The 127,576-nt window shown below is 38.7% G+C and overlaps 1 protein-coding gene across 2 annotated transcripts; it reads right to left on the bottom strand.

The window, feature by feature from the left end:
- Window positions 1–6,329: 6,329 nt before the first annotated feature.
- Window positions 6,330–100,748, bottom strand: clmpb (CXADR like membrane protein b). Of its 2 annotated transcripts, none has more exons than XM_079621143.1 (7): window positions 100,218–100,748; window positions 31,101–31,258; window positions 25,392–25,587; window positions 21,462–21,629; window positions 18,766–18,888; window positions 15,036–15,177; window positions 6,330–12,512 (listed from the first exon to the last, which is right to left on the bottom strand). In XM_079621143.1, the coding sequence occupies exons 1-7, from the start codon at window positions 100,246–100,248 to the stop codon at window positions 12,173–12,175; spliced, it is 1,158 nt and encodes a 385-aa protein (XP_079477269.1). In that variant the 5' UTR covers window positions 100,249–100,748; the 3' UTR covers window positions 6,330–12,172. The 2 variants fall into 2 exon arrangements, with proteins under 2 accessions (XP_079477269.1, XP_079477270.1); XM_079621144.1 differs by lacking the exon at window positions 100,218–100,748 and adding an exon at window positions 50,454–50,548 and having other exon boundaries at window positions 11,500–12,512.
- Window positions 100,749–127,576: the final 26,828 nt, after the last annotated feature.

Below are 127,576 nucleotides of genomic sequence, written 5' to 3'. Positions count from 1 at the left end.
ATTTCATGCAGACTTTAAATGTCAATGATAAAAATACAAAATAATATTTTCTTTAAAAATCTTTCTTGTTTTACTATTGGCTTCCTGCTCTGAAAAAGATGTGAGGTGTTTTGTGATTTTTGAGGATTTTTTTTATTTTTAAAGTGAGTACAGTTAGTGATAAGTATGATCACCATATTACTACAAAAGAGAGAGAGACAGAGAGAGACAGAGAGAGAGAGAGAGAGAGATAATTTTTTTTTTTTTTTTTAATTTTATAACACGTTTATTAAATACAATATTCTACAAAACCATTACAAAACCTTCATTAGATTATCCCATAATCTCGGCAAAAAGACAACACATCATTATCAACCCAACACAGCAATTTTTCTACACTCCAAATGTCTTCAAACTTTTCCACATTCTTCATAGATAAATAAAAAATAAAATCAATGCCTTACTCTTGCTTTATAAGCCTTATGAAACAACAATTCAACTACACAATTTGAATCATAAAGAACCTTATATCTTCTACTAACGTATGTAGCCAATTTTGCTTGTCCTAAATGAAATTTAACAACAGTCCTTTCCTCTTCTTTTTTTTACAATATTCAAAACCAAAAATATACACCGACAATGTAAACCTCTCATTGACAGAAAAAAACAAAGTTTCCAATAAGACAAAAAGAGATTTCAGTCTCCCCACAATGTGTAAAACAGTTGAAAAATTGTTTCTCTGTCAGTACAAAAAGGGCATTTATCTTGCACAGTTGGGTTCAAAATTGAAATAAAAGCATTGACTGCAACAATGCCATGTAGTACTCGCCACTGCAGATCTCCAACTTTTTTAGTCAATGGTGGCTTGTAAATTAAACCCCAAACAGGCTTAAAACCATCCTCAACATTAGGTGGTTTCTCCATGGCGTATCCACACGTTGTAGAGAGAGAGAGAGAGAGAGAGAGAGAGAGAGAGAGAGAGAGAGAGAGAGAGAGGAGAGAGAGAGAGAGAGAGAGAGAGAGAGAGAGAGAGAGAGAGAGAGAGAGAGAGAGAGAGAGAGAGAGAGAGAGGAGAGAGAGAGAGAGAGAGAGAGAGAGAGAGAGAGAGAGAGAGAGAGAGAGAGAGAGAGAGAAACTAAACTTATGGAAGCACTTTGGCCTTAAGTAATTAGATAGTTAAATCAAAAACAGCAAAGGACTGGTCTGTGTTTGTTAACCCCATTTTCAAATCTGCATTAATCCACAAAGTGCTGTGCCTGTGAACGTTGGCATGAAAAGATCAGTCAATAACTAGAAGTGATGTATATAACAATTACAAATAAAATGTAGCTTATTAATGTGCCAGGATATATTAATGTAGACTTTCTTCTAGGGGTGTGCGATATGTAACATCTACGATAATATCGTAGTTGTTTTTTTAAAGATGTGGAAGACGACATAATCGAGTATGTCACTTTGGACAAAAGAACACTTCAAACTTACTTCAAAATATATATTTTTTGTGTTCCACAGAAGAAATAAAGTCATACAGGTTTGGATTGACATGAGGATGAGTAAATGATGACAGAATTTTCATGTTTGCGTGAACTTTCCTCTGGATTTCTAGCGTGAGTCTCTGGATTTTGCTGTCACAATGGCTTTGCTCACCAGTATAAAAATCCATGAGGTGACCTTTGCTTTTACAGTCCATATACTGCATTTTGAAGCACAAGACCCATGGGAAAAACTAAAGATAAACAGAAAAGCCAGATATGAAATTGCCATTAGTCCCTGAAAGCGCAGATTGGGTCCTATAGTTATTGCTTTTCTGTGGGCAAACATATAAAATGTCCTAAAGAGGCCTAAAAGCCGTGCTCTATTAAATGTGAATGGATGATGATCACATCTAATGTTAGTCTCTCGAAGCATCGATAGCACGGAGTGGAAGTCTCTAAAAGGCTGTTTTAAGCGTGTCTCACGTGAGTGCTGCTCTTCAGGATCAATGGCACGGCTCAAAGTGTAATTTGTGATCCCCAACACGGACAAGATGAGATTATCAGGGCAAATTGATTTTCTTGTTGGACATGTCTCTGCTGGGAAGAGTTTCAAGAAATGTGATGAAATTTCCAGACAGCTTTTTCTAATCTGAGCACATTCTCGAGGTGCACACGGAACAAGAATATTGACTTTTCTCCAGCATACTGGTTTATTGACTACCATCATTTGCAGGCCTGAGCAGGGGAGTAATAAAGCTAAACTTATTATTATCATCACTTACAATAACGTTATTTCATGTTATTTACTTGTTATTTTGAATTGATATTAATCACTGAAGTGATGTAAAACATATTTCTCTGGGTATCCGGACGTTATATTACACTAAAGAGCAATCCTGCAGCAGTGCGAGTGTACTTGTGTCTTACCTGTGCTGTTTTCTGCTCTTCCCAGGTGAGCTGCCGTGTTTCTGCACGTGTGTGAAGGGTCTCAGGGTGTTCTTCAGCAAACTGTCCTCCTCCAGCCTCAGCTGCGGTATAAGGTGTCCAAACGCCATCTATCCCGAACTCCAGTCTCTCCTTAAATCCTCAGTTCAGGGATGAAGAAGTGAGCAGAACAGAGTAAACAACACATTATTCTCCGAGCATGGCGGGACAGTAAGTGATGAAACTGAGGTGTGAGGCTGACTCCTCCTTCATCAGGCTCTCTTCGAGGTATAGAGAAGCACTCTATCCATCCGCCGCTCTCGGGATTACCGGGAAAACTAAAGGAGAATGTCATGCGCTGCGCTCCCCGACGCGCATGCGCGTCTACAGGTGCTGCGAACTTCCAAGGCTGTGAAATCAAAGGCCATTTAGAATCCGTGTTGTATTAGTTGGAATGTTGTTGGATGACACAAGAACACTAATGCTGTTTCTGGGTAAATCCGTTGCTGTAAAAGTAAGTGTATGAAGAAAAAAACGTGTTTTATGAGGTGAAAACAGGCCTGGAAATTTGCTGGGATGAAAAGGGACTTTAATTTATTGGAAAATTAATGAAACAAAGACGCTTCTTTTTCAAAGACGCTTCAAAATTATCCTAATTTTGTGCCTTGCACAATTTATTTATTTATTTCGACTTTTAAATGTATTTATTTATTTACACTTTTGCGTTATAAATGTATAGGCTATTCTTTATACAAAAAAATAAGAAAAAGAAAAGAAATCAAAGGCCATGAAATCAAATCTTGCAAAATTAATAAAAAAATTCTAAAGAAATTTTAACTTTAAGGTATGCATATATCCTACAACCTTTTAAAGTTTACAGGGTTTCTTTTTCACGAAAATAGATACAAATATTCAGTAGGCTTCCTGCATGTATGCAGATATTTCCATCCATCCATCCATCCATCTTCTTCCGCTTATCCGGGGCCGGGTCGCGGGGGCAGCAGTCTAAGCAGAGATGCCCAGACTTCCCTCTCCCTAGACACTTCCTCTAGCTCTTCCGGGGGGACACCGAGGCGTTCCCAGGCCAGCCGGGAGACATAGTCTCTCCAGCGTGTCCTAGGTCTTCCTCAGGGTCTCCTCCCGGTGGGACGTGCCCTGAACACCTTCCCAGGAAGGCGTTCAGGAGGCATCCGGAACAGATGCCCGAGCCACCTCAGCTGACCCCTCTCGATGTGGAGGAGCAGCGACTCTACTCTGAGCTCCTCCCGAGTGACCGAGCTCCTCACCCTATCTCTAAGGGATCGCCCAGCCACTCTGCGGAGAAAGCTCATTTCGGCCGCCTGTATCCGGGATCTTGTTCTTTCGGTCATGACCCAAAGCTCAGATATGCAGATATTTGTCAAATATATTCTAGAATCCTTATTAATGTGTTTAAGTCATTTCTACATTGGGCATTGCATTTATTCCCATGCACCAACAATTAAGAATAGCTAATCTAATTAATCTGTGCAAATGTAAATTGTTTTAAACATTAGACATTAAAGGAGCATGAGTTGTCATTTGACACGAAAACCATGCAAGGAACCATGCATTTTTTATGGCACGTTTTGCACATTTTCTATGTAAGACAGTGAAACTATACCATAAAAGCAAGATTGGAAGTCTTTAAACCTGTATTATTGGGTTGTCAAATGATAAAACAAACCCCATGAACTTGATGATATTTTATTAATAATACCTTTTTCTACCAAAAAAAAAAAAACTTAAAATATTACTTTGTAAAATAAATATAAGGTGTGTACACTCACATCATGTATTCAAGGTTTCAGGAAATATTATTTATTTTACTTATAAAAAAAATACTTTTTATATGATGGTTGTGCCGCTTGACACATCTAGATATAATATAGCAAGACACATTTTGTATAAACTTTTTTTTTTGGAAACTTTTCTGTAATGGAGCTTTCCTTCCACATCCTTTCCTCTCCCATCAGTCACTAACCTCAAAAAGTATAATTAGGGTGACAATCTCAATGTACTTTCCACAAATGGGCCACAGGTCTCTAGTGACAGCTCACTCTAACTGAGCCATTAATCTTTAGAAACGTAAGACTTAAAAGAAGCCGAGCAACTGTATTTCCCTCACCTGACAGAGTTGCATTCATTTACACTGGAGAAGCCAACGCACGCATCTGAGAAGTGAGCGGGCAGAACGTCGTCTCAGAGCTTTGTTGGCGTGTAGGTTTTTAAAAGGAGAGCATGCAGAAAGGCTGTTAAATATAACATCCCATTAACTTCTCCATTTGACTTCATAGCTGTTGCATAATTAGGCGGCTCTACAGACGGTGAAATGTGTTTTAATTTGGGTCACAAAATGTGATCTTCATCATCCGAAGTGTCACAAGAGACAAGAGAAATTAAATTGGAAGAAGGAAGTGTGCAAAAATACATACAGGCTATGTGAATATGAATGACAAACAGAAAGGAGAAAAATACAGTCTATATAGTTGTTTCATAATTCTTTACATGAGAATTTCTTAGTCAGTTTTTTCTCTCTCTCTCTGTGCTTGAACAGATGAACTGATATAAATATAAGAGGCACAACAAAACATATTAAAAGGATGATTTATGTGAACGGTGTCCATCATCACTACAGTACTCATAGCCTGCAGTATATGATCCAACAGAACTGGGAAAACATCCTAGAATTATAAATTATTTGAGATGCAGTTATGCAAGTCAGCCTCCACAATATATACACAATGGTTTATCAATTATCTTAAATGTCTGTTGGTTTTTTTATTGTTTGGCATTTTGATTGAAGATTTCTGGACACACTTTGACATTTCAAACACTAGGGAGCAGAGTTTTACAACAAATGTACCAACTGAGCTAACTGTAGGCTATATAGTGACCAAAGGTCATTTTAATAGCTTGATTACCGGTATGTATACATGAGAAGAGTATATATATCCATAAAACAGTATGGGTGAAAAGATGAACTACTTCCGCAGAGATTTTGAAGTGCTCGTCTGATGGACACTTTACTATCCCATGAGGCCACAGGAGAATTGTGAATCACAGTCAAGCGACTCGACTGATGCCGTAAATCACATGACAATGACAACATGACTATGATGACAACATGATTCATACTAGAATGTACTTTTTTATCACAGTAGTGGGCAAAAGTGATGTCAGGAGAGGAAATTTGACCCTCAGGTTTGATTAAACCATCAACATTTGAGGGGAAAAAAATATTTTTCTGAAATATTTTAAATATGAGGAAAGAACTAAACTAAACGTGGATAAGGTATTTATCTGACAAAATTATTTGGCAAAAAAAAAAAAATTGTTTTTGCATGCGTTTATAATTTATTTGCGTGATTGCATGGCCAAAACCGATATCCGCACAATTTGACATGTTTCAGTTCATTATGGAAAATTAAATATGCTTACAAACATATATAACAAATCCTTAATAATATTTGAATAAAGGGTCAAGATTTGCATAGGCTGGACATCACTTTTGGCCACTACTGTATAGGCTACATTAACAAGCAAATCCAGGCCTTCGGCTGATGGTTTAAAAAGTTCCGCATCAAAAAATGGTGTGCCGGAAGTCACAACAACAATGCAAATGTCATCTTCATTTAAATGATAATTTGCTGAATCAAGGATGCATGAAAATGGAGTGTGGGAACATTATCGGTGTTTAATGACATCAACTGTTTCACTCATTTCACTTTGTCTACATACTGGTTCAAATCAAATTATAATATTTTTGAATAATGTTTGAATTATGCCTCTTTTGTTTCCAGCATCATTTCCACATGATTGCTCATGAGAAAGTTAAATTCCATCACACATATTCTCTCTCTCTTCATACTTGTTTACTCAAATGCATGTTGTTTCACTTTGGACTGATCAAATAATGGGCTGCCAAATAGCTTTGTCATTGAATATTTTATTTGCAAATGAAGTATTAATAACTCAGAGTCCGTAAAAATATACATTTTTTTACTTGTAGAGGGACATATTTACAAGAATGGATCTTCTTCAAAATGAACAAACTGGTTTACAAAACTCAAAAGATGTGCAACCACAAAGAAAAAACGAAAGATCATGAGCATTTTCCCTTCATTCTCAGCAGACAGGGACTCTCGGGCAAATACAGGCCCAAGTTCCCACATTTACAACGATAAAATTATAACAAAAAACACTCAAGATAACAAAGGAGAGGACAGTAGATGTTAAAAAAAGCAATGTGAACAAAAAAGAAAGAAAGAAAGGAAGGAAGGAGACAAACTCACAGAGAAGATGTTGGTCATATTTACACTTACATATTCAGCCGAATACAGGTATGAACACAGAAGCAAAGCATTCCCAATATCTGACCTGTAGGCCATAACATGCAATCCCTTTGCTTTTCCAATGGAAAAGAATTCCCTTTTTACACCCCTCATAGTAACACATACTGCTACAGTTTCTAAGAGGAGTCGAAGGAGCCTTTTTTAGACATCCAACATTATTTTAATAACAACCATGTTGGGTAACAATGATCAGGCTACATAGATAGTCAAGTACGTCTTTTAAATAAGAGTGTTATGTCAAAAAACACCTCGCGGATGGACCTCGGCAGTTTCCCTGGCCTGAGCTCCCATTCAAAACTGAATGCCCTCATGCAATGTGAGCAACACTTTAGAATGCATTGGCGCTCTGAGATGGTTTCTAAATACCACATTTAGCAGTGTTGAAATAAAAGCCACTAAAGATTAATTGTCTGAGGAAATAGACCGGTTCTTCTTGTTGGGAGGAGAGGAGGCCCTCGGGAGGGCCCATAAAGGAATAAAAATAACCTACGCCAAAACATAGGAACGGAACTATTCTATAGCTTTCTATCAGGTCTCCTGGTAATAGTGGTCTGATCTTGGCTAGTTTTGGTGCTGTAAAAAAAAAAAAAAAGGACCAAAAGGAACATAAAACAATGGCTCTGTTCCAAAACCTAGAGAGCTGCCCATGTAGGCAGCATTTTAAAGCATTTAAGGCTGTTTCAAAGGTTCAGAGATACCCCTTTTAATTGGACCAATTCTAAGGCAACATCACCTGAATCCTTATAAAGCATTTCAATAAGAAATATATTGATTAATAACTTCTAACTTCTAACTGAGCTTCAGTTTCAGTTAGGATGCTGCTCTAAAGGCCCGTTACCTATGTAGGCAGTAGACAGCAAGGCAGCATTTCATGTATACTTATATTGCAATCACCTTTCATCCAAGATGGCACAAAGAGTGAAAAATGACTATAAGTAATTAATTTAATACCAAAATGTATCGATAAAAAGTTATAATTAAAAACTATTTGTGTGTGCTATATATTTTTACACTAAGAGTATTGTGTCTTTAGCTTAGCAAAATGCTAGTGACAAACTCTATTGAAATCAAAACGTAAATGACTTGTTTTCTCTCTAGACTGTTCCACGTGAGTCTTGTGAGGGTGCATTTTAATAAAGTGCAACAGTTGGGTTCTGGAAGTAAAAATCTCATTTATTTTTTCCAAAGGGAAATTTAAATGTAATGAAATATATATATTTTTTTAGTTCACCCAAAAATTAAAATTTTGTCATCATTTACTCACTTTCATGTTGTTTCAAACCTGTATGACTTTCTGTGAGAAATGGCTGTGTTTTTTTATTTCACATTATCAATACAATTGAGGTCAACGGGAAACAAGGCATTTGGTTTCCGACATGAATCAAAATATTGTCCTTTATGTCCTACGCAAGAAAGAAAGTCATACAGTTTGGAACATTGTGACAATAAGTCTGAATTATGATAGATTTTTCTTTTTTTGGGTGATCTATACCTTTAACAAGGGAATTTATGTTGAAAAACTATATTACCCATGATTCTGTAAAGAAAGCTCCAACAGTCAGAGAATCGCTACAAGCAAATTGCACCGAACTAAAGGTGTATTCGACTTGAAGTGGCCGACTATTCAGACCAATTGGTGTATAACATCAATGTGCAGCGAGGGCGATTCGAAAGCATACAGATCATTTTATTTTATCTTCATGCATTTTTATATCAACAATTGAATGTTAAAAAAAGCAACATTTTGACCAAAAAGTAAGAATATCGTGTTTTTTCAAAGACTACAACGTGCATAAGCAATACTTTTATCGCTTGTTGCAGCTTCAGTGTTTTGATCCAAAGGTTCTGTAGTTTTTAGTAATAGCGCCCCTACCGCATAACAGTGAAAACACGGAAAGCCGTCATATTCCGTCAATGGCAGGGAAGCATTGCTTCCCATGGGAAAAATACTTCCAGAGCCAAGGCCGCTGAAAGTGTGCGGGCACTGTTGCACTCTATTAAGATTATAACGTTTGAGCCAGCTACCTATATGGGCAGTAGACAGCAAGGCAGCTCACTAGGTTTTGGAACAGAGCAAATATTTTAGACAAGGAGAGTTACTGTCGACAAAAACCTCCATATTGTGAAGGCCCAAATTGGATGGGTTTCGTCTTGGCCTCTTTCTGAAGGTAAGGGTAGTGGAGAGCCTCTGTAGGGTTTGGACCCACAGAACTCTGCATGTGTTTTCCTTCCAATTCCCATCATTCACTCCTCACACCGCATGACAGCCCATCCATCACACTTACTGACAACAGTTCATCCAGCAACACCGCCTACACCGCCTTGTGGAGAATGTGGCTCTGGAGAGCACGTCTCGAGTGCGTCTCTATTTATGAGGTCGTGTTAGACTGTGTACACTTGGGAAGAAGTGTTTAGGTGTGTATCAAACACAATTGTTTGGGGAAGGTAACAGGAAGGCGGTGAATTGGCATAGGCAGCACTCGGCTACATTACAGACTCAAATGCAACTGCAACCCAATAAGAATGACGTAGGTTATTCTACTTGGCACGTACACTTGTGAAAATGAAAGTGGCCCGAGATCATTGACAAGGGCGTATGAGGACGGAGTGTTGGGTAATTGTGTTGTATGCTCGCTCACGTCTTATGGCTTTACCTGTCTTAGATATATTCTTAAAGTCCATCAATGGCAGATATACAAGTAGCCATTAAGAAGGAAATGATTTTACTTATTAAAGGGAGCTTAGCGGGTCAGGGGCTACAATGACCAATTATTACTCTCTGAAAATGCATAATACCTCATCTACATCTTTATTATGACCTATAACCCCAATCTTCAACCGATAACTTAAAGAATATTGTGTGCGTATATTTATCTGTATGTACAATATAAAACAGCATCATGACTACAGAGTGTACATTATTCGTGTGGCTGCGTTTGGACTGCCTCTTTGTGTCAGAATGCTCTTCCTCCACTGACTGGAGCCGTTTTACACATGGCTTCCTTTTTTTGTCTGGTACATTGCGAAGGACAAAAGCAATCTCAGGGGAAGAATTCTCTGTGAAGGCACACAAAACAGGCAACTTGTCCATTTCAAATTTCACAAATGCACCAAGCAAGGTCTTCCCAGGGGCTTAGACAACACCACTAATGGAGAGGGGTTTGACAGCGCTCGGCGGAGGAAGCCATGGGACGGCTGGCACAAAAAGGCAGCCATCTCGAGACAGCCTGTTGTTAGAGGGTCCTAGGAGATTCCTCGGACAGTACCGTGGCGCATACACGAACTAGAAGGAGAGTACCGAAAATGCGCACACACCATCACACGCACGAATTTCACACACACTCTGTACATAACTCCCTGTTATAGCATTTCCTTTCATTTACTTGAAGTCCACAGTACTGTGAGATTATAGTAAAAAGTTACTTGTGCCTCATATGCTTTTGTATAGTACCACTGGGTATTCTAGAAAATAAGGAAAAAATAAATATAAACCCAAACTATCATTGATTTATACACATTCATAGTATTCGTGACCGATTTTGGTTTCAGTATCATTGGAAATACAGCTGTATCGAATATACAGCGGTCGGTATGTAATACAAACTGAAATTGTCCTTGAAGCGGTGAGGATGACATCTGAAAACAGACTGCAGACTTTCTGTCAAGTACGTACACTCCATGTATATACACAGATGCAAAAATTTAAATCAGCGTGTAACAGTGCAGTGTAGTTGACATAGTCACCATGATTTTGCCAAGTAAGACATGTTCCTGGATCAACAAGAACCTGACCTAACCCTAACAATAATCCTGGAACAACATTCCTGTTCAGAATTTTTGTCCTAACTTTATCTCTACCCCTAAACCTAACCCTTACCCCACCCCTAACTTGTTCACCTACCATTTCCCTCTGATTTTAGGGATACGAATGGTGTAGAAGCCCCTAACCCTTGTTATAAGCTTAAACTTGACATAAACTGCAAACTTTACTCAAATCTGATTGGCTGATTGGAATGTTGTTCTAGCATCAACAAGGATGTTGATCCAGGAACATGTTCTACTTGGTGAAATCACGTACACCTAGTTGACACACAGAATCAATTGCACCCACGTTGTTTTAACACCCAATTCATTAATCAAGCTATGCAAATCACATAATAGTTGCAATAATTTGCACGCTGTAATTACGCAGATCAGTTTTGAGTGGTAGGTGGTGAACGATACAGCAGACTACTGCAATCTGGTGTACCTAACTGGGAATGTACATACAGCAACTCTAGGCACCTGAAATGGTGATTAAAGTACGCTCGGCTGCATGACACTTTGGGATAAAATCATTTGATGTCATTTGCAAGAAAATTTGCTTAGACAAAATCTCCTATACATTTCTTTTACCGTCTACTTGCTGTAGGCAGTAATCGCAAAACTTTGTGGCAGGCAAACACAGTAGCATACATTTTTGGTGAAAAGGTACAATAATCAGCCTAATTTACTTTTGTTTTTGGGTTTGCGGGGAACCAAAATGACAACGACCATTTAAGTACAGTTAAACTGGACAGCGGGTGGTTTTTGTGAAATATAGCACATTAAGGTATAGCGCACCCATTTAGGGAATTGACCCCAGAGTGTGTTCTGCATTAACTGAACCATTGAAGTCTCTCTGCCACTACATCAATGACATGCTGTCATCCACAGGAATTTCCATCGAGGGGTCATGTTTTCCAATCACTTCAAGTTGTCTTCTTGTTAGTGGATTGTTAAGGTATTAATACAATTGCCTTTGATTTTAAAGTCTGGGCCACAGTCAATGTGTGCATTGCATTCTGGAAATAAAATGAATGAGAACTTTGCAAATGAGATGGACAGTTCGTATTCCCAGAGCCGTCCCCCATCACTATCAACAGGAGCAACAGGTTCTCAGGTAATATCCTCCATTTGTCTTCAATGGGCCGTCGCTGGACCTTCCCCTCCCCATCGTGTTTCATCATCCCAGCCTGACCTTGGTCCTTTGACCTCTCTGATTCAATAAATAAATAAACTGCACTTGGGGAAATCTTTCCACCCCACTGCCTTCAAGAGTTCAAAAAGGGAAACAAATAAAGTGAAAAAAGGGTCAGACTGCACCATGAGATCAAAAGAAGTAGAGAGAACCAAAGAATGAGAATAAACAATTCTTGTTCTTCAGTTCCTGTCTTGTTTTCTTTTAATGCTTCAATAGGGGGCAAGCACTTTGTATTTTCCCTTGTAAATATGCATTCAACTTTTTAGATTTGTGATATATGATTGAGTTTATTTTTACGTACATCCTTTAATTATGTTTTTATTTTATAGGTTTTTTTCCAATCGTAGTTGCAACTTTTGGAAGAGTCACTGTGGGTGTCTTGTACAGAGGCCTGCACCAGGCTGCGTTTCCTTTACTCTCTACACTGTCTGAAAGGCCTTGCTTTGAGCAGGGACCATGACTCCCGCCGGGATGGCCATGCCCACCGGAGGATTTGGGGGTCTGAACTTTGGGGTGGCAGGGGGTTCTGGGGTTTTGGGCACGACCTGCGTGTAGGCCGGGGGAGACTGGGGGAAGCCGTGGGGCTGTCCGTTCTCCTTGAGAGCGGCGACAGCGGGTGGCCGTGGACGTTGGCTTCGGAGTGCGCTGTTGTGCACCATGGACTGTGTAGAGGAAGCACCGGAGCGGGAGCTGCCAGAGCGGGACGAGGAGAGGGAGTTGGGCTTCACCAGCTTGGCTTTTGGTGCTTCTGCATCCTCTCTACAAAAGTAATGAAAAAATAGACATGGTTAGAGAAGTCAATATTAAAATAGAAAAATAAAATAAAAAATAAAGCTCAAGTATAACCATTGTGGTGTGAACCTGGAGCAGCAGCTGTGCCTAAACGTGCTGCCATTTTAAATAAATACATTATATGAATAAAAAATAATATATTAATGAAAAATTCATTATATAGGATTATTATTAGTGTTTTACATTTACATTTTATGTTACATTTTTGAATATTTACTTATATATATTTATCCTGATAGACAGAAAAGCTTCAATCACCATTTACTCAATTTATATATTTAATATATCATATTTTTAAATAAAGAAGAGTTATTCGTTTTTTTTTATATAATGGAATTAATAAAAGACATTTCAGTTGTATTGAATCAACTATATACATTTGGTATCATGACAATCCTGGCAGGTTATAGACATCAGCAGTGAATGTTTGCAGTGATCTTTGTTACTAGAAGGATTACAAAACTAAGGCCTGGTTTCACAGACAGGGTTTAGATTAAGACAGGATTAGGCCTTAGTTCAATTAGGACATTTAAGTAGCTTTTATAAAACGTTCCTTAAAAAATTTACAAGCGTCTTGAGACAAAGAAATGTCAGTGACATTTTTTAAGATCCTGTGGGCTCTATTTTAACAATCTGAAACACAAGTGTCAAAGCACAAGTAACTTTGTGGGCGGATCCCGGCGCTGTTGCTATTTTCCCAGCGGGATAAATGCCTCTTGCGCCTGGCGCAAATCTAAAATGTGTTGTTCTGAAGTAGCTTCATTATTCATAGGTGTGGTTTGGGCGTAACATGAAATAAACCAATCAGAGCGTCCGCTCACATTCGCTTTAAGAGCCGGCGCGCTTGTTCCATGGCGGATTGCTATTATAACGGCGGATTTGCCGGCGCACGCCAGGAGCAGTTCACAGCCGAGGAGACCGGCGTTCTCGTCAGGCCGTAAAACACAGAGAAGTGACATTGGGGATGATGGGAGAAACCCACCCAAATTAGCTTCGGTTAAACAGGCGTATAATTTGGGTAAATATGTAGCCTAATCTTTTTTTATTTTTTTATTTTAATCTAGATAGATTTTTTTCACATCTTCACGGACACAACAATGATTTCCCTCGTGTGTTAATACTTTTCCTTGAAATAATGTATGATTTGCAAAAATGAAAACTGCTGCGTCTGTTTATATTAGAGAATCAAAGTGTATGCGCGTTAACACGCTACATTATGGCCAAGCACGCGTCCTTAAAATAAAATACCATATGACTAACGCGCAACGCGCCACTGTCTTTAGACTGGGTTTGTCCTGGTCAGCGGCGAAATTGCTTTCTAAAACTGCAGAATAGCACCAGGGAACTTTTGCGCCGGAACACGCCTCCTCTTTTCGCCGAAACGCCCCCGCGAGCGCAAGTTCATTCCCTAATTTACCGGCGTGCGTCTGTGGAGGGAAAAGTCCGCTTGTGCGGGTGCAAAATAGTAATGATACATGCGTCGGTGTACAAAGTCAATTGCGCTGGGTGCAAGATAGGGCCCTGTATGTCAATGCAAGTTTCTTTCAGTTAAAACAAGCATATATTTTAATCTGGGACTCTCTTAAAGGTGCAGTGTGTGATTTTAGTGGTGAGGTTGCGAATTGCAACCAACAGAAGTTACGGTGGCCGACAGGAAAATAAGTCATCGTCTGAGACAGCAGAGAGTAGCCAGTTAAGCAATTTCTTTACAAAGATAAATTAAGAAATTATGTTTAATTTATTATTCAGTAAAATTATATGTTACTGCGAATTTTATTGTAACTTGTTCATCATTGTGCCAGTGTTTTATTCGCTGACTTTAGCTAGCTTCTTTTCCCGAAGAACAACATACATGTAGTGACGAAACGCGCTCTGTAGCAGTTTGTCCGTTTAGGGCCACTGTAGAAACATGGTGGCGCAAAATGGCTATTTCAATGTAAGGGGACCCGCGGTGTACAGTATGTAGATAGAAAGGGCTCATTCTAAGGTAATAAAAACAAAATGGTTTATTATGTAAGGTTTTAATACACCACTGAAAACATAGTTATGCATATTATATTGCATTTCTGTCTACAAATCCAATATTATATTCCAATATTATACCAAATAAATATTACACAATTTACCATTGTATGTGAAATCATGGGTAAATGTGCTAAACTTGCTAAACTGGGATACTACTCCAAAACTGAGCGTAGCGAGAGATCATGACAGTGAATGTGCACAAGAACAGTCCCCATGTAGAGCTTATGCTTGTTTGTGTGTGCATAATTCAGAGATACAGCCATGGTTTGTGGATGCATTATTCACGTGAGCAGGAAGAGTAAAGTTCTGTCACTATTGCCTAAATACAGTAACAGCTGTCTGATGTATTATAAAGATAGACCTGAAGACAATATGAAGTGTATGTTCCATCCTAACCATACTCAATTAGGTAATGTTAAGAGTGAAAGTGGAACTACAAAAACACAGTCAGTACGGAGATCTCACCTGATCTCATTAGGTGTCTCCTCCTCCTCATATTTCTTCTTCTCCTTCTTGCGGAAGACCAGCCAGATGATGAGAATGAGGAGCAGAACGCCGAATGAGACGCCAACCACAGCGCCAGCCACCACACCAATGCCTCGCACATCTAAACACACAGAAGGACATTTTTGTTATATGTCACACGTCATTACATCATATCACATATGCATCATTCATATGATGACAAGAATTCAAAAAATATTTAGAGTAGAGTGCAAAAGCCAGAGGACACCAGTGAAAATGTTTTCTATTTCAAATATGTTACATTTACATAATTTTACCCTGGTAAATGGGTGTTTATAGGCATGATGCAAAGCAGAGAATCATTCGACTTCTAAACTGTGGTGAAATGACTGGCACATGGATATAAATTTTTTGTACACCTACTTGGCTTTCAAAATCTGTATATGAAAGTAAGGAACAAATAATATCTGTTTGACATGCAATGCTGTACTAACAAATATTGCAATTAACCAAGAAAATTACATAAGTTATTAGCACTTAAAGGTGCATAGAGTCATTTTCCCCTCATTAAAACCCACATTCATATTAATACTCTAATAACAACATTAGTCCCTAGTGGTTTTTTTTTGGCTGTATTTACAGCCCTCAGTTTGTGTTTCCAGAAGTCTGTTATCTACATTTGTTGGCTGTTCCGCTCCTGCTTTTTGGTATCTGACATCTATGGGAATCCTGAGTTTTTGTGTTATTTTTTAATTTTGGATTAATAAAAGACTGCTGCACATAGATCCTGCTCCAACAACCGCTGTGACATTGACTCGCCAAATATTAGTACCTTCATCTCAGCAGCCCTCCTATAGTTGGTTATTTTGCTCAGTTAATAAATGAATCATGTCTGACTACTAATAGCACATTTCTACAAAGCCAATGGTACCTGAAAACTTTCTCTTTTGCATGATTCTACATTCATGCCACTGGGTGTCAGTATTTCAGTGTAAGGTTCAGCTCAATATAAATAAATACTAAGTGCACCACACATTTTTGTTTGACAAAGAGCTTTTGATTTGTTAATTGTTTAGACATTATATTAGCAGGGGAGCCCATATGGTATAGTTACACTTTATTAGTGTTCTCATGAGATATCTATCTCGCGAGTAAAACTGAATAAGTCAGACCTAAATTAAACTTTGCCAGCCACAAATGTAAAACCACTCTTTCGCATTTTATTTCCTGTGTTGTGAAAGACTTGCACAAGGCCTAAGTGCAGGACAGTTGTCAAGAGTTTATATAAGTCTCTCCATCTTCTCCTCTGGTGAACATTAAATTCTTCTGCTTCTTCCAAAACCATTACACACAAACACTGAAGGATGGCTATTTGAGCAAGACCAATGACAAATGGCCACACTCTGGCTTGCTGTAGTTCCCAGTGCTCGGTAAAAGAGGGAGAGAGAAAGAGAGCACAGGTTTGGCTATACTTGTGAGGGCCAAATGCCCTTACTTATATAGTGAAATATTATGACAACCGACTAGTGAGGACTCTTCACTGATCCCCATTAATAAAAGAGGCTTATAAATTGGCCAAAACATGTCTTTTTTAATTAAAATCTAGTGTTTTGCACATTTTTTTGATATGGGTAGGTTTAGGGGTAGGGGATGGGTTATGTGATAGAAAACATAGTTAATCTGATAAAATCAATGGAATGGTGTGTGTGTGTGTGTGTGTGTGTGTGTGTGTGCTTTTGTTTATATTACATTGTGGGAACCAAATGTCCCCACAAGGATAGTAAAACCTGAAATCACCTCCATTGTGGGGACCAGCCAGCGGTCCCCATGAGGGGAATGGGTTAATAAACATACTAAATTATATTTTTTCGAAAATGTAAAAATGCAGAATGTCTCCTGTGATGGGTAGGTTTAGGGATAGGGGCAGTGTAAGGGGATAGAATATACAGTTTGTACAGTATAAAAACCATTACGCCTATGGAATGTCCTCACAAGGATAGCAAAACACCCTTGTGTGTGTGTGTGTGTGTGTGTGTGTGTGTGTGTGTGTGTGTGTGTGTGTGTGTGTGTGTGTGTGTGTGTGTGTGTGTGTGTGTGTGTGTGTGTGTGTGTGTGTGTGTGTGTGCGTGCGCGCATGTGCGTGTGTGCAAAGACAATATGGGAAAAGTTTTTTTCCCCAAGACAACAAAGCAGGAAAATATTGTATTTTTAAGACTAACTAGCTAACTAACTAACTAACTAACTAACTAACTAACTAACTAACTAACTAACTAACTAACTAACTAACTAACTAACTAACTAACTACCTAACTGACTAACTAAATAAATAAATAAATAAATAAATAAAACTACCCAATATTTAATCTGTCAAAACAATGGTGACAATGGTGTCATAGCAATGATAATAGTATTTTATTTGGCAATATATTATTAGAAAAATATTATATTATAAATAGTAAAGTGTTCATGACATGAGAAATCAACTTTGCCTTATTCTTTTGATATATCTTTATTTTTACCATGGTCTTTGTACCATTAAAACATCCAGCATGTTTTATAGAATAAAATGTCCTCATAATAAACAAAACATTTATTGAAAAAAAGCTTGCTTTGATAATGGGTGACATGTGACATCACACATTTACATAAGCCTGCCTCCAGAGCAAGACGTCGACGAATAGTTACTCATCATCGCATCATAGGCCCCGCCCACTGGCAGTCGCTGTCTCACTGGATGTGTGTTGCGTTAAAGGTAATGTAACATATTATAATCACTGACTCTGTCTGCACTGGATACAGTATACAGATGCACGTTCAGTTTCTGACATATCCACACACTTGAGTCTGTCAACAACAGGACAACTGGAAGAGTGAGAGAACCTTTGCTTTGACACTTTTAGTTTAAACAGCTTGTTTGTGTCTTTGTACAGACTTCAGAAGGATCCCAGCATCAGAAACAAGTTTGTGGCTTATTTTTAAGCTTAATTAAGCTTTCCCATTAAAAGTGAGTACTACTTTTAATATAGCCTAATTTCTAGAGATTTAAATGCCATTTGAAGCAATGCATGTTTGTGAAATAGGCCTACTTATCAAAATTGTGCCGTGCACTAGTTTGTCGTGCAAAGTTTAAGTAAGCAGAACTTTTATTTTGTACTTGTACATTTTAATTGTTCTTAACTTGAAATGTTTAAGTACACTAATTCATACAATTAACTTACAACTTTCATGTAATATCAATGTGAACACTTTTATTAATATAAACTTACTTAGCTTTAACAAGCTAATCTGATAACATACTAATTTGTTAACATATTAGCAATAGCAAGTTATACAGAAGCACTTGCTGTATGAGTTCAGTTTACTTAAAATATACCAGTTCTGTGAACTTGAAAGAAAAAGAAAGTGCTAAATACTCATAAAAGTTAATTTGACTGAACTAATTAGTTTAATTTAAGTTTGCCCTACTCAAACCAATTAATTATTTTGAGCGTTAGGGTTCGCTCGGTTTTTTGGCAAAAAAAAGAGGTTGGGAAACACTGATTTAAACTGCATGAATTGAATAACCATGATGCCCATAATAAACAAATACAAGCTCTCTGCAGTGTGGAAACAGCCTCCATCCATCACACTGAGGCTAAGAGCACCACCACCGACTGATCCGAGATCAGAGTATCATGACATACACACTAGTTACACCCAGGGCACAGGCTGACCTCAGAGCAGAACTCACATTGCATTGTGACCTCGATGATACAGTTCTCCTCTCCTACATCGTTGCTGGCGGTGCACTTGTAGACCCCGGAGCTGTCCTGCGTCAAGTTCCTCAAGGTCACGATCTCTGGGTTCTTCAGATCTGAAAACAGGAAAACATACTTATATACATGTGCATATATAAGCTGAGGTACAACTACAGTCTATCAGATAATTAGGTAGATGTACATTGTACATTGTAAATTTCTTCAGTTACACAGCCAGAGTTATGACAATTATTCAGTACATGAACAGCAAATAATGTTTGGAAAAAAGAATGTGAACATTTTGAATATAATATAATATAATATAATATAATATAATATAATATAATATAATATAATATAATATAATATAATATAATATAATATAACCCAATGTTAAAAATGTCTATTTAGACACTATTTCGTATTTTATCTTTAACACAAGTAACAAATAAAAAAATTATTTAACTTTATTACTTGATTTTACTTTACATAATTCTAATTCTAATATTGTACACTATGTCCACTAAGACAAAAACGGACAATTGTAACAGACTTCTTGTATTAAATTCGGTATAATGATTTTTTTTATAAAAGTCTATTAATTGTAACATTATTTTTGCCACATACAGTATAACAGATACATCAAAAGATTAGATCAATAAAAGAACATTTGATAAAATCCCTGCATGTTTGATTTTTTTTTTTTTTGACCTTGTAATTTTTAATCAAAATCTTCGAGTGAAAAATTCTTATGCTGGACTTCTCCAATAATTTTTAGATCACTACAACTGACCGCACATTCAGATCTGCCTCCATCCAATCTACAACTGATGCTCAAGTCCACACCCTACATTATTTTCTTTTTAAATCCATTTCATTCAGATGAACGTCACTAAAAGAAACAATCTGTCACTACTTCTGTTACATCGTGACTTTAAAGGGTTAAAATTGCCACCAGTCTCCTCAACTTCCCAGTAGAATAAGATTTTGGTGTTTTTGTCATATTTTGCAAGTTTTCTTGTGTATAGTGTTATGTGCATTGCTCAAGGACACAATGCTGATGAAGCAGGATTATGGTATGAGCAACTCTCCAGTTCCAGACTCATCCTGAACCTACAAAACAGTGCTAGCAGTGTTACCGTCTTTTACGACTTCCTTTACTACACTACTTTACAGGTTTCAATCAAACAGAGTGTTTTAATCAGAGAAGGAATTGAGAGCAAACCCAGTAAAGTGTGTGCGTTTATGTGAATGAATTAGTGTTTGTGTGTGTCAGGGTGATTCATGGTTCTGCTGCAACTCCAGATGAACAGTAAATGTTTCCCTGTAGCCTGTGAGGAAGCGCTCGTGTCTTGAGACCCGAGAACCGCGTTTAGATCTTCAACCGAGGAGCGTTTGTCAGCCAGAGTGATTTGAGTCGCCTGGATCATTTACACTTCCGGGATGCAATGCCTCCTCTTTCATCCCCCCATTCCTGTCCCATCATCCCTCTTCTGGTCCACTATCTGCAGTGAATTCAGGGGTGGTGGAATGTGTATCGGCCAAGGAAAGCTTATTAGAGTGAGCAGGTGGTCATTGATGAGGGTGGTTAATTGTTGAGCTCAGGCGACGGCACGGTTCATCTCTCCTGCAGCACTGACTGCATACGGCTAAATAGATTGTAAAACAATATGGGGCTCTGATGATCTGGTGTCAGCAGGAGAAACTGATCTGAAAAAGTGCATTATTCTGTCCCATCTGCAAAGCCGTATTACACTCGAATTTGTGTAGTTCTTGCACTTTCGCTAAGTTGTTTTGTTTTCCCAAGCAGAACCCAATGAGATCGAATTCTAACAACAGCCAAAGGCTGACAAACATCGTTTGCTGTATTTTGTAATGTAGTCTGACTAGGCACTCTAAAAAATGCTGGGTTGTTTGAACCCAAATTTGGGTCAACTATGGACAAACCCAGTTTAATGAGTAAATTAATTTTTTAACCACATGTTTGGGTTTGTCCATATATTACCCAAAATTGGGTCACTTCAAACAACCCAGCATTTTTTAGAGTGTGTTTATCATCAGAGACTTCTTTCAAAAAACATAGCAATAAGTTAAAAAAAAATGGTACCTTTGACCACAAGTAAATCTATTTTGAAGGAATGTGTGACTGCAAATCAGTTGAATTCAGCAATTTTGCAGTGTAGTAGGCTAAAAATGCTGGGTTGTTTCAACCCAATTTTGGGTCAAATATGGGCAAACCCAAACGTTGGTTTAAAAATTTAATTAAAAAATGTAACCCAACGGCTGGGTTTGGTCCATATTTGACCCAAAATTGGGTTGAAACAACCCAGCATTTTTTAGAGTGTATGCTATAGCTATATCTCTACCGTTTGACACATTTCACATTGTATATCATCAACCCTATAATGCATATTGTGGGCTAATATCACTAGAGCTGTTGAAATCTGTTCTAATGTCATTGGCTGTTCCACGCAGCATCTGGGAGTCAACATTCACAGGTTTAATCTGCTACAATCAGCACTTCTGTGGAAGAACTAGGCCATGCATTTGTCAAAGGTTCATGGCATCAGATCTTTGAAAGACATTCAAGACTATTATTTGAGAAAGTTAGCAGCAAGGAACTGTACAGACCCCTTTCTGTCCAGAGTAAGGTATGCTGGTTTGCGAGATGTTCGGGTGTTTGACTCACCGATGAGGGCGAGAGGAGGCAGCTTTCCCACACTCTTGCCTTTATCCAGCACTCTCTCCCATTTGTACTGAATGGGGTCCGATCCGTCTGAAGACTTACAGCTCAGTTTCACATCGCTGCCCTCCAGAACCCGGTCATCCATCCAGCAGCGGGGTTTAGAGGGCTTCACTGTAAACGAGGAAACACAAATGTGTGTTAATGTTATTAATGTTAATTGTTATCCAACGCATCTTACTATAGAAACAAGGCCCAGATTCACGTATCAACCTTTGTGGGGTTTGAACCAACTACCTTTCTGTTACCAGCCCAGATTTTTGGTGACTGGGTCACACCACCTCTTGGTTGAATGACAAGCATCCAGAAAAATGGTTGTGCTTTTATATCAGGGATGGTGAATTTTTAGCAGAAAACATGAAACAAAGATTTTTCTTGTAACAAGTGATCTGTCTGTCTGTCTGTATATATATAAATCTGTATAGATGTGCTCAGTGTTGGGCAAGCTACTTGGAAAATGTAGTGAGCTAAGCTAGCAGTTACTCTACATTAAATTCAGCTTCACTACACTGAAGCTACCTCCCTGGGAAATGTAGCAAGCTAAGCTACAGCAATATGGCAAAAGAAGCTTACTACATCTAAGCTATTTTTTTTTTTTTTTGTCAGTCAAACAGATAGGCATCATTTATCAGTACAATTGTTTATTCACAAACTGTTCCAAACCAATTTGAAAACAAAAACAAAACAAAAAACATAACTATATAAAACGATTAATTTTTTTTTTAATTGAAACCATGAAACTTATACAATTTAACAATCATCTATTAAAATATTAAAATTAATCAAATTTAGGGCACTATGATTTTTTTTTAAAGAATTTACCAAATTTTGTTTTCTTTTTGTTTTCTTGATTCCATTTTAATGGTTTAATTTCATTATAATAACCAATGATTTAAAATGTAATGATTTAAGCACAACTTTCTTCAAAGGTTAAACCAACCTTTTATTTTGACGGGTTGCCGTGTAGACCTTTGAGTCTCTGTGTGTTTTTATGATTTGACGATAGTTTTTCTCAAATCAAGCTAAAATGCTGCTGAAGTGACTCTCAGAGCGGCTGTGTGGATAAAGCTCATGCACGAATGTGTGTGGTAAATGAAACCGCGCGTTCATTCTGGATTCTGCGATTCTGTCCGTGTTTTCCGCATCGTGGGAATGAAATATGATCCTATGGTTGCCAACCGCCGTAAAAAAAACATGAAGAAGTCATCGTCACTTACTGATTCAGCATCAGTGATACTTAGCAGTTTTATTTCCGATTTGAGCTTGAACTTTAGAAATGCTTGGGAAAATGTAGCTTGTGTGTAGTGTGTGGACGCTACCGCACTACTTGATAAAAAAAAGAGCTTCGCTACTGAAAAGCTATTTGATTCAGAAAACAGCGACGCTACCACCACGCTAGTGAGAAATGTAGTTAAACTAGTAGTGTCACTACTTGTAGCGACGCTACTGCCCAACACTGGATGTGCTCTAACTATCTATATCGATATTGTTTGACACTTTGAAGCAGTATTTTGAATTTACTGTACTATGATACTAAAACTTGCAAACTCAGCACACTGCCTTTTTTTTTTTTTTGCAGGAAAATCAATATCAAAGAGGCAATCCATCTCAACTGTGACATTTGGGGAGGCAAGGGTCAGGATTTGGGCAAAGGTCAGGATTTGTTGTCCTGTGCACTGACTGGTTTGATAACTCCCCTATGACCTAACGCAGCAGATCTGAGTGGACACTGAAGCCAAATCAAACACCACACTGCCTCACAACAGTTACCAAGTGACCTCAGACCAGTCCCACTGGCATCCTGCTTACCGCAGCACTGCTCTAAACTGTTCTGGGGTCAGTTAGATGAGCCGGTCCAGAGGGATCTGTCTGGAGGCTGAATGACTGTTAGGAGACAGCCTGTAGACCTCTGTGGCCCTTTCTGGCCCTATACTGACCCAGTCTATAAACACACAAACACATCAGAAGCCATCCAGCTATCAAACTCTCTATATTTTTGTGCAGAGTTAGAGCCATTTTCTACAATGGCATTCTTTAAAAAATGTAAACATTATCTATTTTAGATATATAAAAAAAAAAACTTAGAGAAAAACAGAAAAAAAATTTAACAAAGAAAAGTTATGACAAAAACAACAAATAAATAATATATGAAATTCACGTTCATTCGTAACTCAAGTAGTTATGCTGATAATATATTTTGTCATTAATGACTTTGTATTAAATAAAAAAAAATGCAAAAATGTTTTGTGTCTTACTGTATATGTATAATATTTTTACAGAATCAGGATTATTATAGTTTACAACCATAACCCAAACTATTTTGTTATTGGAAATAAAATAAAACTTAACTGAAATAAAAGAAAACAAAAAATAAAGTTATATAAAATTCAGCTAGTTGCCAATGCAGTACTTCTATATTTATGTAGAACTATATATAGATGTACTTAAAAAAAAAAAATACAAAAAAAATGACAAAAACAACTAAATTGCTAAACCTTGAACTAAAATTAAAATTAAAGCAGAAAATAGAAAAATATAAACTAATTACATGTATATATATAGTCTATCTAGTTCTGTTGAGATCACAAGTTCACAAGAAGACAAAACAGTAACATAAAATTAAATGGATTGTGTGGACTGTATGATTGGAAACAATATGGTTATTATTTTTATAATTCCAATTGGTGCTTGGAATAACTGTGCTGTTCCAGGATGCGGTCCTCGTCTCATAAAATAATCAGCGGACATGATTTTTCACAGCTTATGCTCCATACTGAAAATCAATGAACATGCGGATGGACTCCAATTGAAACAATGGCCATTAGTTTAGCTCTGATTGAAGAAATCTCAGGAAACGAGCAGAGCTTAGCGGGACCATCATTCACAGAAGCTGCAAGCAATTAATAAAAATTATGATTAATGCGTGTGCGTCATTTCCTGTCCACTCTCAACTGCAAATTGCGATAAAGGCAAAATAAAGGCTGAAAATAACATCCTCATGTGAACACTAACTCGCTGTAATGTGTTTATAGAGTGACGGAGAGGAAAGAAAAAAGAAGAGTAGCGAGAGAAACAGGGGGTGGAGAATGAGGATTATGGGAAGGCAGAATTGAGCTAATCTTCTGTGATATGCTAATACATGAGAGAAACTCTAGGGTGGAGGCCGGATTTACATCAATTCATCCTCTCATTTATCTCTCTTTTTCTCTTTCTTTCAACTTTACACCAATATCCTGTCCCTCTGTGGCTAGCGTACTAATCTGGTAATAAAATGATTTAGGAAATAAAATTAGGACGTGATATACAACTTCAAACTGCTCGGCATAAGCTGCGAGTCCTTGAAAATAGGAACCACGCAACAAAAGCATATGATAGAGATGAGTCTAAATAAAAAGAAACGTCTTTCTTTCCAGTTCTTCTCTTGGCTGAGCGCTGCGGTGTCAGAGATACTGCGTTTGAATGACGGCTTGGAAACCCTCCGGTCTAATAATGGAAACCAGACATAGCAAAATATCAAATCATGAGAAGCTCATCTGAACCTCATTTGGGATGACAGTAAACTGTTTTGCTAGAAGAAGAGAAATCACATAAGCTCCTAATTCTGCCTCTTCTGTTTTTAAGAGATAGAGCTCAATCAATGTTCTCTCATCCCACCATTTCAAATTAACATCCTCTCGATTTAACATCCGAAGTGAAGCAAACATAACCAGCCACCAGAGTTGAGAGTGACTGGCCAGCAAACGCAACCAATCATATTTCTAGAGTACGTCAATGATGGCCAAATTTTGTAATCTGAACGATGATCAAATTGAATCAGCGTGAGGCTGGCTGATGGAGGAAATGGTTGGGAGCTGATTCCAGGAAGACGAGCCTTACCCAGCACAATGAGGTTGACTTGGCTCCAGTGGTATTTGCCGCCAGTCTTGACCTTACAGTGGTATTCTCCAGAGTCCGTCAGCTGCAGATCACTAATGAGGAGAGAGGCGTCTCCGTTCAGGTAGTCGCCCGCGAAGGACAGACGACTGGCATGGTTGTCGTTGGTGTAGACCTCATTGTTGAAGAATGTGATGATCTGAAATGTAACAGCGAGAGAGACAGAAAGAGCTTTCATATAAATGAAAGAAATCAGTGGAATCAGACATCTATTTTAGTTGAAGACAAAGGGATGAAACAGGCTAAAAAAAATCTAGAAACTTTTTGAGTTGAGCTCTTTTGATTCGGTCCATAAGCAACCACCTAGAAACCACCCCGATACATTGGCAGCCACTGAAATCAACCTAGCTATGAGAGCAAATCTAGTAGCTACACGCTAAAAGCAAACAGAAATGCCCTCGCAACTAACAAAAACAAGCAAATGCATCAAGCAACCATCCAGAATACACTAAAAGCCACATATAGCAAAGCATTAAAAACCTTCAGAACACCTCAGAAACGCATTGCAATGCCTTGGCAGCCACCTAAAACAATACATGCATGCGTAGATGCCATATTCGACCGCTTAAAACATGCCGACGAGCCCGCCATCTTGGAACAGGCAGCGTGTTTTTACTCACAGTAAGAACCAATGATGCCACAACATTGCACATCTTCTGGTTGTGAAACCACAGAGATTTAAATTCCAGAAGAAATGGGATAACCTTTCACAGGTGAGAATGTGTTGGTTTGTATTTTTACTGTATATGTATAAGTCAATATACTATATATTATATCAGTCAATATTACATGTTTTTACTTTAACTATGGTAACTTTTTAATGTTGTATTAGCTGACACCTTTGTCTTGTTGTATTGTGCTAGTTTACCAAAACCGTCTGCTGAAGTCTATTTCAAATATTTAGATATACATGTATAGTTTCAGACAATAAGTCAACTTGCTCTCGAATGTTAACGGACCGGCTTTGACCGTTCCAATATGGTGGATGGCTTACGTATAGCAGCCCATTGAAGCGGTCGCTAATGAGGCGTCTGTGTACATATATATCTATGGTCTTAGCAACCACTGTGGGCAACCCTGTAATCACATAGTAAAATGCTAAAAACACTCAGAAATAGATAAAAATTCCAACTAGCAGTGCCCTTACAACTCTAGTAAACACGTAGCAACCAGCCCGGTCTCACCCCAAAACGTCATATACTGACGGGTCTTGATCATACGTCAACATACGACGAAAAGGGTACCCCTATAACGTCAATATGAGACGCAGACATAAGCGCACCTGCAGCGCCTCCTAGCGGTACCCTAACGCATACCTAAACCCAACCATACCCGAATCGTCACACATGGACGTTAAAGGGTACCCTTTTCGTCGTATGTTGCCGTATGGTCAAGACCCGTCAGTATGTGACGTTTTGGGGTGAGACTGTGTTATAGCAACATGCTAAAACACCTCTGAAAAACACATTAATGCTAGCACCCAAAACAACCAAACCACCCAGAATACATTAATAGTAAAAGAGTGAAATGCTGAAAACACTCAAGACTCATCAGAAACTGATGGCAACATCCTGACAACTCCCTGCAACACTCTAGCATTGTAGCGGGAACCTTGCATTAGAAAACACTTTCATTTTCTTCAGAAAAGGTATAAATCTGGTTGTTTTCTTCGTTGTTCTTCTTTTTTCTTCTTCTGATGGTTACTTGGCGACAACTGCACTACTCTGTGCAAAAGACAAAAGGTTTTTTCTGATTTATAGAACCTCTACCTGTGCTGACTACTCTTTGAAAAGATGCTAAATGGCTGTCACACACAAACACAGCTGCCAACACACACATTCACACACAGTCTGACTGTGACAGCCTCCTGAATGCCTGGGGTTAAGAACTAAACGCTGATGCCACGACACATCAGCAGACCTGCAGTTGGGTTCACCTGCCAGAGCTGTCTGCGATGACTGCTCGTTTCACACACGCACACACGCACACACACACACACACACACACACACACACACACACACACACACACACACACACACACACACACACACACACACACACACACACACACACACACACACACACGCACACGCACACGCACACGCACACACGCACACGCACACACACACACTGCAAAACTCATTTGCATTTCTGGCCAAAACATCTGTGATTCTTATTGTGTGCATCCAGTATCACTGACAGTCATGACATGATACTCTTTGTCATATTTATTTATTCAGATTACAATTGACGCCAGAATAATCTTCTCTAACAAAAGTTTGAGTCACAGGTTATGGCTTCACTTCAAAGAAAGAGGTTGTTTGCATTATCCAAGTATCGGTGTAATATAGCTGAGCTCTGTTAGTATTTCTGTTCATCTCAGTAACAGCTGCACGGATGTTGTATGGATGTACATGCGACGTGCTACACACGAACATGAAAAGTCAAAGGCAAGTATACATTGCAGGTTTGCTGGTCAAAACGTTCACTCTGTCTGGTCTGTTAGCAGGTTTTACAGTTTTTTTCGATTGCTAAACGACAGTGAGCACAACTGGAGCTACATGTGCAAAACTCTAACTACAGTCTGCACTACCAACAGTCACCTGAGCTAAACAGTTCACATCACCTGCAAAACTCACTCCAAGCAACACAACTCTTAACACATGGCTCAAAACAGGCTCAGTGCAGCCAAACACTGTGCACAACCCTCACTGAGATAACACACACTGTCACTCAGAACACACTGAGAGTAAAAACACTAGCATCAAACACCAATACAGAAAATACAAACTTTTCATCTTTACAGTTTGAACAATTTCAGTGACTTCATACAAAGTAATATTTTCTTCAAAGAAAAGAGTTACATTCTTTCACATGATTTGTTTACAGTACATTTTTAGAACATAACAATTCTTTAAGGTAAATGCAAATTAGCAGTTTGCTTCACAATAGTCTGTAGTAATTTACAGAATTACAGTAATGAGGAAAAAAAGGTAGAAACTAAAAGTACATACTGTAATTCGAACAAATAATTGAGGGGCTAATCCTGCTAATCTCTAGCATCAGGCCACAGGTTTTCATCAACATCACATCAAATGTTCTCTCTTGCCATGCACCTGGGGAAGAACCTTCTGGAGTGCCTTATCCATCCCTGGTAGTCCTCTGGACTCGTGTCCTCACATCCGGCACGCATGGCTTCCAAAAGAGACATTTGGTCATGTGGGTGGTGGTGACCAAACACTTTACACCTCCAGGCAGAAAAAAACTCCTCTATTGGGTTGAGGAAGGGTGAATATGCAGGCAGGTACAAAACCATAAATCTGCGACAATAGCATTTTCCTGCGCATCTGAAAATATTTTTCCTCTTCCTGCTGTTGGGGCCAGCCTTTGGGTTATGTTGTATATTACAGTATATACAGTAATACAGTAAAAATATATTTTACAGTCAAACTTACTGTAATATATATCTGTGTAAATATTCTATAATTGCAAAACAAAATAAATTCCTGTAATGTTCTCATTTACTGTAAGGATGTAAATCTCACCTGTTTCAGCTGAAGTTGCCATCAGCAGTGTTTGAAAGGCACAAGGCTGAAATCTATTCTGTTTTGAATGTGTGGTTCACAGTTTTGACACCAGTGTGTTAGCATTTGAACAAAGTGCTGTAAATCCACAGTGTTGTGCAGGTTGTAGTTAAAGTCATGGGATAAGTGTGTAGAGTTTTGAAAACTGTGTTCAAGCAATGAAAAACGAACTAGAGTTTGGTCCACATGAACTGCTGCTGTGCAGACTGTAGTTAGAGTTTTGCACATGTAGCTCCAGTTGTGCTCACTGTCGTTTAGCAATCGAAAAAAACTGTAAAGGGGTTTTGCGTACTTTTCAGCTGGTCAAGCTGGGAGACCAGATTAAACCACCTAAGACTCCGTCACGATCGGATATCTATCCCATCACAGAAAACGCATGAAGTGGCTCTGTGACAACGGTAGTCCCGAATCATATTAAAGATTCGTCCAAAAGGAACGAATCGTTCATGACCCGACACATCACTGGTATTTACCAGCAGGAGCAAACTGGGCGATGCTAAACATGCAAAACCACTGGCATTATCAGTAGCATTAGCATGCTTGTGTGTGAACACATCTCCTTAGAGTCTACAACACACTGCTAAACAAGCTGTGGCTAAATGTTGACAAGCTGAACGCTTCTAGTAACACAAGCCTTCCAGCGAAACAAAAGAATGACTTATTTATTATGCCAGAGGCTCAGTTTTATTCCTAATCACACTTTCAGACATTTGATTTTAATTAATGACGTCTCAACTGTTATCTTTCCATTAAATATTACATGCAATGAGCCAGCCGTCCCAGAGGTTTCCAAGACTGTGATGCGAATTTCTTTATAAGCCTTTCTTTCTTTCTTTCTCTTTCTTTCTTTCTTTCTTTCTTTCTTTCTTTCTTTCTTTCTTTCTTTCTTTCTTTCTTTCTTTCTTTCTTTCTTTCTTTCTTTCTTTCTTTCTTTCTTTCTTTCTTTCTTTCTTCAGAAATGAAATCTCAACTGATTATATGAACAGATCTGTGTTGACTTTCAAACAAAGGAAAGATCGCTGTCTGTCATGTGCATGGGGGAATAAAAAGCCTTATCACAATCAGATAATTCAATTCATCTGAAAGTATATCGCCTTTTGACTTCCCCCTGATGAATTATTGTGCGCTGCTACATGAAGGATATCTAAACTTGAAGCTGTGTTCAAACAATGTTAGCTTCACAGTGAAAGATTCTCACTTCGGGCAGATAAGACGAAGCTCTTATCTGAATGTGTTTATGCGAGAGCGAGGGAGAAAGAGAGACGGGTGAAGCGTCTGTTAGGTGTACTGATACGTACGTATACCAGACGGCTGTGCATTTCAAAGAGAGATGTGATTTAGACCTGTGACAGACCCAGACTCACTGAGAGAGCTGACAGTCAACACTAGCAGTTGCTTGGGTGATTTGTGTGGTTGCTATGGAGTTCTGAGAGATTGCTAGACGGTATAATTTACAAGGTTGAGATTATATGTCTGTCCCCTACTGACAGACACAAAATATGAAATTAAGAGGAGACTTTCACTTGTCCCAAAAGAGTTATAACATCATTATTATAAATCTCAACTTTTTTTATTATTATTTATGGTTTACTTTAAAAGGAGAACAAATATGATGGTTACCGAAATGACACAAATTATTAGCTATTATTAATAAAAACAATTATTATTCGGATTATATATACAAACACACACACAGTAGTCGCTAATATGTGACCCTGGACCACAAGACCAGTCACATGGGTCAATTTTTTTAAAATTGAGATTAATACATCATCTGAAAACTGAATAAATAAGCTTTCCATTGATGTGTTATAGGACAATTGTAGGATAGGACAATATTTGGACAAGATACAACTATTGAAAATCTGGAATATGAGGGTGCAAAAAAATCTAAACATTGAGAAAATCTCCTTTAAAGTTGTGCATTTATGTTCACGATTGTGCTGCATTCACTCACAAAAATAAATGTTTTTTTATATTTACAGTAGGAAATTTACTAAATATCTTCAGGGAACATGATCTTTACTTCAGAGAGAGAGAGAGAGAGAGAGACAAAGATCTCTTACCACACGCTGTTTGACGTTGGGTTTCTGCAGGAGCCACTCGATGTCCAGTGTTTGTCCATTCGACTGCCAGAACTGGTGATGGCAAGGCAATGTGGCGTTGTCCCCGACAACCCTCTTCATCTCGGTCTGAGCCCCAGTCGAGAGCAAACTCAACAGCACTGTAGAGAAAGACACAAACACAGCACGTCTGTGAAATCATGCAATGGACTGGTGGACAATTCCACATTTAGGACATTATTTACTTCCTTTAAAAAACTTCCAGGTTTTATTGCAACCCAGTCTCAATGAAAAACGTGCATGCAAAACAATATAATGTTCCTCTTGCATGTTTTGTGTGACACTTTTTGTTTTGTCCAGTGAGGCACTTAAAAGTCTGGTTCTATCCGAAACAGATGGATGTTAATCTGGCAACGGTTTATTGCATTGTTTGTTGTATCCCAGCAGTTCAGAAGTGAAATGTCTGGCGAGTTGTGTTAAAAGGTTAATGCTTTATCATGCTCAAAAATAATGTACCACCTACACTAAACATACCCTAATCCTAATTGATAGTGTTAAAAAGCCAATGTGAGATAAAAAAAAACACATGTGCTGAAGCAAACATACATTTTTAGTTTGTTTCTAGAAGTCTTTGAGCTCTTTTATTGTGACTTGTAAAATAAGTTGTACCAGGTGAACTACAGAGCAAGTTTACTACATTAGAAAAAGCCACACATATAGACCTGTGAGTGTGATGAAAATGTTCAAATGTATTAGTTTACAAATCATGAACCATGGTAAAAGTGTTTTGAGGTCATAGTATTGTGCCAGTAACCTCTAGAAAATAAGTCAAATTAAATTCTTCCCCTGTAATTAGTTTAAAAAGGAATAAAAATTGTTGGCGTTTTACTGCCACTAGTGGTTGTTTGGCAAGGCAATGTAAATGTGATGGATAAAATTCCACACTTTCACTATTTGTCACTATATGTTTCACTTAGATTACATTTCAGGAGCAACTTGTGAATGCCATTTCATGTTATTTTTTAAAAAAAGTACTAAAATGGTTTAACAAAATCAAGTTCCACTAAGACTGGCATGGGCTTCAGCATTTATCATGCAGTCTAACAAGACACACTGTAGCAACACAAAAAATACTTTAGTTTGGAAGGTTAGTAAGTCCCAAAACCCCAGATAGATGATTTTCACACTCTTCCGACTTATACATTTACAAATGCACCACAAAATGGCAAGTCCACATCAAGTATACTATTTCAGACTCTATGAACCTATAGCTCTTTCCGCCACAGGGATCCTGGCTAATTTACTTGAGGCTGTTGCACATTGCCGGAGGCTTGAGTAGCATTACAGACAGGCGTCGTGGGGATTTGCAGACTAGTTAGGTCCCATGAGGCAGGAATAGGACGAGATGCGCAATTCCTTCCACCTGGTGAGAGGAGCTTGCAATACAAACAATGCAGCATAACTCACAGCTTCACCGCTCTTATACCAACAGATATTTATGGAGTTCCGGCATTAGCATAACATTACACTTAATCTGCTGTCGAATATCACAAATAGCTGCAGACTCTTCACCTATGCAACAGTTGCTCAAATGATGCCAGCATACAGATTCATCCTGCTTCTGTAAATATTATGACATTTCCTCATTTTAGCTCTTCAACCCAAGGGAATAGGGAAGGGAATGAGTTGTATTGCTAAACACAGACTTGGGATTGATGGACGTGCGGTTTTAAGTGTGTTTTGTCTGGCTCTGCTCATTTGGCAATCACCACGTCATGGTAAGAATGCATGCGCCACGTGTCGCTAACAAAGCACTCGTGATCAGTTGACTGACATGCATGAGTGACTGTCTGCAACCCATGAGACACCACCTGTGCCAAAACACTGTTCCTACTGCGTCATAATACAGAATCAACGGGATCTAATGCATAATGCGATTTATGGTTTGATCTTCCTGGAGATCACCAGGGCATGCGGCCGGGCCAGGAGACCTCCACAACGTCATTACAATATGTTCATATAAAAATATTAAACAAAATATTAAACAAAACATGCAAGGCTGGCGATTGCTATAGGCGAACTAGGCGGTTGCCTAGGGTGACAAATGTGTTGGGGGCGCGGTAGAGATGCACGGTTGGCGGTTACAGCCGCGGATAAACCGCAGATCGGGCGGATGACGTGACGAAAAATTATATTTTATATCGGGCGGGCGGTTAAACCAATCAAATGAAAAATATATGTATACATTGTTAAATATTGTTAAAAAGTACATAATCAAAATGATATTAAAAAGTAAAGATTCTGAAAGCATTGAATGAGATCCCATAATAATTACATTTATATTTACATAAATCAAAATATATATATCATATTTTTAAATAATGGTTTCATTATAAATATGGTGATTATCTCTAAGGTGGACATCCATCTTAACATATGATGTTTACCATCTGAATCTAACCATGTCATGTCAACAAATGGAAAAGTTAGCCAGATATTGATTATCAAGTTAATTATTGTGCCTTTAACCCTGACAGCAGATGTGCCTTTTACCCCAAATGTCATACTTTAACATATTCTTCTGTTATTAAAAACTGTTGGTTTAATTAGCTTGAACAAAACTGAAATTCATTAACAAGACCTTTGTCTCAGAATATATTCAAGCATTTTAGCGATTCTCACTTGCTACTTAAATCTACAACATTTAAAAAACCCCACAAAAATATTATACCAAATTAGCTCAGAATCAACTTTTACCCTGTGGAGCCTTTAGCCCTGTTGTAGCCTACCCGCCATTGTTTACCAGACCTGTGGCCTAACGGTTAGAACATGAGATTCAATACATTGAGCTCTAATGCTAATGCTAATTAGCTACAGTAGACTCAGGGCTGGCGATTGCTATAGGCGAACTAGGCGGTTGCCTAGGGCGACAAATGTGTTGGGGGCGCGGTAGAGATGCACGGTTGGCGGTTACAGCCGCGGATAAACCGCAGATCGGGCGGATGACGTGACGAAAAATTATATTTTAATTAAATTCGGGCGGGTGGCGGGCGGTTGAACCAATCAAATGAAAAATATATGTATACATTGTTAAATATTGTTATCTGACTATACCTACATCCAAAAAAGAGATTTTAACTAATTCGCGGGCATCAGTGAGCCGCTATCAATATGCGGGAGACTTGGGATGTCTGCATTTCTATACTGAAATAATATTGGCATTATAATTATTGATTTTTCATTAGGCTATTTTTTTGGTGCTCCCTCAGCTCTTGGTTGCCCTACGCACAGCGCGTGATGCGCGTGGTGGGAGCGGCGGCGCTGTCCTATAGTCGTCACCCTGACATGACAGTGCGTAGAGTTTGCCTATAATGTAAATTATTTGTTATTTTATCCGAGCTTTCTATCTATTTGCTAAAAAATAAAGTGAAATAGGCATTTCTTTGCGGATGAAATAATAGCCCATCCGCGCATCTCTAGGGCGCGGGCTCCCTATAGGGTTACGGGGGCGCAAAACTCAATCTCGCCTAGGACAACCAAAGGGCTAGAGCCGGCCCTGTTTTTGAGTCTGACACTTTTGTCAGCATTTCATATTCAAACAAACACAATTTTATATTAATGTGTAAAGCCACATTAACACAAATTAACACTTTTTTTTCACAAAAGTATGTTGTTTGTTGGACCTGAGGCCTCATTGTTAACATGCATGCTTTGACATTTTTTAGCGTTGATGCTAACATGAGTTGCTTGAGTTTGAGTCAGGCAAATGATGTTTCCCCATCATCTCCTGTAGGCTACTCTCTCTTTCTCTTTTTCTATAAATAAAAGTGTATGGTTAATCTATTCTACAGCATATTTTACCTGCACATATTATTCTTCAAACAGAAATAACTGAATTAGTGGAAATGTTGACCTGCACTGAGTCAGCCATGGTGGAGAGGTTTAATGAGAAACCCCAGAAGAGATCCGCATGGGTCTCTTCAGGGTACATCCTCAAGTCATTCCCTTTAAAGCTGTGTTTCTGATTCAGCACTATGATCTCAATGGGCTGTAGGCAGTGAGAAGAATTAGAGAAATTACTGCTCTGCCATGGCTCTTTGTCTCTTCGTGTGAACTGCCAAACTAAAACAATGAGTCAGCAAAAAAGCAGCATGAAGCTCCCCTGCAGTCAGCCCTGCTCATGATTTTTTAATGCATTGCTTCCACACTCCATCATCTGGTGTGATCTCCACATTTAGGCGTGTGTGAGAAACACTGAAGTCAATTGATTTCGGTGGGGATAGTACGGCTCAAGATGGCAAAAGAGAAATGCAAGTGTTTGTGAAGGTAAGGTTGAAAAGTTAGGAAATTTTAAACGAACTATATATTTGCATTAATTTCTATCCATCAAACGCTCCATCAGAGCTTTCTTTAGGTGCTCAGTGGGACTTACAGAAACTTGAGACTTGTTGGTTGATATTTTTTCCTCAGCTGTGTGGCTGACTGTTCATAAATATTTAAAACGTATGTCTTTTTTAATAATATTTTAAATATTTTGATTTGAGATTATAGGCATCGGCCAATAATCGTGCCTGCTAGACTGGTTAACAAAAGATTCAAAATATAGTGACAGTCAACTCAATTGGTGATGCATTTTATATTTTCAAATATTGTTTGAGTGATTTTGAATACTTGTTCATTAGACTTCAACAATTTTGTGTACATGTATTTTGCTAACATAACACAATATAATTATTTCAGCCAGCATATTGGCATCAGTTTTTGACAAAAATATTTAATTGACCACTATTGATGAATTGTCTGTGCTGAGAAGAAGCAGACACAAGAGTGGTTCATTCTGTCGGGCCAGACTGGGTCTCCTGGGACGTTCTCACTGGTTTAGCTCTGTGCTGATAAATGCTAAATGCCCTTATTATCTCTCTCACACACACATCTGAACTCAGAAATATGTGATTAAACTATGCAATAACTATCTTTCCTGTCCTCTCCCCACATCCAGGCCCAGAGGTGAGAGGTGGATCTCTATGCTCAGACCTTTGACCGCATATTTCTTTAGGCACATTGGAGCTCAGCTTGCTGAGTCATTCCTCGCCTGTTACCTTTACGGATGGACATATTAATGTTTTGGAACAAGCTGGCAATATATCAAAGAACAGAATGAAAGCTGTTTTAATTTCATCCTCCTTCAAGGAAGGTAAAGCTCAGCAGCAAAAATATCCAGCATACTGCCAGCCAGGTGGTTTAATAGCACTGCCTCACATGTTGGTCTGCTTTATACCTCGATTCAGGCTGAAATGAAGAGCTGTGTGATGTTGAAATTGGAAACTTTATCCTTTCCATGACGCAACAAAGCAATCGAATGTCAAATGAGATATCTTTGAAATAGAAATAAACCAACGAACGGATCAACATCAAGAATGTACAACATTTTCAAAGGTTATAAGCGTTTCGTAAAAAAAACGCATTTCTTTGGAATGCTAGGTGGCGCTGTCTTCAAACTTTTCATGCACCTTCAGGACATGTTGATGATGATGTCTACCAAATCTTATGCCAATATGTCAAAGAGTAAAAAAAATACAGTTTATGACAAAATTCAAAATGGTGGAAAGGCGATTGGTCCGATTGTGCAAAATTGGTATTAAAGGATTCATCATCTAACACAGTCTCACCCCAAAACGTCACATACTGACGGGTCTTGACCATACGTCAACATACGACGAAAAGAGTACCCTATAACGTCCATGTGTGACGATTCGGGTATGGTTGGGTTTAGGTATGCGTTAGGATACCGCTAGGAGGCGCTGCTGGTGCGCTTATGTCTGCGTCTCATATTGACGTTATAGGGGTACCCTTTTCGTCGTATGTTGACGTATGGTCAAGACCCGTCAGTATATGACGTTTTGGGGTGAGACCGGGTTGCATCATCATGACCCAAGGAATCTGATTTTTAGGGTCAACATGAAATCAGAATGGACCCTTTGTGCTTTCTTAACACATGTTTCTCATCATATTTTGAACGATTTATTGGCACATATGTTATAAAGGGAAAATATAGTTTGTCTTGAAAATCTTTTCAGAAATGGAGGAAGTTTTTGCATTTTGATGAAATAATGTAATCACAAATCCCTCAACACCCTAGCACTGGAAATTAAATGACTAATTACTTTTCCTTCTTAAATATCCAATTTCACACTGAGATACATCACACTATGGAAGTAAAATTGATTGAGATCAGGGATCCATGTCAACTTTAAGTGTAAATAGCTACATTCTCACTGTTACTGTATATTTCGCTACATGACAGCTTAGCAAAAATCTACAACACATTTTAAGTGTGAAGCCCTGACATGAGCTAAAGAGTCTTAAAAGGCAAGTATGGTCAGCTTCTGGTTTCGTTGGCTTGTGCTCCCACTTCTGCTGCAGATGCTTTCAATTGTCAATTTACTGCATTCAATTGCCCTTTAGACTAAACTACCTCTTAAGAGGAAATGTAACAAAGGAAAATAGAAATTAAATGGATTTTAAGAGAGAGAGAGAGAGAGAGAGAGAGAGAGAGAGAGAGAGAGAGAGAGAGAGAGAGAGAGAGAGAGAGAGAGAGAGAGAGAGAGAGAGAGAGAGAGAGAGAGTTCTGTGAAAATGCCCTAGGGGGAGTTGTGCTCCATTAGATTCACTCTCACACACTCAATGAAGAGCATCTCCTTTGCTAGTCACCACACCGTCAACGACCGATACCTCAAAATCTCGTCCTTAAATTCCTTAACCCCTCAACTCTGCAAAAAAAGCCTGCAAATCTAATTTACGAACACATCCATCCCTGGATTACATTCAGAGCACAAAGGCAGTAAAGGAGATTCCGTGCTGACCAAAACAATGACTGCTAATTAGCAATAATCTCATAATTCAATCTGAAGCACTAGGCAACACACAAACTTCCAGTCTAGCCGAGTCAGAATTTAAATTAGATTCAGTTCTACAATGCAATCCCTCTTTAACCCACATGCGATAAGAAATGCACTGTCCCAGTGAACCGGAACAAAGGCAAACCAAACTAGTCAAACTATGTCCAACATAAGTCTATCTGCATTAGCTATGGCCCTGTCCCAAATGGCACACTCCGGACTTGTGGACTTCCTCAGAGTCCACACTTTGCTGACGTCATGTAGTGCAGACCTAAAGGGCCCTTGGCGCGAGTCCACGAGGGCGCATTGAGAGGTATTTTTGGGACAGACTCGATCGTCACGCCGGAAATAGGAAGACGGTCCGGTTGTTGTTTAAATATTATATTTCTACATTTATATATGACTCAGTAAAGCCCTGCCATTCGGTTCTATTTATTTAATGAATCATGCGATCGTAGCCTATTATTCAGCAAGCTATTTATGTTTATAAAATATAAATATATATTTATATTTATGTTTGAGATATCAACCACTGGTTGATGACCATAATGTTTGTATAAACTGTAGGTAATAACTGGTAAAATGTACACATAGGTCATAAAAACCATAATGATATTTACACTTAAATATTTTTTTCTCTCATCCATGTTTACGTGAGCGAAAGCTCCTCCCATTCGTTGTCTGATTGGCCTTTCGCAAATTCGCAAGGATTCCTGGGTAGTTAAAGTGCGTGAAGCCTGCATCTATGCGGGCTTCGCGGAAGACCGCTTCAAGGGCACAAAGGGGGCGCTGCTGAGCACACTTCAGAGAGTTAAAGTGATGAATGGGACGGCCTACGGACTCGTAGACTCAGCGAGCACGCGCAATTTAAGTCCACGAGACCGAAAGTCCACATCAAGTGCGCCATTTGGGACAGGGCCTATATGGTCTAAACGTGTAACCTTTGACCTCTAAGAGTCTTACTTTAAGAACAGATCAAGCAGAGCTTACACATCTTAATGCTGCTCGTCTTGTTATCCGCGATCTCTCGTGAGCGCTCGGTCTGCGGGGAGGCTCAGGGACAGTTGCTGGCATGTAGAGTAACACATAATGAAACTGAATTTAACAGAATGATCAATACGTGCTGTTAACTAACAGGCTGTTAAGCAAGTCATTGTCTGAGCATGTTACCTTTACAGCATGTACTAAATATCTCAGATATAATATATATATATATATGGTTCGAGAATCTATGTTATATACCTGTGGTTACTTTTATTTAATATATCCATTACCATTTAAAAGTTATTACAATTTAAAATAACTCTTCTCTATTTTAGTATGTATTCCTGTGATGGCAAAGCTGAATTTGCAGCATTTTATGTATATTTTGGTGCAAACCATAATGTGCTTTTTTTAGGATACTTGAACAGTTGAATATAAATATAAATCATTTGTAACCTTTTTAAATGTTTTTACTGACACTTTTTGTGTTTACTGTTACTAATAAGTCAAGTCAAGTCAAGGATATATGTATAGCGCTTTTCAAAATACAGATTGTATCAAAGCAGCTTCACAGTATTAAATTAAAATAATAATAAAACGTCCATGTGTAAAGCTGCAGTGAGTGAAGCGTTCTGAACTACCAAGAACAGAATATCTGAGAGCTGTTAATACATATTATTAAATAATAAGGTTACACCTTAATTTAAGATGATGTAGTTACAGTGTACTTACTCAAATTAGTACTGAGTAATATTACTAATTAACAACACATACTTACTATATAGAGTTACACTTAGGGTTAGGTTTTGGGGATGCACTTCATTTTAAGGTGTCATTAGTTTCCTTTAGAAAGTTTTACTTGGATATTATAGATTTCCAGGTGACATTTTGTCTATTTAACAATCCCTAAGCAAGTTATAGCCATTTATTACAACATTATTATAGGCGATTTTCAGTGAAATGCTGTTTTTTTTAAACTGACAAGATGTGTCCAAAAAAGTTCAGGAAGTAAAATAAATTGAAACAGTGTTATATAATAATAGAACACTGAAGCAAAAGTGACTTTGTATGTGTGTGTGTGTGTGTGTGTGTGTGTGTGACATAACAAACACACATAGAGCCAGAAGTAGTGTAACCAAGCTGTTGAACTCTCTGTTTAAATGTCCTCAGACCCCTGATGCTGCTTTCCCCCGTCTTACATCTCAACTGAACTCAATTCAATTCATTTATGAAAATAAATTCATGGGCGCTGCTGACATATAGCACACAACATCTGATTCTCTCTGACACATGATAATGTGCCGTTGCAGATGAGAAAACACGGACATGTTCATGCCTCCGGGGCAGTGGAGCACTACAGCACTTCCAGACAGGTGGCAGAATTAACAGGCAAAACTCATTTTTATATTCCCCCTCTGGAAGCTTGTCTGGATGCGATTTAGGTTATGACAAAACCATGTGAGAAAAGTAGTACATCAACAACAGGACTTACATGTCTGTGTGAGGAGATACCCGTGCTATATATATATACATAATAATTATTTCTGAAGGATCATTTGACACTGAAATTGTACTGATATTTCATAATTTTTTATTTACGTAATACATTACAAAACAGTAATGCACTGTATATCAATTGATTTAAAAAACAAAACAATAATCCATAATTTATTATGGTTTAGATGATTTTGAATGTTGCATGAAAGTTAGGTCACATTTGAATGTGCTGCATGGACAGATATGATAAGTTGTGCACACACTGTATGCAAAAAACAAAGCATAAAGTCACACAAACAGACTTTCCATCTGCTGTTTTAAAGACTTGTTCTTCAGTGAGATCATCTGTAGCCTTTCATCTGTTCAGAAGTTTATTTGCTTCCAACATCGTCCTCCACAATTTTTAAAATATACATCGCAAGTTCTCTTCAATCTATACCAGCGGGCACACACATTTCATCAGCCAAACGTCTGCTGCGGTTTACACATACACACATGGGTTTCCACGTTTTATGGGGACTTTCCATAGACATAATGATGTTTATAAACGTTATATTCTATCCCCTAACCCTATTCAGCCATCACAGAAAACTTTGTTTTTAACATTTTCAAAAAACATAATTCTGTATGATTTATAAGCTGGTTTCCTCAATAATCCCCACAAGAACAAAAATTGTACAAAAAACAAATACCTGAACAACACCCCTGCATGCACGCACACACGCACACACACACACACACACGCACACGCACGCACGCACACACACACACACACACACACACACACACACACTGATTCTGACTGGACAACAATTCCTTCAGATTAAAGACAGTCCTTTGATGAGATAATATCCCATAATCCTCTTCATGTCATGGGTGGTCACTGTAACCTCAGCTGGGTCCTCTCATTTACACTCCACTAATACCAGCAGAGCTCGTCCTTGAGAAACGGCCGTGGGGATTGGGATCGCTGTAATGCTAACAGTGAAGGATGGGAATAATGGACTACAGGATGACCGGATGTTTAATCTGGTTTCACAACAAGGTATGTTGCGGCGTAAAACAAGCTTTAGCTGTTTGGGGCACAATTTTAAAAAAGTTACTCTCATTAAGTTGTACATTTGTAGTGTTCATCAAATCTTAATTAAAAAATAAACTATTAACTATAACAATTATTTAAATAAAATGCCACTTAAAGAGAGTCCACTTTCATGAAGGTTTCTTTACACACTTAAGTACACTTAAGTGTGTGTGTGTGTGTGTGTGTGTGTGTGTGTGTGTGTGTGTGTGTGTGTGTGTGTGTAAAGTTTGAGCACAAAATACCCCACAGATATTTTTAAATAGCATGTTAAAGTTGTCACTTTTTGAGGATTTGCAAAAACGCACCATTTTGTGCCTGGCCCTTTAAATGCAAATGAGCTGCTGCAGAGGGCGGGGTTTCAAGAGCTCGTGTGTGTTAGCAGCTGCGATTACCTCACGCACACACACTAAAATGACAGAAACTGTTCTGCCTTTAATGTTAAACCGGAGTCAGACAAAGATGGAGAGACTCAAGAAGAAGTGACAACATGTAGAAGCAACAGGACGTCTCTGAATGGTTAGTTGATGAATTTATGTTGCTGATGTGGAGTTAACTATCTTCAATTAGCATATTCTGTCATGATAATCTATAAATCGCTCGTATAGGAACTGTTGTGAGATGCAACAGTGACTTTCTATTGCATGTGAAAAGATGGATGCTAAAGTTTGAGCTGACTCACAAATGTGCTCGACTACAACAACTCTTCCTCTTCTCAACATGGACTGTGTGTTCAGGGGGCGGGGTTCATGTAAATCTTAGGGTTGGTGATGTCACTAAACCCGGAGGAATGTCGTGTAGTTCCTACCAGCCGTTTGTTGTAGTCCTTTTCTTTAAAAGCAAATATCTCCCTTTGCTTTGAACTTTGAGTATTGTAACTTTGCAGATGTTGTTTTTGCTCAACATTACACACTAACTAAAGTTAGAAAAGTCAAATCATACTTTACCACCCCTTTAAATGAATCTGTTCATGAATGATACTAATACAGCTACTGATGCCTCGATGTCTGTTGTCCAAACCCTTAAAACGTGAACGTGAAAAGTGAACTTAAAACTCACATAAACCCATAATAAATGTCATATTTCCCAGTTCCCTTCCTACCGGTGTAACAGGATAAATACAGAAATTGAATAAAGTTATAAAACATCAGTCTGTACTGCATACATTATAAATACATAGAGCGTGGCTTTCTGACCTCGTCTGCTTTTCATTAAAACACAATACACACGGCGTTTGCCAAAATGCATTAAGCTCACATTCAATCACTCGTATTGATTAAACACTGAAATAATCAAATATTAATCTGATCTGGATTCAATCAGTATCTAGGAAACGAGTCTGTGTTTTTCCAGTAGATTCTGTCCCCTCTGGAATGCAGCTGGATCATGGAAAACCAAGTCACACGGACTGCTTTGTGCTCGAGAAGAGAGAACGAGGGTTACTCATATACACCGCTCCCAGAAACACCGTCAGATTTCCCATCATGCTTTGGCACACCGCCTCCATCTCTCTATGTTTGTGAACCTAAAACATGCTCAGTACAAAATGGAAAAGTGTAGAGGACATTTCACACCCCTGTCCCAGACGCAGAGCTCCCTGCCCACGGTTGCTCGGCTGACGCTTCACTCAAAGCCGGTTAGACGTTTTTTTTTAATGGATGTTCGGCATTTACATTTTAATTACGCCTATGAATCTTTGAGAGTTCTGTCGATCCCTGAGACTAATCTGTGGACGCCTTTGGCTAGGAAAGCTTTGAAACAAATGGCCGCCAAATAATGGCTGGTCAACACAACGTTGCTTTACAGATTTTAAAGCCGCAGTGTGTCTTTTTGGTTGCACCAAACTGAACTGAACTGAAAGGATAATAACCAAACAGATGAGTTACAGACTAAAGATGACGTTTCCAAACAGAAAATACCACGGTTTTCCCACAACTGTCTGAAACTAGCTATCCCTTGTGAAAATGAAGTGTTGAATGTGCACTTGTAGTGTACTTCAAATCTTGAAAAAGGTCTTGAAGATAATATACATTTAGTGAAATAAAAGGACACTTAAGTATACTTAAATATAGTATACTTTTTAAAGGGCACTTTGCAATGTCAAATGTTTTAAATCACGTTTACATTTTTTTATGCTTTAAAGTACACTAATTTTACAGTGTTGACTAACATAAGGAGTAACTGTAGTGTGTATTTAAAGTAAATATACTAAATTGCACCATCATTAGCAATGTGTAATTTTAATTATATAGAAATACACAACGCATGTTTCAATAGAAAATACATAAAAGTATATTTTAGTCGGTAGTCTTTTCAAAAGTGTGCTAAAGTGTACTTCTTTTTCACAAGGGATAATATAAAACTATCAAAGCAAACATATGTTTACTTAGCTCTCATATTTCAGATAACTATATACAAGTATGTGTGGGTGGGTCAGAAGAAATATAGCTATGTGTAGATCCTTGACTCTCCGAATATTCATCATCTGTGTAAATGTTAATTTCCAGCAAGAACGCATTCCTTTCATCTCCTCCCTGTTATTTTTTTCCAGGATATCAAGGCACTTTTGTTTTCAGTAAAGCACCAATCTCAGGATGACAGTCTGTTATTTTCGCTGGCAGACATTTCATTTTGTGAAAATGAGAAGTAAATATCCATTACTGGAATCTTCCTTGATGAAGGAAAGCTCTACAACAGCCTCTCCATTTCTCACCGCCGGTCTCTCTCTCACACGCACACTCAAACACACGTTTGTCCCTGTAAAGTTCAGGTTTATTCTTGAGCGTGACATCCAAACAGATGGTCTGGGATCTGAGGAGGACACTGACTGAGGGAAGCACACTCTCCTGCTCACCTGGACTTTACTTGACAGCCAAAATACTGTTTTGAGGGGTTCGAAAACTTGTAAAATGTGAAAGAAAAAAGAAATCTGCATATACGCACTTTGAAGGTGGAATAGAAATGTCTTTCCTAGTTATAAGAAATAAAAAAATACAGAGCTATTTTTAATGTTTCAGTTTCTCCTAGAGATAATTAATTATACTATATAGTTGTATACTGTAATATATTGAATTAGCTGTTATTTTGATATTTTATTTTTCATGTTCATTTTAGTTAAATTTGTAGTAATTTATTTTTGTGCTTCTTTTTAAATATTACTATTTAAGTAAAAAAAAAAAAATCCGTTTTATTTAGTTTTAGTTTTGACTTATTTCTAGTTATTTAATGCTTTACCTCAAGCTTATGGTAACATTTCAAATGTATGTTTTTCATCTAATATTTATTTATTGTTTATTTTATTTTTAGTTATAGTTTTAGTTAAATATAATTGCCCTGCAAGGTATAGCTCACCAAAAACAAGACGACTAAACAAATTCTGTCCACTGAAATATAGCACATAAGTCATAGACTTTCATTCATTTTTTGGTTATTTTTTAATCATTTTGGAGCTTGCCAGCTAAGATCCTTTTAACATGGACATTTCTGGCAATCGAAGTTTTACCCTGTTATATGGTAGGGGGCGCTATTACACATCTTCTGAAATAGTACATTATCTCCAGATCAAAACACAGGTGAAAAAGAAGCAGAAACAAGCGATAGAAGCATTTCTTACGCACATGTAAAATAATGTGAAAATCAAACATTCAAAAGCATACAAATCAAAACTGCCGAAAGTTACTGAATGAAATGTCGACCCAGGACGAGGTCTCCACTTTTAAGCAGAAGCTCAGTTCTTTCTTTTGATATATTGAATGTTCAGATATTCATACAAAACAAAATATCTCCATTTATCTTCAGTAGAAGAAAGAAAATCATAAAGGTTTCTAAAATCATGATGGTGAATAATTTTGGGGCAAACTATATCTTAAAAATAGATAAAATAGAGACCTTTCTCAGATTCATCTCACAAATTCATCTACAGGTTCAACAATGTGTGTCTCAAACTGTTCTGAGAATTTCTCAAAGATCTCAAGTCTGAGAACTCAACATGACCTCAAACATTTCTCATAAACTTCTTCTGAAACCAGATTATCTGAGCTATGCTATCCTCATTCATATTACTCTGTGTCAACATTTCTCTTCTTTTTGTCTATTTTTATTTCTCCCAAGGTTTCTTTTTGCAATCTCCGAGCCATACAAATCTCCTTTGGGTAAGTTCAGACCTGGCTGCAATATCATAATAAAGTTTTGCTGTCAGGAAAGATGGAAGGTGGCATCTCAGTTCACTGAGTAAAAAGTGCAAGCACTGTCTGCAACACACACAAAAAAAATCACTACTGAACATCTCTGAACTTTTTTCATGACTTCAGCAGAATCCGTCACAAAACGGATTCATTACCCGGCACAGAAAACACTCAAATCACTGCCACAGGCCGTTCTGTTTCCATCTCCCACCTGACATTTAAAGCCACAGTGGGCAGCGTTCCCCCTGATCTGAGACGCCAGAAAGAAGGACACCTCCCGCGCTTTTATTGATAGCGTCTCATTTCCATTTCTAGCCAGCGGCGTCTGATCCTGTCACACATTGTAGAGCTGAATTTCAGCAGTGACCTCCCTGGATCGATACTTAATAAGCTTTTGTGCAGTCGAGCCCATTTTGCTACAATCTGCAATTTTTTTTATGCCCATTATGGGAAATCCAGCTGACTAGGTGTATGAAGTGGAGTCGCAGAATGTATCTGCATCTCACAGCTATCGGTTGATGGATGCCTGCAGACCAATGCAAACGTGAAATACTATCATCCTCACCACTGCTTCTCTCTCTCTCTCTCTCTCACCGGTATATTATGAGTAATTCAATACTCTGCAGAGGGTTTAAAAATGAGTCAATGGCACTGTGTTCACGCTTCACGGCTCATAAACAACGGAATAAAAAAATAAAATAAAAACCAAGGTGAATACAAAAAATGTGTGAACATAAAAGCTAATTGACAGCAAGTCCCATCATTCATATCTGATTGAGTCTAGGGCTGGGAAATATATAATCGAATCTTTGCATTATATAGTATTCCTGGTAATTTTGCTTAATATTTGATGAATGCACTTTTTTATTTAAATGCACTTTTGAATTTGCCCTTTCGTAAAGACGCTAGAGATATTTTTTTCTAATAATAAATATATTTAAGTAGCAAAAAACTGCTTGAGTTTATTTCCATTATTGAGATTAAACTATCGCTTCAATGATTAATTTGCATTATCACTTAGATATGACCAAGGAACGTGTGGAAATTTTCAAGTTTACCAAAATGTCAAACTACTGTTCAAAGTTTAGAATTATTACAATTTTTTAATTGTGTTTTAAATAAGTATTTTATGCTGACCAGTCCAAGGCTGCATTTATTTGATAAAGAATATAGTAAAAACTTTGGTAACGCTTTAGATTACAGCCCGGAAAGTACTGCGTAATTACAATGAAATTACAGTGTAACTTTCGGTAATTACAGTGTACCTATAAAGTATGTACGTGTAAGTATAGGGGGACATAATGTAAAGTTTTGGAATAAAGGGGCAACAACCAGGAAAATACTGCGTAATTAAAACTAAATTACAGTGTAACTTTCGGTAATTACAGTGTACCTATAAAGTACGTACGTGTAAGTATATAGGGAAACAATTTAAAGTTTTGGAATAAAGGGGTAACAACCAGGAAAAAAAAAAAAATTATTTAGGCAAATTATTAAGTATTTTAGAACTACGGGGTACTTATACTATAATACAATCTTACTTTTGGGAGCAATTTAGCGAGTAGGCTACATACACCTTTTTGTAATAATAGTGTATACAAATACATAAAGGCTTTTTTCAAATTACGGGGTAGCCTATATATCAGTGCATTTATAAAGTAGGCTAATTTGTTTTTATTGCAAAGGTGCACTGATTAAGTTGTTTCAAGGCAAGTAAAACTATTGCAACTTTTTTTTTTTTTTTTAATGCTGGGGAAATATACTCTTGTTTCATGTAGTTACAGGGTAAGTATGACATTGCGGGCCGTAAATTAAAGTGGTGCTTCTTACCCTCTTGTTTCTTGTAGTTACAGGGTAAGTACAATAAAAACACATGTAAACACACAATCTGATATCACTTGGAAAACTTTATTTGATTTTGAAAAACAACTTATTTTAAAACGGATTTACAACACTTTCTCTTGCTTGGTTTCCTCCTCCTCTTGTTCCTCTTCTTCTTTCTTTCCACTGATAAATCTTAAGAAGGAATCCCATGTCTCTTGCTATTCTGTATTATGTGTTAAAAGAAAATACAGTACAGAAATGTCCTCACCATTTACTCATCTTTTACCCTCATGTCATCCGAGATGTATATGAATTTCCTTCTTCAGATTAACACAATTTTTTTTTTTAGAAAAATATATAATCTCTGTGAATGCATAATGCAAACCCATGTGTTCCTAAAAGTTGACATCAAACAGCACATACAGCAATAACTAAAGTAATCCATACGACCCCAATGGATGAATCAATGTCTTCTGAAGTGAGACGATAAGTGTTTGTAAGAAAAATACCAAATATTTAAACATTTTAAAGACTATCGCTTCCGTTCCGACCAACTGTCACTTGCGCGTGCATGAGAGGGTTGAGTTCACGCTTGACACGCGTGACGTAAGCGCGCCGAGAAACCGAATGTCGATTTTTTTATTTTTTATTAATGCTCACAACAAAATACAAACAATAACACATAATAATAATGAAAAACAAACAATACAGAAGAACAGAGATGGCAGTTCTCGCGCAAGTTTCACATCTAACTCCCGCGAGAACGTAATGAACGCGTGAAGCTTCACCAAACACGAAGCCAAGCCGACTCTCATGCACTCGCTGGACGCTGGTGACAGTTGGTCGGTAGCGAAAAGATGAGTAAATTACGAGAACATTTCTGGGTGTACTGTATTTTCTTTTGATACATAATACAGAATAGCAAAAGACTCATTCTTAAGATTAGGCTAATCAGTGGAATGATAGAAAAAGAAGAAGAGGAACAAGAGGAGGAGGAGGAAGTAGGAAGCCATGCAAAAATGTATACTTTCTGTCAGGACTTTAGTAGCCTATTTGAAATGAAAAGTTGATTTTAAAAAAGGAATAAAGTCCTTTTTTGAAATAAGTTGTTTTTCAAATAAAGTTTTCCAAGTGATATCAGATTGTGTGTTTACATGTGTTTTTATTGTACTTACCCTGTAACTACAAGAAACAAGAGGGTAAGAAGCACCACTTTAATTTACGGCCCGCAATGTCATACTTACCCTGTAACTACAAGAAACAAGAGTATATTTCCCCAGCATTTAAAAAAAAAAAAAGTTGTAGTTTTACTTGCCTTGAAACAACTTAATCAGTGCACCTTTGCAATAAAAACAAATTAGCCTACTTTATAAATGCACTGATATATAGGCTACCCCGTAATTTGAAAAAAGCCTTTATGTATTTGTATACACTATTATTACAAAAAGGTGTATGTAGCCTACTCGCTAAATTGCTCCCAAAAGTAAGATTGTATTATAGTATAAGTACCCCGTAGTTCTAAAATACTTACAGTATAAATAATTTGCCTAAATAAATTTTTTTTCCTGGTTGTTACCCCTTTATTCCAAAACTTTACATTGTTCCCCTATATAATTACACGTACGTACTTTATAGGTACACTGTAATTACCGAAAGTTACACTGTAATTTAGTTTTAATTACGCAGTATTTTTCTGGTTGTTACCCCTTTATTCCCAAGACTTTACATATTGTTCCCCTATACTTACACATAAGTACTTTATAGGTACACTGTAATTACCGAAAGTTACACTGTAATTTCATTGTAATTACGCAGTACTTTCCGGGCTGTAATCTAAAGCGTTACCAAAACTTTAATATCGTGAAATATTAAAACCGTAATACACTACCACTCAAAAGTTTGGGGTCAATCTAATAAATTAATCATTTTATTCAGCAAGGATAGTAAAAAAACAGTAAAGGCATTTATATTGTTACAAAAAAATATATATTTGAAATAAATCCTGACAAAATATACATCACAGTTTCCACAAAAATATGATGTAGCAGCAACTGTTTTCAACATTGATAATAAGAACTATTATTAATTCTTGAGAACCAATAATAGTTGATAATTATTGAGAAGCAAATCATGTTCGAATGATTTCTGAAGGATCACGTGACATTGACGACTGAAGTAATGATGCTGAAAATTCAGCTTTGATCACAGGAATGAATTACATTTTAAAATATATTCAAATAGGAAACTGTTCTTTTAAAATATAATAATATTTCACAATGTTGGGTGCTGTCCCTTTAAGGACGTTGATTCTGTGATTGCCAAGGCAATAAGCCGGTAGAAAAAAAGGGAAGGAGAAAGCCATGTAATCCTTATGTTGAGACTTGCTGAATTTCTGTAACAATCTCAGATGAAACTATAATATGAAATGATATATTCCCAGCGTGTTTGAACACATAAATGTGCACATAAATACACCACACTACACGTAAACTGCAGCAACAACAACTAAATGTGTGCATTGTAAGCGCAAGAGGAATAAAAGACAAAATCTAAATCCAAGGTAATGTTATCAATTCATAACACACAATATTACCATTTTACTGTAAACACGCAGTGTGCAGCCTTGTTAAGCATAAGACTTCTTTCAAAAACAAAAAAATAATAACTATTCCAAAGTTTTGACCAGTTGTGTACAGTATATCCTCAGATCTAGCCGCGTGTTACGTAATAGCGATGGCCTTTACCACATTAGCAGCCCTGCCTCATGAAGCCTATCAGTGAACTCTGACAGAATAAGAGTGAGACACAATGACAACGCGACGGGAAAGTTCACATGTTGCACATCTAACTGGCTAATTAGCAACAGACGGAGCACCAGCGTTCCCATTACCCAACATGAGGGAAATACTGAAGCTGTCTTTGACTTCCTCCACTCGTCTGCGGATGGTTTCCACGAGATGCTCACCTGCAACAGGAGCTGGGCGCTGGGAGAAGAAAGCAAACGAGATTGATGAGGCATGTTCAATCGCTGGGTTTCGTTGGCATCAGCTGTGCCCCTGGAGTCGAGCTGGTGTCAAGGCTTTATGTGTTACACATATCTTTGATGTGAAGGTAGTGTGACAATGACAAACTGGCACCTGTCCTGCCACGGCAAAGAGAGGCTTATTTGAAGGTCCCATTAAAGCAAAGATGCTCACTAATAGAGCAGGGAACCATCTGTATCGTTGACTACTCAATGGCACCAAATCTGTAAAACTTGAACACTCTTCCACCCTCTTTCTACTTCGTTTATACCCCAAACTTATGGCTGACTCAAAATTTGAAACCCAATTATTTTAGATTGAAAAATGCCAATGGTAAACATAGGTTGTAACTATCATTATTATTTATACTCCCAAATGCTCCAAATATATATTTTTTGCACAGTTTTCTGAAGCTGTACCGTGCTAATACCATATTGAATTAACGATATTATTCTGTAGTACATTGGTGTACCATAACCATGTAAATGGTACATGGTTTAATATCATGTTATCAAAGTTTCATGCTACTAACACCAGTATACCATGCTGACTTTACACTACTTGCCTAAGCACATTACAAACTTATATTATTCTGTTTTATCACAAAGGGTTGTATGTGAAAAAATGCCATGTAATAAACATGAAAGATTAGTGCACAAAATAACTTTTATGATTCTCAATTAATTGTATATTATGAAGCCTAATCTCTGACTGTTCCACTTCATACATGACTCATACATTGCATCCCTCATTTATACATTTCAATCTTTAAGAGGCCGTTTACACAGAATGCATTTTTGTAATCCTTCCATTGTGTGCATGCCAGGACGTGGCACTCAAGTTTAAAGAAGTTCAACTTTTTAAAAAACACATTGTCCTACGCCAGACAACACAAAATGCAATCTGTGTGAGCGGCCCCCTCTGACTGTTTCTTCTTCTCATTGACCCGCACAAGTCCCGGCTCGCTACTGCCTCCCTCTCTGTCCCTGATAAGAATGCCCACGCGTCCACATCCGGAGGAGGAAAGCCGAGAAGATTGAAAGCAGATGAAGGAGGCGCTGGAGCGGCGGGTGTGGCGGACTCATATTTCACTCCCTAAAGGCTGATTAAAAGGCCACTCGGAGACTCTGGCTCTCTTGGCAGACTTCTGCTCTCTGACTGACATCCCTGCCGCTTTGATTCCTCAGTGCGAGAGTGAGCGAGCCATACCAGGCTCATTCTCGCATTCTCTCGCTCTTCGATTGGCCCTCTTGACCTTCTATTCTAGTCTGAGAGGATGATAAACACTGAAAAACAAACCAGCCTTCACATTTAACTTGGAAACATTGCTGCTGTGTAGAGGAGACACTTCAAGACTCGTTGCCATCTTTTAACATAAAAGCCATTCATTGTATGTGTGCCGTTTTTGGGAGTCAACTTACACTCTAAAAAATGCTGGGTTGTTTTAACCCAAATTTAGGTAAAATATGGACAAACCCAACCGTCGGGTTAACATTTTTAATTAAACAATTTAACCCAACGGCTGGGTTTGTCCATATTTTACCAAAATGTTTTAGAGTGTAGATACCCAACAACAACATTAATTAACAAGCTAGACATACATCCACAAAACAGTGTTTTGAAGCTCTTAAAAAGGAAAGCATACAGTACCAGGTGGCAACTGTACCAATGTCTGTCATCTTTTTCTCATGAAGTGATAAAATCACATTTTTTCTCAGGTAGTCTGAGAACTTTAGTGAGTATATACTAAATTAACATCAATTTTAGAAATGTAGGGTGGTACAACGCCCCCAGTCTCACACGTTTCATTAAAAAAGTTGGTTTAGCTGCATGATGCATTGTGGATAAATGCACTGACTTGAAGGCGAAATGTAGGCCAAGGGTTGGAAATAATATGATGAAATACTTCCATAAATTGAGCACAAACTGTAACATTTGTTGGAAGTTTTCTTTAAACTAGAACGACAGTGGCAGTGAATAGAAGCGCAATTCAGTACAAATGTGCAGTCGTTTCACACCTCAGCGATTCCCTTTCTTCTTACCAAACAAAGCGTCACCCTCGGGACACATGTTCTCTGGCCTTGTGGCACAAAGTTTGACTAGCAGACATTCTGAATCCCACAATTGCAATGGATTGTGCAACTTGGCCTATTTCCTTCTGGTCTTTACATTCCCTGAAGGACAGAAGAAAACAAATAAAGAGTGGAGGTCTTGTTTTTCCAGTCGGCGGCTGCCACGTGTGCCTGTGTGGAGGCTGGCGTGGTGCCGGAGCTCTGCGCACACAGAACAGCAGCGCTGGGGTTGGGTGTGGGTGACTGGAAGTCTTGTTTGCAGTGCCGTTGCACAGACGACAGCCCCTCTAGGGAGGCACTGCTGTGTTTTTTTCCCTCTCTGGATCCAGGACTCTTTTCTCTCTCTTACTTACACAGCTAGTCTGAGCAGCAACACTGTGCAGCTCGTACCAACCAGCTATGCACATTCCCATGACATTGCAGCAATGTCACGATGCAGCCGCTGCAGCACAGCATAGAGATGCAGCCATCTACTGTACCTAACATGCTTGAAAAAACTAGGTTTGATGTGCTCATGAAAAAAAAAATAGATCAATATATTAGTCAGTCCGATCAATCAGCCGACATTTAGTCTAAATTGGCAGATTAACAGAAATGTTCGTGTCATATATATATATATATATATATATATATATATATATATATATATATTTCTGTCATGATAACTCTCAGAGTGTTTGGCATGGTAATCGATATGACAATGTTGATATATTTGGTCTTGGCGGAATAGATCTGCTGCTGTTGCAGAGCAAGTAAAGGACAACACACTGCTGTGAGCAAGTAAGACATGCTTCTGTTTTACAATATAGCGTACATTAATTACCCATAGCAGATCTATACAGGTGGAGCTGGGGAAGGTGGAGGGTTTCTGAAAGCGCACTGCACTGCTATAGCAAAAACTGACTAAGTATTTGAAGGTTAAGCAGTGAGTTCATTGGCTATTGATACAGCAGGAACCAATCAGCTGTGCGTTATAGAGATTCAAGTTTGAGTTAAGGACCTATCAGCCTGAGCCATCTAGAGTATCATGGCCTGATGCCACACTAACCATGCTTCATTCACCACACTTGGGTATTCCATTTTATTGCCTCTATTTATTCATTATAACGTGTGCAATATCTGGCTTGTAAATGGAAGGTTACTCACATTTGTTTCTGGAGAAAACCACAGGCATTGCTCTGTCGTGATGAACACAGTACGCTAAACATGCTGTTGTTTTGGAGGAGTGCTACAAGTCACGACCCCTTAAGTGAGCTCAGCACGTCAGATCCACAAGCATTTGATCCAATAAAGATCACAGTCCTCAATGCCACTGTGCCAAAGAGCCATTCACTAAAGCTAATGACTCATTACAAAAGCAGAGCAGAGAGAAAAGGAGGTTTCCCAAAGAAGAAGTGAGTAGGAGATCTGCGCATGTGGTTCCCATCATGCCGTGGGAGAGGAAGTCCTGCTAATATTCTACCTGCTGGGAGAAACTGTTTTATGGGAGACTTGTTCCCACAATACAAGTGTAGGTCAATTAGTCTTCTAATCAACTTAATAGGACTAAGGGCTGCTTCTCATTCACCTTCATCCCTCTTTCCTCCTGCTATGAATCCTAGCTGGGCCTTAAGCATTATGTGGGTTTTAATTCATGTCTGTTAGCTTTGAGGTCATTACATGCTGGTGTACTTCAAAAGGTCAACAAAATTAGCCAAGGTGTTCTCTTCCAGGTAAATGGACCACATCATCTATCATACAACACCTTGCCCCATTTACTTCAATAGCAGCTATAGCTATTTTGTCCATGGATGCTCACTTCTGCCCCATTTTGAAATGTAATTTGAGCCATGAATGCCATTTGACTTCAATGGAGATGCATGCAGAAAAAAAGTCCTTATAATGCTGACTAGCTGATAGTTCCACTAGAGCAGTCCAAAACTCTTCATTATGACCTTCCTGCTAGTGAATAATAATAATAAATATATGGCCATCAATTATACCGAATTATACCGTGTATTATGCCAACTTATTGTGACTTCATTGACAAGCATAAGCTATTGTATATCAATCCAAAAAACTATGAAATACTGTTCATTTTTATTATGGTATTATATTACAGCCGTTCATTTGTCAAAGCACATGACTAAAGAAGGCTTTCCCCCCATATTTCTACTAGCCCTAGTTCTGTAACCACCAGAATCCCAAACGCAACATTTACAGAGATAATCAACCCAAAAAATGAGGGGATTTTTAAAAATTGCACTCCTACGCTTTCCCATCCATCCATCCATCCATCCATCCATCCATCCATCCATCCATCCATCCATCCATCCATCCATCCATCCGTCCATCCATCCATCCGTCCATCCATCCATCCATCCATCCATCCATCCATCCATCAATCAATCAATAAATCAATAAATCAATCAAGCAAGCAAGCAATTAACCAATACATTTCATTTTCAGATAAAAGTCTAAAGAACAATAATTTGCAGAAAGTTTTAGGACCATTTGAGATGGACAGACCCATAATGAGTATAAATGTTGAATATGCATTATATTTTCAAGTTCAACACATGACCTAAAATATTCTGCTAATGCAGACCAGGCAAATCTTACCCTCTACTTGCAAACAACTGCCAATAGCGAACAAAGATTCATAGCTGAGCTGTAAACTAAAGGCTACTGGCTTTAAAAAAAGCCATTTGCACAAACTTCCAACTTAAATAGTAAACACACCAAACAACCAAAACTTAACTCATCAAGCAATAACACGGGATCAGCCTGCTTCCCCTGTGGCACCACTAAAAAAGATCAGTGAACAAAGCTAACATCTCCCTCCATCTTCCACCAAATGAAGCTCTCGATTATTAATGAACGCAGCTCATGTGCTCATGCATTGCAGGAATGAAAAAGAATACATTTACAGATGATCGCGTTTGAGATGCATTCGTAATGTTGGCTTTCGGAAGATAAAAGAAAACATAATTATCACTTCCTATCAGACTCTGTCTTTTCCCTCCCTGATTTATGTCTTCCCCTCACTTTCCATTCCCTTTGTCTGCTTTTATTGTTTCGCATTTAGCGTAATATAAATCAAACCTTCAATCTTCTCATTTCAATATGACTCCCTAGCCTTAAAAAGCGACAGAGAACAGAAAGAGAGAGAAAGAAATGTGCATAAAAGACAGAGCAAGAGAAAGAGAGCGAGTGCATTACGTTAATCAGAGCAAGCCCCCTCTCAGCCATGAGAAAGCATGCCCTGGAGTCCTACATAAATGAGGTTTATTTTTGGCAACAGAATGAAGAATCTTATTTAAGGCTAGACATTTTAAATGCCTTGTCTTTTATGTATCAGCCCAAGGGTAATGTTTTTGGCTGAATTTTAAAGTAAAAATAAGGTGCAGAGGCTTGCAGCCTAAAGCTGGTGTGGCGACTGCTGGCTTTGCGTGTAAAAAAAAAAAAGCACAAAAAATAAGGCATCTTTGGACACAGTCCCTTCTCCCTCCTCGGCTCAAACCTCGATTCTGCTGATGCAAGAGCTTTGTCCGAAGATTAATGACAGGCATTTGGCTTCCTGAATCCAACACAGAGGTTAAAAAACAATCCCCCTCCAGAAAAGCCCACCGACTTTGTGAAGCAATTTCTCCCTCTCCACCATTTTACAGCAATTTCAAATAAACAACAATAGAGCAGGTCTGCTTCACAGGCAGGAAATCGGATTTGGACTGCACTGAAATGGCAATGATAGTCAGATCCAATAATGTTGTATGTTTGAGACCTCCCTTTAACTCCATCGTCTTTATGTCATCCGCATGGATGTGCTGCGTTTCAGAGTCGGAGAGTGGGAAATACCTACATGAGACCGCCCGGCGTGGATAAAGGTGATCTGCATTCAGAAATGACATATAAAGACAAAAAGAAAATGCTAGTTTATCTTGGCGTGTCTGTATAAACAACGCAAATAATTTTTAGTTTTTTTTGTTTCTCACACCTTATAATACTTGACATATCTCAACGGTAAGGATTTCTTCTGTCTGTTCGAGACCTTATTGTAAAGTGTTACCATTTTATTTTTAAATGTGTAGTTTGTACATTTATTATTTATTTTAAAATTGATTATTTATCATTAAATCGCTTACATTAAAAAATAATAATAATAATTCAAAACATGCAAACGTTATTTTCTTTCTTTAACAAATGTTAATTTTTTTTATAATAAATTATTCTTATATTCGATTTCAATTATGTTTCGCATCAACATATACCCATGCTTTTTTTGGAAAACATATACTATGTTCTTTCAAAACGTTTCAAAGCTGGATGTCCAACATCAAGTAGTTCCGTTGCACTTTTACAAGTTGGGATTTCTGACTTTTGATTGAATGCAATGAAATTCCACAACTCAAACTCTAACTCTTGTGGTCTATTTATTTCCTTCTCAGCAGGAGGCAGAATCATACACAATAGTCTCAAAGGATATTTATTAATTCATAGCAAAATAAGTGCAATTCAGAGAGGAGTAAGGAGTAGAACGTGAGGCTTGACCCTAACAGTATCAGATAACTGAACCCTGGAGACTCTCGCTGTGTCCTTCAGTATATCAAGTGCATCCTGCATGGTTAATGTATTATGATATTATATAAGTATATTGTGATATTAAGCGTCATAATACTTAAATGGATATGTTTTCCTCAAACACTATGGGTTGTCTTTAGAGTCAAATCCTGGCTCTCATAGGAATCTGCCCACTGTCGTCACCACCAGATGCAACATTTCAACAGATCCATATACTCTGAGATTAATCTGCCTCTTTTGCTCTCCCTCTTTCTCTACCTTCCCTCTCTGTTTGCTCAGTCGCATGAATCTTGAAAATCTGCCAAACAAGCCGGGTGTTGTACATTCTTCCCTCCTCTGGTCCAGACTGTATTTGTGTCAACACTGAGTAACATTACTTTTGGCTGAACATGCATGGCTGAGTCTACTACATTGACAACACTCCCAGTGGGCGATTAAAGACGCCGTTAAAACAAAAATGTTGTGGCTTTTAGTCCATACATCTTTAAATGTCATTAATATGATGGCGTACAGTTAAAATACAAACAAATTCAATTACAGTCTTTCTCTTCCTGGAAAACGTACCGAAAATATTGATGACTCATCCTGCACTGAAGGGTGTGTCCAAATTTTTGTCCAATCAAATGTGCTCTAGAAGGAGAATGCCCTTCCCCCTAATATCCCCAGCCACTGACTAACAATAAAAAGTGGTGTCATGCCTCAAGCATACACCATTTAAAAGTTTGTTTTTTAAAAGAAATGTATACTTTTTCAACAAGGATGCATTCAATTAATCAAAAGTAACAGTTAATACATGTATACTGTTACAAAATATTACTATTAGAAATAAATATTGTTCTTTTGAACTTTTATTAATTACATTAATTATTAACGTATTAATCAAAGAATCCAACAAAAACAGTTTTCAGCATTGATATTGAGAAATGTTTCTAGCATATTAGAATGATTTCTGAATGATCATGTGACACTGAAGACTGGAGTAATGATGATGGAAATTCACCTTTGATCACAGGAATCAATTACATTTAAAAATAGTTTCAAATAGAAAACAGTTGATGAGCAAAAGAGACTTTTTTCAAAAACAAAAAAATTCTTACCAACCACTTTTCGAATGGTTGAGCAAATTCATAGGATCTTAAAGTCATCATGTGTTCAGATTTCTGAGCAGAATCTATCAGTTCCCCAACATCCCTTGCCCTGTTCATATTAATAACATGATTCCTAAAGCACAGTTTAGATTACCCATATTCTCGGTGGATTAGTCGGGCCTAATCTGCTCAGCAGCCCAAGCATCGCTCCAGTATTTGTGTTTCCATCATTCCAGACACGGACAGCCTCCTGTGCAGCACGTCACAAGTCTTCTCGTGTGGAGGAGTCCGCTAATGGGGTCGTGAGAGGAGAAGCTATACGTTACAAGAGACTCAATTTTCTTGTACGTCGTTATCTCGGCCCTTTTTCATTAGCCGTCTCTCTTTTCACCCTCTTTCTGTAGGTCTCGGGTTCTCGCTTACAACCCGTCTCATTTGTAAACATGCCTGCGCTCCATTCATTCTCTCTCTTTCTCTTTCCCTCTGTGGTGCTGATGTCGCTGACTTTGTGAATGTGGCTTGAGAAACACGTCTCCTCAATTCATGCTCACAATCACACTGAGATTACCCAGAATCCCTCCGGTGAGGAAGAGGGAGACACAGCAGGCATGATTTAATGAGCAGCGGAGGCTTCCCTAGAGCAAACACGCATATACCACCATGTTTGCACACGTGCACACACCATCGGCCGGAGCTGTGCTGAGGCCTCTGGGGAACGAGCAACACAATCCATGATATGACCTTCAAGCCCAAGTGTCTCTCCTGGTCCAGATAACGGTGGGATACTTGTAAACTGCCAGTCATTCAAAACGGCAGGGATATTTGCATAAGCGTGAAGGGCAGGGTGATCTTGACTTTCTGTCATACTGCGTGAATCAAACTGCGGATACGGACAACGAGCGTCGGAGAACACTGCCAAACACAACATTTGCTGCCCAGAGGAACCTTTTATTGCTCAGAGATTGCTCTTTCATAGCTCAGGAGACTGTTGTTTCCTTCACAGTAGGTATTTTATCTCAGATGTTTCTCCTAAACTTCTTTACTGACTCCAAACATACTGAAAAGCAAAAGTCTCAATTTGCTCTCCTTTTAAGCTCATTGCTATCCACAGCCCTGTTCGGATGGGACTAGTTTTCCAGCAATGCTGGATTTCCTGTCTCCCACATATGACTGCATGTCTAAGGAATGAAAGTGTAAAGAAAAGAGAAAGAACAAAAGCACCATTTGATCATCTAATTCTGTTACACACGCACACTAGATGAATAGTCTAGAATGACATTTACAAGATCATCATCTGAAACTCCAGACCAGGCATGTATTTGCCCAGAGAGGGACAGCGGTAAAGGTGTGTGTGCGCTCTCAGCGAGTGATCAGCGGTGTAATGTCACTGGCTTTTATAAGAAATTAATCTTAATGTCACTCTGCCCACATACTCTGAATGTCAGCGCAGTTTAATTGGCTGCTCAAATGGCACCATTGTTTGTGTCCAAAGGCAACATGAGATACGGACAAATAAGGAAACTTATAAAAAAAAAAAAAAATTGGGCTTTTTAGTGTAGCGTCACACTCCGCTGACTCGTTGCTGCTGAGGTGAATGTTTCGATGACAAAACCAAAAGGAAAATGTCACTGCTGTTATGATTAAAATAGAGGTCACATGCTGCTTCTAAGAGTCTATTTTTATTAGTATTTGTAGTAGTAGTTTTTTGGAGTAGTAGAATTATGAATCAGTAATTTTATGTTAACCAAATCAAGTGTTAGCAATCAGGCTATACAAATACTGCAGCTTTGTCAGACCGTCAGCTAAACCAATTATTTTTTTAATCAGTTTTTGAGAAACATGTCTCCTCTACATGTAGTCATGGCAGAGCTTTTAAAACAGGCAAGAGCATCAGGCCTGAAGACTGCAGGACCAATTTGCAGTGAGACTCCATGGGAAATTTCCACAACAATTTCAAGTTCAATTTCAAATTTCCAAAACAATTTCAAGTTCCCACAGCTGTAGGTTAATGGCACCCAAAAAGTCACTTTTTTGCCATGACAGTTACCTGTCCTTTTCCAGCATCCATGTGAATTAAACACAGCATGCCTTTATTTAATCATGTAAGGAAGCTTGGAACAAATATTATTTATAGAATAAAATGTCCTAGACTGTATTATCAACTTAACAGAGACTATGTAGGAAATGAGGTGGGAGTGTGAAAGGGCCCAGTCGTCACATCTTCAGTACCAGACTATATATAGACCAGTCCTGCCAATACTGAGGCCTACACCCACATCAGACAGTCACCTGAACAAAACACATTGTAGAAAACACACATTTCACAAAGTCGTTTAAAAGATTCAGCATTACAAAAATATACTGAAAACACGCTCATGTGCACTAACACAAACACTGCCATTGCCAGTAAGAGTTGTTGGATTAAACAAAGCAGACCTGAACCTGTCAAGGGGAACAACGTGGTGGCTGTGAGAGCAGCACATTTCCTGTTAAGTCTCAGACACACACACTCCTGTCACACAGCTGAACAGCTCCTCTCTACTCGAACCATATACAGGCATGATGGGAAGCCCTTGCCTTTCATGGGAGAGAAAAGGTTGGAAGGAAGAGGGGGAAGAGAGAGAACGAAAAAGAGAAAGAGCGAGAGATAAGTCTAATCAGCCAGGACTTTTGTCATGTGTTATTTTCCATACTCGTATCAATCACGTCATACAGAAAGGAACTGAGGTGAGAGGTAGGCGAGGGGAGAGAGGAATACATGAGTAAAGAAAAGGCCCTTCTGCTGGTTTACACAACATGTAGTCCCTCCAGGAATTTGAAACCTTGAAATTCAACCAATGCATTATGTGCAATACCTTTTTGGATTGTTGTCTTAACTCTGCAGTATTTTCACACTTAAAACATAAACTTTGGGGTGAAAAACAGCATTTCATTTGATATAAGCAAGCCCTTTTCTTCTTCTCTTCTATAGCTTGCTTTCTAATCTAGTGGTCTAATAAACCTGTCATTGTATATCACAAATATTGGTGTCTCCTCCACTCCTTTGCTTGTGTTCCTCTTTCTTTTAAGTCACTTTGGATTAAAGCATCTGTTAAAATGGATACATGTAAATGTAAGAGCAATTGACCGTTCGCAAAGACCCACCCGCTTTAGTTACTGTTGCTATGTCCGACAAGCCACGCCGCTCTCACGCCCCACCATGTTCTCACAAACAAAGTCTCACCTTTCAAATTTGGTCATTTTTAAAAAGAAATTTAAACAATAAATACCATTTTGTGGCTCTTTAATGTGTCGTGACAGATCGCTCAGTTAAAGCTGCTCGTGAACCGATCATCTCTTCTTTCTAGTTCATTTATAGCATCAAATAAACATGAATGAACATAAGAAGGAATGTTGTTTTAACCACGGAAAGACGTCAGTACACTCCGCTTCTCAAGCTCAAATCCTCCCATGTTAATCTACTATCTCTCCTGACTGCTTTGTCAGACAAAATGGCGGATGGCAAAATATGATTGGTCAGATCACCTGTCAATCAAGCTCCCTGTGAAGATTCAATTGCAGCAATAATAATAAAAAACAGTTTCTCCTGGCCTGACTGACCCCTGTTGAAATGATTCTGGCGTTATAAACTTAACCAGCAGGACTACACTGGTCAACCAACTTCCCCAGAAACGCCATGCTGATTCACCAGCTTTTCCACCTAAGTATTGTTAGCGAGCACTTGTTTTCCAAGCTGTTCCATCGGCTAACCAGCATAAACCTGCTGGAGACACAAGAAAAGGGATTCCTGGATTCCCCAGTAGACTTCTTAACTATCTTAACCAGTAGGTCTACCTGTTCTACCAAGTTTTTCTGATGAACAACATCACTTTAGCTGGTTCAGAAGGCAGACCAGCACCAAATCAGCAGCCTGGATTACTTAATTCAAGTGCAGCAGCTGCTGTGTCTCAGCAAGAATTGTGACTTAACCATGACACAGAGCAGATTCTTCTGTCCTATAGGACGATCTGCTTGACTGCACTTTAGGAGTTTGCTCTCCACGCTGCAACTCTGGGGAACAGTGGCAGACTCATTATAAATGGATGACAATAACTGCTGCCACGCATGCACATTAGAACTGACATACCTTAATGGAGGCAGTTAAAAAGCCACAACATTTTAAACAAGTTATGGGAATTACAACTGCCTTATTGATTTGCGCTCACAGTAAAACAAGTGGCCTCACTTGTTACAGCAATGATAAGACATGATTGCACAGATGTGGAAAAGGAATGAGCGGTGCACAACAAAAATAACCAAACAAAATCTGATTATTTATTGCATAGAACATAAAATATGTGCATGTCAATGAGAAAGGAGTGGAGGAACAAAATCGACTGCTGTCCTGTGATGGATGACTTACTCTAAGCCACGGTCTGTTGCATGTATGTGCAGTTTTGAAGGTCAAAAGGGCCTAGAAATGAGACAGAAGTGTGCAATGTCTTCTCAGTGAACACAATTCAACCTGACAATCCAAGCAGGACTTTGGCAATCCAGTGAGGGAAATTCTACCATTTCGTAACTTAAATCCCCACTTGCCTAGAACTTCCAAGATGAAATATCTGCACTCAATTTAAAACTCACCCGCTGATTCCCACAATGCGGCAATCACTGTACTTTCTAGTTTAAGGCTAGTCCAACAAACATAATTCCAATGGTTGCAGGGTTTTGTTGGATCAGTGTTGGCCCCTTTGGTGTCTCTATATTTTATATTATCTACCAATAAAAGGTGAATACTGATATGTTAAAGTCTCGAAATAGAAGCAGTGACAGATCTTTTCTTCCGTATGTACATCCGAGTGTAAGGGATTATGGGGAGGAAAAGGTAGGGCGGGGACTTGGTTGTATCCATCCGTAGTTAACTGGATTTTGAAATGTAGACATTGCACTCAAAAGTGGAGGCAGATGAATGTGAGCTTCAATTATTTCCAAATGATCACAGAGGTCCTCCATTCGCCTATGGTTCTACCAGACTCTCGTACATTTAATTTGTACAGAGAGTCTGGCCTCTCTCCATTGACAAGCATTAACTTCCTTGTAGGCGGATACTCTGTTGAAGTTTAAAACAATTGGATCTGCCCAGTGCCACTCTGGATCTGCCATAACCAATCGCTAACGTTTGGTCGTGACGTATGACGACTCAAACTAGCGCACAACCTCAACGTCATCGTTCTCAGCCACTCCCTCTCTTCGCTGATTGGACCGGTAAAAATGTGACTGGAGAAAACCCAAGAATACACCACAATCCCAGACGTAGTTCTGAAGGAAAATGAAAATTGAGCGGAAGTACGTACAGTATGGGGTTATTATTGTTGCAATATTCCAAATAAATAGATTAATATTCACAAATAAATGTAAAGAGATTCACAAAAATGTATCGAATGCACAAATTAATAGATTAAGATCCACAAATAAATGTAAAGAGTTTCACAAAAAATTATAAAATTCACAAATAAATAAAATGAGATTTGCAAATAAATAAAATATTTACAAATGTTTTCTTATTTTACAAACACAACTCTGCCTAGCATTTATTTGTGAATCGGTTCCTGTGCATTTGTAAATCGCTGCACACATTTGTGAATCGGTTCCTGTGCATTTGTGAATCCCCTCACGCATTTGTGGATTTTGAAACAGTTCTAGCGCAGACGTGCAGAGAAATCCACAAATAGGTGGACTCCACCCACCGCCTACTCAAGCCAATCAGATAACGGCCACATCGAGCTGGCCAATCGTAGCACGTTATCGCTTCAACCAATCACGTTAGGCTTTACGCTCGGGGCGGGAAGTGGGAACTGACTGATTCTTGAATCAATGAAAGGAGCACTGGAGCGCAGTAGTAGCGCTGAACTGTGTGTGGTAAAAACACTCTGTTTTCAAAAGATTGTTGGAGTTTAAGGCCTCTTTATATTTCCATCAGGATACACTCAGGGAACTAGTAAAGTAGTAGGGCAGAGCCAGGCTACCATGCACCACCAGAGAAGTCTGTCATTTGCCCCAGTAACATGCTGTTGCTCCATGCAACATGCCGTTGTACTAAAGGTAAATTTTTTCCACATTTTCACGGACAGTGTAGTTTGTACAAAGTACAGGTATATATCAAAGTATCATGGCATATATCAAAGTGCAATGGATGCTCTATCACTGTACCATGTTTTTTGTAAGTTGCATGGGTTGTTTCACCGACCATAGTCTACATTTCCCTCTACAATCCTGTTGAGAAAATAATGTACCTTCCCATCAGTCATCTGAGGCTGAGTTTCCCAGCTGCCCTTCCTTGGATTCACAACCATCCATCTCTTTAGCTGCTGCCTGGTGAGCCACAGCAAGAGGCCAGTTTCTATCTTCCTCTCTCTCTCTTCAATCTCTTTCTCTACTCTCTTTCTCTCTGTGTAGAGTGAACAGATGGAGCGCTGGCATCAGCAGTAATTCAAGAGCCCACAAACAGGTAACAAGGAGTCTGACTTTACATAGTCAAAACCGCCTTGCTCTAATGTTCAGTGTGGATGTAAGGGATATGTGTGCTCTTAAAACTGGGGACCATATGGTTTTGGTATGTCTGGCTGTGTAGTCTGAAAATTAAATTAGCCATAGGATGAATCTATATTTTTCCTCTTCACCAGACTTGGGTCTTGTTTCAGGATAATAGTCAATCCAATTACAAAAAGTAATAAAATTACAATTTACATACATTTACAAGCAGGGAGAATTCCATAAAAAATAGCCTGGGCTTTCTTGATCACTGCAGCAAAATCCTGCTTTGTGTTTTGGAATATGTTGTCTGGTTTCTTCATGGTCCAAGCTGACCATCTTGATGCAATTACAAACCAGACAAGCTACTGGGTGGACATTCTGTACCAGTAAAATGTTGTCAAACTGTATCTTGGCACATGGTGGCCTAGAACCAGCTAATGACTAGTTCGGACTGGTTAATGTCTAGCTTGAACCAGCTAATGACCAGTTTGGACCAGCTAATGCCTAGCTTTAACCAGCTAATGGCCTATTTGGATTGGCTAATGAGTAGCTTAAAGTAGCCAATGACCATTTTGGATCAACTAATGACTAGCTTGAACCAGCTAATGACCAGTTAGGATCAGATAATGACAAGGTTGAACCAGCTAATTACCAGTTGGAATATAATTCAGTTACCATGATGCAAAACACAACTATCATCTTAAACTGTTTTTTTTTTTTTTTACTGGTCAGGCAGGTATAAAGCATGATGCACTCTTAATAATGTCATCTTTGATTTACTGGCATCGGCCTTCTCCCTTCATCTTCACTCTTTCCGTTATCTGTCTCTTCTGAACATTCCTCCACCCTCGTTCTCTCACTCTTTCATTAGCTGTCACACAGATGTTCCCTTGAGAGCTGCAGATAAAAGCTAGTGAGCGTAGCATGTTGCAGGGACCTTCCCTTAACCCTGTGGACCATTATCAGTGACAAGCTTTCATCCTCAGACCTACTCTCACCTCGCCCGAGGCCCAAGGGTCTCATTCTCATCGTAAATACCGCACTGCTAAACCCTCCCAGAATCAGTGAGGCCACAAGGTTAACAGAGCAATGGGTGACGATCTTTTTTCCCTCTGCTCTTACCAAGGGTGGAAATCAAATGGGGGCTGAAAGTAAGTCCTTGAGGTTTGGTCATAAATACAAGGCTTTACCTTCTCTTCATATTAGATGCTACGACTAATGGCCCCGTGCTGTGACATAAACGGCTTCTGTTTATCACTGGGGACAGGGGCTTTCACGTTTATCAGGCACGCTTAAGTAACTCCTATGACCCCGGGAGGTCAGCTTTGACCCTCTGTACGGGTTCAATGACCAGGTGACAAAGATCAGATTTTGGGTTATCTAAGGTGATCACTGTTAACAAGCATTTCATCAGCTCCATCATATTCAGGCAGTCTAAGGTGCTTTATTAGAGATGCGACAGTGAATCTTAAATCATTTCTGATTATTTCAGTTGCCACACCAGGACTTGACAGGACTTGGACCAATTTAATCACTTATCACACAGATGAGAAAGCTAGCCATCCCATCACTGCATTTAAAATAAAAAGGATATTTCTAAGGGTCCCTGAATGGGTCAGTCATTAAGAGCAGTAGATACACAGTGTGCCAATTAAGAGTCGCCTTTCGGTAAGTTACCATGTCTTTATAAAGGAAAGGGACATCTGAATAAGAGGGGGGTTTGATTGCTTTTTCTTTTAAGTCTTGATTTGGTGATGGATAAACCTGATTTGGAAGATGAGAGGATGAAAACAGAGGGACTGAGAGAAAGTTGGCATCTCCTAGATTGCACTGCTCAGGCAGAGAGAAGGCCTTGCTGTGCCAAGGAGAAAACACAGTGAGTCGTGCCAAACCTTCTCACATCTGGGACTGAGAGTAACAGGGCTGAGTACACTCGTCCCCTCCCATCAACCATTTCTCCTCACACTATAAACATCTGGTGTCCAAACCGCACATTGAATCCTCATCCCAGACTAGGGCTCAAAGCCAACACCGGGTCATTTGATTGGCTGAGAGTGGGCCAGGACATTCTGATGATTCACGCCCACCAATAAGACATTATGATTCTGAAGGGTCTCATTGGAAGGCTAGTTGTTATTCTAAATGATCCAGGCATGCAAAAAAAAAAAAAAAATCCTATACAGAGAAGCAATGAACCAATGAAAAGCTCTCTCTGAGGACAAATGCCATAAAATAATGACAGAGTAAGCCAAGCATACCTCTTTTTACTCAGACATTCACACACACGAATGACTGTCAATTTACACATTTAGTAATTTTGTGAACTTTGAATCATTCTCCACTGACAGTGATGAGCTTCAAAAATTCCTCAAGGGGTGAATAGCTTCAGCAGTAATTTCTTTGAAATTACACTGCCATGTTATTTCTGTTCATTACTCTTTCCTTCTACATAGAGACGGCAATTGTTCAAAGAGTTGATTTGCTACAAATGGAATTCCTAGTAAAAGCATCCAGAAGTTTTCATCATTCCACGTCAGTCATTTCCAGTTCTCCCATGATTAGCGCATTAGTCGTGATGATGATGATGAGGAGGAACGGCATCTGCGTCGTGATAATCTGCCTGAAGTCTGTACACGAATTGATCTTGCAAGAGAGTCTTCTTTCTTGTGACATGAAAGAGGGTAAATCATTTTATCTATTTATATCTCAGTTCAGGCTCAACTCATAGCTTATCAAGGTCTACAAGTCCTCACTAAATCAGATTAATTTATGATAGGCCCAACTAAACTGAATACAATCCATATTTCATAATTTGATTACAAAAAAAAAAGTACATCAGATTCCCACATGTAATGATGAACATCAAGCTGATTTTTGTATTTTTTAATTATAAAAAATGTATATCCTAATAAAATAAGAATTACCACATGCTATTTAAAATATAAGAAATGTAATATATATAGTTGTAGATATTTTCTTTCATTTCTATTTATATGAAAGAAAAGTGAAGCATAATTGAATGCGTCTTGCTTTCTATCACATTCAAGCTTCTTCACCACTCTCAGCAATCCTGCCCACTACACAAATAGATTTACCATATATGCCACCAAATCACATGTGGATTCACCAATCATACTGATTCACCAGTGTAAACAAATCTCTCTCAACACGCTCTCTCTGTCTGATCGAAGAGAGACAAATACTTAATTAATTCGGTCTTTGGTGTCTCTCCGTGTTGTCTCATGCTAATCTTTTCATCACCACTCGGTATCATTTCGTTATCATTCATTTCAGTAATAATCGTGTGGCGAAGCAGCAGCCGGGGTTGTGTGCTCTGCTGAACCTCCCCAACCCCACACTCCTGTAGATTGGTCCAAGGCAAATACAATCAGATTGATTCAGAAGTCGCTGAAGTAGAGGTGCACAGATGTACTTGTTTAGGCTGGATTACACTCCATTAAGTGAGTGTGAGGACAGAGGTGACCTGCCACACTTCCCACAGTGTGTCTAAGTGATGGAACATTACGGGTGCTGTTTGCTTTGTGTTGAACAGGGTTCAGTGTCTTGGGATACTTGAAAGAACCTCAGATACAAAAGTAGCCCAAGTCAAAGAATATATCCACATACAATGGAGAGAAAATACAGTGGAGTGCTTAATTGATATCTGAAAATACAGAGTACAAAGCATATTTCTTTTATTAATATTTTTGTCTTCTTTTCGAGATGGTCCTCACTGCAGAACAGGAAATCCAGGGGGAGGAGTTGGATCCAGATCCAACTCCTCCCACCTTACACATACCTAAACCTACCAATCTCCACCCCTTAGATCTGGATCCAACTCCGCCCCCTGGATCTCGTGTACTGCAGTGAGGTGTTACTGTTCTTTTCCAGAACATGTTTTAAAATTTGTTAATTTTTTTACTATTGAACTAAACTGGCGGTTATGGTAAGGGCCGGGAGATTTCCCACACACACTCAAAGCGGTTGATCAATCACAACACACTTGTCCAACTGACCAATCAGAGAACATTGCACTTTTCGGAAGGAGGGGCTTCATAGAGACAGGAACTAAACAGGGGTGTGTTTCCCGTACATGACGTAACTCGCTGCTACACTACCATAGTACGATCCATCGTTGAAGAAATCAACTAGCTAGTCACGACTGTTTCCCGAAACCGTATTGTCTCAAATTGGTCGTTCAACCACGTTGTTTAATGATGTAATGCAGGTGGTGAAGTAATAACTACTTGAAATGAATCTGTTTGAGAACAAATTAATGCTAGATGTTTTGCTATAAATTACGGACATGGAATCTGAGGACTTTTTCTCATTTTTTGGCTTTATTTCCAGATTCAATCATAGGGCTAGTTCTTAGGCTACGCACTAGAGCACGTTCGCACATGCGCAGTCTTTAAATCTCTTGGCAAACTAAAAGATGTTAATTACATTTGTATTCTAAATAAAAGATAAGGATTGTACTGAATGTCAGCTTGCTTATTTTGCTCAAGATAAGGATTTATTAAGTCCACATGTCATGCAAACAAGAAACTTCTAACCACAGGTCGAGAGCTGTCGTTCATGGCACACAACTTTGCGATGTTGATTGCGAATGTGCGTTGGAACGATGGTTTCGGGAAACACAGACTCGTTGAACTGCTGATAACAACGGAACTTGTGACATTGTTGGCCAACGATGCTTTTGGGAAACACACCAGAGAGTTACTGACAGACTGAAAGAAAACAGTGAAAAAAGGTGAAATTTTAAGACCAAAACATACTAATTAAGAATAATTTGTTTCCACCCATTTTCAACACTCTCTCTGTTTAGAAACACTGCAAAAAGAGTTTGTTTTCAAAAATACTGCCTTTTGCTTCTGGTTCAATAAATGGAAATATTAAAGCTGTTAAAATGACTACAGGGATTTCTCAAGCAAACTGAAGACCTTGCTGTTTTAACTCATGTGTGGTGGTTTTTAAGAATTATGAAATGAGTGAACAAACAGCGCTAAACAAAATGTTCCAGTGTTCTGCACTAATTCATTTAGAGCTAAATTGCACCGTTGTGAATGAATCCCCCGGGGCGTCTCTCCATGAAGCTAATTGAGCACTTGAGGAGCTCAAACTTGCAGCTACTCCTGATTAATGTACCTGTGACCATTTGTAAGAAGGAGAGATCTGAGAGAATATGAATGAGTCGGAGTGCGGTAGGAAAAGAGGTCATTCAGACTGTTAAGAGACAAATTAGCATTCCTGCTAATCGCACAAAGAGGAGGACAGGGAGACGGAGAGCTCTCGGAGGCGCTATCATTAAGAACTGCTAAATAGCTTTTCATTAGCGCGTGAAGCGCGAGGTCCGTGTATCTGCACAGGCGACCAACTGAAAAGACTGAACTCTGTGACCGAAGAAATGTTCCGGACTGGCAACTGCCCTGAGAAACGAGCGATACGATCGCTTTCCCACCGAGGGACATTTCGTTATCGCACCATCATTACAAACGGCTCGTTGCAACACAAAAAAAGCCAGGAACCAGCGCACAATAAAGTCTTTACTCACGTCTGCACCCTGCCTCTATAATTTATTTAACTATTTACTGTGGTTAATTATGTTACTTTTAAAGATGTAATTACACACTCCTCACACACTATATTTTCCAGCAAATAAGGAAGCGGCTTTATCGGAGAATAAAATTAGTCAGCCAGCGGAATAGACTTGGTCCATTTTATTGCTCATGCAGAGGTTGCTCTTTTATTGCTCAGGATAATTAATAAGATATGTCTGTTATGTTTCTGTACTTTGTCTCAGAGTTTGCTCCTAAAATTGCTTAGGATAAATAAAAATACACAATAGCATTTAAGATTGTTGCCATATCTATATAATGAATAGCTATAAAATGAATGTCAATAGCATAACAATTGTTTTTGGAGGAGTTTGAGTTTGTATTGAGATGTCTATCAGTAGAGACAAAAACAAAAATAGTCTCCATTAACTAAGAGAAACAAGTGATATACACCACAAACATTACTTGCTTCAATTAAATTACTATACAAAAATACTATTTTTAAGAATTTTTGCAGTGAAGAGACAAAATATCTCCTTGATGTCAACATTTGAGATTTGTCTTTTCTTTTTGGCAACAGCGTGAATATCGAAGAATTAGTTTTTTTTTTAGTCTTTGTCTTGCATTTCATTCTGATAAATCTCTGGATAAATGTCAGCGGGAGTTCAGCATCTTAAGTTTGTTTTGTTAGTGCCACAGCTGAGATGGAGAAAATATGGAGCAAAGGGAAGAGAAAAACACAGAGAAACATCAAAGGTCTGCTCCGAATCCAAGAAAAAAACATGTTCTCCGAAGAACCCCTTAGAGACAGACAGAAGAACGCAGCGCTGTGACTGTAATATCTGATATTTAGGTGAACGGAGAGGGAATAAAACACATACACACAAACATGGCTCAGCTCTTTTTTGAAGGGCTCAGCTTTTGTCCTCTAATGAAACAGTTCCAGCACACCAATCACAGCGACTATCTGAGTTTATGAGAGATGGCCATGCAATTCCTGTACTGTGTATCTGTTGTGAATGGCTCAGCATGAGGCGGCAGGTGCACCAGCACAGTTCATTACGACTGACTGACAACTCCCACTTAACTGAGGCACACACAAACACACACAATCAGTTTTTAGGTGGGTAGCTTTCTCACGCAATGCAACTATGCACATTTAGAACCACACAATTACCCTTTTAAACCTCAGATTACTGAGGAGATGATAATATAAGTATATGTAATATCTAGGCTAAGTTCCAAATAGCATACTAGAATTACTGTACCATAATTAGTACAGTATACATAATGCATGATGTGCACAGTACGTAAATATTCTGTATGCATGAAGTATGAAGACAACCTGCTACTGTACATTTAGCAAAAAGTGCAGTGTATAAAATAGGACACACTATACAGTTTCACAGATGATATCTGACACAGCCATCTTGACTCATTACACTGGACTGCCAAAAGTTAAGACATTTGACACAAATATGCCATAAAATACAAAATAAGCATATGTACGTTTTGCATGATAACTAGATTCCATTTGAATAATTGAATATGCAATGTGATGAGGTCATGTGACAGTAATGTTGAATCAGTAATGATTTAAAAGCGTGTTGTTAAATAATGCAAGCTGTTCTGTTTCACATAGTATTTAAAAAATACTAGGCAGTAAGCGGCACCCTATAGGGTTCAACAGGGTTTCCTAAATGGGGGTTTGTGAGTTGATGTAAAGCTAATATATATTTTTTTAATTTAATGTTGCAGTGTTTATCATAAATGATTTATATGTGCACATCAATTTTTTAAAATTCATGTGCACTCTAATCTTTAATCATAAACTTTAACTTCCCCTCCCCCACCAAACGGCATCTGTTCTCTTCATGACGTGTGTCTCGGCGGAGGGTGAGACTGAATATCCTCCACAAACTGCAATCTGGCAGTCAGACCTGCCTTCTACGGAGCCCTTAAAGGGACATGGTGAAGAAAAAAAAATGAGATGGGAGGTTTGCTTTCCGCCAAAACCTTTGCGTTCACTCACAAAGAACGTAAAAGTTTTACACAAAGTTTCTCTGTGGAACGCAAAAGCATTGACTTATTATTTTTCCTCCCATCTCATATTTTTTTTAGCCTTCATTTAGTTAGCAAAGCCCAACTTCCTGGATCCATCAAATCCAGAGGATGAAACCAAGTCCTGCCGTACATTTTTTTTCTCATTCCAGAAGCCGTTTTATTTGGATATACATCACAACAGGGAAGAAAAAGTCACAAAAGTCGAAGAAAAATAAACTTCAATTTCATGTTGACTTTAAATATTCTTTTTTTTTTACAGTACATCTGTAATTTACAACAGTAATATATTTTTGTTTTAATTTTTATAAGTAGAGTTAAAACTACTATTAATAATATTACAGACAATAAAAGAGGTCTTCGTTGGTTTCAGAAGCAGCAATATGATACGTTTTCTTATGAGATGATGTCATGTTTTTGTTAAAAGGGCCATATATAACAAAATTGCTAAATATTGTTTAGTGCAAAGTTGTGAGCCCAATCAAAATGAAACATTTACTGAAAAAAAAAAAGATTAAGGGCCATATTTACTAAACAGGGCAAATCAATGAGTGTGCAATCCCATAAAAGTGCGAGTGGAAAGTTCTGTGCTTGATCTACTGATGATGCGCAAATTACGACCCAGCGAACAACAGGTTTTTAAAAGTGGGGATCTGTGACGTCACAGGGTATCAAACCCCGCCTCCGCAGAAGAAGATCGACGTCTACTTCAACACCGCCTGTTTAGCCCCGCCCACCGACTCGCATATTACATGAAACTCATTATAATATGCAAAACTGTTATCCAATGATAGCAGTGGGCGTTTACTTCCAAGTCTTCAATGCGGCACGCCCGTAAAAACCGAGAGTTTCAGGAGCTAGCTCAAAACCAGGGTAGAAAATAGCCTATTCATTTTGATGTTTTTGAATGTAAAAACCAAGCGAACGTCATAAGTTGACCTCAGACAACAACATCATTTTTTTTTAAAAGCCAGTTCATGACCCCTTTACAGAACACAGACAGACGCGGCCAGATCATTTCCATATACAGTAATGACCAGTCTATCAAGATAAGCCCATATAGTCACAAACAAACAGAGCCAATGATAATCAGGTGCGAGTGATCTACTAACAACACTGGCGCAAAGTAACTTGAGACATGCTTTTTTTGGCCATTGAATAATGGCGGAAATACCACTAGACTAGTGCAAACCTAAGTATGTCATGTTGCGTGATTCCTTAAAATCCTCTCCTCCCATACATTTTGCGTAAAGATCCTTAAAGATCAGCCGCAAAAATTACCCTGTCCTCGCCTTTTCATCGCTAATGTCTCACTGCGTATCTTTAGTAAATCCAGTAGTTTTTTAATGGCAAAATATTTTATCTGTTTTCCTGCATGTCATTTGACTATTAACCAACATCAGAGAACCGTGAATATGCAAATGTGCCTTTAAATGATTGAAATATTAACTTAAAATTTCAGTAATTATTGTACGTATAAGGAGTTTGGCTGACAAAAAAAAAAAAACGTTTTTGAACCCCAGGTATAGATATAAAACATGCTGGTGTTCCTGAGACGGGCATTTGTTCCTTACATTTCTATACTAGTGAAAGTCTTTCGGTGGAGAAAGATGACTGACAGAGCGGGTGGATTAAAGCACTGATCCTCCAGCTCATATCATGACCTCTATACTTTAAGTGCATTGTGGATTATCGAATGAAGTGACATATGCCACCCCATAAAAAAAGATTACTGTGTTTCTCGATAAGCCAATGGCATGTGCTATTCACCCCTTTGTAACACGTGAGACGGAAACATGGAGCCTCTTACGTCTGGAAGGGAGAACTCACTGAAGAAAGATGTGTGCATTATTTATTCTTGAAGCTGTTTCAACGTGTACAATAAAAGTCAGCCGTGTTAGCGTTCAGAGTGACGCGTGTGTGGATCGGGGGAAAGCCTGGGAAATTCATACCTTCTCGAACCTTGGCGAAGCTATCTAGTATTGATTCATCGGCAGGAAGCAAGTCTTCTGAAGTTACTCCCCTGGCGAACGGTGCAATTGAATCCAGATCAATTCAGACAACCAAAGATTTGTGTGTAGTAAGAGGGTGGGTGAGAGAAAATGAATAAATGTGCATGTGTGGTGAAACCAGGATGTGTATACTTGACTTGAGGTTGAATTCTATGAAGAAGTAATAAAATCGGTGAAGGCCAGGATTTTAACGATGCATCTATGACCAATAAGCTGTTTTACCGCTTACATGAAACATTTTAGGGTTGATGAGACAGAGAGAGGTCAGAAAGAAAGAGATAAAGGGGGTATAAGAAGGACATCATGATAGATGGATAGATGGATGAATGGATGGATGGATTTCATAAAATATGTTTATATTTTCATTCCTTTGCCTCAATTTCTGTCTCCATCCCCTACAGTGTGTCTCTTCTGGACGGTGTGAAGAGGAAAGGGCATTGAGCATTCAGAAACTAACACTGACCTTGGCCCACCCATCCCAACTGAGACAGGAGGAGTGAATTTCATATCATGCACCTACACACACACACACACACACACACACACACACACACACACACACACACACACGCTTCTCTCCAGCGACTGGGTCTTGCTGATTCACACATTTGGTTGGTGTGGGGAACGTGACATCCCAAGGTTACAACACTGCCTGCTATCACATATTTACAAACACACAAGAACTAAAGCTAGGGAATATATGATATACTTAGGATATGCACAGTAATTTGATATACATTTAAGCAACATATTTAATATTGCAATGATTTGTATCTTTAACCCTTTAGGCGCCAGAGTTTTTTTTCCTAAAACGTTCGATTTTGACATCTTAATTTGAAAAGGCTATATCTTAAAAGTGATAAAAGATAGAGACTTTCTGTAAATTAGAGAAATATTAAGGATGACCCAAAGTTTATGTAGGGATTACATTTTCCCATCTAATTTGCATATTATGACGTCATATGGTGGCGGCTATCTTGGATTATAGAATTTTCATGAAAAGTCACAAGTTTAAATGATAAAATGCAGCACTTCTTTCCTCCAAAATGTCCCTCACCTTCTGTATGCTATATTGCACAATACTGAATGCTCAGGTAAATAGTAAGTAGTAAACAAACTGTGTAAATCATTACTAATAAATGGTAGAAACAAACCGAATGCAGGTAACGTTAGTGGTTGGCCTTTTGCTGTAGAGATTTTCCATTTACTACATACAGTAGGCACTCTGATTATATATATATATATATGTATATAACTGTATGTATATAACATATATATATTATTCATATGACACATAAACACAAGTAGACAAGACCTGTTTAGTTGCCCTGTGTCACACCGCCTCTGCTCCTGCTACGAGCAGCGCGGGCGCGGCCAGATCTTCCTCGCGCGCGCGCGCCGAGTGCGCACAGCTCGGACTACTGTCATTGTCAGCACTGCGCGGCAAAGATGTACCGGGAGAAGCGCGAGCTGCACCATTTCGCGGCAAAGATGTACCGGGAGAAGCGCGAGCTGCACCATTTCGCGGCAAAGATGTAACGTTACCGGGAGAAGCGCGATCGTCATTTTCAAAAGGCAAATATTCCCCTTCAGAGTCAGAATCGGCGAATAACATTTGCAACACATCCTCACGATACAAGTTTTTATTAGCCATTTGATGATTTTCTCTCACAAATCTCACAATTTACTCAGACGCTCTGAACTGAACTGCTTCCGCATCAATGACACGAGCGCTCACTTGCTCTGCTGTTTTCTCCAATACTTTGAATAGGAACATGACGTAATTTTGGTCTTGAATCAAAGTATTACATGTCTGCCATCTAGTGGTAGGGAATACAAACGAGATATTACACCATATTAGGATCTACAGCCTGTTTTATTAAGTATGACGTCTTGTCGCAATTTTGCGACTTTGGCGCTTAGAGGGTTAAGACTTATTAAAAGGGGGCCTATTATGTCCTTTTACAAAGTACTGATTTTGTTTTTGGGCTCTACTAGTATAGGTTTCCATGCATACATGTTCACAAAACACATTCTTTTCCCACATATTCTCCATTGTTGCAGCTTCCCCGTCTTCCCAGTCAGTAACACTCTGTTTAGTTCCTGTCTCTAAGAAGCTCCTTCTGAAAACCACAATGCGCTCTGATTGGTCGGCTGGACCAGTGTGTTGTGATCGGTCAACCGCTTTGAGCGTGTTTCAGAAATGTCACAACCCTTACCATAACCGAGAGTTTCAACACACTAATAACGCAACTCAACCAGGCCCCGTCCCCTGTTTTGTGTATGCCTTGGGCGGGAATTATTTAAATGAGGAATATTGTGAGATGTTCGTTCCCAGAAGAAAACCCAAGATTAATAGGCCCCCTTTCAGTCATATCAGAGATCACATAGATATAAGAATACTTTTAATCCTGTAGCCATCTTGTTTTTACTGTAAATTACTTATTGTAATGTGTGTTACAGTGTGTTGTGTTGCTGTACATTTTCTGCTGTCTACATAACAAATGGCCTTTCGCGGACAATAAAGTAAAGAACATATACATTAGATATTTAAAATCCAGAGTTTTGCTATACTGCCCTTCCTTCTGAAACATTCTACAGATATTTTCATACACAAATGCACAAAACTTTTCACATAGTAATTTTCTTTGTACTGACTAATTTTTCTGATCACATTATCAGAATGAGTGTGTGTGTGTGTGTGTGTGTGTGTGTGTTCACATCCACGTATAAATGCACACAGCCTTGACTCTGTTTCCTGTTTTCCTCCATGTGAAGCTGCTCTGGTAGGCAGGACTCTGTGCGATTATGAGGATCCATCATCATCATTTTCATTGCTCAGCCCCCTGCAGAAGCACGTATCACACGCAGCGGGAGTGAAAGAGAGCCGGCCGCATGTTCCAGATAAGAAAAATGGGATGATGGAAACCTTTCCTCACACAGGTGTATGTCAAAGGGAACAATACCAATTCTGAGAGTGAATGGGGGCTGTCCCTTCAGATTGATGGAGTGAGGAGTGTGATAGAATAGTGTGTGTGCATGTGTGTGTGTGTGTTTGTGAGCAGGGCCGGCCCGAGGCATAAGCGAACTAAGCGGCTGGGGGCCCCCAATCGAGTTTTTATTTTTAATTTATTTTTTACACATATTAGATAACTTAAACAAGTAACATAAATGAATGAATGAATAATTCATGACAAGCGAATTCTGATTTTATGATCAATATACCTGCCTACAACTGCTGCTGTGTCTGCCAGCGTTTGAGTCAAGCGCATAATCTAGACACCTCGCGTGCATTGACAATTCGTGGGTGGGAAGACTTCTGTGATGAAAATAGACTTCAACTTTATTAATGTGGTTTTAATAATCTTAATAATGTGACCGAGCGTTCGTATAGGGTTCACCTAACACTAACAGAAATAAGAAAATAATAAACGATAGCAGTTTGAAGTCTTCTCCACTTTATTATATTCCACACATCAGATCACTAACTCCAAAACCCCGCGACACTCCAGTACCAAGTGCGCATCTACGGCAAGCCCCGAGGGGAAAAATACATTGCATGCACACATATACAACTAGCGCCAGTACATCATTATTATTGTAACAGACTTTGTTGGATTCTGTCATGATGCATGTACAATCCAACAAAGTCTGTTACAATAATAATCTATATATTAAAAAATATATACAGGACAGTTACACCGTCAATAATTGTCATTGTTGTTGCTGTTATTATGTTTCTGATTTCTCAGTTTTGTCATTATTTTAAATGATGTAAATAATTGAGAGAGTTAGTAAAAGAGTAAAGTAAAAGTTAAACGTTTTAAAAACAAAAGTGAAAAATGTATGCACTTTCATTATTTAAGTAGCCTATCTATTTTTTTGTAACATTCTATTTTTGATTATATCCATGTTTGTCTATTTTGGTTTTATTTTGTAGTTGAAGATTGCACATTTATTGTACATTTGCAAATAATTTATTTATGTTTTGTGAGAGTTTGTTTTCAGAAGTTTCAATGAGTTAGTAAAAGAGTAAAGTAAAAGTTACAACTTTTTATTTAAGTATGTATTTTTTATTAAGTATTTATTTTGTATTAACACATAACCTCACTGTATTTATAATGTAGCATTATAGCGTGACATTTGTGTCAGTAATCGTCAAGCACAGGTGACTCCGCGTGGTAGAAGGGGCCCCCAAAATCAAATTCTGCTTAGGGCCCCCAAAAGGCTCGGGCCGGCTCTGTTTGTGAGGGTCACAGGAGTGTTAATGTGGATATTTTGAAGTGTGGCAACCTTGAAATGACAGGTATTCGCCACGGCATGATGTGTTAAGTACACAGGGGGATCAGGTCAGACCCGAAACCCTGCAGTCATTGAGCGCGGGAGCCTGTAAAGGGCAAACTACAGCAATCCCTTAATTTAACTGTGTCCTTCCTGCCACAACACACATGCACACATGGGACTCCTCATGATGAGGTCTTTCTACCAATCAATTCACAGGAAGGTAATGATTTGCTGCTCAATCCATGAACGACCTCCAAGAGCACCTGTGATAAGCAGAAACTAGTTCAAAAATGAGAAAGAGAGGGAAAAATGAATAGAGGCTTTGGAAACCCAATGTTCTCGCCCTGTGGTCAATGCATGCTAATGCGTTCACATGATAATGCGTCGATTGCTAAATCAAAATGTCTGCCTGCCGGACACGATGGGTTAAATGCTTCTATGCTGCAGGAATATCCTTCTGAATCAATAGTGGGAAGTGATTAAATATAGAATAAAATGCAATAATACAAGGTAAGGTTCAATAGCACTGAAGAAAAGGCATTTGAGTTAACCATTTCAAGTCTTACATTATAAAATAATAGTCATACAAATATATATATATATTAAATGGAACCTTCAGACAAAATATAAAAGAAAATGTTTGCAAATGTGTGGGTTTTTTTCATGGCACTTATACCGTGTCCTAACCAGAAGCAATGCGGTAAGATCCCAGCGACTACACTCTTAGAAGAAAAGGTTCTATATAGAACCTTAAAAGGTTCTATAGGCGCTTCGTATTTGGAACCCCTAAAAGGTTCTGTACAGAACCCAAGAAAGGGGTCTTTCTTGTCATTAATCTTTTTAGCATAAAAGGTTCTTTGGAGTTGAGTAAAGAACCCTATGGTTCTATATAGAACCCCAATGAACCCTTTTTTTCTAAGAGTGTAGAACCTTTTAGGGGTTCCAAATACGAAGCGCCTATAGAACCTTTTAAGGTTCTATATAGAACCTTTTCTTCTAAGAGTGTAGCAGTTTGGACGTTCTTGTTTCCTTTAATTTATTTTCGAGATCTGAATTAAATTATCCATTGTTGATATTCAAATATCCAAAGTTATATTCAAACTCACATTAGATGCTTTTAACATCAAATAAAGCACATGAACAGTACTGATTATCATTGCCATACTTTGTATGTTGTTGTTCCAGCCTCAACGTCGCAGAAAAATAGAAACCGTTTCTAAAAAAGAATTATTGCGCATCAGAAAAAAAACTCTGGATTAAAATGGAAAATATAAATTGTATTGCATGTCACGGCATTGAGTCTGGTTGGACACGGTGTTATAGTATGATAGTGAGAATATGGAGCTCATACTCTAGGATGAAAAAAAAAAAAACTAAATTTTATTCAGAAGCCCAAACTGAACAAAAATATGCCATTTGATGCAGTTGTTGTTATTTATATGACCAAAAAGTAATCTACAATTCTGATTGTAATGTAAATGATACCTGTATAACAGTATAGCAGACTAATTACAGAAATTGGGTGTAAATATAAGTTGCCACTACATCTTTCATGTCTGTAAGATGATATTTATATATTTTTTTTATGATCAAGTTCTGTAGTTTTTGTTGTCTATTTGATGCACTTTAACACAATTAAAACAATTAAGTATGAATTATTTGATTATATCAGTCGAGTAAATGTTCATCTTTAAATATTACTAACAATATAAAATACTTAAATGTATAATTACAGTGTAACAAAGACACCTTAATATACTCAATTTTATCCATCATTATTTATTTTTTACCATATTGGGACCTAAAACATCGGCTAAATATATGTTTGGCTGTTGGTTAACATTAACCATTTACTGTACCCGCGCGACCTACAGAGGACAGTCGCTTTAGAAGAGGAGACTACATTTTGATGGAAGTGTCCGACACAACAGAAAATGCATTAGGATGACATTAAATGTGTCTAATTCTTCACGTTGACTTCGAAAGGACACGTTAGCGATGTTACTTCCCCACAGCAGTGAGGATGCTGTTGTTCGAATGAATTCAATGCTTCCAGGCAGAAGTGTAGAGCGGTAACCAGCTGGTCAATATTCCCGTCCCCTTCATGCCTCAATGTGTCTGTAACTGATGCTGCAGCTGAAAAGGTGCCATGTTGTCGATCCATCTTCCAGTTGGTTGTTAGATCTCGCTAACAAGCACATGCCAATCACTCATTACAGCCGAGACTCCAAAGTCAGGTCTTGACATACCCAAAGAGCAAGTAATGCCTTACACTGTTAAAGCCAGACATACAGTACATCTAACTCTCCAAGGCACTTCAACTTCAATTCAAGTCGTTTGTAATGAAACAGGCCAACACAGCCACGCCACGAAGCAGAACCTTGGCATGGCGTCGGATGTTTCTGTGAAACTCTAGAGGGAATAACTTCCCCGAATGCCCTACAGGGCCATAAATACATCCGTGCTGGAAGGATGACCTTCCTCTTGCCATGATATAATTGATGTGCTCAGCCGCTGCAAACCAGAGCGCTTTCAAGGACTCGTCCTTGCGCCCTAAAGCTGACCTTTAGAAGCCAGACCGCCTTTCCGTCCCCTCTCTGTCACTGAATACAGGGCAGTGATTTCTGGGTATTGATTCAGGTCACATGATCCAAAGATCAATACGCACCATACATCACCCCACAGGGTGTTCTGATGCTAAAGGCAACCAAGGATGAGTTAGTTGCCTCGCATGGGTCTGAGGGAACAGACAAAAGCTAATTACACAGTTCTTTCAGAGCAAAGCAGCTTCAATTAAAGGAAATGTTTTCTTATTGACCCCAAAACAGGTGCAAACTGAGACATAAGTGTTCTGTGTCAATGAAAAATAAAAGTGCCCTTGATAAAGAAATGTCTCAATAGCTAGTGTTCTAAGATCTTACACTGTAAAAAAAAAAAATGTTTTGTTACATTTAGTAAACATTAAGTTACATGAGATTCATGTAACGTATGAGATTCCAGTGAATTAATTTCATTAAAATATTTAGTAATGAAATATTATGCTAAAATAATCTGAATTTAAAAAAAATAAATAACGCAAAAATACTTTAAAACAACATCCAGATTAAAAAATGTACATAATTTACCCACTAGAGACTGTCTGCAGAGACACTGTATCTCAACACACTCGAGACATGCGAGACAGACAACAATTCTGTCCTTTCTTGACAGGTTCTCCCGCGGCGTACTGTCCAGACCCCACCTGTACAGCGATAATGAGTCGTGCTCTGCATCACTCAGCACGAGACGCTGCCTTTCATACATTCTGCCTAAACATACGCCACACCAGCCATTCATTTCTGCCAGCAAATCTGTCGGATAAGCTGCACATTATAAGACAGACAGCTATACTCTGTAATTCCTTCAGAGTAGCTGTAAGCCTGTCGTTATCAGTCGGCGCGTTCGTTTTAATTGTGTCTGCTTTAAACACATTAGCCTGGTGCCCTAATGCGAACCCCGTCATGGCGTAACATTGCAGTGAACCGCACCGCTAGCAGCTAATTGATGTCACTCTAATTAAATTGCACAAAAGGAGGCACTTTATTTCCACAATTCTCAACTTGTGACGCGGTGTAAACAATCAGAATCAAACTATGAATAATATCATGCCAGATGGGAGAGAAATTGTCCTGCAAGACTTCTGTCCAGGAGCTAAAGTGCTGTAGAGGTCAGAATGAGGTGAGTAACAAAAGATGAGATTAAAAAAAATTGCTTCCCCTGCCCACTGAGGTGCAGACGCTGCGGTTTACATGGGCATACGTTTTCTTTCTGGAGTGTAGCGGCTCGCACTGTGCTATGAATAAGTCATGGAGGTAGCGGGAAGGAAAGGTAAACACTTTCCTCGAGGAGCGGAGGGCTCAGTGACCACTTCCTAGATGCTTCGGCTGTGTTTGCCTGGGTCAAACGCTCCTAAATAGCAGAGTACACACAGACCCAAGGACAGCAATCAGGAGGAGGAGATGCTGTGCTAAACTGGCTTCGGCAGACAAACACCAACTGTGAGGCTCAGCGCCTATGGGAATTGTTAAAAAAAAACTACATTACTAATCAAGAAAAGTTGTCACCAGTAGTTAGTCTGCCAAAAATGCTAACATAGCTGTGTACCAGCAATGTTTTGGATGCTAGTGTCACCACTAGGTTTCATGCCTAGATTAAAGGATAAGTTTGCTGATTTTCAACCAGCTTTATATTGTTGGTCATACTGTATACTGTATGTAAATTATGTCAACGATGTGTTACCTGCACCCAGATATCCCTGTTTATTTGCCACCATAAGTTCACTGGGTGACACAAAATGCTTAATTTAGCATCATCCGGTGACTTTTGACAGATCCCGGTCTTTTGTTAAAACTACAGATCAACTTTGTCCTGAACTGAGCTGTATAACGACTCTATTATCTTCTGTTAAGATGCTTTATAGCTGAATAAATGAATTTATACATTATTAATCCGAACTGAATCAACACTGACTGGAGCAGAAAAATAATGACCCTACTGTAGGGCTGCTTTATGGCAGAAATCAAATTTCTCTAATACAATATTTGATAAAGTTTGCAGGATGGATCGTTATTTTCCTGTTTATTACTGTAAAGCTGCTATGAAAAAAAATATGTTTTGTATAAATCACTTCATAAATAAAGGTGACTTGACAATTAAATTTTTTTTTTCTTCTCACAGATCCCATCCACGAACTCTCAGGGTGGCGCCAAAATCAAAAGTGCATGGGAGTTTGCTCCGCGAAGTCAAACCTCACAAACATTTAAAAGTATAGGCAAATTTTCTACATGTTCATGACTTTTTTGAAGGTCTAAATGCAGCAAATTTTGGCTTGCACTTCTGTAACTGAAACTGAATGTCTTTGCATGTAACACATCAGCCATGGTCCCACAGCGGCTATACTCCCTGGCTCCGCCTGCTACAGTGGCCACGCCCCAAACGCTTGCATTGGTTGAGTTGGAGAGAGATTGACGCTCTCAATGTTTTGATGGTGTCTGGGGGACTCGATGTTTACACATTTGTGGGTGATAAACTTAAGAGTGGCAAACAAATAGTAGTCAACGAACAATAAACTGGTTTAAGTGAATCTATTTTAACATAGGTCTTAGGGTATGTTTCCACGACAACAATGTACTAAAAACAGACGACAACATTGTCAAAACGATCCCGTTCACATGGATCTGTGAAAATGACTAAAAAGACTGTATTATGCATGCCAGGCCAGTAGTTGGCGATGTCACTTTGTCAACTAACACCCTATGAACACGTAATATGCATGCGTGAACATGTAATACACATACGCATGATGTCACCGTTTTTGTTGTTTATATGGAGATGGTAAAGGTATCATTTTCAAAAGCTTGCCTTTTTCAGGCCCCCAAAACACCATTGTCATGTAAATGAACTGGCCGTTTCAGTTGAAACCGGTGTCGTGTAAGCACACTTATATACTTCACCCTTAACTAGCAACTACTGTATCTTAGTCAATCAGCAACAAAATGCAAAGTGGCACCAGTCACATTGTGCCAATCTTGTTTGCTGTTGAAAATCTTAATTTACTTGTGTGAGCTAATAATATTGGTCAACTACATTTTCTAAATTAGATTGTGAGTGGAGCTTGGCCCTTTTTTGGTGGTTGTCACAGTGTTTTGATTGTATTTACATGTGGTTTCTATGGTGTTCTGGGTGGTTGCTTACTGGAGAAAGTCAAAAGAGAGCACCTCGATATGACATCTCTCTTCCTATGTTTTCTAAACTGCTTTATCTTCTAGCAGGTCTGAGATTTAAAGTTGTGCAAAAGTGTAACCTTACGGATAAGCCATCATATTATCATTTGCATGCTAACCAGGACTTGCTCTCAGACTAACAATCAGATCTCATTGCAATAAGCCTGGAAATTTCACAAGAAAAAGGAAAACGGCAAACCATTAGACAGATTTGAATCTTTAGCACGATTCAATTCAAGTACTCTACGTTGACATGTGACGGGACCGTGTAGCACCCAGCAGAGCTCCGCTTCTGCATTCAGAGGGAATTTAGTGTCGCTCTAGGCTGTTCTTTGCTGAGACAGCACACTCCCTTTCCTCCCTCATTCCCAGCCCTCTGCACCACGACACCAGGGATTTAATTGCCTCATTAGCACAGAGCCTGGTGAAGAGTTGAATCCACCACATTGCTCAATGTCAAAAGAGCATCCAAGAGGAAAGGTTAACCGACTAAGAGATCACATGCCCTTTCACATCACAGTGTGTTGGTTTTGAATAATCAAGGCAAGAAGATCCTAAGAGCAAACAAAGACCAGAGGAACTACGAGTTAACAGATGCATTGTCTCCCGAGGAGCTGAAAATAATAAAGTTGGCACTGGTGCTCCATATGTTGCAATATATCAAAAAGTCAGAGTCAATAAGACTGTTTACTGAAGCTGTAAAGCATTGTTTAAGGTCTGCTGCAGTCCTCGCTCAGGTTTTAATTATTCTGAAAGCCTCATTTTGCAAACGTAGCCATTTTCCAGCCCACCAAGTCTCTTTGGACCAAGGCTAACAAATCAAACCAAATCTGAATGCTCCACATCCTACATCTGACCAGAAAAAAAATGACCCTGATGGATTTGATCTCAAGTCACTTCTTGGTTGTGTTTTCAATTTGGACAGAAGCATTGTCTTGTTGAAAAATAACACCATTCCTCTTTAGAGAACTTTTCAATTGTGGGAAACATGGCATTCTGCATTATTCTCCTGTACTCCAGAGCATTGCCTTTTCACAGTAAAGCAGCTCCAATACCAGCAGCTAAAAGGGCTCCTTACACAATGACAACTTTTCATCTGTGCTTCACTGTGGTAGAGAGGCATTTTTTATTATATTTCTCACCAGATTTTTGAAGACAAACGCTCTGGAGAATCACCATGCAACTCGTGTTTCCACACAACTTCCCATATTCAGCCCAAAACATTTTCTAAAAGAGCAATGGATTTTTAAGTAGTGCATTTGCTTACATTTTTGTGGTTAAGACAATTGAAAGCTTCGTATTTAGCCATTTTGGACATGGCCCAAATAATAATTATTATGTTTTGCCTAGGAGTGTATATATATAACATTTTATATTTTATATAATATTTTGGCACAACACATCTGGATCTGCGAAAAGTTTCAACAAAAAAATGCAAATGCAAAATGTTATTTATGTGTAGTCTAGGCGAGAGTACAACTTTATACAGTGTGAGGAAATGTTTGCAGAGAGTGACGAATGACTGAACAGGAGAGTTTGTGTGGAAAGCCTTTATATGGAGATTATCGCACACACCGGCATTTAGAATAATCCGGATTCATCAACATTAAAAAAAGGCCAAGATTCAATGTGCGCACGCACCTGTTCCAAGAGGACATTTTCTGCTCACATAAGAACCCTTGTGTGCAATTAATAGTGAGTGAAACCCACTGTGTGCAAATACATTTATGCATTTTTAGAATTTCTGACTCGCAAAACTGCACTGCTTATTTTCCCTCCGTTCCAAGCATTTCTCCCTCTGAAAATTTACTGTTTTCTAGTTTTAAAGAGACAGCTTTCCTACATGAAAATCATAAATAATCAGCTGTAAAGAGACACAAGGGAGGCGGAAATGACTAAACAATTAAGCATGTACAGAGGAATATGGCTGCAGGCTGGGATTCAGGAAGAGGACGGCTTTAATGTTTGATCCCTGAGGTGCGGTAAGCTTGTTATGCCATACGCAGACCCAGTCTCAAGGTCTCAATGTGGGAGTGTGCATGTTTCAACCAAACAGAGTAACCGCCAAAGGCCTTGGCTGCATCTCTAAGTAAATCTGCTGTGTTTTAGACACTAACAGCGAAGTCCTCCCGACATCCCCTCCATCAGATGCTGTGTAATGTACAGAGGTGCAGTCGGCTATAGCGCTTACTGCACCTGGTATGCAAGGACACGGAAGATATATTAAACTGTAAAGATACACTTGTGCATTAGCTGGGTAGCGGAAGGTCGCCATTTCATCAACAAGTCAAGTCTAACGACTCGTAAAAAAAAATGAGGGTGGGTACGCCATCTGTTCTGAAACCATTGCCGAAGAATAAAGAAGGAAGGTTGCTGCTTTTTACAGCAGAGTAGTGCACACAACCGTTTTTTCAAGGTGAAAGCTCCTGGACAAGGGGTTTAATCTAGAGTGCAAACAGTGAGTGTGTGCAGCGGCCGGCCGTTTAAAAGGTTGAGGCACTTAGTTAAACGGGCGCGCTGGAGTCGGTGTAATCAGGCGCATTAGGGAGTTAATTGCAGACAGGCTTGCGATTGATCAGCGATACTCCTTTATGCAATGTTTTTGCTCTAGTATGAAGAACGAAATGTCTGACACTGAGGCCTGATAATTAAGCCATTCATCACCCAAGCCTATTACTTCCTTGTACAAGTACCATTTAGGAGCTCTCAGATTTCTCCAAATAAAATCCATTTAACTTGGAAGAACAAAAAAGTGACCATCCATCAAAATTTTGTGTATTTTTTTATATTTTAAATATGAGGGAAGAACAAAACACTAAACTTCAGCTACATATTTTTCCTTGTGTTCATTATTTCTTTGTGTGACAGCCTGGCCAAACAGGATGTCAGCACAATTTGTCATGTTTCATTGCGTTATCACAAATAACACAATTGACTCCAAGCACAACTTTGCAACATGCTTACACAATATTTTACACATTTTCAATAGTAGTTGAATAAAGGGTGAAGAAAGATGTCCACTACTGTATTTGGTTTATGGCCAAAACTGTATATTCAATTTTGAGTACTCTTATATTAGTGAAAAATAAAAGAGTTTAGATTAATATACATGTGATGGTGACTATGTCTGGATAAACTCAACAGTGAATTCAACTAAAATCAACTACAAATCAAAGATTTATCTCATTTAATTATTTCCTGTTTGGAACTTGATGGACACATTGCAAAAGATCATATTCAGAAAAATCCACAAGTCTAATGTTAAAACAAAAGATTTAAAATAGTAGAGTCAATCATAAAACAGATTACTTTTTAAAATGTGGACTAAACTGGGATGCGACAACTTTTGCAAGGGAAAGTGACTGAGATAAATAAGCCAAACAGTTGGGACTCATTTATGAGTAAATTATGAAGAACTTGTCTAAAAGAAACACATATGAATGAAATCTAGTTTTCAATATGAAATATAAGTAAAACAATGGCGATTATATGTCTAATATGTATAATGTCTGTCTCTACATTTATAAAGGTCAATTAAAGGAACTGTGAATATAACAGTCATCATCTTGGAAGTAAAAACATCAACTTAACTAAGTTTAGAAGACAACATTGAAAAATTCTCAGTCCTGGCCTGCATCTCATCAATCAGTTCAATAACCAATCGTTGCAATCATATCTCGCTTGTGCCGTTTCCGTTCCACTAATTAATGACCTTTCAGAGGTAAAAAATAGTGTCCGCCAACAACAAATGAGTCATTCCATGAAACAGATTGCTTTTCCAGTTTGCAATGTGATTTTTTAAGTAGCCTATTTCTGTAAGAATGCTTAGAAGTGCTAATATGTTTGCAATGTTTTAAACTTCATCTATGATATTATACATTATGTCACTTAAAGGGGTGGTAAAGTATGATTTCACTTTTCTAACTTTAGTTAGTGTGTAATGTTGCTGTTTGAGCAAAAACAACATCTGCAAAGTTACAACGCTCAAAGTTCAAAGCAAAGAAAGATATTTGCTTTTAAAGAAAAGGACTACAACAAACGGCTGGTAGGAACTACACGACATTCCTCCGGGTTCATTGACATCAGCAAGTCTAAAATGTACATAAGCCGCGCCCCCTGAACACACAGTCCATGTTGAGAAGAGGAAGAGTTGTTGTAGTCGAGCACATTTGTGAGTCAGCTCAAACTTTAGCATCCCTCTCAATCGAAAGTCACTCTGTGTGCATCTCACAACAGTTCCTATACGAGCGATTTATAGATTATCATGACAGAATATGCTAATTGAAGATAGTTAACTCCACATCAGCAACATAAATTCATCAACTAACCATTCAGAGACGTCCTGTTGCTTCTACATGTTGTCACTTCTTCTTGAGTCTCTCCATCTTTGTCTGACTCCATTTTAACATTAAATACAGAACAGTTTCTGTCATTTTAGTGTGTGTGCGTGAGGTAATTGCAGCTGCTAACACACACAAGCTCTTGAAACCCCGCCTTCTGCAGCAGCTCATTTGCATTTAAAGGGCCAGGCACAAAACGGTGCGTTTTTGCAAATCCTCAAAAAGTGACAAATTTAACATGCTATATAAATATATCTGTAGGGTATTTTGTGCTAAAACTTCACACACACACACTCTGGGGACATCAGATATTTATTTTACATCTTGTGAAAATGGCATTTTCCCACCCCTTTAAAAATGACACTTAAGTGGTTTTACGTATTTAATTAGCAAATATGTACGACTGGCTACAAATGCAAAAAATGCACATACCTGCATTGCTCTTAAAATAATCAGAGAATAATACACTCTCATCACATGAGATAATAAAATGATACATTTTGAATGGTTTTGACATGGAATGACTCAAATGCTTCCTTTCAACAGATCATGACTGAATTGACTGTCGATCGGAGCAAACCTGTGGATCAGCCGAGAGAAGCAATGTGGTCAAGGATGAGCAAAAGTGTGGTGGAGGAGATTTTGGCTAGAACGATGGAAATGAAGTGAGACCCTGGAGCAAACCAGTTCAAAACAGCAAATGGAGTGGCCTGCTAGCACAGCTAATAGACTGTTTCAAATTGCAAGGAACAGCAGGTGTCTAAATAGAACGACGTGGAACATTTCCCTTCACATGGCGTCTCCAGCCTTTCCCAGAACAAAGAGAAAAAGATACGAGCAAAAAAGAGTCTAAAGGCCGCGCTCCGCATGGAGAAACATGCGTCTGCAGTGGAGAAGATATTTATCTATCTATAATCAATTCAATTCAATTACAGCTGCCTGTCAAACCAATGGAAACAAAGCAGGAGTCTCATGCTAATGAATTCCTGGTGGGAGACAGAAGATGCTTTCCTGCCTGACGATGAAACATCCCTTCCTGCTGTAATAGAATATCTCGCTTTGAGGCATTCTGTGCATTGAAACATTAAGCAATCAAAACATATGCAACCTCTTTAGACTGTCATATTCTGATTTCACGGCTCTCGGATAGCAATTATCAGTGGATTTGGATGGATATACAAAAAACTTGTGGCAACAATGCAACAAAAAAAGAGGAAAAACTCATGGAAGACATCGCGTCATTGCATCAGACACCACTGCAGGTGCATGCAATCTTATCAGAAAATAAATACAAAAGCACAGTGGGAAGCAGCAGATAAAACAAAGAGAAATGTAAATTAGTACAGAGCATCAGTGCAAAAACACATTATGCCTACGAATGCGAAACAACTGCTGCATGAAATCAGATCAGAGTAGAAAATAAAAGCTTAATAGAAGAATACACAACTAGATAACAACACACCCTGGAAATGCCACCATCCATCAGTATTTTAAAAGAAGCTTCATTTTGACATCAAATTAAGTCAATTAGTCATTAGGAACTTGGTGCAATGCATATCGACATGTCATTTTTATATGTACAGAAGCGCAAAAGACACAGACACCGAAGAGGAGAAGATTTTCAATATTTTTTTTAATTTAAATACTGGTTTATCTAATTAAATTCAGCATGAAATCAGAATTGACCATATTCATTTTGGACATTGTGGTGAACAATTCATCTGTTAAATGTTGATTAACAAAAAAAATGTCTTTGTAATCTCTGATGAAAATTTGAAAATGTACTGTACTTCTCCTTCCTTCTTTGATGACGTCAGTTTGACGGATCCAATCAATTCCCAGTGGGAACAACAACAAGCCACGCCCTTTATTTTCCACTCAGAAAATACGTCAAAAAACTGAAGTCAGTCGCAAATTCTGGTTCACTGTGATTATGAGTAACTTGTAAGATAGCTACAGGGTGTTTTTTGTCATTTTCGGAGACAAAATTGTCATTTATTTACATTGTATGGAAAAGAGCGGCCAGGACACACATGTTATTTGAGCTCGCCGGTGGACAGAGGGTGCAAAAGATACAGGATGGTTCATTTAAAGGCTGAAAATCATCACTCAATCATTGAGAAATTGTGGTAAAACTATTATCTTCGTGAAAGTATGTGAGTGGTGACAACATCGAAGAACATTTGCCATCACATCTCTAGTCTCTAGCTTCACTTACCAGACAAACCCAGTTCTTAACTCCAACAAATCCGCCTCGGAGGATCAACAAAGCTGTATCTCTCAGAATAGAGCAGGTTACGGTATCTCCTGGGTATTCTTTCCTGAGCAAACACTTACTTTTATATCTATGATCCTCATGCACACTCTTCAAAATTTGATAAGATATGCTTTTTTTTGCAATCTTTTTTGCAATCGGGTTATTTATTTATTTTTTGTCTCTCTAATTAGACAGATCACTGCTTCTCACTGAAAATGGAAATATACCTGCTTCCCTCCCTCCCCCCAAAAAAAAGTGTTGATCAAAAGCAGCTTGAGCTCAGAATAGACAAGCACGCCAGCCTCATCCATGCCTGCATGGTTTCACTGAGGTACTGCTTCCTTTCTCGAGAGGAAGTAAGCAAAGCCTCTGGCTCAGGCGGAGAGTGTTCAGTCAGTATACATCCATGATGAAATCACTGCTATCAACATGATGCAAAAGCTGAGACACTGTTCTCATTTGCTCTTTCTGGATGCCTTAAGAAAGAGAATACATGCGAACACAACCGGGGGAATTCAGGAATAACTGTACATACTGATAGCATTGTTTCTTTACATAAACTGTACACGATACTCGACTGCGAGTGTGATATTGAGCAACTTGCATTTTACTTTGCCGGATTTAGTTTCACCCAAGAAAATAGATCCAGACGAAGCTGAAGCCAAAGCCAAGTTAGCACATATAAAGTAGCATTCCTGGATGAATCAGTGTTTTTGAACGAATCGGTTGATTTACTCAAAGACAGTATGTGTTTGACCGCATGGACTGCACAGGGTGTTTCGCCATCCGAAAGTTACCATGAAATTAAAACGGAATTTCTTATTTCTTTATTGGATACTGCAGTATTTATTGTAAATGATTTATCCGTGCTGTTCACTTCATCATTATTTGTATTTTTTAAATTTCTGTGCCCTCATAATCTTTAACCACAATAACTTCTCTTTCAGCGACATCTCTTCTCTTCTCTGATGATGAGGGCGGGGCAACCTGTCACTCACATGATATCCACCAATAGCAAACCACAACCATCCAATCGATTCCCCATGGACAAAATTAAGTCCTGCCCTACATTTAATCTTGTTCGAGAATCCGTTTAACTTTGATATACATAGGGAAGGAAAAACTGTTGCGACTTTAGTTTCATGACGATTTTAATTGAGATTCCAATCTGAAGGGAGCGTTCAGTTCGAAGGACACTGCAAACGACATAGGGAATAGGGAAACAACATCACTTCACATGAAGTGGAGAGGGGAATTTACCAGTAATTTCACAGCACTTCAACTTGAGTAGTTTGAGTAAAAGAAAGGGAAGATGGAAAGGAGATGAAGCTCCAGTATTGTTATTATGATGATGATGATGATTATCATTATTATTATTATTGAGTCCTATAGACATTATGTAGCCTCTGTCTTCCGGTTTGTATTTCCACAGCATGAAGGTAAGATTTTATGGATTTATGAATTAACTGTTTGTTTTACAATATTCCCGGTCTAACTGACATTTGTTATGACATCCACTTCATCCAACTTTACATTACAAAAATTACAAATCCACTTCACCAGCTGCCATAGAAATATACAGAGCTACTGCAAAAACGGAAGTTCAAAGACAAAACTATAAAGATGGCTGCACGCTTGTTTCTCTGGCACAAAAGGTCTATATGTGTAGTTTGTATGAGACTGTTCATGAGTATAAAGTGTGCAAGACACAGAACTTAATCCAACTATCGTGATTATGGTTAAATAAGATTAAAGACACAGCTAATAGAACCAAATTACATTATTCTCAAGTTAAACACCGCAACAGACTTTTGTCACTGTTAAGCGCTTTCAAATATGATCATTTATATTAATTCCATTAATAATAGGATAAAAATACATTTATATTTACATGAATACTCATGGGTATATTATATAGTAAACATGTAGTATTGCATGTGTAGCCTTTATTACACAACCTTCTCTCCCCAATAATCATCGTTTGGTTCACTGGCAATTCTCTTGGCTATATTGTTTATCATTGCGCTAATCTCAGCTCCTCATTGCGGACCCTCATCAAACTGTTTACACTCACTACAAACAGAGTACTTCCAGGAATCAGGAAGAAAGTAACTGCCCTTGCACCATTGACTTTCGTAGTTATTTACTGCATCAAATAATGCACACAATCCTCTATTCTTTCCCTTGCAAATAAGCATGGAGGTGGCGATTAGCAAAATCCTGTCGGGCTATGCAGTTCTGGAAGCCGAAACCTGTGCATCAGGGCTGAGTGAGGGGCGGGCCGCTCGTGACCAGTGACTTATGTAAGCGAGCCGGGCTTTGCTACAAAACGAAGCAGCTGGATTGAATTATTGTCAAACCAGACCATTCATGAACATCTGTCAAAGGTTAGCCGTAAAGGAAAATTGGCAGTTCCTGTTGAGCGGCTCCAAAGTAATCTGGGAGTAATTTAGCCAAGGGAGTCAAAAGAGTCTGAGATTTATAGGCTAGAGAACGACTCAAACGTGGCCTGGTGTTTACTGTGGGTTCCTTTGATTTGTTTCAGTCAAGGGGTGTGTTATAGTTGTTCATTGTTGCAAACATTAAAGTTTTCTTCATATTGAAGAGTTTTATTTTAATATTTAAGACAAATACAGCTAACATTTTCTTAAAGTCTATAGACATGAGACAGCAGCTGAGAGAAGGGTGGTTTGAAAAGCCAGGAATGATGAAACAATATTTCCTTGCATGAATATTACTTTATTTTTTTATAATTTTTTTTTATTAAGGGATGATATTCCTTTATACTCCCACAATTGGTTGGACAAACAGATATAGTTCTGTCCCAAACAATTATAAATGTATATAGACTAATGTTCAAAAGTTTGGGGTCACTCAGATTTTTTTTTCTTGAAAGAAATTAACTTTTATTCAGCAAGGATACATTAAATTTACCAAAAGTGACAGTAAATACATTTATAATGTTACACAAAGATTTATATTTCAAATCGAGTTCCTTCTTTTAACTTTGTATTCATCAAAGGATCATATATATATATATATATATATATATATATATATATATATATATATATATATCACCAACTCACAAAAATATGAATCTGATATATGAAATATGAAACAGTTGAAACTGTTTTCCACATTGATAATAATATTGAATGTTTCTAGAGCAGCAAATCAGCATATTAGAATAATTTCTGAAGGGTCATGTGACACTGAAGACTGGAGTATTGATGCAGAAAATTCAGCTTTGCATCACAGGAATAACATTTTAAAATATAGTAAATTAGAAAACAGTTATTTTAAATTGTAATACTATTTCACAATATTACTGTTTTTACTGTTTTTGATCAAATGAAGGCAAACATTAAGAAAATCTTACAGACCCCAAACTTTTATATATTTTATACTGTATTTACATTTTTGAACATATTTTAAAGGTTGTGTGTGTCATTTATCACTTAGATGAAGCACCTCCCACAGGCTGAGTCACAGCATATTTACAAAAAGAAACAGCACCACATGTTCCTCAAGGCCAAACGAGTGGAATAACACATCTGGAGAACTCTTCACGCTGTTTATCTGCTCTGTGAGGAGCGGCTGCGTGACAGCACAGGAGAATATTGAATTTCGGTACAGAGTTGAGACAATGTCACCTCAGATGTGCTGCAGCAGGAACAAGCACACTGTCTTTCAGGAGAAGGTTGTTATAACAGCACTGCACCTGCTAACTAGAAGCTAGAGACGAGACCTTAATGTAGAGACCTGTCATTGTATCCATGACAAAAAGAATATCCAATGGCCAAGACAAGGAGGAAAAACATAGGTTAGACCTGGAGCACTATGTTTTTGTGAGGCCCTAAATGCAGATAGGCTTGATTTGGATGATATCCTGATGGACAACGCCAGGAATGTTTATGTCACTGCAGAGCCAGACACCCAAACCACTTCGGGAAAATTGCAATGCTATTTATGTTACCTAACCAAACATCTGAGCTTCAGTAAACAAGGCAAACAAATACAAATCTCCAGATGAAAATTTCAGCCACTCGGACCCACTCAAATCATTCTGCAATCTGCACATACTAAATTAAAGTCTGCAAAAGTTTTCTCATAAATATTTATTGTAAAAAAACAACAACAATCCTCTTAAAATGTAATATACATCATAAGAGCGTTCAGTTGCACCATGCTTAGAAGAAAAATGCATTAAAATGGCAAAACCCATTAAAATGCCAAAGATGTCATCACTACGCAGCTTTTTATCGTAAAAGTTTGAAAGTGTTTCGCATGCTTATTCATTCTGTGCACATTCCCTGTGATTCAGGGGCGTGCGCATCGAGCTGTCATTTTATAACCTCTGGGTCTGCAGTGTCCTGTCATTTTCAGATATGAGAGATCTTCTTACTGCCTGTGGTTATCAGCCAAATATAGCACAGGATGGGAAAACGAGTTACTTTAACCAACACTTTTTCGTGTTAGAGTAACTAATGGCAACCTGATTTTCAAAAACAGAAGGCAGATTACTGCATTCATTCATTGCATTATGGAAAAAGTCAAATACCTAGTGGTCAGGCCACGTGAACACAGCAACAGAATCCAGTTGTCAGTCCTGTATTTGAGTCCTAAAAGGCGATCTATTATGCAAAATTCACTTTTACATGGTGTGTACATAAATGTGTGTCAGCAGTGTGTGTACACAACCACTGTATGTAAAAATCCACCCCTCCTCTTTGTTTAATCCCTATAAATCATAAGCAGTGTCCCAAAACCAATCTACCATTTGCAGAATTGACCTTTTGTGATGTCACATTACACAGGCCCCGCCCATGACTGCTGACAGACTCCGCCCTATTAGCATAGACCCCGCCCTGAGTGAGCTGTACACAGTCCGCCATGTTTATCTCCTCACCAGAGCATTTAACAGCAGTATTTAAGTAAGAAATGTAGGCCTATGCTTATTAAAGCTACTAAAGTTATTCAATCAAGAGCAGTGAGTGATTTTCTGTTTTTCTTTCGTTGTTTGATTCATATTAACAGCATGAACAGCAGCAGGTGCTGTATATTACGCTGCTTTCACTTTAATACACAAATCTAATACAGCCTACACATGCGATTTCTTTACTTGCTGTTTATGTTCACAGACATAACTGCAATGTCACGTGAGTGTGGCCGTGATGGAGATGATAATCAAAACCAAACAGATGTTTTAGTTTTTGCCAGAGTATCTGAGGCACGAGCTGTAAAGGCTCCGCCCTCTTCTGGAAAGCAGGGCGGGGAGCAGCAGCTCATTTGCATTTAAAGACACATGCACGAAAACAGCATATTTTTCCTTCCACTCAAAAATGGGCATTTACAAGGAATAATACACTTGATCTGTGGGGTATTTTGAGCTGAAACTTCACAGAAAAATCCTGGGGACAACTGAGATTATATTACATCTTGTAAAAAGGGGCATAGTTGTCAGTCCTGCCTGTATTTGAGTCCTTAACATTGTTATGTTCACACACAGTTCAGATATTTACGGGAATGACAGCCGCACTATAACCGAACCCACACCCGTAAATTTTCAAGACTCACAACCGCATTCTCGGAAAACCCGAGCTATGTGAACAGAACCGGACAGGACAACTAGTTGTCTGTCACGTCATACACTGCGAGAGAGACAAATGCATGTCTACCGTGTGTTGCATGTTTCCATGCGTGGTTTTGCTTTCGGTAACTTACAGCGACGGAGATATGAGCATCTGAAGGTTTTATATCCAGTCACTGTTCTCCACAGCAGAGCTTCTCCCGTCAGTTTTCCACACAGATATAAAAGCTGCTGATGAAGATTTATGGGAAGAACTCGTGGCTCGATTGGACTTGTCATATCAAAAATGATAAAACTTTTACGTTTTATGGACGTCGCCTTCTTTATATGGTCATTGTCAATATGGCTACTGGTAAGCGAATACGGGCTTGACTCCCATTCTGTTCATTTAGACACTATTTGGGACTTTTCGAGACTCGTAATCCCCAAAACTGATAGTGTGAACGTCATGGGGTATCTGTGTTGGATGAGCATTAATCACGTGACATGGAGAAAGTTCTTTATTATGGTTCCATTACATTTCCGACAAGTAAATTACAATCTGTTATTACTTTCCAGACTTCCCATTTAACGTTTTCCATTCAAGTCAGTCAGGGTTAGAGGGGTTAGACTAGTGATTTATCATCCATGTGGTTAGCCATGATTTCTGCACGGTTTGGTTGGTTTGTCCGCTTTTAGCTCATATCCAGAGAGTAGCAGCAGCAGCTCCTTTTTGCAATAAGACTTTTAAATAAATATTACTTTCCTCCAGGGTGCTACACTTAAGTAATGTAAGATCTTTGAAAGCATCAAATCAAATCAAATGGAAATTACCCCATTATGCACCATTGATTCACTCTATCATTGAGGATATTCAGCAATGAGATGAGCTCTACACGCCAAACATACCAGTTATAAAGCTGTTATACATTAATGGAGTTATGCATTCTTGAAGAAATGTACTTATAATGACACTACAAGGCTATTTCATTAAACTAATTTAATGCAGAAGCCAATGGGATTTACTGCAAGCAGTGTCAGTTCTCAATCCATTCCTCTCTCACAACACAGACCAAGTAGATAATCATTAACCAAACAACACATTAAAATGATCTAATAATATGTCTGAAAATAATTAAGGCTCAGTCAATGCCTAAAGACAAAAAGAAAAAAGAAAAATCATAGGACAAACAATAAAGCATGACCTTTAAAATGCAGTAACCTGATTGATAAATCAATATTTCAAGAGTGCTCAAAGTGAAACGGGAGTATATCCCTTTATATTGCATTTAAATAGATAATTATGCTTAGAAATTATTATTGTAATTTCTGTATATTTTAGATATAACCATCTTACTTAATTTGAAGCAAATGTGCAAACATGAAGGATTTTATTCTTTACATTAAAACAAAATATTTCCCATGATCAGATGCACGTGTCAGGGCGCATGTAAAACTCTCTCTGTCTTCTCTTGCCATCTTGCCATTACCATATAATGGGATTACACCAACTAGCAGCATCCCAGGTGTGTGGGTTACAGTTTCAGCGCTATACGCAATGCATTGGTAACACTTTACATTGCAGTGTAGATATTAAACATTTCAAACGTAAATACAGGCTAACTAATTACTATAGCAATATTTTCATATTAAGTATGCAATTAATTGCAAATTAAGTCATGGACACTTATGTAAAGAGTTACCAGGCATTTTATATTCATATAAAACAGATATGTTAGCTGTAACATTATATTTTGCTGTATAGTTAAAAAGTTTATAGTAAAAAAGCAAATAAAACATACTGGGTAACATTTAAACAAGGGTTCAAGTATAAAATGAAAGTAGATTTGAACCCAAAGGTTGAACTATTTATTAACAATTGTTAATAGTTGGCCAAAACAATAGTTTGGTATTTTTGTTAGTCTACCTTTTACATTTACGTATCATTTTGTGTTTCATAATTGTTTTGTTGCACATTTGAAAACAATCTTTATGCTATATAGGTTCCCAACGTGACAACTTACCCCCAGACAGTGTGACAACATGCCTTGCTATTGGGTTGTGTGTAAAATCAACTATCTTTGTTCCTCAGATGAATGTACTATAGATGGTCCGGTTTTATTTTTTTTGTTTTTGTTTTTTATGGCTTTATGATAGCCTGTGTAAGAACTGAATTTCAAAACAAACTAATTTCTGAGAAATACTCGCATGCAAGACCCAAACACTTTACTGAAACCTTTGAGGAAAAATGAAAGCATGAATTATGCTGATATAAACTAATAGCGTGAGGAGATGTTTTCGGCAAGCTGAAGCTTCTGTCACGGGTGTTACGGCAGCGTTGACCTTCTCAACACGCCACGGAAAATGCGCGAGGAATTTTAATACAGCTTATCATACATTTAGGGAGCACAATAGCCAGTCACTAGACTCAACACACACCGCTTTCATCCTGCATCATATAGACGCGCAGAGGACACGAAAGATGGGACAAAGTTTGGCGCAGTGATTATAATAAACGATGGGTCACGCGCACTAAACTCCCGTTACAAACGTGCCCGAGAATCGGACAATGAACCGCGCGAGAGACGGTGGAGGACTCCCAATGTGACCCATGGATGCATGCATGCTTTCACACATCCTCCAGCACACGCAGACACCTCGAGACCCTCGTGACCCTCGTGCCCACCGGACAGCAGCGGCTCGCGCCACCGGCTCATCACTGGACGTTTAACATGAAGATCTATTTTTGCCATCAGATGTCACAACAAATTAAGAGATGTGGATTGGGCGGCGTGCCCTGTCTTTGTTCCGCTCTGCAAAGAACGTTACATTTAGTGCCGTAGCACAAATGTAATTACTAAATGCTAACATTTGTTTTGTATTTGGATGATGCATAGCATGCATTATTCTTTAACATTTCCATAAATGCACAGTCTCGCCTAGCTGTCTCTCCCATTACCTATACTTATGTTATTGGTCTCAGACACAAACACAGTGATGGAACAATGTTAAAACAAATAAATAAAGATCCTTAAGTTCGTCATAAAATCCTCTTTTTGAAAAAATAAAATAAAATAAATTATATGGGAACCCTTTCTGGGTTCTAACCAGGTTAAGACCTTGAGATTTCATTACTAGGTTTTTGGATCAGCATTTTGGTTTCTGGGTTCATTAAAGCACCAGAACATAATGGATTTCTAAAGAACTAGTGAATTAAAAGTTATCCATGGAACTTTTGGTTTTGGTTTTGGTTTTGGAGAGTTGTCTGTCTTAAGGGTGTAACTCATCAGAACCCAAAACACCAAAAGCATCTGGATTTGATTTACTCCACTGGGTGGGGGTCTTGTTATGAACAGGACTTCTGACTATTCTGTAAAGCTTTGTTATATGCCTTCGTATTCTGTTCATCACTGCTCAAACTTATATTTGACATGGATGAAGGTGAAGAATACGTTACTAACGATAGGATCGGACAACTTAAAACACAAGGTTATTTCCAAAAATGAAACCGCATGCCATACTCTAAAGGAATAAATAACTCAGTTTACTTACAAAGGAACAAGGAGCGGTATGTTGCAGACATCACGAATCCCGTATGAACTGGAAGTCCTTTATAATAATGATAATTGAAAAAATGAACAATGCGCCCCGCTTCCTTCACTGTTCTTCACGCCGTCTCAAGTGTTCAATCACAAAAGCTGTAGTAAAGCAGAAGTACTTGAGGGGAGAAATGAATCAGCTGTCTATTAGGAGACGAGCACAAGGACAACATAGCTGGACATGCTGAAAGACGAAAACATCATCAAGGACTGGAACATCATCTCCACGTTTCCATCGGTTTCACCGTCAAATCATCAAAGTTCCCGTTCGCACTGAGGGAGGACACGCGTCTCAGGTTGCCGTTGCGCGGTGTCCTCTGTATCTCTCCCTCTCTCTCTGTCCCTCCCTCTCTCTCTCTCTCTTTCTCTCTGAGTCTGTGGCCGATGCAGAAGAATGCACAGCGCGTGGATGCTGAAGGATGGAGACCTCTAGAGTCTGAAGTACACTAGTCTCGCACTGTCTGGATGGAGAGGGGCAGAGCACATGTGCTCTGATGGGAGCGGATGCAAAAAGCCACAGTGTAAGAACGGAATGTTAACAATAGTGTTACTGCATACACGACACGTCATTCTTAATATTTCATGAGCCTGAGTATTTTTTGTTGTTGTTGCTCCACAATATAGACCCTGTACAGTTATATGCAATAAAAGGATCTTGTAAAAAGTGAATACAGCATTTAGCATACGTATGTAATAAGTGTTTAATAATAAGAAGAATAGTAATAAATAAAATAATAATAATAATATTAATAATGAATACAATAATAATAATATTAATAATTAATAAAAAAATATAAAATAATTCATTAATAATAATCATAATAATATTTGGAAAATTACTGTTAAATGGCTGTGTGTATTTATATAATACAATTAGAATAAATATTATACTTTACTGATATTTCTTCATACCATTTGTAGAGTTTTTATAAATATCAGATATCATGTGCAAAAAAACCCCCTGTAAAATATTAACTTTGGGAGGTTACAAGGAATATATTATTATAGATTTGAATATATTGTATCAATACAATAAAATACATTAGACTATAAAATAAATATGGTTACACTATTTATTGTGTCCTTGTTACAGTGTAATTATATATTTAAGTAATATTAATTAACTATATGGGTTGGGGTTTAGGGTTAGTTGCTTGTAATTTTGCATAATTTACTGCTATTACTATCTATAGAAAGTAACAGGACACTGTGAAATGAAGTGTTACCTAAAAAGTTTTAGGTTGTTTCTCCTAAAAAGAAAAAAAGTGTGGCTTTATCAAACTTTTGTCAGTTTTTTTTATCCCAATCAATGGTGTGAATAAGTGCATAAATGCATGCCTACTAAATTATTACTTAATACTTAATTACTTAATTGCTACTCCATCTTCAGCCTCCTCCTAATTATGAAATATAGTTGCTAATTGCATTGATAATTGAGTTTTTTCACGAAGATACTACATATAGAATTCACTCCAATCATGTTATGAATCCTCTTGAATAATTTGGTCATAATTAGCAATATCAGCTTTTTGAAACAGTATAGTATAATAGAGTGAGTTTTATTTTTAGAAGCACAGAGTATCTCGCATTGGTTCCAGAATATAAGTGCAGCAGCTTTAACTTTAATTTCAGGAACCAACTCAAATCTTTACAAAACACTCATAATAACAGGAGTAACAGGAACATGAACAGAATAACCAACACAGTAATAACGTAGAACGGACAATAAACTGAAAGACGCAAGGGGTTTAAATACACAGCAAAATGAGGAACTAATGAGACTAATTAACGAGACACACCTGAACTGAAACTCAAATCAAATCAGTAACCATGGAAACGAACAGGCAAATGACAGAACTAATTAGCAAACTAGAAAGCTAACAAAGAAACACATACATTTACAGAATTGCATTAGCATGATTTAAAGTGGACTTATTGGACCGTTATCAGTTTGTAGCAGTAAAGAAAGAGATGTCATATGATCACAAGTTCAGTGGAGAACCACAAGGCTCAGTACTAGGATCGTTGCTTTTCACTCTGTCTACCCTTGGGAGATATCATTGGGAAGCATGGCTTTAGTTTTCACTGTTATGCTGATTTTACTCTGCTTTTTTTTATTTTACTCATGACCTTAAGGCTAGATTATTGTAATGCTCTACTGGGTGGTTGCCCTGCATGCTTAATAAACAAACTCCAGCTGGTCCAAAATGCAGCCTCTAGAGTTCTTACTAGAACCAGGAAGTATTACTTTATTTGTAACAGTCACCTGCTAGTCTAGCCTGGTTCTACCAGACTCTCGTACATTTCTTTTGTACAGAGAGTCTGGCCTCTCTCCATTGGCAAGCGTTAACTTCCTTGAAGGTGGGTACTCTGTTGAAGTTTAAAACTATTGGATCTGCCCAAAGCCACTCTGGATCTGCCATAACCAATCGCTAACGTTTGGTCGTGACCTATGACGACTCAAACTAACGCACAAACTCAACACCATTGTTCTCAGCCTTTCCCTCTGTTCGCTGATTGGGCCGGTAAAAACTTAACCGGAGAAAACCCAAGAATATACCACAATCCTAGACGTAGTACTGAAGGAAAATGAAAATTGAGCAGAAGTACGTAGGAGGGGAGCCAGGCGACTGCTAGTCACCGTCGGCACTACACTTCCCAGCATCCCACTTGTTTCTCACCTGCACACTATCAGCCATCACCGGATTACCTAATCAAATCAGCACCTGCACATCATCATCTACACACTATAACGTGAACCCACAGACTCCTACCTAACCTTACCTGATACCACTTACCTCAAAGATCCTATTCCAGTCCCTCATCTCCGATCATCCATTTCCTGTCATCAGTCATCCGTCTTCTGTCTTCAGTCATCTGCCCGCTGTTACCACAGTCCTCATCTACAAACAATATATCAAGATTACCACGCAGCTAAGTTCCTTATCCCATTCAGATTCTTCCATACTGTATCTACTCACCAGTCATCTCTGCAGTTCCACTCCGTGCCTCTGTTCAATAAACTCTGTTGTTGACTCTGAATATGTCATCGAATTCATCACCTTCAGTCATCGAGCCGCTTGCAGTGACCTCATCTTTATGGAGGCATTTTGGTGCGGGCTGAATGATGAGATCCATTTAGTGATGCCGCGAAGAGGCCCCGTATGGACGCTCGTAAGTTATATTAACTGTGCACTCTGGATAGATGGGTCCTCATTCATCGTTGAAATAGCGGATGAAGACATCACAGCCACTCAACCACCAACTTCCTTCCGCGCCACACCGCCTGAAGGTCAAAACATTGTACCTACCCAGTCTGAGAATCTTCACGTCAGGCCACCCATCGTACCTGCCACCAGATCTGTCCTTAGACTTCCAAGAATGATATCCAATATGACCGATCCACCGCTGATATCAGTGCGATCAGCCAGAAAGATCGCTGCCACGCCCAATCCAGGGTCTCGTTCTGCCAAGACCACCCTTCCTGAGTGTTTTCACATCATGCCTGACCAGCCTGAGTTCCTTCACGTCACGTCATGTCTGCCGAGCCTGAGTTCCTTCACGTCATGTCTGCCGAGCCTGAGATTCTTCACGTCATGTCTACCGAGCCTGAGATTTTTCACTTCATGCCTGTCGAGTCAGAGCGTCACGTCAGTCCTGCCGAGACAGAGTTTCACGTCAGTCCTGCCGAGCCAGGGACTGTTCCCGTCATGCCCGCCGAGCCAGAGACTGTTCAAGTCATGCCCGCCAAGCCAGAGACTGTTTACATCATGCCCGCCGAGCTAGAGACTCTTCACGTCATGTCTGCCATGCCAATGACTGTTTGAGCCTGGTCAGCCGTGCCTGAACCCTCGTCTCCCGACAAGATGGCCGCTACCACGCCTGAACCCTCCCCAAAGATGGCCGCCGCTACGCTGCCTGAACATTCAAAGACTGTGCATAGAACTTTATCAATTTCTATTATTTAAATCCGTTAAATGATTGTCAGGCTGCATAAACTAGGTCAGCCGAAACCAGGAACACTTCCTATAACACCCAATGTACTCGTTACATCATAAGAAGAATGGCATCTGCCGTATCAGGCCGTATCCCGATCAGATGGTCAACCTGCACCTAGACACGACCACAACATGTTATTAGTCAGCCAGATCCAGGCCATATCCAGATCAGATGGTGGACCTGAGCCTAGACACTACGCATTTCTGAAGTGTCAGCAGAGATTGTGTAAACTAGACTCTCCCCTGTGAAGGCCTCTTCGACACGACAAACTTTTGTATTTGCATTATTATCCTGTCATCACTGTAAAGCTGCTTTGAAACAATCTGTATTGTCAAAAGCGCTATATAAATATAGTTGATTTGTCTTGACAGAACAGGAAAACAGATCAGTTTCAGATCAGATCACTAAAAAAGTGACAAACAGACTCAAAACATGAGTCCTCGCGCCATATTACATCCACAGGGGTGGGAGTGTGGGCGTCCTGGAGGCTGAACAGGAAGCCTCCAGGGCGGAGCCGGCAGTTCAGGGGCCCTGGGCGGTGCAGGTAGCTCAGGGGACCATGAAGGATTTGTCTTCGGGCTCTGGAATTTCCCTCAGTGGAACGGACTAATGATTTTCTTTCACTGAAACAGACTGACAAATTTCTCTTAATGTAACAGACTGGTGAATTTCTCCCACTGGTACATATTGGTGAATTTCTCTTACTTGAACAGACTGGTGAATTTCTCTCACTGGAAGAGACTGGTGAATTTCTCTCACTAGAATTGACTGGAGAATTTTTCTCACTGGAACGGACTCAGAAATGTATTTCACTGGAACAGACTGGTGAATTTATCTCAATATCAAGCATAGCGTTAGTTCTGGCAGGTCACGATAGTCAAGCTTGCATCAGCTGACTCTCAGCTGATCCACATCTACCTATAGGAATATGACGCCTATCACCGTATACATATATAAGCAGTATTTTCAGCAGCTATCGCGTTTCTCAGGAGCGAATTACCCTCCTCCCTCCCCAGCTCCACCTCTCGCCAGTTAGGATTTGACATTATGATTCCCCTTGAATCAGAATAAATTCTCGAATGATGTTGTACTTTAAAATCTTGAATTAAATATATTTGCATACATTCATGTTGGTTCGGTTCTGTTTACCCCAAGGGGGGGTATTGCTGCTCTTCCTGCTCTTATCCATGCTAGGCTGCATGTATGCGCAGGGAGTTCTCGCCCAGAACGGAACCATACCGCCAATCCAAACTGTATGCTAATTGTCAATCATATTTGATGATAGTGGTCCTGACAGAAATGACAGACTGGTGGATTTCTCCCACTGGACCAGACTGGTGAATTTCTTTCACTGAAACAGACTGGTGAATTTCTCTCACTGGTACAGACTGGTGAATTTCTCTCACTGGTACAAACTGGTGAATTTCTCTCACTGGAACAGACTGGTGAATTTCTCTCACTGGTACAGACTGGTGAATTTCTCTCACTGGTACAGACCGGTGAATTTCTCTCACTGAAACAGACTGGTGAATTTCTCTCACTGGTACAAACTGGTGAATTTCTCTCACTGGTACAAACTGGTGAATTTCTCTCACTGGAACGGACTTAGGAATTTTCCTTACTGGAAAGGTGGCTGTGGCTGGCTGTGATGTGGCACACATGTGCCAAACTTAAAGAATCACACTAAACTGCTTATTTTGTGTTTGTTTTACTCTAGTGGCAGTCACATGAAAGGTGCACATTCCATGTTGACTCTTATCGAAGTGGAACATACAAGGTGAAGTTGAACAAACAATGTTATTAATGTGCATGTCTTACCGGTTCCTGGAAATGCAGAGTAGGAGGGGCTAAACAAAGATACCGCAGACAGGAAACAGATTTCATCCTGAAGGGGAGGAGTTGGTCTATTAAGAGTATTTAGACCTAAAACATAAATGTTTATGTGTTTGAAGGTTTTCTAAGTGGTAATAACTGGTTAAAGATAGACATTATCAATGTATAGTTGGTAAGGTTGCCAATACTCAGTGAACCATGAAATGTATAGTTAATATCTGATGAAGAGTTATGATAGTACTGAAGGAGATTAAAACTATAAAAGAACAGATGAAATGTTTGGAAGGGAAAAAAGGGGTGGAAGATCCAAAAGGTTTTTTTTTTATGAGTTTTACTTTGAACAAATTCCTTTTGTTAGTTTGTTTTCCTGAGTTAAACTTGGACTTACAATGGACATTTTGCTTTGGACTGTGTTGCACTTTTTTTTTTAAATTTGTGGCACCCTGATTTAAATGAGAATCTTCCATGGACATTTCTGAAGTTTTTCCTTCTCAATCGTATCTTTGTTTAGTTGAATCTATTTGTTGTGATTGCTAGTTTTTTTTTGTCCTTTTTTAATTACTGAGTGTTTACTTGTCTTTAATAACGCTTGACATGTATATTAGTTAGGCTAGTTGTTTTTCTATGGTATTTTTAAACCACAGGCAAAAGTTCCTTGTGTAAGTGTTCTTAGCCTGTTGATTTTTGTTCATGACATTCAACTACAATGAAATGTTTTGCAATAAGACTAATTGTGAATGATATCTGAATTAAGTTTTTTTATTATTATTACCTTATTGGAATCGAAATTAAGAATCGATAAGAATTGGAATCGGTAAGCAGAATCGAAATCGGAATCGTTAAAATTAAAACAATACCCATGCCTATTTATAACTGAATGTGACGAGACAAGAAACGTTTGCATTTTCGACATATAAGAGGGAATGTGTGCACATTTTAAATGAAAATGTTATTTGCAAATAGTTTAAATTTGATTACTTCATTAGACCTAGAACTTCTTTTACCATTCTTGTCTATTTATTTCTTTAAATCCTTTAAAAAATTGTAAATTATTTAATAAAAATAATTATATTTAATGTAATCTTTCTAATCATGTCCAATTTTTCTGTGACTGACATTACAAAAATATGACCTGATTAGAAAAATTACATTAAATAGAATTCCGTTTTGATCTGTATTCAACATGTTCCTGAGAGAACTAACTTCCCACACTACCACATTCCCTTCACGGCAGTTTGGGCTGCTGATTTATTTATTCTGTTTCTATGAGAATTGAGATGGAAGGTTTGAGCAAGAGCAGGCTGAGACAGGCAAACTGAATGGAGAGAAGAAAACAGCGGTGTGCATGTCTCAAGACTCATAAAGGACCTCTCAAAACAACTTACCCAGCACTGCAAGAGACCTGAACTTGCTCATCTGGCCCGGACGTCGACAGTACATACACATAAAAGCATGAGTGAATGCATAGATAGAGTTTGTATGCACCCACTTAAACACATATTAGGTTAATTTTGACCTTGCCTTCAGTTCTTCTCAAGATTGTCTTTCATCTGGCCATTATCAGCAGAATAACTGCTCGGAGGATCATCACATATCACAAGTATCTATTTCGGCATCTACATCTGCGTCCTTATTTAACATGAATTGAATAGCTACCGGAGGCTATTTTTAAGCTCTTTTCACAGGGGACATTTTTTTTGGAAAGGATTTATTATGGTCTGCAAGGGAAATTGTTTTCCATCTTCTTAATCACATAGGAAGGAAAGAAAGTTTCGTAGGAAGAAAGCAGTCTGTGATGTATTCTGTGAAGTTCCCTTTCATTTCGTTTAAGCTGTAAGGAATAAGAAGCTCATTTTTGTTCTCTCATTCCCCTACAGGACTACAGACATACAGTGAATTTGTTCTAACAGTGACAGACCCAAGGACACTCTCTCATTAGCAAATCAAACATTTTGTTCAGTAGTTACTTTCAACACAACTTTTTTGAACTATTTGTTAACATTTAGTACTATTATTTAATTTCCTTTGGAGTCCTGTGCCTTTAAGGCTTCCCTTGCAGTGTTTAGGAGTAACTAACTAAGGCTATGTTTACCCGGAAACGATCTGAAGAGAAAACGCAAAAGTGGCGTTGCGTTATCACTTTTTATTCTGCGTTTAGACGAGCGTTATGAGGGGGAAATCTGCGTGCATATGGTGACGCAAAAGTGTGTGAAATTCGATGTAGTATACACTCCAGGCGGCTAGGTGGCAATGTGAAGCACTGAAAGTGAAAGAGATTCTACATGTTTAATACGGTAAAGCTGCTGCTTTAACCCTCGGTGCTCTTCGCGTGTCGCTAAAAAATGACAGATTTTTTTTTTTTTTTTTTTTTGTCAATGAAATTAATGCTATATTTTAGTTTGATAATGTTTTGTTTGTACACATTGATCATTGACATTAATCAAAACATTGTAATCAAATGTTTTGATTATTTTTCTGTACTGGCGCATGCCTGTGACGTAAACACGTACGCGACATCACTGTCTAGCAGACTTTTGCGTTTTTACCCTTTAGACGGGAACGCGATGGTGGAGCGTTTTTAAGATTTCCACTCTGGAGGGTGGTTTCACTTTTTTGCGTTTTTAAGCCCCAAAAACGCCTTCGCCGTGTAAACGAAAGGCACATCCGATAAAATATTTTTACGTTTTCACCCGCGAGCGTTCTCATGTAAACAGGGCCTAAGCGCCTTGTCCACCCTAATACGTTTTTGTTTTGTTTTGTTTTGTTTGTTTGTCCGTTTTGCCCTAACCCTAACACTGAGATGGGGTTTTACGTTTTTTGAAAACGCTCTCCAAAGTGGATACCTTTGAAAACATAGTTTTCGTGTTGTAGTGTGGACTGTGAAAACGGAGGTATTTAAAAACGATGACATAAGTTTAGTCATGTGACGCATATTGAACCCATAGATATTCATGTGTAGGCTATACCGGTATTGTGCCTGTTATGTGCTTTTCACTTGCTAAAATATGTTACTTTACACACTCTTCATATTAAAGTCACGTAAAGATGACAGTTATACACTCGCATTTGCTGTCCTGGCAAAACATGAGAGCAGTTCAGGAACAGACTCAGACTCAGACTCAGACTCAGACTCAGACTCAGACTCAGGCTCAGGCTCAGACTCAGGCTCGGGAACAGACTCAGACTCAGGCTCAGGAACAGACTCAGGCTCAGGAACAGACTCAGGCTCGGGAACAGACTCAGGCTCAGGCTCGGGAACAGACTCAGGCTCTGGGTATTGTATCTTCAGAATTTGTATGGATTATTGTATTTCCATTTTGTTGAGTTACAAAACTATTTGCACTCTCTCTGAACGTATAGATGGGATTTAGCACCATGTATGTTGTCTTAAAGTCCAGCAGAATAAAAACCAATAAGTCTTGGATTACCTGCCTCAAGGAAAATCAGGAACAGTGACTATGAAAATAGCCCAGGTCTCAAAATGGAGGACCAATATGAGGGTGTTGGGTGGCTTGGCCTTTGCACTTGATGCGGCATCTGAATGCAGATGGTCACACAGATGGTTGATATTTATATCACAGGTCCCAAAAACTCATCCGGGTGGAAAGAGCTTTTTAAAACTGATTGGTTTGGAATACAATGTGCCACATTGTAGCACTAAACAATGACTCTGGCCTTCTGTCTATCTAAAAACGGAGAGTCAGTCAATTGATTTCGGATTTAACATTCAAGCAATGACTTGTGAGTAAGTTTTTGTGTTAATGTTGAGAAGAAGACCTCTTCATGAGTCAGTGATATTGGGAAACTCTTTGCACGCAAGAAAATATAATCTTTCCTAAGTGCAAAGGGAATGATTAAAAAAAAAGGAAAAATCTATTTTAGTTTTGAGCCCTTACATTTTTTCCTTACATGCCACAAGCGGCTTCATGATGCTAATTGTGAGATGTGAGTATACCGCCAGTATAGCCGGTCGTGCCGCTGCGAAGACTCTCTGTCTCCTCCAGCACGCACACACCTCTCTCCGTGACATCTTTCATAGACGTGTGAGCATTATTCTGACAAGAAAACGAAAAGAGACACATTTGCACTGAGGGAAGGAGAACGCATGTCTTCGGTGACCTCTGGGACTGAGACAAAGATAAAAGGCTTCTGAAGAAACAATACGGACGGAAAAGTCTGTAGAAGTCTATTTTTAGGCACCACTGGGATCTTTCGGCCTCAGAATTTCACGGCTCATGGATCTTTTATAATTTAATGAACGGGTGGCCTTCTGAGATTTATGGACAGCGGCTCAAGGCCTCGGTAGCCACATGGCTTATTGATCCACATCATTCTGTTTGTTTATGGATCAGTAAAGAGCATTCCTATTCATTTTAATAGAGCAGGGTTTGGGTCACTGCACATTTGCATCCAGCACCTTTTAATCTCATATAAAACCATCACCTGTATAATTGTATATATATCAGTATACTGAAGAGGAAGATTTGTATTACCCAAAATGCTGTGTTTTAGCAGGGTCCAAAATTAACACCTAATGCAAATCCAGAAGTTATCAGAAACTTTTATTTTTAAAAAGTTGTCAGCATTGCGATTCTCTTTGTACACATATACACTCTTTAATAGACGTATTCACATTTAAACACAATTTAGACAACGTATTATTCAATGCATTACTATATAGATTATATATTAAGTTGCTCAAGCAAGTGGTAAAGTATTTAACCATGTACTTATATTAAAATCGCATACATTTTAAATTAAAACTTAAAATTGACAAAAACAGAATTCATACCTTTTCTTTTGCATAATTTAAATCTTTATACAATAAATCTTGCATGTCACAAATAACTTGTTTTTCCACCTCCACGAATGAGACGAGTGTTGTTCATTATGTCGCCTTGCTGAAGTAAATTGCAGCTGGTTTTCCTTACTTTACCTCTGTCTTAATGTAAAAAGATGACTGTGAAAAATAGTAGTATTTAATTAAATTGATTTATGGTGAGATTACTACATTTTATTTAATGAAATGCATTTATGATTTTATGATGGATTTACTACATTGTCATGTCAATCTGTTTTCATTTTGACCACGAACCATAGTCAAAATGTGAATAGGCTACGTCTATTAAAGAGTGTATATGTGTACAAAGAGATAGCAATGCTGACAAAACTTTTTTTAAATAAAAGTTGCTGATAACTTCTGGATTTGAAATACAAATAGTGAGTATGTGTTTGTGGTACAGCCGCGGATCAGTTGTGCACTGCAAACGCAGCATATGTGAAAGCAATGCATTATAATACATGGTTTGTTCGTATATGCACACACACACACACACAATATATCAACATTTTTTTAGATGATCATCGACTTTAAATCTGACTTTGATAGAAAGGGGATTGGGACTGGAAATGTCAGATCAATTCTAAGAAAGACACATTGACATCAAAAGTCCACCTTGCGCTTTCATTACCTTTTATTCAGGACCGATTCCCATTACTACATGAAGAGAGAGAAAGAGTCCAGGAGGCTAGAAGTAATGATGATGGAAAGGAAAGGAAAGGAAAGGAAAGGAAAGGAAAGGAAAGGAAAGGAAAGGAAAGGAAAGGAAAGGAAGCATGAGTCAAAAACTATCAAACAGAAATCAATGCCAAACATAATGTTGGTATTGTCTTTGTAAATGAAGATACTTAACTGTGAGTAAATGGGAGAACAGCTTAAAGGTTGTGATCAAGACAGTGTGCTTTCAAAAGATGGACAGCAGCTACAAATTATATTCAATAATTTATAATACCAAATCCAAATTCTTACTCTTCTCAAAAAGTACAGTATGTCTGCACAAAGTATGGCTATGGTTACTGTTAAAAATGGCTCTGTTATTAAAAGGTCGATAGGTTAACAGAGGCTAAAGAAGCGACTTCTGTTACAGTAACTTAAATATGGTAATAAAAAATATATTGCACTCATTTTATTATTTGTGTTTATCAAACAATTACATTATATTCAGAGAGTGTGTGTGTGTATTATTCATAAAGTGATATCCACATTTATTTGAAATTGAATTAGGTGAATATTCATGTAGTTCATGCGCATCTTCTCCTCCACCGTCTTGTTTTCGCTCTCTTTACAGTAGCTGATGGTGAACAGAGTGCTTCAGCACACGGAGACGACAGAGACACTAATAAGATGAGATCAACTGAGATTGTGGCTGAATTGAGTTACAGCCTCAGTGGAAGATCTCGCCGTCAACCCCCAACAGCCCTGACCGGACTCACACCAGTGCTCTTCCCGCCCCATCCCGTCTCGCCTCTGGGGATGTCCTGTTGGGAGTTCATTCGCAATTAAAAGAATCACAGCCAATAATGTTTTCGTTCACGGTTCCTTGCTGGCGGAATAATCTTCCCAACACTATCCGGACAGCCGAATCCCTGACCATTTTCAAGAAACTGCACAAACTCATCTCTTCTGTGAGCACGTAACTGAAGCTTGCTGAATAAAAAAATAGGTAGCACTTTATTTTACAGTGTCCGTGTTACATGTTACATGTACTTACCATAGTAATAACAGTAAATTATGCATAATTGCACACAGATAACCCTAAACCAAACCCTAATCCTACCCTAACTCTATAGTAAGTACATGCAGTTAATTATTATTACTCAGTACTTAAATATATAATCACACTGTAACAATGACACCTTAAAATAAAGTGCAACCAAAAATTATATTGGTTACACCAATAAGATATAATAAGATATTTTATATCTTATATATATCACTATTCTTTTAGCCCTCCTTACTGTGCGTTCACACCGGATGCGAATAGCGCGTCAAATTCGCGCCTGCCGCGTCTAGTTATACGCTTGATCACTTTGTGTCCATTCGCGTGTCAAGAGCGAAATTGACGCACGTAAAAACATACATTTGAAGCGGAATTTACGCGCGTCAGAGGCGAAAGTTTCGAAACCCGTTGGTGGCCATTTTTTTACAAGATGTCTGATGTTGATAGATCATTTAAATAGTTGTAAACTAGCAGCACGGCAGCTTGCTAGCGAGTTGGTAGGTCAATAACGTGACACAAAAGTGAAATTTGTATATCTTACAACTTACCAGGTTGTACAATCTCCTCACTTATCTTCTTCCAAGCGTGGTCCTTTTTGTTCCTGTCTCTATAAAAGTATGAACTTGAGTCATATAATTCCGGGTGATCATTCACAGCTAAAATTAGTTTCTCCTCCATTTTGAATGAGTGACTTCGAGCAGGAGTTTGTTATGCTATGTCAAGTGAAGCAAGCAGGCTCCTGACGCAGAAGTTCAGATCTTTCAACTCGGGCGGCAGACGCGAACTCGCGTCAAGCGCGTGAATGAACAAAAAGCACTATAAAATCAGGAGGAGTATTCGCGTCTACCGCGCCGCACTTTACGGCTCATTCGCGCGCGTAACGCATCTTTGCATTGACTTAACATTGAAATCACTCGCGCCTGACGCGCTATTCACGTCCGGTGTGAACGCACCGTTATAGCTCAAACTATTCTGAAGGATTGCCTCTTTAGATAAATGGCTTGTTGTATCCCTGTATTATTGTAAGTCTCTTTCGATAAAAGCTTCTGCTAAATGAATACATGTAAATGTAAAGAACACTAAAGAAAGATATATACCACACGTTTAAACAAATGACGAAAAGAGGAGAGTCTGCTGGCAAAAAGTGAACGTGACAGCTCGTAATAAAACCAGAATCAACATTGGCTTGACTTTTCAGAGATAGTGAGAACTGAGGGATTTGTAATGTTGTAAAAGCAATGTGGATATGCCATTTTTATTACTCAACAGTAAGGTATTTTATATAACACAAAAATTGCCATATGTAACTCTCTAACAGAGTCAATTGTAAAGCAGTATCTATTGTGAAGGGTCATTTCATTATGGTTTTTGTAGCGCTGCGCGGGAATTTATTTAATAAGGAATAATATTTAATACTTATAAGTACTGTGTCTATTAATAGCAGTAATGTCTTCAGCTAGTCAGCTTAAGATCCTTTTCATCTAAACTGGTTATATCTCTTAAGCCTAATTTATGAGCAGTAGCCTATAGCATTACTGAGCCCTGCACATGACATTTAACAATTAACAATTCGTTCACACGACTAAATACATCAGCATGTTGTACTAATTCGTTCCCCTGAGGGAACAAATTATAAAATTGTGCGCATGAATTAGTAAAATGTGCTGACGTGATGTATTAATAAGTCGTGGGTATGAATTGGTAATTCGTGGCCACCACATATTTGTGGCAAACAAGCGAACAAATTAGTAAATCATGGCAACAATTTGCTAAAATATGAGAACAAGTTTTTTTTTCTAAATTTGGCCACTATATATAGTATTTATTTCAGAGCTGGTCATATTTTAACCATCAGTTTATTAGTAAGTTTATTAGTTTGTTATGTTAAAATTGTGTAAACAAAATGGGAATTTAAATCTTAAATTTAGGGCGACAATTTTTTTGTGCATGTTGCCAAGCCCAAAACCCACTCAAATAAGCCGAGCGTATGAGGGTAATTGGGAAACCGGAAGCTTTTTATTCCTAAGATAACTTTTGAGCAGCAGCAGCGACTGACTGTACAGCTTAGGCTAGTTTAATGAACCAAATGAATGACTAAATTAATTAGTTGATTAGCCTTGGATTTAGATGCAAATTGAACACATTGATTCCTTAGCTGGTGTGTTGATAAGGAAAAAACTTGAACAGAATTCTGCCAAATCCTCTTTCAGTTATAAAGCATTTTTGTCCTTTATGAATACGTTTACTGGTGAGAGCAACTCTGCTTATGTTAATTAAAATGTCATAATCTTTGAATCGCAGACGGCTGTGATTAACGCCTTTTTTATGTATTTAATGATTTTTAATGACATGTTAGCAGCAAGGCTGTCTTCATGGAGAGAACAAAGTAAATAACAAAAGTCTTACAGATTGTAAAAAAAAAAAAGCTATATAAGACAACTATTCTTACAGGTGATACTTTTTATTTATTTATACATCAGTTAAATATGTTTAACTGTCATTGGAGTTTGACACAGAAGGCATGATGGTGGTTCCTCACCTTTTAATACATAACCATGTGTGAATCTTGAATGACCTAAATGGCACCTAGTAAAAACAACTTGATCATACCTAGATTTGAAATGACTAAAATCCTTCTTATAAGATGTCAAGTCAAGTCATCTTCATTTATATAGCGCTTTTAACAATGTCGATTGTTTCAAATCGGCTTTAAAGTGATAAACGGATAATTTAAGGCAACAGATATTGTTTTGGCTTTATAGCGGCTCCCGGAAAAATATATTTTCCAGCCAAAGTTAGTTTTGATTGAATCACTTCCGTCGCAACGATCATTAGTTATTAAATTAGAGGCCGCTATAAGACAACATCGTTCTCTCTACACAGACTTTAAACGCGAACCTGTGAGAAACACTGATGTCGCTCACGTGCACATCAAGAATTAATTCTATAGTTATGCGCATTTGAACATCTGTGCACAGGTTTTTAATGCCATACAAACCAAGCCTAAACAAACTACTTGTCTGGCCTTAAAAATGTTTAGACAGAATTGTATCACTTCGGGGTAGATACGCGAAACCGAAATGATCCCGCTTTATCTGTAGAGTGGTAAAGGGATCCTTCACAGGGGAGAGACTAGTTGGCACTTCAGCACTGCGTTGTCATGTAGTGATGGATGTAGTGAATGCAACTTATTTTCTGAACACATTTAAAAATAAAGGTGATTCCATAGAAGCATTTTGAGTTCCCCAAAGAGCCTTTCAGTGAACAGTTCTTAAAATATTTTTTCTTTGTGTGAAGAACATTTGAATAATCTAAATAACATTTTTAAGGACCTTTTGTGCTATAAAATGTTAAAGGTTCTTCATGGAACCATAAGGGGCTTTCACACCAGGTAGTTATAGGAACTAGGGCAGGAGAACAACGTTTTCCCCTAGAGCTAGAATTTTCCTGGTTGCATTTGCACCGCCTGTATAAGTGACACGATCCATTACTTACACCCTGCCGCTCTGGGGGGCATTTCCGAAAGCCAACTATGCTCGCAATTTCCATCATTAACAACACAATTCAACAGAACAAGCGACCGTATTTGGCTAACGATACTTTTAGGAAACGCAGCCCTGGTTGTTGTGCAGGACTTTTATTTTGACAGCGCTGACAACGCCAGAGCCTGGGCATGCAGCGTTCCCATTCTCCATCTTCATTAGTTTACGATCCATTTAACAGTCCTATCTAACATGTTATTAGATATAACTGTTAAACAAACAAAGTAAATGGTATATCAAAAAATTATAGCGTTTTTCCGTGTGGTTGATGAGCATTGTCGCTAGCTGAGCAGAAATACACAATCGTGTTTCCACCGTAGGGTAAAGGTTGAGAAGTGCCTGGACTTCTGCTCCGGTCCAGCTATTCGTGGTGTAAGTTATGTAAACTTAGTCTGACACACTATTAGCAGGGCTCAATCCGAGGGGCGGGATGAACGGTTGTTTTTCAAATTCCCTCTGCACGCAATAGGATAGCGCTACAACCAACCAGAGCAATGAAGAAGGTGACATAGTCGGAGCAACGGAACACATCTTCCTTTTTTTAAATTCTTACATTTTCTTTGTTCTTTTCTCAAAGAAAAGATTAACTCCAAGTCTTCCAGAGTCGCGGCCAAAGCCGCTTCGAAAGAACGCTGTTGGCCAGCAGTAGCCATCTTCTTTGTTTTCAAGTAGCAGGAAATTCACGCGGAGCCGTCACAACTCTGCCGTCATTATGTTAAACCCGCCAACCGACTCTATACATGATGTGATTGGCATGACTAGAGTTTGGTTTTTCCAGCTCGCAAGCCAACGGAGAGTTGCTAGACGACACTGGCTGCAAAATAAAATTAGCTGGCGCTACGGTGCGTCTAGATTTGTATGCTAATGTAAACTGTGTGCTTACACAGCTTTTAAAAAATGGCTGGTACTGGTGTTTTGCATGCATTCGGCCATTCATCATACAGTACACTTATGGCACTGGTAGTTCCTATTGTGCTAGAACTAATTTAGTCCCACCAAAAGGCGTTTCTATAACTAAAATCATTCCCAGTTCCTGTGGTGCAAACACGCCAAAAAGAAGGTACTTCACCAATAGTTTCATAGGAACTATGAAAACGTTCCTCCCTATAGATGCCAATAAAGAACCTTTATTTTTAAGAGGGAAGTATGTGGGATTGCAGGAGGATGGAAAGGCTTCTAAATCAACAAGTCAGCATCGGAGGGCAAACTCAAGCACAACCAATCGCTTTGGTTTATCAGTCACGTCATGAATCAAATGGCTAAATGAACCATTCAGCCTTGACCACAGAATAAGATGCCTGTGATTTACACACTAGCCAGGCGGTCCATTCCAGTCAACAAAACCTAAGAAGCACTCGTGTAATTTATGGCTTCGAATAAGAAACTCAAACTTGGCAAAGCCCATGACTGAAACTGAAGAAAACTGGCAGAGTTGTTATTTCAGGCCACAAGGGTTTCCTCATGCGATTCACCTGAAGGGGACGTGTGGACGGCAGTTGTCTCTGCCCTGGAGCTTTTCTCTGGGGTCACTGGAAATCACCTGTCCATGTCGCCGCTTTCTCGCTTAAACTAGCACAGGCAGCACTTTTCTTTACTGCTGTCTCTTAACCATCAGAATCACCAAGGTTAAAGGTGAGATTGCATTTCTGAGAGTTTCGACCCCGTGCACAAAGGCAGTGTGATGAGCCGGGCAAAAGGGCCAGCTTTCAATTTATAGAAGTGAAGAAAGACGAGACGTCTCATATCTCCTTGTGTAAAGGCTCACGGTCTCTCAGAATTTAAAGATATCACCTTTGCTCACCTCATAATTCCAGCAGAAGGAGAAATGTCATCATTTTCTCTCATCTCATCAATAGAGGGAACATTGTATGTTGTAATGTATCATGGGTTTTTAGGCTACATTAAATAGGATACATAATATTACATTAAATACTAAATGTCTGAAAGAGGCCAAATTGAGCGCTACATGCATGTAGTTTTTAAAGCAAATTACAAATTAAAGGTGAACTAATTTTTTTTTAAATGTCAAAATATTTGTGCTTGTCCTGCCTTAAGACAAAATCAGAAGACATTCATAGTTTCATTTCTCCCTCTCAAATATGAAACACTTAACCACAGACTTAATATCCAGCATTAGTAAATTTGCTCTCTTCATGCCTTTACATATTTGTAGTCTTGTAAATACAAATAGTTTGGTTGGGGGAAACAATTCAAAATAATACTGCACAATTTATAAGATAATTTCTAGATACAAAAAAAAAAAAGCTTCACATCTGTTGATTCTTGTTTGTTATTTAATATTACGATAATTCGATTTTAAATATGAACAATAGAAGTTTAAAAGAATAGTGTTTATGTGAAATATAAACCTTTTGTAACATTATAAATGTCTTTACTGTCACTTTTGATAAATTTAATGTGTCCTTATTGAGTCCAAGGAACTCACTGCTCAAACTACAAATAATTGGTTAGCATTTGCCTTAGCAGTTGTAGCATGCTTTCAGAAGCCCTCCACCTTCCCCAGCTCCACCTCCACCTACTTAGGGCCCTGCCGCCACTAGGGGGCCCCCAAACTATGGTCCAACCATATAGCCTGATCGCGACCTTTAACTGTACAACTCGACAAACATTCAAATCACATGTTAATGCAGCGGTAGAGTTACACTCGTGGGAAACTGCACTTATTCGCAATCACAAAAGTTAAATATATATATATATAAAAATAAATATAGCTGCAAGCAGCGATTACGGGCCCAAGCCGGTGGCACCGCCACCCTGGTGCCTTTAGTTACACTAAAGGCACCGGGCTGGCGCTGCCACCGGCTTGGGCCCTCCATCGCTGCTTGCAGCTATATTTATTTTTATATATATATATATATATATATATATATATATATATATATATCGCCACCAAATATATATATATATATATATATATAAAAAGCCGCCACCCCGTTGCCTTTCGGGTTCCTGTGCACGACGGGCAATAACGTAACCCCGCTTTGACTGTCGAGAAGAAGTCTGCTTTAGAGCTTGCATCAGTGTGAGTCTTTCTGCTCCCCTCCAAACACACACAGAAAAGGGGGGGGGCTGTCTGTGTGTGTGCCCTCCCTCCCTCCCCACACACACACACACACACACACACACACACACACACACACAGAGAATGGCAGGGGGAACTCTGTCAGAGAGAGACAAAACCACATTCAAACCAAAATATCTGACTTCCTGTTGGTCGGAGTTAATGACTGTAAATGAGAAAGTTGTCCGGATCGATAAGCACAATTTACATACCGAGTTTTGTGACTGTAGGTAAAAATAACCCACCCACTTTAGTCAAAAGTATCTTGAAAGTAACACACTTCCTGCTGCCAGTTGGTGGCGCTATAACTTTGACTCACAATAGTCACATCCATGTGATCGCCCTCTTACAACAAACACACTGCTGAAGTTTCATCAAGATCAATAAATGTATGAAGACGTTATAACACATTGTGTTTTTCTTTTCTCGCCATAACTTCGTTTCCTCGCCACGGCCAAACCGTTCGAGATATCAAAAATCCGTCCGCAATTTACCGTCCTCAATGTCTTGACTTCATGCTGACCGAGTTTGGTGGCGATAGGATAATTTTTCTTGGACGAGTATATCAAATTCCAGGGGCATGCATTTTCATACAGCCCATAATAGCCGACTTCCTGTTGGACTGGCGTAAAACTTAGAGCACGAAAGTTGTTCGGCCCGATTAAATCTATATGTGTACCGAGTTTCATATTATTACATGCAAACGTGTTTGATATATGGACCAAGTTTTTCGGACCACGTTCAAGGGGGCGCTGTTGAGCTCCCCTGCCACGCCCGGGTACCAGCTTCAGCCCAGCCCTGATGGCCGCAGGTTCTGACCTGTGTGCAAAGTTTCAAGAGTTTTCGAGCACGTTAAGGGCCCCAAAAGTGCCCGAGAAGTCCCACACAGCAGAGAAAGGGTTAAAATAAAGCCCCCCTCCTCTCTCACACACACAGACACTGAGAGAGACTGGCAAAATTCCCATCAAATCACATTCAAACCAAAATATCTGACTTCCTGTTGGTCGGAGCTAATGACTGTAAATTAGAAAGTTGTCCGGCTCGGGGAGATAAATATAGATACCGATTTTTGTTACTGTAGGTAAAACTAATACCCCATTTTTGACTAAAGGTGGCGCTACTGAGCCCCTCCACCGCGCCCGTTTCTGAAACTTCACACATACCTAGTACCTAATAAATCTGATATGCATGTTGAGTTTCATGCAATTTGAAGCATGTTAAGAGCCTCAAATGCACCCAAAAAGAATATAACAGTTTAAAGCGTTGCCATGGCAACAGTATTTAAGATATCAATAATTCTTTCACAGGTCTACATCTGCCGTGTGTTTACATTATACACATAAAGTTTGAAGCAAATCGGGTAAAAATAAGAGGGTGAATTCAAAGCATTTTGAAAGTGACACACTTCCTGCTGCCAGTTGGTGGCGCTATAACTTTGACTCACAATAGTCACATCCATGTGATCGGCCTCTTACAACGAACACACTGCTGAAGTTTCATCAAGATCAATTAATGTATGAGGATGTTATAACACACTTCCTGTTTCCAATATTCGCCATAAATTCGTTTCCTCGCCACGGCCAAACCGTTCGAGATATCAAAAATCCCCTCGCAATTTTTCATCCTCCATGTCTTGACTTCATGCACACCGAGTTTCGTGGTGATTGGTTGAATCGTCTAGGAGGAGTATTTTAAATTCCATTGCATGTGTTTTTTAAACTACGCCAAATAGCCGACTTCCTGTTGGGCTGGGGTAAAAAGTCAGAGCACGAAGGATATATGAACCGATGAGATCTATAAGTGTACCGAGTTTCATATTATTACACGCAAGCGTGTTTGATTTATGGACCAAGTTTTCGGACCGCGTTCCAGGGGGCGCTGTCGAGCCCCCCTGCCACGCCCGGGTCCCAGCTTCAGTCCGGCTCTAATGGCCGCGGGTTCTGACATTTGTGCAAAGTTTCAAGAGTTTTTGAGCACGTTAAGGCCCCCAAAAGTGCCCAAAAGGTAGTAATATAATAATAATAAATAATAAATAATAAAGAAGAATAATCCGAAGGAAAACAATAGGGCCTTCGCCTTTTCAAGGCTTGGGCCCTAATTATTTAAATTTGCTTTAAAGCTTTGCCGGTTAAACATTTCATTCGTGTGCAATTCTGACATGTGCTTTTTCTGAGCGCGTACACCCAGAGTGGTATTGCTCTCGCGGTACTTTGATTGCATACGTCACAGTCATGTGGCGTCGGCACTGTCTTAACTTTTCTAACCGGCATGCACTGCTTCAAGTCAGCCGCCGATCGGTCTGTGCAGTGCTGTAAGAATTCGAACAAGCCTATTGTCATACCATTACCATCCCAAACACTCTGAGAGTGTTGACAGAAATGTTGACTCACAGAATCATTATTCATTATTCAAAAAAATCAAAATCAAAATCAAACAGTGTACCTTATGTCACACAGCTATTTCTGCAGGTCTGGAGGGCTTCCTGGAGCCTTTTCTGGCGTTCCCTCCTTCTCCATATTGTGCACTATGTGCCTTTCACTAGAAAACCATGAAAAACATTCACAGGATTCAGTTTATGGCACTTCTAATTCAATTTAATGATGTCAAGGCTATGATGTAATATGGGTTATCAAGGCATACTGTATGTGAATCAAGTTGACATTTGCACTTTCTCCAATGCTAGAGCCATGGAGACTGGTTTCTCCCAATTATAACAACCAGGGACGTCACTAGGATTGGAAGACAGGGTTATTTGTAACTTGCGTTTGCAAAATCTTTGCACTCACATCTAGAGCTACACTTATGTCAACAACCAGTCAAGAAACCAAGAGGTTAACAAGTAAAACGTGACAGACATATACTCTTCTTCCATTTTTATTCTGTAAAAGAAAAATATATGGGGATTGATATTGTTTTAGAATATGCCTATTATAGAGATAGGTTATATTATTGGCAAAGAATAAAGAGTTTTGATTAGCTTGCTAAGTTAACCATTTCTTGTATTTTGCTTGTTCACTCTAGCTAGACTACAGTTTTCCATCAAACCAAAATATCCCCTTTCCTTTACCTCAAGAAAACGTAGCTAAAGGTAAGCAGGTATTTAAAAACAACTTATTTTGCAATATATTATTGAATACAATAATTTCACTCTGTATCACGATTCACGACACTTACCAATCTTCCTTTCACCATTAGCGTGTGTATCGGTGTGTATGGGCGGGAGGGTGCATAGCGAGTTCAGACCAAACTAGAGTAACGACGAGACGAGATGAATCCTCCAGTTACTTGCAGCGCTTCGGTCTGCAACGCTCTGAAAGCTGCCACAGTTCACACCAATGCAACGCGACGGTGCGGTGCATCATCTTCATAGCACAACGACTTATGTACTTCTGTCCAACTTCCGACTTTTCGGCTATTTTTTGTAGCTGGATATATATAATTTGTTGCATCTAAATATGAAGGAGGATACGGTTATTGTTATTGTTGTTCTTATTATCATTTAGGGGGACTTAGTAACATTTGGGGGTAGCTTCAGCACCCATAAAATAGGCCTAACGACGTCCCTGACAACAACATCTCTGAATTATCTACTTCCTCAATCGCCGACCAACACAGATGACATCATCAGGAAACAAGGAAGAGACGACACAGGTACAATTATTTTTTTCTAACCAATGGTGGACAGAAGGAATGTTTGGAAAATCGATTCACAGTTAAATCAAAATGGACAATTCTTGTTGTTGTTTTTTGTTTTAGATTTTTAAAAATATATTTCAGAATTTTATAATTAATTATTTATTTATCCAATCACACTATTTTTTATTAAAGGCATGTGCCTCATAATCTTGGATCAAAATAACTTTCACTCCCTCTTGCAGCATCTCATCTCTTCTCTGATGATGAGGGCGGGGCAACCTGTCACTCACATGAGATCCACCAATAGCAAACCACAACCATCCAATCAATTCCCCATGGACAAAATCAAGCCCCTCCCTACATTTATTCTTTTTCAAGTAACCGTTTCACTCTGACTTCCATGTCATGCCGTCTGTAAGCCTCTACGCTTTATGCTCTAGGTAAAGTCATTAAAAAAATACGACCCAAAGGAATTTTCCATATTGATTTTTCACAGGTGTTTACCCACTTTTTTAATTACACTTTGCATTGTGTTGTTTTATAAGGGACTGTGCATAAACTTAACAAACTAAGTATAAACATATCAGTTTTTTTTAACTGATTTATTTTACAGTGTAATAAAGAATGTAAAGAGTTAAGCCAAGCAAGGGCATTTCTTTGACAAAAGAAAAGTGACAGTCCATCAAAACCTCAACAGGATTAAGAGATACTTTATCTCCAAACACTCACACAACTGCAGAGACTCATTAGACGGCCCTGCAGCATATGATATAGAAGATTATACGCTTTACATTTGCTCCTAATGAACGTACAGCAGAGCCGATGTCTCACAATCCCTTTGTATGCTGAGCTTATTCTTGTGAAGTAACAGCCAGTGAGCTAAAAATAGATTTCCTCTAGTCTGGGATTCAAGGAGCCATGAATTCCTCCTCAGTCTCTGAAAGCGCAGTCAACGGACAATTAAAAGAGGAAAGAATGCCTTTTTGTGGAAATACCAAAGGTTGCTGGGTCTTTCCAGGCAAAAAAATATTTTCAAGGTTCGCTATTTAACATTCTCAGCAGCCGTGTGTAGATTACGCTGGGAGTCCACAGTCTCCCCACAGGCTTCCAGCACTCACACATTAAAAAAAAAATCAATAAATCCACCCTCGCTCACAGTCTCTCCTGGAGACCGCATACAGATTATATCCAGAGATAAGGGCGCATATGAACGATTTGTGACACTTGAATGTGAATCAGTTGACAGATAATGTGCATGTAATTGGTTGTTTCAAAGGCTTTGTGCTGGAAAATAGCTCAGACAGTATTATTTGATGTCGGTTGAATGATAATGGCAGTCTTCGGTCTTTCGAGCTCATTCGCCACATGAGTACCATCCTAAACGTGTCAGATTTCTGTGATATACATATTCGACAGCAGCTCTGTGAACAGAGAACATGTGGATTGCCTAAAGGATATCAGATGGGAGAAAAACACTATCGTTAATCCTATTTCGGATTATAACCGTTTATCTCAAAAACACAAGTCTGCCTCTTTTTTTCCCCGACTATTGGTTCAGGAACCCGTTTCATTTATCACCAGAGTAAATAAAGAAATCTCCATAGATTTTCTTCTTCTGTGAGGAATTGTGGACGTTTAACAGCAATACTTGTGGCGTTTGGCAGAATGGAGGGGTAAGTCAAATCCCTCCAGTCCACGGCCTCCCTCATGTCGCCTCAAATGTCATTCTGATTGAATTCCTCCATCTTTTACCTTCTATTTCTCTAAATGCATCAGTCTTTTTTTCTTGTTTTCTCTCTTATCCTGCATTTCACCCATAACGTCTCTGAACTTTCATGACTTCTTTTTCTCCCGATCTAGAAGAAGCTTAATGCATTTCACCACTCCCTTTTTATAAAACTGAAAGCCAACAGCTGTGACAGCTACTGTGGCTCTTTGCCCATAAGAGGTGAACATGTCAACTTTGCAGGCATGTTTTCCAATCAAACAGGTAAGGATTTTGACAATAACAGCCTGGTTGCTAAGTAGGGAAGAGACTACTTGGCAGGATAGCACTTTGGGCTGCATAAATCGAGGCAAGAGCCTCTAAAGACATGCGATGGAGCGAGAAGAGCTTGCAGGCTGAAATTCAGCACTCATTTAAGTGGAGCTCTCCTGCTGGGATCTGAGCGCGCTCTTTGAGGAACTGTTGTAAGAGCTAAGTCTTGTTCTACTTTAATGCTTCTCACAATTTTCCAAAGAAAATGAAAATAACAGCCTGTTATGAGGCAGCCCTTATCTGAATTGCAAAGTTGTTATTCTTTACTGAATCACCAAGGCTGTTTGAGGATCATTTGAAGATCTGACCGGACATATTTATACTTCATAAGGCATATATACATCAAGATTTAAGTATTTTTGCGGTCGCTCTGTGTATTTCAATGGGATCGCTGTCCAGGTGTAACTAGCTTTTAATGTGGATTTACTTAATGTAAAGTTAATGAAAGTTATCATGAGGATTGTAATGTTTGAAGCAGATGTCTTAACAAATGTCAGTAGACCGGGAAGATTTTAAAACGAGCCGTTCATTCATAAATACGCACGATCGCTGTGGAAATACAGTCCGGAAGTCAAAAGACAACGAGTGCAGCGCTGAAAAGGGGCGGGGCTACATAAGGTCTATAAAAAGATAATTCTGGTTCTTGAATGTGATTGGTTGAGCCACTCCACAAACATACACTGTGCTTTTAAATTTAACTAATTTGAACCTGATTTTTGAATGGCTCTCAACAGCATCCATGGCCCCAACATTTTACATTTTGGCACTGTGACATTGTTTTGTACAACTTATACATCAGAACTGCTTTTCCTGCCCAGTTTCTGCTCATATTGACTTCAGCTGCCCACCCCAGGACGGCATCCTAGTTATGCCACTCAGTAAGAGGCCTTCGTTGATCCCGCAGAGCCAACAACTCCATCAGCCACTCTCAGACATTCACACTTGGGTTTCATAAAATACAAATGACATCTCCGCATGCCAGCAGACATAGAGCGTTACGAGGGCAGAGCACTCTCATTAAACGCTTGCCGTCTCTTTGCTCATTATTCACATCAGAGGAAAGCAGGGCTGTTCTCAGACGCTCTGCTTCCTGGGTTTTGTCATGTATACTCTAAAACTTTATATATTGGGATAAGAGAAACTACTTCTTGCAAGTGAGTAATTACTACTTTGGGGATTTTGTTTCAATAGCAGGCTCAATGAACTGTGCATGGATTGTTTAAAACATCATAAATTGAGTTTTTGTTTTTGCTGAATACACTACCAGTCACATATTTGGAATCATTAAGATATTTAAAATGTTTTGAAAGCAGTCTCTTATGCTCACCAAAGGCTGCATTTGATCACAAACATTTTGAATTTTTTTTACAATATGAATGAACTGTTTTATATTGTAATATAAAATGTCATGGCATAGCTGAATTTTCAGCATCATTACCCCAGTCCTTCAGTGTCACATGAGCGTTCAGAAATCTTATTGCTGATTTACTACTCAAGAAACATTTCTTAAAGCTACACTGTGTAGGATTTTCTCCCATCTAGCGGTGAAATTGTATGACTACCAACTGAATATTACTTTAGCCCCTCCCATTCCGAGGGCGTTTTAACTCGTACGGTGGCCGTATTATTCCAAGATTAACATGGCTTTCAATTCGACTTCGTCCATGAGTGTTCCTTCAAGTGATGAGGTTACCTAGACGTCGTTCTAGCGTTATGCACAATCATGCTATAGTTATCCAAGAAAGTATAAAACTTAGAATTTACACAAATAGGTTGAATTACCTGTGGAGAAGAAACTTCGGCGTCCCTTTGCTCCTCATGAGCTCTTTCCAACTTAGAAAAGCCACTCAGATATTGATTTTGGTCTTGTTAATGTGCCTGTCGCGTTGTCGTTTTAATTATTTATTTCGCTTCCTTGGCGACTCTGTTACATGTCCTCGAGAATAGGCGTGATCCTCCATCTTCAACAGGCTTTCAAATCTGCCGGCAGTCGCGAGTAATCTCCCCCTCGCATTCGTCACGGTGCCACTGAGTGTAAAAGTGCGAAAGACGAAGCTTGAATGTCCGGGTATGTCCCTCTTTGGCTAATGTATTTTCAAGATGGAGGCGCAACATGGCTGCCGCCATTCGAGCGACTCGCTCGTATCTATTCTGAATGGTAGATTCTACACTTATGAGAATACTTGATTAGTTGGTGGAAGTAATTACACATGAATGAGCACATATAATTTTGAAAGAACAAAGTTTTTTTTTTTGCTAAGAATCAACTAAAAAAAAACACAGTGTAGCTTTAATATTATAATTTTGAAATGACTGCCTCACTTAGAAACAAAATGACTGCTTTTGAAAAACATATGGAGCCCTTTTCAAAAGTTTCTGGACAGATGATCATGAAACATGATATAGTAATGCATATGATCAAAGGTGTGGATAAATCAGATGTTAAATTACTTTAAGATGTTAAATAATGTGAGCTTACAGTTAAGTGTATTTGTTTTTGTGTAGATTTGTTTATTTGTCATGTTTTTATGTATGATATAGTTGTGTATGTGTATCGTATGGTCATGCATATAAATTATAATATTTATATAATGTTTAAAATAGTTACACAATATTTCTATT

Source organism: Phoxinus phoxinus (genome assembly GCF_949152265.1).
Source record: "Phoxinus phoxinus genome assembly, chromosome: 8".
NCBI lineage: Eukaryota > Metazoa > Chordata > Actinopteri > Cypriniformes > Leuciscidae > Phoxinus > Phoxinus phoxinus.
Note: the sequence above shows the minus strand (reverse complement) of the source record. Positions and strands in the feature narration are given on the sequence as shown.

Coding starts and splice junctions, on each gene's coding strand:
- clmpb (XM_079621143.1), bottom strand. CDS start 100,248: ATGTCTGCAACATACCGCTCCTTGTTCCTTT. Junction 25,588..31,100: donor CCAACGTCAAACAGCGTGTG/GTAAGAGATCTT, acceptor GTTACATTTCAG/ATCATCACATTCTTCAACAA. Junction 12,513..15,035: donor GAGACACCTAATGAGATCAG/GTGAGATCTCCG, acceptor TTACTTTTGTAG/AGAGGATGCAGAAGCACCAA.